General features: G+C 32.9%; 1 protein-coding gene and 1 pseudogene across 5 annotated transcripts; one reads left to right on the top strand and one right to left on the bottom strand.

Annotated features, from left to right (window-relative positions):
- Window positions 1–17686: 17686 nt before the first annotated feature.
- AGPAT5 (1-acylglycerol-3-phosphate O-acyltransferase 5) lies at window positions 17687–117276 on the bottom strand. Of its 5 annotated transcripts, XM_031951138.1 has the most exons (10): window positions 116921–117118; window positions 111133–111190; window positions 105668–105737; window positions 98491–98606; window positions 92905–92994; window positions 80254–80344; window positions 64187–64348; window positions 62949–63072; window positions 61858–62065; window positions 54224–57637 (listed from the first exon to the last, which is right to left on the bottom strand). In XM_031951138.1, the coding sequence occupies exons 1-10, from the start codon at window positions 116986–116988 to the stop codon at window positions 57497–57499; spliced, it is 1128 nt and encodes a 375-aa protein (XP_031806998.1). In that variant the 5' UTR covers window positions 116989–117118; the 3' UTR covers window positions 54224–57496. The 5 variants fall into 5 exon arrangements, 4 of the variants coding, with proteins under 4 accessions (XP_031807000.1, XP_031806998.1, XP_031806997.1 ...); XR_004231847.1 differs by lacking the exons at window positions 54224–57637; window positions 61858–62065; window positions 111133–111190 and adding exons at window positions 17687–17793; window positions 29324–29430 and having other exon boundaries at window positions 116921–117276; XM_031951140.1 differs by lacking the exons at window positions 54224–57637; window positions 111133–111190 and adding an exon at window positions 29333–29430 and having other exon boundaries at window positions 116921–117276.
- On the top strand, window positions 26345–26844 carry LOC111718914 (annotated as a pseudogene).
- Window positions 117277–118547: the final 1271 nt, after the last annotated feature.

The following is a 118547-nucleotide window of genomic DNA, read 5'->3' on the forward strand; positions in this document are numbered from 1 at the left end:
TAGATACATAATGGTTTTCTTGTTTAAGGAATATGACCATAAATGTGATATATAGTTTGAAAGGGTTATTTTTAAAAAGTTTAATTGATGTTTTTAAGAACTTTTCAGATTCTTTTATGTGAATGGTGCCAATTATTTAAAGGGACTCCAAGAATAATAGTTTTTGCCTTCATCCTTTTGAAAATGTTTTTGTTATAGACAATATGTAGTGATCTGAAAAGAAAGCATTTACTATTTCTGCTTTCTTGCATTTAATTTTGAGGTCTTTATGTCCTAATATATGGTCAATTTTTGAATAGGTTCCATGAACTGCTGAGAAGAAAGTATATTCCCTTCTATCTCCATTCAATTTTCTCCAAAGATCCAACATACCTAATTTTTCTAATATTCTATTTACTTCTTTAATTTCTTTCTTATTTGTTTTGTGGTTTGATTTGTCTAATTCTGAGAGTGCAAGGTTGAGATCTCCTACTATTACAGTTTTGTTGTCTATTTCTTCTTGCAACTCTCTTAACTTCTCCTTTAGGAAGTTGAGTGCCATACCACTTGGTGCATATATGTTTAATATTGATATTGCTTCGTTGTTTATGCTACCCTTTAGCAGGATGTAGTTTCCTTCCTTATCTCTTTTAATTAGATCAATTTTTACTTTTGCTTGATCTGAGATAAGGATGGCTACCCCTGCTTTTTTGACTTCACCTGAAGCATAATAGATTTTGCTCCAGCCTTTTACCTTTACTCTATATGTATCCCCCTGCTTTAAATGTGTTTCTTGTAAACAACATATTGTAGGGTTCTGACTTTTGATCCAGTCTGCTATCTGCCTCCTCTTTATGGGGGAGTTCATCCCATTCACATTTACGGTTAGAATTACTAAATCTGTATTTCCTGCCATCCTAATAACCCCAGATTATGCTTTACTTATTCTTGCCTCCCCCAACCCTCTTTCTCCTTTTTGAACTTATGTACTCCACTTGTATCACGATGCTTACCCTCTTTAGAATCCCCCCCCCACTTTGAATCTTTTCCCCTTCCTTCCCTTATTACTCTTTTTCTTTTCCCTTTTCCTCTCCCCCTTTTTTAATGAGGCAAGAGGGAATTTTCTCTAAAACAAATGTCAATTATTTTTTCTTTGAGCCAACTCTGATGAGAGTAAGATTCACACAATGTTCCTCCCCCTCTCTAAATTCCCTCAGATATGATAAGTTTCCTTAGCCTCTTTGTGGGATGTGGTTTCCCTCTTTTTATCCCTCCTTCCCACCTTATTCTGCCATCATCCCTTTTCCATATCTACTTCCCTTTTTTATGTTATATCAGTACAATCAAATTATACATGTATTCTTTTTGTATATCCACAACAGAAATACAATTCTCAAGAGTTATTTTTACCTTTTCTGCATCTCTTGAGTTCTACGGTTGGAGATCAAATTTTTTTAGTTCTGGTTTTTTCCTTAGAAACAAATGGAATTCATTTGTTTCATTAAATGTCCATCTTCTTCCCTGGAAGAAAATGCTCAGCTTAGCTGGGTAGTTTATTCTTGGCTGCATCCCAAGTTCTTGTGCCTTTTGGTTTTCGGAATATCAGGTTCCAGGCCCTTCGATCCTTTATTGTGGAGGCAGCCAGATGATCCTTATTGTGGCACCTCGGTATTTAAATTGTTTTGTTTTGTTTTGTTTTGTTTTGCTGCTTGTAAAATTTTTTCCTTAATCTGATAGTTCTGAAATTTGGCCACAATATTCTTTGGGTTTTTTATTTTAGGGTTTCTTTCAGAAGGTGTTCGATGAATTCTTTCAATGCCTATTTTACCTTCTGATTCTATTACATCTGGGCAGTTCTCTTTGATGATTTCTTGTAAAATAGTATCTAGGCTCTTTTTTTCATCATAGTTTTCAGAAAGTCCAATAATCCTCAGATTATCTCTCCTAGATCTATTTTCCAAGTCTGTCGTTTTTGCAAGTAGATAATTCATGGTTTTTTCCAGTTTGTCATTTTTTTGTTTTTGCTTGATTGATTCTCGTTGTCTCAATGAATCATTAGTTTCTATTTGTTCAGTTCTAATTTTTAAAGAATTGTTTTCTTCATTAGTTTTTTTTACTTCTTTCTGTATATGTCCAATTGAGTTTTTAAATGTATTGTTTTGGTCTGTGGAATTTTTTTCCATTTCACTAATTTTTTTTTTAGTGAATTATTTTCTTTTTCCAATTCACAGATCCTACTTTCTTGTGAGTTCTTTGTCTTTTCCAATTCACAATTCTTACTTTCCTGAGATTTTTTTACTTTTTCCAATTCGTATTTCAGGAAGTTATTGCTCTCTTGTAAGGCTTCCCTTTCCTTTCCCCATTTATCTTCTCTCTTTTGAGACTTTTAATGGTCTCTTCTATGAGAGCATCATGTAAAAGAGGAGAGTCTGGTGCATGTTTGCTATTTGCTGTCTCTTCAGGTTTGCTGACCTGCTCTTTTTCTGCATAGAAGCTGTCGATCATTCTTTTCATCTTTTTATTCATGTTTAAAAGCCTTTAGGGTATGCCTTCTAGGCAAGGGGGCTACCAGCTTCCTCTGCAGAACAGGAGAGATGTAAACTGGTTTCCGGCTCCAAGGTATGGGAGAGCTCTGAGTGAGAGTTTTCCCTTCCCCCAACAGGAGGTGGATTCAGCACTGGCCGAGCTATCGAACTGCCCAGTAGGGCTGTGTGGGTTAGCGACTGCCCTAGGCTAGAGACTAAGGGGTGAAAGTGTCACTGCCCCAGGCCAGAGCCTCTTGTGGGGCTGGGTATTAGAAGCTGACCGCAAACCTCAGATTCTACGGGGATTCTGCCCGGCAGTCTCTACTCCAACATCTCTGCCCCAATGTCTCTGCCCAACAAATCAGCCCTGTGCAAGCTCTATGGCCCCAAGCCGAGCCCCCCACTGCGCAGATTAGAGGCTAACCCAGGCTGTGTCCTCCTGCCGTGCAGGTTCACAACTGCCCCAAGGAAAAGCCCCGTACTGCGGGTTGGGGCTGCAAACTTGTGCTGAGATCTGTGCTTTCACTTTCGGTTTGAGGCTCTCCTCCGAACCTAATTTCTCTCCCAGTCTACACTGATCTCCCCCCTGGCCCTGGAACAAATCTTTTTTGGCGAGACTGCAGATTTTCTTCGGCTGGTGAGTTGTTATACTTCTTATCTTTACGAATTGTAGCAGTCAAGACTATTTTTGAGGCTCGATATAATATTGATAGGGTAAGAGAAGAGCTTAGAAAGTCACGTGTGCCTTCTCCGCCATCTTGGCGATCTATGTCCATCAGCATTTATTAGAGGGTAATGAGGAATGTTTGAAGGAATTTATAAAGAAGCCTACTTGTCAAACACCCTGTAATCTACTCAAACTGGTGATGCTAATGGGTGGGGAGATGCCTGGCCCCAGCAGAGATTATCAAGGAATATGGACCAGTGACATGAGCCCAAGATGGGGATATCAGACATATATATATATATATATATATATATATATATATATATATATATATAAACAGATAATTCAACTGCAGGTAGTCTTAGAAGTAACAACTAACCAAACTGCTCAGGCCCTTGATCTATTAGTCAATCAAGCTACCCAGACAAGGGAAGCTGTTTTATAACATAGATTAGTTTTGAATAATGTTAGCAGGAGGAGGAAGGGTCTGTGGGAAACAAAACCTGTCCACCTGTTGCATGCAAATGGATGACAACAGACAAGTAATAAAAGAAATTACTAAGGGCATTTGCAGGATAATTCATGTGCCTGGACAAGTTCAGAAATCTTCCTTCACAAATAGCTGGTAGTCTTGGTTTGATGGTGGCTGGTGGAAACAGCTCTTATGGTATGGACTTATTGCAATCAGTGGTATTATTCTGTTGCCACTATGTTTGCCCTGTATAATTACATTGCTAACAAGAATAGTCAAAGATCACTGTCAAGAATCTTACATATGGAAGATGCTATTAAAATAATTTTTCAGAAAGAGGGATAGGAGGCAGTAGCAGGGGATGATCCAGATGAGGAGATTAACAAGCAATGTGTAGAGATGTTAATTGAATTTAACCACGATCTTCTTCATGAGGAAATATATATATATATATATATATATATATATATATATATATATATATATATATTTGTAAATAACAGGGGGGATTGTGTGGAAAAAGTGAAGATCTTACAGCTCAAGCACATAATGATCAGTGACTTAACTAAATTAATTGAAGCCTTAAGGCCTTAGTTTCAGTTTCTCCAGAGTCACATGATTTTAGATAAATCCTGGACTACATTCCACTGTCCAAAGAAGGGATTAAAAAAGTATATGTGGCTGAAGAAGCTATAGCATCACCTTATCTACTGCATTCCACTGACCAAATGGGAGAATGGAGACTTCTGTAACCAATCACAACATATAGAGAGTGGGATTTCGGGGGGTTCTTTGTCTGAAATGTATAAAAACTGTGAACACTCTCAAGGGAGCGGACCTCCTACTGTGAGTCTCTCTCTCAGTGGGACTGCCCCCACCTATCATGAAACGCTATAAATAATGCTTTCTACTACTTTGAATGATCTCTGAGTAGTCATTTTTGGGTAGGGGTCTTTTTACATCCCACACAATGGAAGTTAAAGAGAAAAACCAATTTTGAGTCAATGTAAATTAGAATTTTCTAATTAGATGTATCTAAGAATTGAGTTAAATGCTTCTTGGGATTAACGAGTTCCTTAATACTAGATGACAGAAGCTATTTGGTGGAATAATTAGGCCTTTAGTCATGGTTAAATTTGGGTTCCAATCCCAACTCAGACTTATTAGGTATCTATTCCTAGACCAATAATTTCACATTTGAATCTCAAGAGGGATAATAAGACCTTTAGCACCTACTTAATAATGGTCTTGAGAACTAAATGAGCTTATCAAGCACTTAGCAGAGTGTATGGCACATAAAAAATGTTTAATATATATTTATTGACTAGAAAACTTAAGAGCATTGTATAAATGTTAGCAATGGTCAGGCAGCTAGGTGGTGCAATGGATAGAGTGCTGGGCCTTTCCTGAAATCAAATCTGGCATCAATAAAAAAATTGGAGCTGGAGAAGGAAATGGCAAATTCAAATGGCACTTCAGTATCTCTACCAAGAAAACCGCAAATAAGGTCAGTCAGACATGACTGAAAAATGACCTAATAATCTTTGTCATAAACAAAGGATTTGGGGAGAAGGTCATAGCTAGATTCATCACCCAGACACAAAGTTGACCTAAATAACTAGTAAATTCCTTTAGAACTCTAGTATTGTATAATCTTAATAATACTCATAGAGAAGTAGTGATAGGGAGCTAATCTATTAATAAGGAAGACCTTTGATATTTGACCAACTCTTGTGATCCTTTGTCAAGTAAACTCTCAAAATCACAGGTCCAGTTTTTTAAAATCCTTTACTCATATTTCAAGAACCATTGATTTCATTAGTAGGGGTATTCCCTCAATCATGAGGCAGTGTGATTTGTAAAATGAGAAAGATAATCCTGCCTAGTTATAAAATTTTGATTCTGAGAACCAACTTTCATTCTCTCTACATCATAGTAGATAATATCTGTAGTTAAAAAATTCATCACACTGTAGACTCTAATAACAAAAAGGCATGGAACAAATCTAATATTTAGGGGAAAAAAATTCCAGAATCTATATGGGGTTTCTCTTTGTTGATAAATTATAGACAAAAATGAATTCAACAAAAGTATTGAGATTCAAAATGTCATTCTCAGAGTTGTTGAATACATCAGGGTCCACTGATTTTTCCCCTGGCAGTTCGAATTTAGGGTGATTAAATTTAGAAATAAAGTTAATGGGGAAAAGATCCAAGATGAACTTGGTAGGCTTACAAACTTTTCTCAAGATTTGGGTAATTGGTTCAATATTTAATCTGGTTAGGTTTGAATTGGATTCAAAATAAATAGTCAGCTGTCTTTTTGTTTTACTTAAGCAAATAACCAGACAGAGAGAAATGCTATAGTTCAGGATACCGGGTGGATCTGGAGTGGGGAAACCTGGGTTCAATAGGGAAAGTCACTTAATCTCTCTAGATTCCAGGCAATTTTATAAGATTTACACATGAGTTGTTATTTATAGAGGTGGAGAATGTTCCCTATACTGATAAAATCATAGGCCTGGCCCATGCATATAGATATATTATGTAGTCATAATTGTAGATTATAAAAAGCCAATTCTTTATAAAGACCAACATTCTATTGATATTGAAATATATTTAGCAGATATTGCTCTTGTTTACTGTCATAATGAATACAATTGGCTAGTATCTATTTTAACATAAACAATTTTTTCTCAAATGTTTTAGAAATTGCTATGCTTTTCCTCTTGCAAAAAGTGTGATGGAGCAGATATTCTTAGAAAACAAAATGACTATTATTTTCAGGCTGCAAATGTCTTCTCTAAAAAACTCTGCAAAAGTTCTCAAGAACTATGGTATCACTAGGTGGCACTCTTTCCCCTTAGTCAGTCGTGCTTTTCAAGCCTGGGAGAGCCTGAAGATGGAAAGGGGAGCATTTTCTCAACCACTTTTCATTTATTTAATCTCCAAATGCTCCCCAGTTGTATTCAGCCTTGTGAATATCAATTTGCTTTGGTTAAACTTGGGCATATCTAATAGTTTTTATTGAGTAGTGGTTGTGTTAAGACATCCTGGAGTTTGCTCCAAAGCATCATCACCACAAGAGCCAAGATACTCTTGTGTAGTCTATTTTCCCAAGATTTGTTGGACCACATAGGGTACTGAAGGAGTTTAAATGCATCCATACATTGTCCCCATCTCACCCCCTCCCCAAACACATCCCCTCCTCTTTTCCCCACAAAGATCAGAGATGTGGAAAGGATCTTAAAATCCATCCAGTCTAACCTCCATTTTTTGAATAAGGAAACTGATCCACAGTTGATTGTGTTGCCTAAAGTTACACAGACATTACCAGGTCTTGTGATTCTAGAGTGTGTTCTTTCCACTGTGCCATGATATCTCCTTTGATATAGATAGATTCAATATTTTGTTTAATTTTGAAATCTAAAACAAGTAAAATAAAATTTAGGTTGTGATACTTTAACTTCTGCACGAATGGAGTAGGCATTTCCTTCCATCTAGATGTTATAGAAAGGCTCATTTTAAGAAAAATATAATAGCAGCTGTCATTTTACATAAATTGCCCAGATTTTCTAAGCCCTTTACCATAATTAGTTCCTGTGATTCTCACAAGTGGTGGTGGGTGCTATTATACCCTCATTTTATGAAGGTGAAAATCTAGGCTCAGAAAGATTAGACAAATTTCATTGGGTCACACAGCTAGAAAGCATAGGAAGTAGTATTCAATTATTCAAACCTGACTGCCCATCCAATGTTCTATGTATTGTGCCAGTCTTCTCTGAATGGATCCAAGGTACACTTTTTGTGAAGATATATACAGCAAACTCTTACTATTTATTTACACAGATCTTTTAAGTTTAAAGACCTTCAGTCTATTTAAAAACTCTACATGAAGCATAATTATTGGGGAGTTGCTTCATTTTCTCTCAGTTTAGTCCTATTCTATAAGCTGGTTTACATTTCTGAGCCATGAGTTAAATTGTGCTGAACCTCATCTTGCTATTAAGTTCTAAATATGGGTCTCAGTGATGACAAAGAGGGGGAGGATAATCCTCCATAACTTCCTGCCCAAAAATTTTGAGCACCTTAACAATGATGGAGGAATATTTCTGGATGGAAAACAACAGGACAGGCATCCCTAAGCTCAGTCCTGGGTCTCAAGGACACCAGGACACAGACTGATTAAGTGACTGACCCTACATTGTCCCACGGTTTTCATAGCAAAAGCAGAACAAAAACTAACTCTCCTCCTCTTGCCTCTCCCAGGACTGACTTCCAACTATTTTAGCCAAATAATTTATGGAGGGAAGTGAGAATTTTTCAGTTCAGAAAGAACACACTTGAAGTTCTCATAAGATTGCCTTGGATAAAAGAAAACAAAGGAACTGACCATTTGAATCTTTCTGGTGGGGAGAGATGGAAAGAAAAGGTTATTGGTTCATAAAAATCTTCATTCTTGGGGGGCCACAGCAATGAGAAGTTTCCTTACTATTCCAGGGTGCTAGCTAGGGGACTATGATATATTTACTGAGAAAATTTTAATAAATAAACCACAAACTTGAACCCAAGAGTTTTTATAAACCAGTAAATTCCCAGGGGGAGTTCAGGAGTTTTTAATGGAGAAATATTATGTTCTCATGAGAATTTTATTAGAAATCCGAGACTTGCAATACACCAGGACAGGGAATTTATGAGCCTACGTGGGAACCATCACTTCTTTCCTTCCAACACTCTTGCCTGGGAAGAAGCTGTCTCTGCATTGTGTTACTGAGTAAGACCTATACTCTGAACAACTTTAATAACAGTCCTTATCTCTGATCCCTCAACAAATTCCAGACAACTCCTCAGTTTCAGAAACTCTTCCCTTTGCATTTTACCCTTGAAAGGAGATAAATGGTATTTGATCCTTTTTTAAAAGAATCATAATCTTCCCTCCGCCTATTTTTTTTAATTATAAGGAAAACAAATGTTGCCAGTCAAAAAACATTTCATTCCAGGCCATTCCAAATGTCAAAAAATAAAGGAATATAAAATAAAGCATCAGCTGTTAAGGATGTTTGGAGTTGTTAGTATTTTTGACAATTGTATATTTGCTTTTAATCAAAATTTTAATTTTCAACATTCCTGTTTGAGATGTCTAAATGTTTTTAAAGTTATCTTATGTGATAAGTCCAGCTGAAATTTCACCCCATGAAAAACCTGTTGTTTATCATTGTGTAAGGGGATTTGGAAGAGGGCCAAAACCCCAGAATAGATGTTTGTGCCGGTGAAATGAAGAGGAAGCACTCTAAACAAGTTTCTCCTTTTGGGTAGAGGCCAACATTGCATTAAATTGTCTGGTGCTAATGGGAGGGGAAAGAAGTTTGAGCCAGGACTGGCCCAAGCTATAATCTAATGACTCACTATTTAACCTTTTACAAACCAACTGACCCTCATTCCCTGTCCCAGTCCCTTCCTTGGCGTCTAAATCCCAGGCAAAATTGAAAGGCCATTAATTCCAGGAAGATGGACAAATTCAGTCCAAGGTCATGTTTTTTTTTTTCTAAATAAATATTTTCATTAATGCTTCAAGTTTATTCAATTGCCAAGATAGCATAGTTTGCTTTGTTAATTCATTTGAGAAGGGGTAAGTTGCTGGAGTAGATTCAGGAAATTGTTGAGCAATCATACAATATATATCTCTATCTTTCATACACACACACACACACACACACACACACACACACATCGATAATCTATGATTGAAAGCTGGTCTTGAAAGGCAAGAAGATTTGGTTCAAGTCCCATTTCTAACACATGATGGTTTTGTGACTTTGAGCAAGTCACTTAATCTCTGTGTTTTAGAAACTCCATCTATGTGCTGAAGAGAAGTACTCATTTTTATAGGTAGAAAGAATTTTTTCATCTAGGCATTCTATATGTGAATAAAACCACAGATCTATTTCCTATACCTAAAAGAAAAAAACATTCCACATTTGTCACTATCATTTTTACCAGGCACTTTATGGAATCCTACTCTCTTCTTAATTCTCTACAGTCTGGTTTTTTACCTCATCTCTCAACAATTAATTACTAACAATCCTTTCCAAAGTTACTAACAATCTCTTAATTGCTGAAACCAGTGACTTTTTCTTAATCCTCATTCTTCTTGACCACTCTGCAGCCTCTGACACTGTTGATATCCTCATTTATCATGGGCGGTCCACAGGATTATCTGGGGTTTCTCTTCTCTTCTTTCCTGTTCCATTTGATAATCATATGAATTCCCATGGATTCAATCATCATATCTGTAATGATGATTCTCAGATCTACTTATTCAGTTCTATCCTCCCTGCTGACCTCTAGTTTTATAATTCTTTAATTTCCTTTGGACATCTCAAACTTAATGTCCCATAAACATCTTAAACTAACCATATCCAAAATTGAACCCATCTTTCACTTTCACTTTAATCTTCTTCCAATAGCAAGGGTACTATCATCCTTTAAATCATCCAGAAACACAATCTATGTCATTTTCAACTTCTCCCCTATTATTGTTTGGTGTTCAAAGTCCTTTAAACCTGTCTCCTTCCCTTCCTTTGTACACATTATACCCTCTAAGTACTGAAATACCAGCCTTCTTGCTAAATAAAACATTCCATCTCCTGACTCCATGCATGTTCACTGGCTGGAATGCTCTCTCTCATTTCTGACTCCTGACATTTTGGCTTCGTTCAAGTTCCAATTAAAATCTCATCTTCTATGGATTGCCTTTTCTCATCATCTCAAGGAAAGATGATGGAGTTATTATCAACTGAAGGAAATATGACATCTCTTACTAGAGCTGTGAGTACTACATGAGTGAGCAGTTACCTTGGGCCAGAAGAGAAAAAGAGGTTTTTCTCATGGTTCCTATGGAACATTGTGGATTCCCTGGAGGATTAAAAGAGAATTGAAAGCTAAGAGAAGCTATTAAAAAGTCAAGATTGCTTAGCAATTTGGCCAAATAGCTATATTGGCCATGTGCTTTTTAAAGAATTACTGCAAGTTATCATTACCCTGAAAATGTGTCTACTGAGAATCAGTTTTAAGCATTCTCAGATCTGATTATAAGCAAATTAGAAGAACATAGGATAGTTTACCTCTTAGATCTGTGGAGAAGGAATGAATCTGTGTCCGTCCAAAGAAGAACTGGAACTGATAACTGAACACTAAATAGATAATTTTGATTATAGTAAGTTAAAAAGGTTTTGTACAAACAAAATTAATGCAGACAAGATCAGAAGGGAAGCGAATTTAACCCTAACCCTAAATTGGGAAAACATTTTTATATTTAAGGTTCTGATAAAGGCACCTCATTTCTAAAATATATATAGAACTGACTCAAATTTATAAGAATTCAAGTCATTCTCCAATTGATAACCAAAGGATATGAACAGACAATTTTCAGATGAAGAAATTAAAACCATTTCTAATCATAAGAAAAGGGGCTCTAAATCACTATTGATCAGAAAAATGCAAATTAAGACAACTCTGAGATACCACTACACCTGTCAGATTGGCTAAGATGACAGGAAAAGATGACAAATGTTGGAGGGGATGTGGGAAAACTGACACACTGATACATTGTTGGTTGAACTGTGTATGTATCCAATCATTCTGGAGAGCAATTTGGAACTATGCTCAAAAAGTTATCAAACTTTTCATACCTTTTGACCCAGCAGTGTTTCTACTGGGCCTATATCCCAAAGAGATCTTAAAGGAAGAAAAGGGACCCTACTTGTGCAAAAATGTTTGTGGCAGCACTTTTTATAGTGGCAAGAAAATGGAAACTGAGTGGATACCCATCAGTTGGAGAATGGCTGAACAGGTTATGGTATATGAATGTTATGGAATATTATTGTTCTATAAGAAACAATCAGGAGAATGATTTCAATGAGCCTGGAGAGACTTACATGAATTGATGCTAAGCGAAATGAGCAGAAACAGTAACATCAATATTATAGGATTATCAATTCTGATGAACATGGCTCTTTCCAACAGGGAGATGACTGATGCCAGTTCCAATGATCTTGTCACGATGAGAACCATATACACCCAGAGAGAGGACTATAGGAACTGAATGTGGATCACAACATAACATTCTTACTCTTCTTGTTGTTCGCTTGCATTTTATTTTTTTACTCATTTACTTTCCTTTTTGATCTGATTTTTCTTGTGTGGCAAGATAACTGTATAAATATGTTTATACATATTACATTTCACATATATTTTAACATGCATAACATGTTGGATTGCTTACCATCTAGGGGAAGGGGTGGATGGAAGGAGGGGAAAATCTGAAACACAAAGCAATGCAAGGGTCAAAGTTGAAAAATTATCCATGCATATGTCTTGAAAATAAAAATAAAAAAAAAAAAGAATTCTCAGGATATAAGGGGGAAAATCATGGTTTCTATTAGTGAAAAAGATAATGTGGACTTTTCCCATAATCCTAGTTTGGCTAACAAAAGGCTGTAGGACAGTTTCAGGTCCTCCTGGAAAGAAAGATAAAAGACTTCCCACCAAGATGGCAGCCTAAAGGGAAGGTAGACTACTTAAATTCCCCATACCTATTTTGGAAAACTCCCTAATTTGCTCCAGGCCTAATAATTATCAAGTATTTTAAAGATAAACTAAAAGTAATTAATTATCTCTTTACCCCTTACAAAAGGCCAGCCAAAGACTATAGGCATAATAGGAAATTTTGCCACAAGCAAAATAGGCAAGCCAGAAATTGTATACATAAAGCCTTCAAGGTTGTGGATATGTAGGCCACAAGCACAGAGAACTACTCCTGGGAAAACCTAAAAGTGGACAAAAAGCCCCAAAATCTTGGAAGACAAAAGAACAGTGGAGGATAGCAAACAATTGGGTAAATTGGGTTACAACCACTCTTTCTCATCTCTCTAATTCATGAATTGGGGCTTTCTGCCAGCCCTAGGCTCCATCTTTGATCAAAGAAGATATTTCTAAAAAGTGCTTAGAATACTGCCTGGTATATAATAGATCCTTTATAGATGCTAATTCCATTCCTTTCCCTTTTCTTACTTTAGAGTAGGGATATTGGCCTTATTTGGTCTTATTTTGGGTCCCCTAGATCTTCTGGGATTTGAACTTTCTGCAACTTTTAGGTTCAGAGAACTGAATCTTAAGGGCTCTCTATGATGCTTTGGGACAGAATATAATAGACCTGGTGTTTGTTTTTTCAATTTCTCATGACAAATGAAGGTATTAATAGAAACAGTAATAAATAATGGAGGGAGCATTAGAAATGCCTCCCCCCCAAAAGAGGGACATTGTAGCACTTCAAAATAAAAAACCAAAAGGCTCAGAAAGATTATAAACTCAACAAGACCAAGGACTGTGTTTTGCCTCAGTTTTGTATCCTTAACACTCAAATAGTGTCTGGCACATAGTCAGTGCTTAATGTTTACTGACTGATTGATGTTCAGGAGGAAATCCGAACAAGCAGGACAATTTTAAAAGTAACAAGCAGAATCAATTACGTGCTAAAAAAAAAATAAATAAAATACAAGCTATATCAAATAGAGTTTTACAGTTCTACTGTGTACATGGAAATGCTCTTTCTCTTTTTGGTGTTTTTAAGTTCACAGTTTTAGAAAATATAATTTAAAAAGAAATCCAAGGTATGGTTACTTGACTTCACTGCAAGCACTAAGTAAAATTCAGCCACACAGAATCAGTTCATGGATTAGGGTAGATTATCAGAGCTGGAAAAGGACCTAAAGACAATCAAGTCCAACTCCTCATTTTATAGAAAAGAAAAAAAAATAAAGCTTTCTCCCAAGAGAAGTGGCAAAGGCCAAAAATATTCCAATGGACAAGAGTCTAAGTGTAGCAAGTCTTAGCCCCAGCCTTTTTCCATTAAACTACTCTGTTTCCCTGGGTTCATCAATCAGGATCATTTATTTTATGGTCATAAATGTGTAACTGGGTGAGTGACAGCTCCAGTAGATCAGAGGGCAAGTAGCAGAGGACAAGCAAGAAAAGAGAAATTTGTAACTTGTTGGAATCTTTACAAACTTTTAAGTCATTAGAGTTGATAGAGACAATAATTATCTAATTTAGCATGGCTCAGTATGATTAATCTGATCCTATGAGGAGATATTATGGGCCAGAACTTGAAACAAGGTACTAAGTACAACTGATAGACAATAATGCTTGTGTTCACACCTTTAGAGAGCTCTTATAAGCAAGAATTATTTAAGTACTCACTGGAGTTCACATGTTTGGGAAATTTCAGGGTTTAGTATGAGATATCCGATTTCTCACCTCCCTTGAAGCTCTTAGGACCAGAGAGCACGCTGGAAGATATCCCACAATCCCATTCTCTCAGAGGGAGTTAACCTTTGGGAGATCATATATATAGAGGAAGCTCTTAGAGGTTGAAGGAAGTTACTTGGGAACATTGACTGGGGTCGGAGAGGAGCACTCTGGGAAGAAACCCACAAGCCCTCTCTCCGAGGCAAGAGAGATTCATTACAACTTTCACCTTGGTGCTGGCTGGAGGCTGAAATAACAGAGACAGAAGCAAAGGACAAAGCTGCAAGAGCTCTTGGAACCAACCAGAGAGATAGGCCTCTAAGCTAACCGGGCTTTTTGAAGGACACAATAAATGATCTAAACTTTTATCAGTTGGCTGCGATTTTGGGTGATTATATACTTGTAACTGAAACTAAGGCTGCCTCCAGAAAACCTCCCTGAGAAACTTCTCCCCCAGAGAGAACTATTATTATATTTTAAAGAAAAAGAACACCACAGTAACTGTGAAATAAACTATTAAAAATAGGAATATAGGAGCATTTAACTATGAAATGATTTTGATAGTTAAAATAAGTTCCCATATAAATTTTTTTTTTATTTCTAAGTGAAATGTCAAGTATATTCAAAATATTGGTCAGACAGAGAACCTGAAGGAGACATAGCCAGCTATTTATTCAAAACCACTTAACAAATGCCTATTGTGAGCTTGATGCTGAGGGGGAGACGATCATAGATCTAGAACTGGAAAAAAACATAAGAGATCATCTAGTCTAAGCACCCTCATTTTACATGACATCCACAGAAGTTAAGTGACCTGGCCAAAATCACAAAAACAGTAATTAGAAGACCCAAGATTTAAATCGGTCTATTTTTTTTCCCTCCCTCCCTCCTCTCCCACCCTAGAAATGGCTACCATTATACATGAATTCATATATGAATATAAATATATATTTACACACACACATATATTACACACACACATATACATATTTCTAGTTCTTTGCTGCCACAAAGAGAGATACTATAAATATTTTAGACCATACAAGTTATTTTCCTTTTTTTCTTAATTATCTCTGGCAACCAGTAGTGCTACTGGAGCTAATGGTGATATTTATTGCTGGGTCAAAGGGTATAGGCAGTTTACTAACTCATTGGGCATAATTCCATATTGTGTCTCAATTTTTCCACATCCTGTCCAATATTTGTTGCTTTTCCTTTCAATCATTTTAGCCAATATGATAGGTGTAAAATATCTCAAGGTCTCCAGTTCTTGTGTCCTTAATACAACTTAGTCCCTGATGTCGAGTGATTATATATTTGTGGGAATGAAGAGTTAATGACATATAAAATAGCTATAATGTAAAACAGAGAATAATAGCATAAGGAAAATACAAAGTGCTAGAATATTGGGAGGAGGGAAGAATTGATTCCTAAGATTGATTAATAAAGACTTTATGGCAAAAATGGTATACTCAAGAGATGAGTATAATTTCCAGAGGTCAAGAAGAAGTAATAGCTGTATATGGAACAACATGAGCCAAAGTTTTCAGGCAATGTGGAATATATGAAGCAGACTAATTTTAGCTAAGGCTATAAAGGTAGGAGGCATGCCTAATTAAGAAAGATCTTGGATTTTAGACAAAAGACTTTAAAATACATTTAGTTGGTGAATTAAGGTTTTTGAGCCAGGAAATAACATGTTCATGAGTTATGCCCATGTGTTCAGGAAAAATTATTTTGGCAATTCTATAGAGAAGAGCTGGAGAAGAGAATGGATTGACTTAGGAGGTTGTGATCATAGTCCAGATGTGATGATAAAAACCTGAGATAGATGATCCCTGGCTCACTTCAGTGTGGAACTTCAAAAAAGGATCAAATAGGGGCAGCAGTAAAGTGATGGATTTGGATTGATCTATCAAGGACTTTTGGTTGATTCCTCATCTAATTGGCTAATGGCTCCCTTTCACTAATATCTGAGGTCCATGCCTAGCACACAATAGACATTTAGTAAATGTTGATTAACTGATTGGAGGTCACCCTTACTTGAGGTCTGTCATCTTCCCTTTGTGAGTTCAGTATAATATCATCCAAGGGACAGTATTGTATTATTATTAGTCACTGATATGGATATTTGACAGACACTTTTTTTATGACTCCAGATAGCTGTGTAAACTTGGGCAAATAAACTTTTCTTAGTCTCAATATCCTCATATAAAATGAGGATAATATCTTCTAGAAAATATGGATCATATTTGCCTTATGGAGTTGTGATATTCAAATGAAATAATGTATATGTTTCATAAACTTGAAAGTGCTGTACAGCTATCAATTACAATTGGCATTAGCATGTATTTACAACTGTCTCTCACAGTTTCACTTCATCCAGAAGGAAAGTTATGATCATGCTGAGTTAAAAATAAATCATTTTTTTGTTGTTGTTGATATTACCCAAGGTAAAATCAGGGAATGCTACAGATACAGTATATTTGGATTTCAGAAAAGTATATGGGAGCTTCACAATATCCTTATGAACAAAATGAAGACACATAGCAGGCAAGATGATGGATACAATTAAACAGATCTCATTGAATACCGAGTCCTAAGGAAAATTAGTTTTAATGCTATATTATTTGATTATCAATATTAAAATGTAACATTTTTCTTTTTTTTGATCCCCTACCTTTCAGTTTAGCTTTTAGAGAGCCACTCCCAAGCTAACTAAGTAATATAACCACTTTCCTATGGCCTGGTCTCTACCTCTCTCTTTACCCTATAAACAAAAGCCAACCTGAGTTCATCCATGCTATCAAGAAGTGAGCCTTGTATCCCTGTACTCTCCCCAACTGTAATCAAAATTGGAAGTGACAAGTCTATAAAGGAGAAACAAAGTCAGGGAGATACTTATTGGAGTTGTTTTCTTTGTTCAGATTGCTAGAGACAACTGAATTTTAAGACCAGGCCACTTTCCACAGGTGATGTCCCAATAACCCCATCACTAGGAAGTCATGAGGAATAGCTGAAAATATTTAGCCTACCTCCCTTATTAAATGTTTATCACTCAGAGTTACCTTTCATTTGTTAGGGGAAGTACACCTGGATTTAAGGGGTCCTCAACTGAGCTCTTTGGTCAATGAGAGAGACCACTGATATCAATTTATTGGTGATTTGCTAGCCTTACTAATAAAATGATTTATCATGCCCGGAAAGCTGTCTCTTAGAATTTCATGTATGATAGTCTGACAAAAGAGTGACAAATAAAAGTGATAAACTGGTAGCAGAATAATGAAGTGCCATTTAATCAACAAGCATTTATTAAATGCTTACAACAACATCCAAAGCACTTTTCTAAGTACTAGAAAAACAAAGAAAAAACAAAATTAGTCCTTGCCCTCAAGGATCTTAAATTCTAATTGTTTTTCTCTGTTCTTAGTCCAATTCCACTTAAGATTTTTTGTCAATGACTTTTTTGAAGGTATGTTTATCAAATTCTTAGATTGCTTAAAGCTAAAGATATAGTAGCCTTGGAATCATAAAATCAAAAACCCTAAGTCAGCTGAAATGACTAATCAAAACAGTATCCAAAAAAAAAATATATCACATGAACTAAAATAGGATTTGGAAAACATGGGGAAACAACATTTTCCCTCAAAAAAAATCTGGAGATTTTAGGACACTACAGCCAAATAAGCTAATGTACTATTTTGTGATGGTAAAAAAAAAAAAAAAAAAAAAAAAAAATACTATTTCCAAGACAATAGTGATGATAATCCTGTTATTCTGGCATGGACAGCATACATCTGAAAAATTGTGTTCAGCTCTTCATTGAAGGTGGGAATGGAGATGCTGAGGTGGAGGAGACAAAGGAGAGAAGAATGTTATAGGAAGTACATTGGTAACTTGAAATTCATCCAGAATAGGTCTACCATTTAATATAATATTCTACAATAAAAGGGAAATCTTCCTGACCACATGGACAAAGTGAAATACCATTTTTAGATCATGGGTTTCCCATCATGCTGAAGTGTTCATACTGAAAACTGCATAACCACTTGTTGGGGATATTATAAAAGGGATTCATTTAAGAACGATTGGACTAGATATCTCTTAAGATCTCTTTTAATTCTGATATTCTACATCACCATGATTTATCTCATGGGTTATTTTCCAAATGGAAAATCATAACAAATATTATTTCACTTAGCTGATAGTCAGAAAAAAATAATGTTCATGACATCACAGGAATTACAGATGGAAAATACCTTCTAGGTCAATCTATTTAATCCCTGACAGGACAGGACTTTTCCCTAATGACTTCACTGACTAGAGCAGTAGGGCTTCCTTCTATCTAGTCTCTGGAGATATTAGGTACAATGTACTTTCACAGCTGGACATTTCCTTCCTCTCATTTACTACATCACAGCGAAGTGGTATCAATTTAAAAAGTGGATTTTTATCTATTTTTTTTAAGAGTAACTACTTAACAGAGTGGGGAAAGCACTGCATTTAGAATCAAGAGAATCAAATCCTAAATTTTGGCTATGTACAGTACTAATTACATGACCATAGGCAAGTCATTTAAGGTCTGGGAGGTTCTGTTTCCACATCTATGAGACAGACAATAATACCTCTAGTATCTATATCATAGCATTACTGTGACGATAGGAAATTTCATAGTCAAATAAGTATACATCTTCTCTCTTTTGACTCCCTAACCTTATTTTTAAAGTTTAATTTAATTTTAATATTTCCTTCAGTTTATCAACATTTATCCTCTCCCTTTTGCCTTCCTGATCCAGTCCCTTATTGAAAAAGAAAAAACCATTGTTACAAATATGTATAGGCAAGCAAAACAAATTTCCACATTGGTCAAAGGTATAAGACAACAAATATTAGATTCTTATTTTGCATTAGGGATATATTAAGTACTAAGGATGAAATAAGAAAAAGACAATCCCTGCCTTCAAGAAGCTTAATATAATGGGAGAAGGCAAAAGGTGAAAGGAAGGAGGAGTGACAATAGAGGGTATCCCACAGTGTGATGATATTGGAATCAAAATTAAGTAGGGAAGCTAGCACAAATTAAGAAATGGGTAGGATTTTGAGTCTTCTATAAAGGAAGGTCACAGGAGGAGTTTTTTGCTATTTCTTCTCGTACTCCAATCAAAGAGAGGGACTAGAAGGATAGAGAGTACTAATAAGGTGTGAGTACCAAAGCTGAAGCAATCTGTATTAGGACGTTTCCTGATGAGGAGCTGACCTAAGGGGAAAGGGAGGAAGCGGTGTAATGATGACGAGGAATCAAAATCAAGCAGAGCACCTGGACATAGGACAGTGTTTTTTTTAAACCTTAAAGTATCATATAAATGGGAGCCACTTATTTAAGATGGCAGGTTCTATACTTGGTTTCCTTTGATTTCCAAGTAGTTATTATTTGAGTTTCAAAATGGCTTGGGTGAGTCTGGCAATGAAGTCAACTTTGGCCAGATCTTTTTTGGTATGAATTATGTTCAGTAGGCAAAGGAATTAAGTAAATTTCTTTTTCAACAAAATCTCATAAAGTCTCTTTTAGAAGATTCTGGGATGTGATCCTTTGCTTTAAGTGTCAGTCTTTCTCTATCCTTTCTCTGGAACCAAAGAGGGATGATTAAAAGAGGAACTGACACTTCAAATTTCCTACACATCGTGTCCAGGGCCTTCTGAAAGTCCCCTTTTCCTATTAGGACACAAAAGCATATTTTTGTGTTGTTATCCCCCTTCTCTGAGGCATGCGGAAACAGACCTTATTTTCTATTTGTTTTGGGTCAGACAGTGAATTTCTATCCTTTAGCCTCCTGAAAGGAAAACAGACATAGCTACCTTCATACTTTGTCCAGAGTGGAAACATCCTTTTTGTTATTAGTCAACTTCTGCAGAGAGAATTTTTATCATAAGTATTTAGGGATGTGGAAGCAACTAGGCATCCAAGAAAGTGTTGCATTTTTTAATTAATTTTTTTAAGTCAACAAAAATCCATCTGTCCAAACCCTAACCTGTTGCTAAAGAAAAATAAAAACCCTGTTACACACATGTATAATAAAGCAAAACAAATTCCTATTTTGGCCATGTGAAAAAAAAAAAAAAGCTCTATCTGCACTTTGAGTCCATCACCTATCAGAAAGCGGTTAGGCTGTTTTATCATGAGCCTTCTGGACTCATTTTTGATAATTGTGTTGATCATAAGTCATTCAAAATTGTGTATTACAATATTTTTATTACATAAATTATCCTAGTTCTACACACTTTATTTTATATCATACATAAGTCTTCCCAGATTTCTCTGAAATTGTTCTCTTTATCATTGCCTACAAAATAGTGGTATTCCATCACACTTATATACTAATGCTTGTTTAGCCATTTCCAATTTTTTTTATCACTAAAAAGAGCTGCTATTATTTTTATACATATAGATCCTTTCCTTTTTATGACTGCCATAACTAGGTAAAAGGATATACATTGTTTATAGCTTTGGGGGCATAGTTCCAAATTGCTTCTCAGAACGACTAGACTACTTCACTACTCAATCAATAGTGTATTAATGTATATATTTTTCCACAACATCTATAGCATATCCCTTTTCTTTTTCATCAACATTGCCAATCTGATAGATGTGAAGTAGAACATGATTTATTTTTATTTTCATTTTTCTAATTAATAGTGATTTAAGACATTTTGGGGTTAATGCTTATTGATCACTTAGATTTCTTTCTCTAAGAACTGCATATTCACAGTTTACAGTGATCATTTGTCAAGCAAACAGGGAGGGATGGGGAATGGTAGAGTTACATCTTCATTGGAAAGTATTAACCAGAAATTTTTAGCCATTAGCCCTGTGTTATTTGTTTATGGTTCTCTAGCTATGAGATCTTCAGCCATCCCTCTAGAATTCCAAGGAGTGATATGGCTCAATCCTGACCAAAATAGAAAAGTTGTCAAAACTTGCCTTCAATGGATCCAGTCTTCCCACATTCAATGTTATTCTTAATCCATTGATATTCTCCCCCCCCCCCCCACCTCATTCTTGTGTCTTCTTCCCAATTCACTTCATTGACTTAGTACCCTTCATTTGCTCTCTCCCTCCATTCTTCTTAGAGGACATAATCACTGGAATTATAGCAATTCTTTATCTTCAGTCAAAGGATTTGAATTTTACTGCCTTCAAAGCTTTAAGCTTAAAAAAAAAAAGTAACTGGAATAGTGGTGTTTTAACCACAGAAAGATTTTCCCTCAAATGATACCTTGAATATGATTGTTGTTGACTCTATGCACAAGGCTATCCCTCAAGCATAATAAGAAACCATGTCTAGCATAGTACTCTAAAGATAACTGACAAATAGCATACTTGTTCATTCATTCAGAATTCAACAAACACATATTGAGTCCCTGAGGTGGAGACTGAAGAAATTACAAGATTTAGTTAAGACTTTTTCCTTGCCCTCATGAATTAAATTTTGTGGAACAGCACAAATTAATCCCCAAAACAAACCAAATGGTACTCTCCTCCTTCCTTCTTTCCTTTGTAAAAACTAGCACTCTGAAGACCCTCAGTATACATCTTTTATAGTCAAGGTGAATCTTTTAACCCTCATGTATGGTCATGTTGATCAGTTAACACCAGGTTGAACTAAATTGATGCCAAATAAAAATATTTGAATTCTGGTCTTTTATTTAAATTAATTTTTGATTGGTTTGTATTCACTACAGCATTTTCTCTATCATATGGAATTAGTATAGAATGGTCAGAGAGATTTCATTGAGTCTATTATTTCTACTTTCCCCTCACTGGTTCTAAACTGCTGAACCAAGAACTCAAAGGAAAGTCCATTTAGATAATGAAAAATTAGGTCCCAAGTTTGACTTAATTAGAGACATTTAGTGCTAAAGTAAAAGAATCTCAAATCCAAAAGGGGTCTCAAAACTGAGGACAAGGATGGGAGTGAGAACAGGGAAATACCATAGAATACCACATTCATTGTGAGAAAATCTGATATATAACTACAGAGTCTAAACAGCTGCATATGCTGTCTGAATTCTCCTGCAGAGAAGATTAATAAGTCAACAAGTCAGCAAGCATTTATTAAGGACCTACTAAGTTCCAGACTACTATATTAAATACTAGGTATATAAGAAATGGGAAAAAACAAACTGTCCCTTTCCTCAAGGAGCTCATGTATAAGAGGAAAATAGCATATACAAACAAGCCATATACAAAATGAATTGGAGAAACCAGAAAAGGTTGCAGATCATCCAAGGAATGATATGGATCATTTTGGAATGATATGGATCATTTTTGTAGATCATCAAATTTTAGCTAAGACATAAAGTTAGGAAGTAAAGAAGAGGAAGAATGTTCTGTGTATGGGAGTTCCATTCAGTGAAAATGCAGGCAGGAGTTGAAGTGTCTTGTGCAAAGTGTAGCAAGCATTGGATTATAAGAATATAGGGCAAATCAGGTGTAAAGAGATTGGAAAGATAGGGATAATTGTAAGTGATGTTTGGGTAACTTTTTAAGGTTAGTGAAAGACTTTGTATATATGTCATCTTTTGTTTTTATAACAACCCTATGAAGTATATATGACAGTTCTAAAACTAAGACTCTGACAATTAACTTGTCCAAAATCATATAGTCATTGGAGGGACTTGAACTCAAAGTCTCTCAACTCTAAATCAGTAGTGTCCAGCACTTGCCCCAATATTGACTTATCTTTTGTGATAAGCCTCATACTACTTGGGTGGCTAATAATGCCCAGCCCCCAAGCCTGTCTACCATTCCCAACATCATCTCATCTATACAGACATTTCCCAAAGAAGGAGTCCCTTGCAATAAAACCAGAAGTAGTGTATTTGTGCACGCATTTTATTACGCGCGTGCGTGCGTGTGTGTGTGTGTGTGTGTGTGTGTGTGTGTGTGTGCATGCTATTAACAGGACTTTCAAACAGCCTCTTTCCAGGCAGGAAACGCACTGCTGTTTATTGATGCTTTGATAACATAGACACGAGGCTCTTCCCAACCAGAGATGCTACTAGTGAGCTTTCAACAGGGGCTTGCTGGCAGTGGACCTCTAAGCTGGAACATCTGGGCTTCTGGATCACCATGTTTACAAGGCAAGGCATAAATTTTTTGTACCCACAGGCCAATTTAGTAGGTAAAACAGTCGTCAACACATATGTCTAGTGGAAACTCTGCTTGCACTAACTATGACTTTTGATTAGGGACATGCCATGTGATTACAAAGCTCTGACCCAAAGCAAACTTGTGACTTGTAACATCCTCTACCGTCACTGTCAGGCAAATACCAGATCATCCCATGACAAACAGGAAAGGATGGCAGGCTCAGTGGACAACAACATTCCTAGCTTTGCTGCAGTTTATTCTTATTATACTTGTGAAAAAAAAGTTTTTTGTAGATAATCGAGGGGAAGTTTCCTTCCCCTCCCTGAAGTGGGCAGGAAGAGATTCAAATTGGAAAGAACTTGAAATATCAGCTAGACCCTATTCCCATGTTAAAGCCAAGGAAATAAAACTTAGTGTGACCATTCCAATGCATACAAATAAAAAGTAGAAGACCCAGGATTCAAATCCTCAATTTTTTACTCATCTTCTATATCATAATCTACCCTAACCTACATACCCATTCTCCTTTTGTCCTCGTTTTTCCATTTAGTTTACAAGATAAACTAAAATAATAATGCCTTGTGTTTTTAATAGCATCATTTTCTAAGATACTTATTAAGTTCAGCAGACACATTCTCATGCAGCCTTAATAAAAGATAAAAACCTTTTTCTTACATGCTCTCAGAAGCAGAAACTGGGTATTACTGGCTTGATCTGTGTCAGCGATGCTTTTAAACATCTCCAGCAATTCCGACGCATTTCTGGCCTCATAACAAATTTGCCACAGTAGACCATTTATGTGTCAACCATAACAGCTAAGTAAAGGGAGGGACAATTGATTTAGAGCTAGATAGGACCTTAGCAATTATCTAATTCAATCTTCTCATTTTATGGGGCAAAAAATAACTGAGATCCAGAATAAGGAAGTGATTTGTTCAAAATAATTTAAGTACCAAGTAGCATAGCTAAGATTTGAAGTCAGATCCTATTATTTTAATATGGAATATGGTTTTCAGTTCGATCATGTCCAACTCTCTATAACCCTATCTGGGATTTTTTTTGGCTTGAAACAGAAGGAATAGGGCAACAAAAACATTTCCACAATCACCCCACATCACACACTCTGTGTAATTAACAAATTATCCTTTCCTAAAGAAGAAGACAGGACCTAAAATTTGAATCAGAGATTATCATATTTGAAAGGAACTTCAAAGGTCCAGACTAAATATCCAAAGTTCCTTAAACTAGTCCTCATATAGCATGAACTTGGAGACCTTTACTATTATGATTGCCTTTTTCCAAATGTTCTCTAGGAAAATCAATGTAACTGCTAATATATGATATCTGGAACTGGGTATATTACTCTAGACGTGACTGACCAGAACGGAATTCAATGGGACTATAACTTCTCACATATTAAAAATTATACTTTTCAAAAGAGCACATATTTGTAAAATACTTAACACAGTTCTTAGCACATAGTAGGCACTTAATAAATGCATATTCCCTACCATTCTCTCATATATCGCCTAAGATCAAATTAGTTTTCTAGGCTTCCAAACATACTTTACACGTTGCAGTTCACTTTTAAAAAAATCATTTTTAAATGTACTATATCTATTCATAGTTCCTCTAAATAATATTTATGAAATTGATTTTTGAACCCAAATGTAAGATTTTTCATTTATTTCAATATATATGTATGTGTGTCTGTATGTGTGTATAATTTTTTGCTGAGGCAATTGGGGTTAAGTGACTTGCCCAGGGTCATACAACCAGGACATGTTAAGTGTCTGAGGCCATATTTGAACTCAAGTCCTCCAGACTTCAGGGCTGGTGTTTTATTTATTATACCAATTAGCTGCCCCTTCATTTATTTCTTTTAAATGTTGTCTTGATTTGTCTCATTGGTCTAGACTTTCAAGGCTTTTCTGAACTTTGTCTCAGTCATATGGTATATTACCTAGCCCATCTAATTCTGTGGCATCTAAAAATTTGATAGATACGTCATTGTTACATTTATCCAAACTACTGAAAATAATGTTAAATACATCAAGGCCAAGGTGAGATCCTTGGGGTGTTCCATTGGATAATTCTAAGTTGAAAGTGAACCACTGAATTCAGCCCTTCAACCAATTCCAGATACAACTAATCATACTCTCTTTTAGCTCATATTCCTCCACCAAATTAACATAATTTTGTAAAATGTTTTGATAAAACAATAATAAACTGTCACTTTTTTAAAGCACTAACTTAGTAAAAAAAAAAAGGGGGGGGGTAGGGAATAATGAAAATACTAGCAAGAAGATTACATCAATGTATCAAGAATTTTACACTACGAGCAAGTGGGAATTATAGCAGAAATTCAGGGTTGGTTTAAAATTAGGTAAACTATCATTAACTGACCCTATCAATAACAAACAAATCATATGAATATCTCTATAGATGCAGAAAAATCTTTCAATAAAATGCAACATTCATTTCCATTAGAAATACAAGAGGATCATAGGAATAAGTAGAGCTTTCTTTAAAATACAACTAATATGGGGGCAGCTAAGTGGTGCAGTGGATAGAGTATCAGTCCTGAAGTCAGGAGGACCCGAGTTCAAATCTGATTTCAGACACTTAACTCTACCTAGCTATGTGACCCTGGGCAAGTCACTTAACCCCATTTGCCTCAACAACAAAAATAAAATAACTAACATCTATCTAAAACCAGTATTATCTGTAATGAAGATAAACTGGAAGCATGCCCAATAAATTTAGGGTTAAAGCAAAGATGCCCCATTATTACCACTATTATTCAACATTGTACTAAAAATGTTCCCTACCACAATAAGACCAAAAAAAAAGAAAAAAAATTGTAATAGACAGGAAAACAAAATCATTCTTTGCAGCCAATATGATAGTATTCTTGGAAGATACTAGAGAATCGACTTAAAAACTAGCTGAAATAACATCAATAAAGATGCAGGATTTAAAATAAATCCACATAAAATAGCAACAAAGATGGAAAGAGAAATTCCATTTAAAATAATGAGGGACATATGAGATAACTGGGAGTCTACTTGCCAATACAAACTCAGTAGCTACATGAATACAATAACAACAAAACTCTTTTCACACTTTTTGCATTCAGGAAGCCTTCTTTTCTCTTATCCTTCCCCTTCTTCCCTGCATAAGGAGATCAAATAACTATCATTTCCTCTTCCAGAGAAGGCTTTCCCACATCCTTTTACAGCCATGTCTCTTTTAGTCCCCAAGGAGTTCCAGAAATCTTGAAAGTGCTTAACACCAAAACTGATGGATGGCAATAAATAACTTTTGCCATTGTAGCATTCAAAAGTATGGGGCAAAGATATGTTCATGTAGTACTGAGGAAAGTAGAAATTGACCTCATTCAAGAGGGCTGTTGAGTGCACTGAAGATGAGGTGGAGCATGTGATCACAATCATACAGAATCTTCAGCAATATAAGATCCCGGATTGATTCCTTAAAAGGCAGAAAGATGTAAAAGATGGAAAAATTTAGGTTTTGGCTAATAGCCTGGATATTAAGTTGCATGAGGATCTGGAACAACTGAAGAAGATTCTGGCACATCATGATCTTCAGAACTTCTGGGGTCTCTGACCTGAGGCCAGCACACCAAGACTACAAGCCTCAAGGGTCATAATGTGGGTGTGTACAAAAGGAAGTAAACCTCTTCATTGCCCTTGTCTATTAATTTAAAGTTTATATTTTAAAAAAGAATGCTTTTCACAGAAAATCAGAAGCAAACAATTACAAAAATATTAAATGCTTATAGTTAGGCTGAACTAATATTAGTAATAAAAATTATAATTACATCTAAATTAATTTACTTATTCAATACCATACCAATTGAATTATCAAAAGATTATTTTATACTTATATTTATTTATTAATAAATATTAACACAATTCATCTAGAAAAAGAAAATGTCAAAAATATCAAGATCATTAATTTTAAAAATGTGAAGAAAGGTGGCCTATCAGTATCTTATCTCAAACTCTATTTCAAAGTAGTAATCCATCAAAGCAATCTAGTTCTGGTTAATAAATACAATGGTGGATCAATGGAATGGATTTAGTACACAATACACAGTAGTAAGTGACCATAAAAATCTAGTCTTTGATAAAGCCAACGATTAAAGCTTTTGGGACAAGAATTCACTATTTGACAAAAACTGGAAAAACTGGAAAATAGTTTGGCAGAAACAAAGATCAACATCTCACACCAAATATACTAAGTTGAATCAAAATGGATACATAATTTAAACAAAGGATGATACCATGGGCAAATTAAGGGAACAAGAAATAGTTTGCTTGTCAGGTTTATGGGTAAGAAAAGAATTTCTGACCAAACAAGAGAGAACATTATGAGAAGTAAAATGGATAATTTTGATTTTATTAAATTTAAAAGGTTTTGCCCAAATAAAACCAATGTTGCAAAGATTAGAAGGAAAGCATAAATCTGGGGAAATTTATTACAGCAAGTATGTCTTATAAAAATATAATTTCTCCAGCCCTGAAGACAGGAGGACCTGAGTTCAAATGTGGTCTCAGACACTTCACACTTCCTAGCTGTGTGACTCTAGGCAAGTAACTTAACCCCAATTGCCTCAGCAAATATATACATTTACATATACATATATATATATATATATATATATTTCTCAAATATTTAGAGAAACTGAGTCAAATTTATAAGAATACAAGTAATTTCCCAATTGATAAGTACTCAAAAGTTATCAACAGACAGTTTTCAGACAAAGAAATTAAAGCTACCTAGAGTCATATAAAAATAATATAAAACATTATTGATTAAAGAAATGTAAATTAAAATTATTCTGAGGTACCACCTTACACCTATCAGATTGACTAATGTGACAGAAAAGGATAATGATAACCACCTTACACCTATCAGATTGACTAATGTGACAGAAAAGGATAATGATAACCACCTTACATCTATCAGATTGACTAATGTAACAGAAAAAGGATAATGATAAATGTTGGAGGGAATGGAATATTGGGATATTAATGCACTGTTGGTGAAGTTCTGAACTGATCCAACTATTCAGCAAAACAATTTGGAATTATACCCAAAGGGCTATAAAACTATGAAAATTTGTTCTATAACACAAAGAGATTTTTTTTAAGAGGGTAAGAAGAGAGTAGACCAATCTGTACAAAATATAGTAGCTCTTTTTCTGGTGGCAAAGAATTGGAAAATGAGGGAATATTTACCAATCATGGAATGGCCATATATTATATATAATTGTAATGAAATACTATTACACTATAAGAAATGTTGAATGGGATGTTTTTATAGAAACCTGAAAAAGCTTACAAGAACTGATAGAAAGTGAAGTAAACAGAATCGGAATAATGTACACAATAGTAGCAATATTGTATGATGATCAACCATGAATGAATTAGATATTCTCAGCAATGTAATGATCCAAGAGAATTCCAAAGGACTCGTGATAAAAAATTTTATCATCTCCAAAGAAAGAATTAATTGTGCGTGAATGCAGATCAAAGTATCCCATTTTTTACTTTAATTTTGTAGCATTTTTTTTGTGTTTTCTTTCACATGACTAATATGGAAATGTTTGCATGACTGCACATGCATACCCCTTATCAATATGCTTACCTTCTCAGGAAGGGAGGGAAGACAATATGGAACTCAAAAGTCTTAAAAATGAATGTTAAATGTATTAAACTACCTGCCATCTAGGGGAGAGGGTGGGGGGAAAGAGGGGAAAATTTGTGTAACAGAAGGTTTTGCAAGGATCAATGTTGAAAAATTACCCATGCATATATTTTGTAAATAAAAAGCTATAATAAAAAATGAATGTTTTTACATATGGTTAGGAAAAATATTATTTGTTTTGAAACAAATTTCAAAAAATTAAAGGACATGAGGCTATCTTGGCATAATATATTTTTACTGAAATTATGCTGCTTCTTCACAATCACTTCATTTTCTAGGTGTTTATTAACTTTCCCTTTATGTTCTAGAATCTTGCTAGGAATTAAAAAACAGTTAACAATGCTTTTTTTTTTTGCAATCTCAATTTCTTTTCTAACTTCCTAATTACTATTGAAGGAACTACTATCTTCTCAGTCACCTATAATGTTATCCTGGTTTGAAGGAAGGAAAATGAAAAATTCACCCAAACTAAAAAGAACTACAAACCTCCTTAGTGTTTCTGACTGGTTCTTCTTTTCTTGAGTATAAAACTGATTCCTTTTCCTCAGGCAATTGTCATTTGACCCAGAATGACATCTTCATCACGCTGCAATCTAAACCAGAGATCACAAAGGACATTGACAAAAGTCATTGGAACATATTTTCTAATCAAGCCTCATCTTCATTTGCCTTCATATTAAATAGAAATCTTTTTCAAATACCAAATTTCAAAATTTCATAAGTATGTCTTCCAAGGGAAATATTAGCTATAGAAGAACATTAGAGACATCTAGAAATTCATTGAAGACAAAAAAGAACCACCAACAATAATATCCATGGTCTCTGATGTCAACACACATGTTGTACCCATCCTCCCATCTTAAGTTTGGGTCCTTAGAAAACTATCCTAGATTCGAGGTACTTTGTGGATGAAAATATTCTCTAGTCCACAGTTAACAGGCTTCAGCTGATGTGTTCTCTTTTGCTAGTCATCCAGAGGACAAAGTTTTAAAAAAGCATTTAATTAAATGCATCATAGTTTATTACAAAATGCCATACCCACTATAAACCAGCTATAACTATAAACTTATTCTCTCACAAGGCAATATCCTTAGTGTAGAAAAAAACTTGAAGATCACAAGTAGGGTATAAAGCAAAAGAAACCCATGTGAACACTGTACCTACATAGAATGGTGGGCACATATTGGGGCAATTTATACATTTAATATTATAGAGTTGCTTTCCTCACCACTATCACCACACATTCTTGCTTCCTGCTCTATAATTGCTTCCTTCAATTATCCAGCTATTATAAGTGCATCTAATATCCTGCTCAGCAATGGAAGGTTTTAGCTGTGAGTCATTTCTGCTTTAGCAGAAAGTAGCAAATGTAAAGGCTAAGATCATATTTGTCCTTTAAGTTTCTAGTTGTTTTTTTTTTTTTTAATTCTTTGGCAGAAGCAATTTTCAGGGTTCTACTTTTTCAACTATAAAATTGAAATTGATCAAGAAACAGCTTTAAGTTCAACATAAACTGAGGCTAGTTAATAAAACTAAAGGTATGCTAAGGATTTTGTTTGTTTTTAAGATGTATTAGGGGAAAAGAATATTAAAGAAAGAATAGAATTGTTATTGGGAGCAAATAGCATGCTCATAGCAGATAGTAGAGGGGAAAGTTGCTTACTTCTGATTTTCATAAGATGCTTCTGCCAAGGAAAATAGTTAATTTGGACTGAAAGAGACAGGACAAAAAGGATTATTAGGAAGAGAGGGAGAAAACACCTACCTGTCTTTGTTGAATTCTATCAGGCCAGATGAATTATATTATTGTTCAGTCATTTTTGTAACTACACCTGACTATTCATGACCTCATTTGTAGTTTTCTTAGCAAAGATACTGGGAGTGACTTGTCATTTCCTTCTCCAGCTCCTTTTACAGATGAATAAACTGAGGCAACATCATTAACTGATTTGCCCAGGACCACACAATTAGTATCAGAGACAAGATTTGGACCAAGAAAGAGGAGTCTTCCTGACTCCAGAACTGGCACTAGATCTACTGTACCTCCTGTATTATCTATATACCAGGAAACTAAAAGAATTGGGAGACAACATCTTTCAAAGATTTGAAGATAGCTGGTATATTCCAGACACTGTGAAAAGCACCAAAGACACAAAAGACAATAAACAGTCCTTGAACATAAGGACATCACAGTGTAACAAGGAAAATGACACATAAACAACTATATACAAACAGAGGTATATACAAGATCAAAGAGAAAATACTAGCTTTCAGATATTAGGAAAGGTTTCTTGCAGAATGTGAGATGTTAGCTGAGACCTGAAGCAAGCTAGAAGGGAAAAGTATTCAAGGAACATTGGACAGCAAATAAAAATACCCAGAATTGGGAGATGGAGTATATACTATGTAAAAAATAGCAAGGCAGCCAATGTTAACAGATCAAAGAGTATGCAAAAGGGAGTAATATATGAGAAGACTGGACACATAGAAAAGAGTCAATATATAAAGAGCTTTAAAAGCCAAACAGAGAATTTTATATTGGTTCTGGAAGAAAGATGGAGCCAGTGAGTTTATTTAGCAAAGAGGAGATATGGCGAGACCTGCACTTAGGAAGATCACTTTGATAACTGAGGAGAGACTTGAGACTTAGCGATCAACTTATTGCAATTTATTGCAATTGTTCAGGAGTGAGGACCTGTACCAAGGTCATAACAGTGTCAAGAGAGAGAAGAAAGCATTTAAGAGATATGTACCTATTTCTGTCCTGACAGAAATGAAAATCTCAGCTTGGAGAAGAGGGAAAAAAGGTAGAGATTTCCATTCTTTCTCCTTTCAAGATATACAAGAATAGCCCTAACCACATATGATGTCCCTTTTTTCTCTACATATGTGGAGTACACTATCTCTGCTGCTACAAAGATAATTCTATAAAAAGGGGATAATAGGGAAATATGCTGGAGAAAACAGAATGGAACAGGATAAAAGATACGTCATAAATAAAAGGGCCATTCTTTCATGTGAAACAGGTCAAGGAGAGTGGAATGGAAGATATTTGAATGCTGTGAGAAGAGGAGAGGAAAAGAGGGAACTCAGTGAACGATCTTAATTTTTTTCAATCAATTTAAATCAAAATTCTAAGGTGATGAAGGGAAAGGGAGTTGGAGGATTTGAGAGTAGATGAAAGGGTTGAAAAGCTACCCTGGTGAGTGTGAGAATGAATAAATTAGGGAGATATAAAAGGTTTGCAAGTCAGTTAACATTTATTAGTGCTTTCTATAATGCCTGTTTTTATTCCCAGGGTTTAGCATAGTGCCAGATTCAAAAACATAATTCCTCCCCTCAAAGAACTTATATATTCTAATGAGAAAGAAATAAGATGTATGCAGAGTAAAAGGAAAGTATTCTATAAGAGGAGAGCATTAGCAACAGATGGGGCAGGTGGGAAACCAGGAAAGGACTTTTGCAGAAGACAGGATTTGATCTGTCTTGAAAGAAGTCTGGGAAACTCACATGAAGATGAAGAGATGGTGCCTTCTAAGCATGAAAAATAGCTGGTGAAAAAAAAAAAATCCAGGAGGTTAAGAAATATAGTATCATATCTGAGGAAATTCAAGTAACCCAGTACTTCAAGAACATAAATTTTGAGGAAGAATAAGGTACTAAGAAAACTGACATGATCTAGGATATATTGTGCCATATTTAACATGTATAGGACTGCTTGCCATCTGGGGGAGGGTGTGAAGGGAGGGAGGGGAAAAATCAGAACAGAAGTGAGTGCAAGGGATAATGTTGTAAAAAATTATCCAGGCATGGGTTATAATTATGGAAAAAAAAGAAGACTGACATGGTCAGATTAGGAAAATCACTTTGGCAGCTGAGGAGAGGATGGAATTGAAAGTCTTGCAAGAGGGAAAGAACCATAAGATTTTCAATAGTCCAATTATAAAGTGGTGAGGGGCTGAACCTGATGAGGGCAATCTCAGAGACAAAGAAATATATGAGACTTGTAACAAAGATGAAAACTACAGAATTTGGAAAGTGATTCCATATATTGATGAAAGAGGAGAAAAAGTCAGGAACTGAGTTAGAGACAAAAGTTGGAAGCCTGGGTGGCCAGGAAGATTACTTTTCCTAGTAATAGGAAAGAAAGAAGACAGATGACTTTTGGAGAAAGATAATGAGTTCAGAAAGGAACATGTATACACACATATAACTTGAACTGCAATTTAGAACTATGTCCAAAGGACTATAAAATTATCCATGCCCTTTGACCCAGTAGTGCCATTCAATATCCCAAGGAAATCTTAAAGGAGGGGAAAAAAGACTTGCATGTACAAAAATGTTTGCAGCAACTCTTTTTGTAGTAGCAAAGAATTGGAAAAGGAGTGGATGCTCATTAATTGGGGAGTGGCTGAACAAGTTGTGGTATATGAAGATAATGGAATATTATTATTCTATAAAAAATGATGAACAAGCTGATTTTAGAATGGCCTGGAAAGATTTACATGAACTGATGCTGAACGAAACAAGCTGAATCAGGAATACACTGTACAGAATAACAGAAAGAATGTGCCATGATTAACTATGAAAGACTTAGTACTTCTCAGAGGTTCAATGATTCAAAGCAATCCCAATTATTTAAAATTATTTAGACTTCAGACAGAAAATGCCATCTGCATCCAGAAAAAGAAATAAGGAGACAATGTAAATCAACACATACTATGTTCACTTTTTTTTTTCTTTCTCCCATGGTCCTTCCCCCTTTTGCTCTGATTTTTCTCTCCCAACATGATTCATAATGTGTATTAAAAATAAATTTACTAGAGGCAAAAAAGCTAATCTCAGAAATTTATTGTTTCAAGTTATATTTTAGAAGTTTATTTACTTCTCTAGCTACTGAGTTGGTCAGTATTTGAAGCAAGAGAGTGAGAAACTCTTAATGAAATAGAAATAAATGGTGTAGTATGGCATACTACATAAGATTTAAAATGAATTTTAAAAGATCACAGGGAACATCTCCAAAAAGTAGTGAAATACGCATCACCTTATCTCAGAAAAATTATTTAAAACAAATCTACATTTGAGATAATGAATGTGAAGTACTTTGAAATACAACAGAATATACCAGAAAATCTCCAAATCATCCAAAGACAAACACACCTCTTCCCATACAACTAAGTTCCTACTGTCACTACTATTAAATGGAAAATTTGCCAAGGAGAGCTGGGACTTAGACCAAGACCCAGATTCTGAGAGCTGAGCTACACCATCACTTCTCCCAATGAACCTTTCCCTGATTCCTCTAAATTAGGAATTCTTAAGATTATTTGTGTCATGGATTACTCTAAAAGCCTAATGAAGCCTATGGATCCTTCTCAGAAAAATATTTTAAAATGTAGCAAATAAAATACATAAGTTTACTAAGGAAAGCAACTATACAGAAATAAACCTATCAAAATATAAAAAAAAATTATGACATAGTAATATGTATATTTCTTTATTGATACACTAAGTAAGATGGTGTACTTAGAATAAAGGCAAGTTGAAGTTAAATATTGTTTTTTTAAAAAATATGTTGAGTATGAAAGTTTCTATTGCTTAGTTTGAATAAGAACATTAAACTATTGGATGATCTTTGACAAGGACAGCTAAGTGACATAGTGGATAGAGCAAACTAGGCCTGGAGTCAATAAGAACTGAGTTCAGATTTGATATCATACTCTTAGTAATACTAGGCAAGTCCCTTAACCCTGTTTACCTGTTTCCTCATCTGCAAAATGAGCAGGAAAAGGAAATGGTAAACCAGTCATAATTCTGCCAAGAAAACTTCAAATGGGGGTCACAAAGAAACAGATATGACTGAAACAATTCAATAGCAATAACAATCTTTTAATATAAAATATTTGGGAATCCACCTGCTAAGGCAAAGTTAGGAACTATATAAACACAATTACAAAACACTTTCCACACAAATAAAAATCAGACCTAATCAACTGAAAAAGTCTCAAGTGGTCATGGGTAGATAAGATAGTGATAAGAAGAATGACAATACTACCTCAAATTAATCTACTTATTCAGTGCCATACCAATCAAACTCCCAAGAAATTATTTTAGAGAGTTAGAAAAAATAATAACAAAGTTTATCCGGAAGAACAAAATGTCAAGAATTTCAAGGGAATTAATGAAAAAGATGCAAATGAAGGTGGCCTAGCTGAACTAGACTTACATCTATATTCTAAAGCAATAGTAATCAAAACCATTTGGTACTAAGAAAAATAGCAGTTGATCAGTGGAATGGGTTAAGTTCACAAGACACAATAGTCAATGATTATAGTAATCTAGTGTTTGATAAACCCAAAGATCTCAGCTTTTGGGATAAGATCGCACTATTTGACAAAAACTACTGGGAAAATTGGAAATTAGTATGGCAGAAACTAGGCACCCTATTCCTAGATAAGGTCAAAATGATTTAGACATAGTAATATTATAAGCAAATTGGAAGAACAAAAGATAGTTTACCTCTCAGATCTGTGAAGGAAAACCAAAGAAGAGCTGCAGTACATTAATGAATGCAAAATGAATAATTTTGATTAAGTTAAAACATTTTTGTACAAACAAAACTAATGCAAACAAGTTTAGAAGGCAAGCAATAAACTGGGGGGGGGGGGATTTTTTACATTCAACAATTCTGATAAATGTCTCATTGCTAAAATATAAAGAGAATTGACTCAAATTTGTAAGATTTCAAGCCACTCTCCAATTAATAAACAGTCAAAGCCTATAAAGACAATTTTCAGATGAAGAAATTAAAACCATTTCATATTTCATTTGAAAAGGTGCTCTAAATCACTATTGATCAGAGAAATGGAAATTAAGATAACTCTGAGGTTCCACTACACACCTCTCAGATTAGCTAAAATGACTGGAAAAGATAATGACAAATGTTTGGAAGGAACATGGAAAAACAGGGACACTAATACATTGTTGGAATTGTGAACTGATCCTGCAGAGCAATTTGGAACTATGCTGAAAGGGCTATCAAACTATGCATACTCTTTGATACAGTTGTGTTTCTACTGGGCTTGTAGCCCAAAAAAAAATCATAAAGGAGGAAAAGGGACCCACATGTGCAAAAATGTTTGTGGCAGACCTTGTTTTGTAATTGCAAGAAACTGAAAACTGAGTGGATAACCCTCAGTTGGAGAAGGGCTAAGTTATGGCAGATGAATATTATGGAATATTACTGTTCTATAAGAAACGATCAGCAGGATGATTTCAGAGAGGCCTGGAGAGACTTACATGAACTGATGCTGATGCTAAGTGAAGTGAACAGAACCAGATGACTGTACATGACAAGAGCAAGATTATACGATGATCAATTCTGATGGATGTGGCTCTTCTCAACAATGAGATATGATTCAGGCCAATTCCAATAGTCTTGTGATGAAGAGAGCCAACTGCACCCAGAGAAGGACTGTGGGAACTGAATGTGGATCACAATATAGTATTTTCACTCTTTTTGTTGTTTGCTTGCATTTTGTTTTCTCATTTTTTCCCTTGTTGATCTAATTTCTTGTGCAGCACGATAATTATGGAAATATGTATAGAAGAATTAGCATGTGTTTAACAAATAATGGATTACTTGCCATCTAAGGGAGTAGGGGGAACAGAGGGAAAAAATTTGAGAAAGAAGATTTTGCAGGGATGAATGTTGAAAATTATCTATGCATATGTTTTGAGAAAAAAAGCTATTAATAACTATAAAAATACATAAATAAATGAAAACAATAATCTTTGACAATGCAACACAAGACTAGATGTCTTAACAAGGCACACAGGAGCTCAATCTGTACAAATAGTTGGATTTGGCAAAAACAAAACAAATTAAAAACCTTTTGAATTTCTGGAATGTTGATGACCTTTTGTGATTTCTAAAAGGGCCTCACAAAATATAATTCATTTTTGATGATACCAGTATTTATATATTAAATAAAAACAAGGACGTTATTACTCAATACATCTATAGTTTTAGCTAGCCATATCATGAAAGAAAACAGTGAGGCTGCTAATCTACTGATGAGCTGCTTTACAATGTTCAAAGAAATATTAATTACTCTAGAGCATCTCACATCATTTGACAATAGAATCTTTTAGTTTGTTTCACTGGTCCAGCCGACAAACCAACCTGAACATTCCCAGTGCACATGGCTTTACCCAAAATCTCTCCACTGGTATGAAGGTTTTTTGACTTGGTATTTGTGTAAACTAGCAAATCCAAGTTTTGAAAGGATCCTTACTTTTTCAAATTGATCTTTCTTTTCACAAAAGAGAAACTATATCTTTAGATGCATTTTCAGGATGAACATTTATGACATGAACTTTCAATTTTCTGAATTCATACATCGCAAGAATTTTTATACACACACAAAAGCCCCACCACCACCACCACCATTTTTTGGCTTTTGTGTCCTATCATTTTCCTCATTGTAAAGTAACTGCAAAATTCATGTCTTTATTATACTCCATCTGCATTTCAACTTAAACTGGATCTGTAAAAATATAAATCTAAATACAGTACTTGATTGAATTAGTGGTGTATGTGTGTGTGTGTGTGTGTGTGTGTGTGTGTGTGTGTAAAGTCATTAAGAAGCTAGTAGGACAATGGATAGAATATAGGACCTGAAGTCAGGAAGACAGACCTAAGTTTAAATCCTGCTTCATACACTTTCTAACCTATATTTGTCTTAGTTCCCTCAACAGCAAAGGAGAGATAATAAGGGGTTGTGAGGATGAAATAAGTTAATATTTGTAAAGTGCTTTGTATTCTGTTTGGCAGATAAGAGACACCATATAAATTCTACTTGATAAGTCTGCAAAGAAATAATTTGTAACAAAACTATTCCTCTTTGCAGATGATATTGTGGTAATTTAAAGAATCCTAAAGAATGAACTAAAAACTATTAGAAATAATTAACAACTTTACCAAAATTTCAAGACATAAAATAAACCCACAAATGTTACCAACAAAGTCCAGAAGCAAAAGAGAAAAAGAGAAATCCCATTTAAGTTAATTAGACAGTATAAAATATTTGAGAGTCTACTTGCCAAAACAAAGTCAGGTACTATATGAACATGATTACAAAACACTTTTCACATAAATAAAATTAGATCTAAACAATTTTGGAAAAATATCAAGTGCTTATGGGTAGGCCAAGCTAATAAATTAAAAAATATATATACCAGTTCTACTTGATCTACTTATTCAGTGCCATAACAATCAAACTGCCAAAAACTAACTTTATAGAGCTAAAAAAATAACAAAATTCATCTGGAAGAACAAAAGGTCACAAATTTCAAGTGCATTAATGGGGGGAAAAAGTGCACAAGAAGATGGCCTTGCCATACCATACTTAAAAATTTATTATAAAACAGCAGTCATCAAAAACCATTTGGTACTAAGAAATAGAGTAGTAGATGAGTGGAATAGGTTAGGTTCATACATAGTAATTTAGTATTTGATAAACCCAAGTCTCTAGCTTTTTAAAAATTGTTGGAAAAATTAAAAAACAGTATGGCAAAAACCAGACATTGACCAACATCTAATATCCTATACCAAGATAAGGTAAAAAAAAAAAAATGGGTATATGATTAAGACATAAAGGATGACGTTATAAGCAAATTAAGAAAGCAAAGAATAGTTTACACGTCAGATCTGTAGAGAAAGGAGGAATTTATGACCAAAGAAAAACTATAGAGCATTATAAAAAACAAAAAGGATAATTTTGATTACATTAAATTAAAAACATCTTGCATAATTAAAACCAATGCAGCCAAGATAAGAAGGGAAGCAGAAAGCTGAGGGGAAAAGTTTTATAGCCAGTGTTTCTTACAAAGGCCTCATTTCTATATAGAGAAACTGACTCAAAATTTAGAAAAATATAAGTCATTTCTTGTGACGCAGAAAGCCATCTGCATCCAGAAAGAGGACTGTGGAGACTAACTGTGGATCACAAGATAGTATTTTCATCTTTTTTTGTTATTTCCTTGCTTTTTGTTCTCTTTTCCTTTTTGATCTGATTTTTCTTATCCATGATAATTGAAAAATTGTATAGAATTGGACATATTTAACATATGTTGGATTACTTGCTGTCTGGGAGAGGGGATGGGAAGAAAGGAAGGAGAAAAAATTTGGAATACAAGGTTTTGCAAGGGTGAATGTTGAAAACTATCTTTGCATATATTTTGAAAATAAAAAGCTATTTTTTAAAAAGAATGTAACTGGAGAAAATATTAAATAGATATTTTTTAAAAGAGTATGTCATTTGTTAATTGAAAAATGGTCAATAGATATGAACAGTTTTCAGATGAAGGAATTAAAGCCATTTCTAGTCATATGAAAACATGCCCTAAATCATTATTGATTAGACACTTGCAAATGATAATTCATACCTCTCAGATTGGTTACAATGATAGGGAAAGATAATAATGTTAAGAGGGGATGTGAGAAAACTGAGATACTAATGCATTGTTGGTAGAGTTGTGAAATGATCCAACCATTCTAGAGAGCAATTTGGAACTATGACCAAAGGGCTATAAGACTGCCTTCCTTTTGATCCTGCAATGTCACTATTGGGTCTGTATCTCTTTGAGATCACAAAAAAAGGAAAAAGGAACCATATATGCAAAAATGTCTATAGCAACTCTTTTTGAATTGGCAAGGAACTGAAAACTGAGTGGATGCCCATCAGCTAGGAATGGCCAAATAAGTTATGGTATTTGAATTTAATGGAATATTATTATTCTACAAGAAATGGCATTCAGAAAAGTCTTGAAACTAGACTTAACATGAACTGATGCTGAGTGAAGCAAGTAGAACCAAGAGAATATTGTACACAGTAACAAGATTATGTAATGATCAACTTGGCTCTTTTCAACCATGTATGAATCAAAGCAATTCCAATAGACTTGGGATGGAAAATGCCATCTACATTCAGAGAGAAAACTATGGAAACCGAATATGGATGAAAGAACAGTATTTTCACTTTTTGGGTTTTTTTCTTTATGTAAATGTTTAAAGAATTGCACATATTTAACCTAAAAAAAGTTCTAATGATGTAAAATGTAACATATTTAAAATTGAATGTAACAAAGTAGGTAAAATGTTATGATTTTTCCAAATTTTTAAGCCTTTTAGTGGTTTGTAATCCTCTGAAAGACACGTAGATATCACAGCAAGAATTCTAGAGTGATGTCTCGTTACTAGAATTTGGCTATTACTGAAAGCAAAGTCTGGTGAAATTCTGTGCCTTCCTAGAAATGATTCTCATTCCTGATATTGTTCACAGTTTTTCTCACTTACTTTGAAAATGCATGGTATTTTCACAAAATAGCATGCAGACACCACTGTATGTCTATAATATATAAAAAAGAGCATGAAAGAATCTGTCTACCCACAGAATTTACCAATGTACACAGATCCATAACATAGTTACAATAGTTATGCTTGTGATCAGACATCTTTGAATTTGGCTGGTCTACACTTTATCCATGTGTTAAATTGCCATGCTGACTTAATGTGATTTAAAATTTTTCATTTGAATTATATATTACAAAACTTTAGCAAATAATGTAAATAAGTCACCTCTTTCCACATAATAATCAACAAACAATTGTAAGTTTATATGTGTGGGTCAAGTGAAAATATATAACTTCACCGTTTGGTGATTAGATGCTACTAATTGCAGAGTTTCTCAATTATTTGCCAGCCATATTGCATTAGTATTGTAGACAAGGAGACTGAAGTCATGTGCATAGATCTAATAGTTACAGTAATTTTGAAGCAGTAAAAAATGTTTTGAGATATTTCCAATGACAGTATTTTAAGTTATCTTCAACAGTGATGTGGAAATATCACTGATTTTGTTGGTGACAGTCACTGGTATTGTTAACACTACTTATTGTTCATAATTTAAAGATGAAGTTCATAATTTAAAAAATTGTGAATATCAATTAGTGCTTAGTGAAAATAAAGATATAATTTTTTTTCCCAATATTCAAGTTCATGGACCCCTTGAAATCTATACATGAATGTAACCTCAGGTTCAAAATCCCTGCTCTAAGTAGTGACTCCTTTGAACTCCTTATTCTACTTAATTTGTAATTGTCGTATAATATTATACTTTATCTTAAATTTTCTTGCATTTGTATGTCTTTTTTCTCTTAGATAATAAGCTTCTTGGAAGTGTTATCATTTAAGTAAATAATGACAATAGCCATTATTTATATAGCATTTCAAAGTTTACAAAGAACTTTAGATATATTATCTGCGAGAGGTAGGAGGAAGAATCTCAAATAACAAGAAACAAAAGTTTAAGCTGCTGAAAATATCAATTTGTTAAGCAATACAAGTTAATAAGCAATTGTTATGCCAGTTGTATAACAAATTGGGATTAGGCCTCCCCAGCTTGGCAACTGGCCCCTAAATACAAGGGGAGATAGATTTTTATGCATTAAAAAAAAAGAAGATATATAGAAGAGGGTATAAGACTGAGTAATCTGATTTCTAATTAGAAGAAAGATTAGGGACTTTCCAAGTTGAGACAGAGAGCAAACAGATATTACATATTTCCAGCAAATGATTGGAATAAGGAAAACAGTAACTGGAGTGGATGCCCCTCAGTTGGGGAATGGCTGAATAAGATATATGAATGTAATGGAAGATTATTGTTCTATTAGAAATGATGAATAGGCTTTTTTCAGAAAAGCCTGAAAAGACTGATGCTGAGGGAAGTGAAAAAAATCAAGAAAGCATTGTACACAGTAAAAAAAAAAAAAAAAAAAAAATTGTGATTATCAACTGTGATTGACTTGGATCTTTTCAACAACGTAGTGAATCAAGGCAATTCCAAGAGACTTGGGATGCAAAATGCCATCCATATCCAGAGAAAAAACACGGGAGACTGAATATGATTAAAGCATAGTATCTTTACATTTTGTTGTTGTTTGTCTTTTTTTTCTTCTCATGATTTTCTCCCCATTAGATCTGACATTTCTTACACAGTATGACAAATATGGAAACATTTTTTAAAGAACTGCATATATGTAACCTATATCAGATTGCCTACTGTCTTGGGGATTGAGGAGATAAGGGTGGGAGAAAAATTTGGAATACAAAGTTTTACAAAAATGAATGTTAAAAACTATTCATTAAAAAAAAATTATCACGAAATTAAAAAAAAAAAAATAGTAACAATGACCAGTATGGGGCTAATTTCTTGGGAAAGAGATATGGGTTGCTTGAGATGTATAACTGTGAGAAAATTCTGCATCAATTTTCAGATTTGACTGGGTTTCTGGTCAGTATAACAAAGTCCCTAAGTTAAAAAGTTTCTAAGCCAAAAGGCAGAGTTATTTTGTAGTTTTCTCACAATTCTATAATCAAATAACGTTTTCTCACAAGACAGAAATTGGACTAGAACTATAATTGAAAAGAAAGAGAACTGAGCTAGTTCCAGAATTGAGTCACAAGACAAGAGTCAATGCGGTTCATTCAATCCCCCAATTTCCCTCCTTTTATTTTATATCCACAACAACTTTGTAAGGTAAATACTATTACCAATCCCCATTTTGTAAATTAGGAAAAGATTAATCACCTTCCCTAAGGCCATAGAGCTAGTGACTATAGAAGGATTTTAACTCAGATTCTCACCCAAGCACAGTAAACTACCTACCTGCCTAGATACCTTTTAGTACACTGTAGCAAAGAGTTAATATGTGTTTTATAAATGAATGGCTTACTTCCAGATCCAACAAATGAGATTTTTCTTAATTCCTGGATTACCCTGCTCTCCTACAAAATCCTGCCTGTATTCCCTGGGCACTTAATTCAAGTGTTTTTCCTCATTTTGTTAGTTGTCGTATGTATGTATATATACTCCAAGTTAACTATACGTCTACTATAGTAAAGATAATTTAAATATCTCTTTATGACCCTAGCATCTAACATTGTACCAAAGAAGTTTGTCTATGTATCTATCTGTATGTTCGATTAAATCCTACATTGGGTGACACTAGCAGGAAAGGGATGTAGAGAGAAGGCTCACAAGGAGTTATATTTATGTTGGGTTTTTAAAGGATGGGTAGGAATTCAGAAGATGAAGGATATGTATTTGATATTTAGGAAAGATGAAAGTTAGCCAAAGAATGGGCCACAGAATGCTCAATGTGTTGTGGGAAAGAGCTGTCATAAAAAAAGGATTGTGCTTTCATGTACTTTGAAGTAAAATAATTGGTTTCCATTAATTGTTATATTCAAACTTAGATTGGAAAATTCTAGAACGCATTATTAAAAAATATAGATAATTAATATCTACAAAAAGAAGTAATGATCAAAAAGAGCAAAGATGGCTTCATAAAGTTCATGACATATTCATTTTGTTCTCTCATATATTTTATTACCTCATTTCATCCTTACAATAACTCTGAGAGGTGTAGGTACTGCTATTATCTTCTTTTTAATACTATTATCTTCCTTTTACTTGAGGAAACTGAGGCAGAATGAGGTCAGGTAATTTGCCCAGGGTCATAGAACTAGCAAGTGCCAAAAGGCTAGTTTACATTGTTTCATTTAAATGATTTAAGAGATTTGTCTACATCATAGATCAAAAACAAAGCTTTTAGTTTGCATAGATTATCTTTAAAGTATATAACAATTTTCATCATATTCTTGTGAAAAAGACTAAAAATTTTGAGTTACACAAAGTGCTCAGTAGTATGTTCAAGCAATCTGTTTGACAGATTGATTGTATCAGTGATATGGATAAAATGTTAAAGAAAATATTTATAAATTTGGAACATGACATAACTGAGAGGAAATAGCTAACATAGTGGATAAAAGAATCAGGACTCAAAAAGGTCCTAACAGGTTATAAAACACTGACAATGAATCAAATCAATTCAGATGGTATTTAGTGACTATAAATATAGACTTTAATTTGTGTTCAAAGAACCATCTTTACAAATATAAATTGGTGTGAGTTAGATAGCAGTACATCTGAAAAAGAGCTGTGGTGTACTGCAGACATTACATCTATAGTGTGACAATCCACAATGCAATTCAGTATGTATTCAGATGTGCAAGGCATTGTAGCAGATTACGGGAATAAAAGACAAAACTGAAACAGCACTCAAGAAGCTTATGTTTTACAAGGGGATATAGACAAGTGAATACAAAATATATACAAAATAATTTCAAGATATAGTGCTAGAAGAAAACTCAAGAGACTATCTCTCTAATCCAAGACCATTTACAACAATTCACTTAACAATGAATAAAATAACCCAGAGAGGTTGGGTGACTTAGCCAATGTCATGAAGTGGGTTAAAGGTATTTAATAGACTTACTTCTAAACTGGAGAGACAGGATAATTTTGGAGGGAAGGATAAGAAAGACAAGAAGGAGGGAGGTGATAATCAGGAAAAACTTCATGTAGAAAATGAAATCTAAGATGACACCTTTGAAAAATGTTAGGAAATGTACAAGAGAAAAGGAGAAAACAGAGAAAATGTCTTACAGAAAAAAAAAAAAAGCCATCAGGACAATTTGACAGGAATAAAAAGTGCATGAACTAGATGAGTTTTAAATAATATCCCTATGATGCTTCGGGACATGGATTCTACCCTGTTCTACACCTGGGTTTTACAGCTCCACAAATAACAATGAACCTAGACATGTCACTTTCCTCTCTAGATGTGTTTTTATATTTGCAAGATGAACACATTTTTACCATATAATCAGAGGACCATTCCAAGTCACAGAATATGATTCAGCAATTCTAAATTTTTTCTCAAAACAGCAAAATATGTACTTGTATAAATAAGAAAAATAATCTAACTGAAGCTTTTTTGAGTTTTTCATACTCTTGTACTTTATTTTTTTTTTTTTGACAATTATGAATGAAGAAATGAAAAAGCATTTTTAAGTACTATGTGTAAAGTAATGGGCTAAGCACTGAAGCTATACATTGAAAAGCAGTCATGGTCCATGACTTCAAGGAGCTCATTTTTTTTTTTTTTAAACATCAGATTTTTTTAAAATAACTTTTTATTGACAGAACCCATGCCAGGGTAATTTTTTACACATTATTCACACACATACAAAAAAGGCAAAAAAAAAAAATAGTTCTTGTTCTCAAGGAAATGAAAATAAGAAGTAGTTGCACATCCTGGACTATGTTCTAAGAGAGACAAACAGTAGAAAGGTGGCTAAGATCCCAAGAGTCGAGTGGTCATCAGTTTCCCTTTCTATCCCAATCTGAAGCCTTCAGAGAAATAATCAGGACAAGAATACCAGAACAAAGAGCTTGCAATTCTGTTCACTCTGAAGTGAACCTTTTCAGGTTCTGAAACCTTTTCAGATGTCTGAAAATTAGTGAGTCCATATACAATTTAATGTTTCTGTGACCCCAATTTAGAACAAGAACTTGCAATACACCATGAAAGTAGAAACAGAACCAGTCTAGAACTAGCTTTCAGTACACAGAGCCTAGCCCTAACAAACTTGCTCTCCTAAAGTAAAGGGTGGAATAGAAACTGAAAAAAATTCACCAATCACCTCCTTAAAAAGATCTCAAAATGACAACCCTCAGAAATGTTATAGCCAGATTTCGTAGCTGCCAGGTCAAGGAGAACATATTGCAAGCATAAAGAAAATAACAAATTGAATATCATGGAGTCACAGGATAATGTAAGATTTAGTAAGCTTCTGAATTAAAAGATTAGAGGGCTTGGAATAACATTTCTGAGGGCAAATAAGTAGGAGTACAACCAATATTCACTTATCAGCAAAACTGAATATACTCTTTCAAGGGAAAAAATGATATTTAATGAAATAAGAGGATGACTTCCAAGCATTCCTAATAAAAAGACCAGAACTGAGTTAAAAATTTGACTTTCAGGTACAAGACTTAAGAGAAACATAAAAAAAAAAAAAAAAAAAAAAAAAAGCAGAAATGAAAAATCATAAGGGATTCAATAAGGTTAATAATTATTTTAGCCCTACATGGGAAGATGATACTTGTAACTCCTAAGAACTTTATCACTAGGTAAAGCAATTAGAAAGACTATACATAGCAGAGGATACAAATATAAGCTAATATTGATGCGGTTTGAATGTACTCACTTCCTGGTGGTCAAGAGATCAGTGGCAATTAAATATCCCCTTTAAATCCACCACAAATTTAGAGTGAACTGATTCACTCATTCCCAAATTATTAGTTGCAAAATGAAAGTTTATTGTTGGATAGAAACCAGTTTACTAAGGCACTGACTTCTATAGTGGTAGAGTTCTTTTTGGAAATGGAGTTTTGGTGCTGAGAATGTTCAGCGAGTAGGGTGCTAGCAAAGTGCATGGGCCACGTACAAAGAATGAGTCCAGAAACCCACCCTTTTTAAGGAGTCTTGGGGCTTCAGGAGCCGAGGTTACCATGCTTAGGTTCTTATCTCTTTTTAGCCCAGATTTCTTATTGGAATTAACAACAATTCAAAGGAGTGCTTTTTGACCAGGATTTGTAATTGAATCAAAGACACTGGCATCCTGGAAAGATAACTTATGGGGGGAGGAGGGGAACATGCCTTCCCCAGGGGGGGCTGAGTCTCTGAAAGAGATCACAGATCAAAAGGAAATACAGTTTCTTAAAGGGAACACAACATTTGTAAAGCAAACAGTTTCCTCCTGCTTCAATATGATGGGTTGATATTTAAAAAAAAAAAAAAAAAAAAAAAAAAAAAAAAAAAAAAAAAAAAGGGATACCCAGGAATAAAGAGTATGCACTAGGAAAGAGGGAAATGGAGGTAAATCATCTCACATGAAAAATATGCAAAAGAGTTTTTATAGTAAAGAGGAGATGGTGGGCAATGTTTTCATCTTACTTTTATCAGAATTGGCTCAAAAAGGAAGTAACATACACACTCAATTAGATATAGAAATCTATTTTGCCCTACAGTAAAACAGAAAGGAAAGGAGATTAGAAAAGGGGGAGGGGCAGTGGTCAGAAGCAATAGAGACTTTTGAGAAAGGGGCAGGGTCAAAGGAGAGAGCTTAACAAGGGGGAAATAGGATGGAGGAAAATACCAGTTAGTTGTGAATGTGAATAGGATGAGATTACCAATAAAACAGAAATAGATAGTAGAATGGATTGAAAACTACAAGAAAAATACTTGGATAAAGGTAAAGGGCTACACCAGAATGCTTCAACTGAAGTAATAATAATTAAAAAATAATTTTAAAAAAAAGCAGGAGTAGCAATCATATTCTCAAAGCAAAAGCAAAAATTAATTTAATTAAAATAAGCAGAGAAATTACATTTTGTGAAAAGATACCATAAACAATACCAATACTAAATATAGATTTGCCAAATGGCATAGTATTGAAATTCTCAAAGAAAAAATTAAATGAGTTACAGGAGGAAACAGAGAGCAAAAATATATACAAAAATATATAAAGGACAACCTCAACTTTTGATTCTCAGAACTAGATAAATCTAACCAAAAATAAACAACAAAGTTAAGGAAATGAATAGAATTTCTGAAAAGTTAACTAATTTAAATTAAATACTGTTGGTGTTTTTTCTTCTTTAAATAATAATAAGAGTTCTCTCTGAGAGAAAGCAGGTTTCTCAGGGAGGTTTTCTGGAGGCAGCCTTGGTTTCAGTTACAAGTAAAAAATTACTCCAAAATCACAGCCAGCTGATAAAAGTTCAGATTTTTTATTGTGTCCTTCAATATAGCCCGGTTAGCTCAGGTCCATATCTCTGCTTGGTTCCAAGAGCTCTTGCAGCTTTGTCCTTGGCTTCTGCTTCTGCTTTTTTCAGCCTCCAGCCAACACCAAGGTGGAAGATGCAATGAATGTCTCTTGCCTCGAAGATAGGGCTTGTGGGCTTCCTCCCAGACTGGGAATGTTCCCAAGTAATTCTCCCCAAGCTCTAAGAGCTTCCTCTATATATATGATCTCCCAAAAGTTAACTCCTCCTTCCGGAGAGAATGGGATTCTGGGTTATCTCCCAGAGTGCTCTCTGGCACTAAGAACTTCAAGGGAGGTGTGAACACAAGCATTATTGTCTATCAGTTGTACTTAGTACCTTGTTTCAAGTTCTGGCCCAAAACATCTCCTTCCAAGATCAAATCAATCATTAAACCATGCCAAATTAGATAATTATTGTCTCTATCAACTCTAATGGCTTAACACTTTGTAAAGATTTCAACAAAATACCAAATTGGTAAACCTTAAAATCAGAGAGGAGATTAATCAAATAAAAATGAAGAAAACCATTGCACTGTGAAATAAACTTAGGAGTTGGTTTTATGAAAAAAAGTTAATAAAATAAACCAATGGCTAATTTGATTTTTAAAAAAAGAAACCCAAATTCCAGGTTCAAAAATGAAAGAGTAAATTCACCACAAATGAAAAAGAAATTGAAGCAATTATTAGGAGCTATTTTGTCCAATTATATGCCAATAAATCTAACAATCTAACTGAAATAGATGAATATTTACAAAAACAAACTGTTCAAGTTAACAAAAGAGAAAATGGAATACTTAAATAACTCTACTGATGAGCTCCCTAAGAAAAAATCCCTGGACCAGATGGATTCATAATTCTACCAAACATTTAAAGAATAATTGATTTCCATAATGAAGAGAGAACCCCAAAACTCTGAAAAATCCTTAAAGGACAAAACCTTCTTTAAACTCTTCCTCAGTGAGGGGATTCCACCCCAAGCACAGTTTCATCTTTGTTATCTGGGTGGGGTCAGTTCACTCTCAAACCCAATGAATTCAATTCAAATTCTAACCCTAGCTGAAACCCAGCAAGGAGCCAATCTGAGACTCCACCCACATGCCCCCTTCAGCTTGTAGCCAAAACCTCCTATTATAAAAGAACCAAACTAAAACCCTCTCTTTGCAGAGGTTCCAACAATGCTAGCTACCATGCTTGGCACCCCAAGGGCCTCTGCCCACTGGAATACTGTTTCAGGTGCCCTCCTCCCTTTATCCTCACCTATTGCCTTAACTAGACTTTAACCAGACTTTAATCTTACTTCCAATCCCCATAATAAACCTCTTTCATCAATCTAGGTTTTCAGGTCTGTAAATTTCCTTTACAGGGGACTCTTGCAACGCCAGAAGGGAATCCCAGAACTCCCTACCCTTGCAGCACCACTAGACCTCATTTAGACCTTATTTAATTAACTCCCTGACCACCAGAAACCCTAATTTCATTTGGTTACCCCAAATCTAAACCTCATCAATACTATATAAATTATTTGGAAAAAATAGGCAAAAAAAAGAGATTTTAACAAATTCTTTTTATTACATAAATATAGTGTTGATACCTCAACTAGGAAAAGTAAAAACAGAGAAATAAAACAATATATAAATTCCCCAATGGATACAAATGCAGAATTTTTAAATAAAATACTACAAAGAGGTTCTGTAATATATCACAAAAATGATACACCATGACCTGGTTGGATTTATACCAGGAATGCAGGATTGGTTCAATATTGGAAAAACTATCACCATAATTAATCATATCAGTAACAAACCCAACAAAACATGGTAATCTCATAGATGAAGACTTGAAAAAATTCAGTACTATTAAAAAAAAAAACACACCTAGAAAACATAAGAATGGAGTTTTCTTTAAAGCGATAAGTAGTATCTAGCTAAAATCTCAGCAAACATCTGTAACGGAGATAAGCTAGAAGCTTTCCCAATAAAATTGAGGGAAAAGCAAGCATGACCATTATCACCACTATTATTTAAAATTGTGTTAGAAAAGCTAGATATTGCAATAAGATAAGAAAAAGAAATTGAGTAAATTAGAATAGACTATGATAAAAACAAAATGATATCTCTTTGTAAATGACATGTTACAGAATCCAAGAAAATCAACTAAAAAGCTAGTCAAAATAATTAACAATCTCAACAAGTTTGTAGAATATTTTTTAAAACTACATAAATTTACAGCATTTCTATATATTACCCACAAAGACTAGCAACAAGAGAAAAATTCCATTTAAAATAGTGATAAATAATATAAAATAATTGCAAGCCTACCTGCCAAGACAAGCCCAGAACTCTATGAACATAATTACAAAACACTCTTCACATAAATAAATATCTAAATAATTGGAGAAATATTCATGGCTCAGGGACATGAACCAATATAATAAAAATGACAATTCTAGCTAAATAAATTTACTTATTTCAGTACCATGTCAAATTACAAAAAAAAAAAAAAATTATTTTGTAGAGCTAGAAAAAATTATAAAATTTATCTGAAATGAGAAAAAAAGGTCAAGAATATCAAGGAATTAATTAATGAAAAAAAGTGAATAAAGGTAGCTTCACAGTACTAGATTTTAAACATATTAAGAAGCAGTAATGATGCTGTTTGAGTGGTCTAAATTCCTGGTGATCTACAGGTTAGTGCCTATAAAAGAGTTATTAAGAATCCCTTTTTAAATTGGCCGCAGGTTTTAGGAGTGAAAGAATTCACTCATTTCCGAAATATTAGTTGCAAAATGAAAGTTTATTGTTAGATAGAAATCAGTTTACCAAGAGACTGACTTCTATAGTGGCAGATCTATGGAAAATGGAGTTTTGCACTGAGAACAGAAGGTCCTGGCAGCAAAGGGATCTGCCAAAGTCCATCTGCAAAGACTTTAGTTGATAGAAGTTATTATATTGGGTGTCTTGGTGGGGGTTGGTTGCTCCAGCAGATCAGAACCAGTTGGGGCTGGGCAGCCCAAGAAAGTCAGAATAGGGGCTGGGACAAGCCTGGATCTCCTATTGGAATCCAAAGGGATGCTTTTTGACCAGGATTTGTAATTGAATCAAAGGCTGTGGCATCTTGGACTAGGGAGGATATGCTTCAGCCAGGAGGGACTGAGAATCTGAAAGGGATCACACAGATCAATAGGAAATAAAGTTTCTTAAAGGGACCACAACCCGCTTCAGTAATGCATCAAAACAATCTGGAACTGTCTAAGAAATAGAATGGTAAATCAATAGAATAGATTAGTACAGGATACATTATATATGTAATTATAGCAAACCTACTATTTGATGAATACAAAGATCCAAGCTTTGGGGACAAGAAATGACTATGACAAAAACTGCTAGAGAATTAAGAGTTTGGCAGAAACAAGGAATAGATCAACATTCACACCATGTACAACAATATAAGATCAAAATGGGTACATGATTTAAACATAAAGAATGATATCATAAGCAATTTAGGTGAACATGGAATATTTTACATCTGAGAAAAAGGAAGAATTTCTGACCAAAAATAGAAATCATTGATATATAAAATGGATAGCTTTATTATGTTGCATTATTTTGCACAAACAAAACCAAAGCAGTCAAGATTAAAAAAGCAGAAAATTGGGAGAAAAATTTTATGACAAGTTTTTGTAATAAAGACCCCATTTATCAAGTTTTTAGAGAACTGAATCAAATTTATAAGAATATGAGTCATTTCCCATTGATAAATGGATGAAAGAAAAAAGTTTTTAGAAAAAGAAATCAAAGCAGTACCAATGATATGAAAATGTTTGGTTTGAGAAATAAAAATTAAAACAATTCTGAGATACCACCTCACACCTATGAGACTGGCTAATATGACCAAAAAATGACAAATATTGAAATATTGTAGGGATATGGAAAAATTGGGACATTAATGCACCCTTGGTATATTTGTTACACATTCTTCCTAGTGCTGAAATATCAAACATTTAAAATCTACTGCAGTGTGTGCAGCTCTGATGGGGTAGTTATGTTGTTTAAATGTCAAATGTAGGTTTGTTTTTTAAGACTTTTAAGGAGTACTCACACAAGGCAAACACATCCGTAGATGTCAGAAGCAATACAATGATACTCTGTTTCTCTGAAGAACTTTGGAATTGTGAGACACTGGCACAAAACTGCCCAGCATGGTGTGCTGGTAAAGAAGGCACTGTCTTTGAGCAAAGCATAATTGCAGTAGCTCAAAGATGTTCTCAAATGCACAAATTCAGAGACATCTACACTCCAAATACTCATTGGACTATTTGTACCTGATTTCTGGCAGAACTTTCCAAGGCATATTGTTCTGATCAGGTACAATTGGACTCACTGTACCTTTACCTCAACATAATGAGTGATATCATTTTAGTCCTCTTAAAGATCAACCAATTACTTAGGCACTTCAAGCACTAGTCATTAGGTACTTAGATAAACGTGCAATTAGATAATTAAATACTTTAGTATTTAGGCTCTGCGGTCCTTTATTACTTAGTAATTAGGTACATTAAATTCTAAGGAACTCCAAGATCACTTGTATTGCGTATTGTATTTAGCATTTTTTTCAGGGATGAATTGAAAGAGATGGCCTTAAGATCTTTTGCAACATTGAAAATCCTATGGTTCTTTCAAAAGTTAGTAATTTTTTTTTTACTTGCCTCAATCATAAGCTCACCTTTCTGAGGGTTTAATTAAAAGCTCAAGCCCAGTTCCCATACTTTTCTCTATATTTTCATTTGATAACTTCATCGGTTTCCATGGGTTCAATAATTATCTCTATGCAGATAACTTTCCCCCCTAAATATCTCTCCTGAGCTTCCAGGTACATATTATCAACTATCTACTGAATACTTCCAACTCAAGGTCCTAAGGGGATTTCTTATCTAAAACAAAACCTTTCCTTTCAAATCCACTGTCTTCCAAACTTGTATTTTCCTGTCAATGTCACTAAATGTTCCCCAGGTTTACAGCTATTTATATAGCACTTACTATATATACTATATACCTAAGCAGTTTACAATGATTTCATTTGAGCTTCAAAACTACTCTAGGAAGTAGGTGCTATTATTCCCAATTTATAATTTAGTCATTTATAAATGACTTGACCAGAGTCACACAGCAGTGAATTCAGGTTTTGAAAACTCCTGATCCAGCGCTGTACCATTTAACTGCCATTGTTGACTCATTCTCACCTCACATAATACTTTTGTGTCATTTCTGTCCCCTTTTCATTAATAGTACCATTAAAATGAGACAAAAGTCTCCTAAAGTGTACTCCATGCTTCATATCTCTTCCCCACTCAATTACATTCTCTGAGAGAGGCATCAAAGTGTTTAACAAGTATATACTTATCACTATCCAGAGTTTATTAACTTCAGCAGTTTGCTATAACTATAATCCAGTTTGTCAAAACAAAACAAAACAAAACAAAACTCAAGTATTAATGATTTGTTATTGTCTGATGTCAGGCCAAGAAAACATGACTAAAAAAGGGAAGAAAATCTATTTCAGAAAAAAAAAAAAAAAAAAACTTCTTTATGATTACAATGGTTCAAAGAAGGAATGAGGCAGCTCTCCTGTAGCTAAATACACTTCTCCCCAATACTAACCCTATTAGAAATCTTCAAAGCAAACTACATTAGAAATATCGTGGAGAAGGAATCTTTTTATAGCCAATGAACTGAGATCCCTTCAATTTCTAAGATTCTGTGATCCAATTAAACTTTACTTAGCAATTCTTTGATACATCAATGGAAACAAGATCATATTCATATAGGTACACATGATGCTGATACATTGTGATTATTCCTCATACCTTCATACAAATTCTATTTAAGAGGACTGATCCAATGAGCAGTCCTTTTAGCTCCTTTGATAATATACAATATCGAGATTATCCATAGCCTTTCATTTTTATTACATGACTGGTCTATCTCCTTAGTCAATTATCTATGCTATTGATGTTATCTATTCTTCTGACCCCATTTGGAGTATTCTTGGCAAAGATACTGGCTTTACCATTTCCTTCTCCAGCTCATTTTGTAGATGAGGAACTGGGGCAAATGAGGTTAAGTTACTTACTCAGGATTAAAGAGCTAGTAAGTAACTGAAAACTAATTTGAACTCCGGAAGAGAAGTCTTCCTGACTTCTGGTCTGGTACTTTATCAACTATGCCATGGAGCTGCCCTCCACTACCCCCTTAGGTCACCTACAATATTTTTTATGAGAATCAAGTGATGGCTTGATAATCTCTTGTTGGCTTTGTTATATAGATGGATTAGAGACTTCCCAACTTTATCAATCTGTGAGATCATGGAAGTTGCGACTTTTTGCCTTATTATAACATTCACAAGATTTTATTTCTTTTTTCTTCCCAATGAGCAACAATTCTTATCTCTTTTTAGCCTAGATCTCTTATTGGAATTAACAACACTTCAAAGTGCTTTTTGACCAGGATTTCTAACTGAATCAAAGGCACTGGCATCCTGGAAAGATAACTAGTCTGGCGGGGATATGCCTTCCCCAGGAGAGGCTGAGTCTCTGAAAGAGATCTCAGATCAAAAGGAAATACAATTTCTTAAAGGGAACACAACTTTAGTAAAGCAAACCGTTTACTCCCGCTTCAATATGATGGGAGGGTGGGGAAAAGGGGATACCCAGGAATAAAGAGTATGCACTAGGAAAGGGAGAAATGGAGGTAAATTACCTCACATGAAAAATATGCAAAAGAGCTTTTATAGTAAAGAGGAGATGGAGAGCAATGTTTTCATCTTACTTTCATCACCAAAGATATGCAATTATCTGAAATTCATCACACTTAAGAGATTTCTCTGACACTTTTATCCAAATCACAGAACCACAGAGTTTCAGCCAAAAGAGATGCTGATAATAGAGCATTTTAGTCAGCCCAAACCAAAATAAATTTACAATCCAATGGATAAATGGTCAATCATCTAGCCTTTGAAGATCTTCAATAAAGGGAAGCTCCTTATCATCCTGTTGCAGCTCATTCAATTTCTACAGAGCTTGATTGTTGGGGAAGTCTTCTTTACTTAGTTCTAAACTTGAGTCTTTGCAACTTCTACCCACTATTTTTAGTCCTGTCCTTTGGGACTAAAAAAGAGCAAATACTATACTACTTTACAATTCTTCACATACTTGGGGATGATTAGCATCTAATTCTTAAAAAAATTCTTCAGATTAAATATCTCCATTCCACCTATTGATTCTCTTGGCATAAATTCAAGACATTTCACAATTCTGGTTTCCCTCCTCTGGGAATCTGAATAATATCTGAAGATACCAGTACTACAGATGTAGAATGAGTAAGAGAAAAATTTAAAAACACTGAAGTGCTTATTAATGTGAAAGGAAACAAAGTAGGTGGGATACAAAGAATAGGATATGGACATCACTGTCTTCAGAGACCCTATGTCACACAAGATCAAATCAATTATGAAATTTATACTTCCTCAGTACCACCTGTTCCTTATATCCCATACCCATTGAATAGGATGGAGGGTGGACATCAGAAGAGTTTTTATAAGATACTTCATTTAAGGAGAAGGCCTAAAAAAGACAATTATTTTCCATCTTCAGGTCTTCATCATGCCCACAGGCCAAGTCTCCTACTCCTCCCCCAACTTTTTCAATTTGTTGTCTTCCATTAGATTATGGACTCTCCAAGGGCTACAGAGCTTACTTAGCACATATTTAATATTTGACTGACATGGTCTATTACCTTGAACATACATGCACACACACATATGCGTGCGCACACACACATACACACATATAAATTGTGATAATGAACAGGATAAGAATGGTCTCAGAAGGAAGAAATCTCTTCTGATTGGAAAAGAAAATCTATTGGGCCCCGAGGAGTGGGTAGGATTTCATTTGGTATAAATTGGAACCAGTTATCCTAGGCACAGGCAATAGTATGGGCATAGTATTTGTTTTTCTGTAAGAATTATCATCCCCACCACTATAATACTATATATTTTTTTGTGAAATACTTCAGCACAAACCACCACCACTACCACACCACCACCCCTTTTTTTTTTAACTCCTAAAGAGCTCTTTTGTGAAATATCCTACTTGATAGAGGACTGGGATAATAAATATTCTATCACCTTCCTTCAACACCCTTAACATCTACAATTCTTAAAATTTTATTTATTTACTTATTTTTGCTGGGAATTAAAGATCTAGAGAGAATTACTCTGATCTCCCTTTCCATCAAGTAGATATTTAAATCAATTTTTTAGGACTTTTGAGAATTCTAATAGATCAGTTTCAATTACTTTTAACACTTAGGAGGAAAGTACCCATTAAGAGTACTATTTCCTTTCCAACCAACTGTAGTATATTACTTAAGATAAGTTAACCATTTCCCAACATGCAGCAATTTCTCTCCCTTTTTTATTTTTCCCAATGCCCAAGTGATCTAAATAAAATCTAATTTCCCAAATAAATATAAAAATTCAAAATAGGATTTCTTTTAGCTCCTACCTTCAAGATGCTTACAATCTTAGTTGAATAGGGGCATTACATGTTAAGACTAATAGCAAGTAAGATTGAATGAAACTGTTTTAGATGATCAGAATTACTAGAAAAGGCAGGATTCTTGTGTAGGGTAATAAGGGGGACAGAAGAACAACATTAAGTAATTTCCACAAGCAAAGATATTAAATGTACACATTGATACTTTATTCTTGGTAACAAGAATTCTTAGAAAACCTAGATTACCTAGAGAAAAGGATGATTGTTGGATCAAAATGTTGTTAATGCCTCTGCAACAAAGAACATTAAGAACAATTCATTATTTTCCCTTTTGAGACTTATCCACTATATTATCATAATTTAGTTAATTTGCTTTTTTCTCTTCTTTTTTCCTTCATAAATTTCTTAATTAAAATTTATTTTTCTGAAAATCTCGGATTTTTAATAACCCATCCCCCCCAACATTTCCATAAGATAGCAACAAGTGAAAATTTCAAAATGAGGAATTCTTCTAATTGTGAATGATAATTCGTTATGATTTAATCCAGGTTTAAATTTAATCTTTTGTTCTTTTAGTTAACCATTCACTTCTAAATGAAGGCCACGGTAATTGTTTAAAATATACTGTATTTATGATAGAAAAAAAACACTGAAGAAGCATTTCATTTCCATAAATATTACAAAAAGCAAATTTAATTTTATAAAATGTTACAGTTCTATTAAATGATAAGGGAAAATATTATAAAATGGAATAATTTTAAAACTTGTCATTATACCCACACATCACTGAATGACTAAAAGAACACACACAATTATTTTTAAACAATGAAATTTTGTTCAAAAATTGTGGTAAACATGCTAAATTATCAAGTCATACCAATTTAAGCTTTATAGATCATAGTTTCATAAAGCTTAGAATAAAATAATTCATCTAGTATAATTCCCTCATTTTACAAATGAGGAAAGTGAGGCCGAGAGGGGAGAGGGGAGGGAGAAGGGTGATGTAGCTTGGATCACACATAGGTAGTATTAAGAGTTAGCATTTACACTGAACTCTTCTGATCCCAAAGGGCTCTTTCTACCACACCACTATTTGAAAATTACTTGCACATTATGAATTCCATCTTAGTAAGCAAAAAATTACTTAGGTTCAGTCTATGCATTTTGCAAAAGATTTAAAAACCGGCTATAAGGTACAATTTAAAAACTGATTTTCTTACCTTTATTAAGATATAGAGGTAGTAGTAAATCTACATTCAAAATTCTGACAACAGAATAGAAGTAAGAACTTTAAGCATGAGCACTTTCATCCTGAATGGGAAGGGGCTAGCCAAGGTGGCCTGAAAACTTCCAGGATCACCAAATACTGCATTACACAGTGTTCTGTGACTTCTTCATGTATGAACAATGTGGGCATGACTATCAGGCAAATCTTTCCAGCTGGGGCCTGAACACAAATAACAATCATATCAGGATGTTGCATTATCTTCAAATATGAAAGCCTAAATAAACATAATGATACATCTACACACACACACACACACACACACACACACACGAACATGCAGATGACACTATTAAAGACACTATTAAAAAGAGTAATGAAATGATAATAATTAATAAATTCTTACAAAGGCCCACTGTATCACATTAATTACCAATAAAAAAATAACAAATTTCTAAAGCACTCTAACTTTTACAACACAACAACCTTTCCTCACAACAACCCTGTGAGGTAGGCAATATACACTTTATTCAGATATGGAAACTTGTCCATTGTCATATTGCTAATAAAGGCTGGAGCCAGAATTTCATTCCAGGTCCCCTCCCTCCAAACCATACTCATTTTTAAAAAATGGAATAGGGGATTATGACAAAATCATTTGACTTAATATTCAAGCACTTTAGGAATTATGTACTTATTGCAAAAATGTAAAATGTTTCATTCATTTACACTAAAGTTACTTGAAAAACATGGCATTTCATGGTGACAAATATGAAAAAAAAAACCTAAATGATATGGTCACAGTATTCCAAATTATGCAGCTGAAAAGTGAAAAGTTCACTTACTAATTCAGATCTTCTGCTTATGTACTATCATATATTTGGAAACTTCCTCAATCAAGATGATCAAATTACAAGTTTTTCATTCGCATTTTTTCTATCATACGTTGGTATGTGATTTAAATTGCCTCAAATGGCCCGTTATATCATTGATTAGTTTAATTCTTATCTGAAAATATATTTTACTTAACAGAAGTAAACTGGCTCAACTAACTACATCTTAAAACATAACTTATAATGAGACAAATTTCTATGCAATAGAAAGAAGTGCTTGAAAAACATTTTGCATCCCTAGGAAAAAATGTCAAAAATATCTTTTTCCAATACTGTATTTAATCACAGACAGAATTTGTATGAGTTTAAATAACTGCCTTGAAATTATATATGAAATATTATCTAAACCTAAGTTTTCAATGAAATACACATTTGACACCTATCAAGAAGTTTCTAAGTGTCTGCAATGAAATTGTTAATTTGGTTATTGTAGCCATCTTAATTAAATAATTAGCAAAAGGGAAATTACATAGAATTATGCCTTGCTATCTGTCTTTAGAGCAGCAAAATCATTCATTAGGTAAAATTAAAGAAACTATAAAAGAATAAAAGATGGCTAATAAAATTACTTGGCATACTGATTTAAGAAAACATGGATAAAAAAATGTGAAAATATTTGGAACTGGCAATCTTACTCATTGGACTTTTAAAATCACCAAGTGGTTAAGTTTACTATTGCATTAATAACTATCCATAAAGTTGCCAGCAAGTTTGTTCCAAAATTTCTTGACCTAGATGTGCAGGGGAAAAAAATGCATTTGGGTATGATCATCTTAGAAAAAATAGCTCTCTCCTAATTTAGAAAAGAAAGGCTTACCATTTGTAAAATTCTCAAAGCATAACTAGTCACATCTATTCTTCGCACATAACTGCTCATGAACTATTTCAGGCTCACAAAATTTTAAGTAGCACAGACATAAGAGACAAGGAAAGTTTTTATTTTGCCGACTTTCACACAAACCCTTTTGCTGAAAAGCATAAAATGCATGCACAGTGATTGTATTTTGTAAAGAATAACTAAGCAATAATTCAGCTGCAAACAATAATGATACAAACAAAAGCTTAAAGAGATTTCATGAGAACATTTTACTAAAAGTAAAAACAAAATATATGAGCATGGGGGGTCCTTGACTTTTATAAGGAGAAATTCAAGTTATTACCAGTGCATGTTAGGAGTAACTAATTTTCCAAACATTTTGATACATAAGCAAATGAACTTAATAAAACAACAATTATTTTATTATGCTTTTCCAATGTATGAGAAAAAAAATTATCAGTGTAGTCAGAAGTAGGATGTTCAAGATGATTTTCATTCTAGTCACACTGTTAACTTTGTATAACTGGAGATGTACATAATTTAAACAGTAATGAACTTTAAAATTTTACCTATGGTACATCAATTGGATACCCAGTTATTAGGTGAAAAATAAGTATCACAATTATTTTTATGGAGCTTGACATTATTCTAAGTTTAACCATTTGTGGAGGGGAGGGAAAGTGTATGTGTGTGGTGTGGTAGGGTGTGTTTGTGTGTCAGTTTTGTCTGTATCTGCACCTGTATTTTAAAAGCATGTCTCTGTCTGCATCTGTCTTAAAAGCATTTCCAAAGACATTTAAAAATTTGTTTTAAATTTCACATGAAAGAAAGTTTCATATAAGTTTGGCATCAAAAGACTGCACACAGGTCTTCCTGTGTCAGAGTTAAACCAATTCTATGCTGCTTAAATATGCCACACTTGAGTCTACAAAGTTGCTATTTAAAATAGTTTACTCACTCCTGGTTCATAGAAGCAGACTGTATTATATTAAAACATTATCCACTGTAATTGTTTTCATGATTCACCATGATTTAATTAGTGTCTCTTGCCTTAGTTACTGACACTGTAAATTCAGTAACAAAAACCCAGGGTCAACAAATCTAAACCTAAAATTGTGAACCTTTAAAGAAGTTCTATAAATGAATGGAAATAAAACAAAAGCAAAACATTTATTTAAAACTACATCTTGTTCTATGGATGATGAGCTTAATGACTCAGTTGCCAAAATGTAATTTCTTAATAAGATTCCATAAGCCACAAAGATCCCATTAAAGAGAAAAGGAACTATAAAAGCTCAGAGAATCAAGAAGGAAAATGTTAATCATGTACTTTGTGGCCAGGTCAAGATTTTCAACAGAATTGGGGGAAAACGCAATACTTTTTTTTTTAAAGGAAGATCATTCCCTTAGTCCTGCTTGATGGAATAAATGTCCCTTTGCCTCTAGGAACAAAAATTTCTTGACGTGAGGCAACTGCAAAGAGCATTGGCAGTAGCAGTTAGAACTTCCATACAAAAAGTTCAATTTTAAGCAGGACAAATACTGGCTGACTATGGATTTTTTTTTTTAACTAATAATGTACTGTGTAAACCATACTTATCAACACTACAATCTCAAGTGAAAATTACTGAAAATACAATAGAATTATACTACAGTAAAATAAAAATCTTTTTTTTTTTTTTTTTTTTTTTTTACTAAAGTTAAAAATCAGTCTAGGAGACAAAAGGCACATGCTTAAAAGTTTAGTAGAAACATTTGAGTGTTTTATGTTACCTCAAATATACTCTTGACCCATTCAAGAGTAAGAGAATGTACAATTCAAATTGATTACTCAGATAATTATGAAGTAACAGAAAACTTAAATGACCTACTATTTATGGCACGTATGTTCTACTTAGCTTAACTGAAATCTTTATTAAACTGAACAATTTTTTTTTAAATGCTTTCCTACAATTTGATTAGGTCACAATTTTAGCTTAGACTTAATTTTCATTATACTTTATTACTTTCTTTTAAGCACAATACAGGGTGTGCAAATTAGGCTGCTTTGATTAAAAGAGATTGTTAAAAATGTTTTGTATATGTAAATAATTAAACCAATTAATAATGCAATAATGAAAAGACTAGATAAACAGAGCTTCTTCCCCATAAACATTTTTTTGTTTCTTTATACATTTCATTATCTAAGTACTAATCTCTTAGACTGCTGTGAAAAAACACACTGAAAAAAAAAAAAAAGTCACATAACTGAAAAACACTACCTTTGTTAGCTGTAATTAGTATGCAGTCACAAGTTGTGTGGAAAAAACGTGAAATAACAACAACAAAAAAAAAAAGATGAAGAATATATACTGCAAATTATTATCAGGAATATTTTCTACTTGAATTACATAAAAAATAACAAGCTGTACACTTCCATTAATCTTCTGTAATTCATCCAATACAGACATTAAGTTCATGGGGAAAGCAAAGTATAACATAACAGCGTATCTGTTCATTTTACAGCAAATTCAAGAGTAAACTTGTAAAATTACGTATGCTTATCCAAGACCAACCACAAATAGGCTGAAGTCACAAATTGTAACTTATCCAATGTTCAATCAATAAGGCTTTATTTACACTTCTTTATAAATTCAGGAAACAGTTTGGTGAAATGTGCAGCTGCCTCTCAAGAGGCAGAATAGCACATTCCACTGATAGGAGACAGCATTTGCTTACACTTTAATACTAACCAACAGGCAGCCAATTACGGTTCCATATATCCAAGTTTTCACATACAATTTCCTTCCAGATTCTGTCATGAGCATACTAGCAGTCAGACCACCTAAGAATAGTAAAGATGGCAAAGTTTTCTTGAGGCTTAGTTTGGAATTAATACATTTCCCTGGAAACTTGTTTCTTCTTTGGGAATCCGGTGAATCATAAAATTCTATCAGCAACCTATAGATACATAAAATAGAAGCAGAAAGTTGTTTGGTTTTTTTTCCCTGGGTAACTTCTTTCTCAATTTCATTGTGGGTTGGAACCTGTGAATCCAACCAACCTCCTCCAAGGTCTGCCTAGGCACAACAGTTAAGAAAGAGAAGTATAAAATAATGGAGTTGGCGAAATGGGCTTAGCTACAGTAACCATGCAGTCTCCCTACAGTGAAGACACTCACCCTTTGAGATCTTCAAATCTCATCCTATCCTAATGGTTTAAGAGAAGAAAGCAGGCAGCAGAGTCAAAGTAACACTAGGCACAGACAGAGGAAGGATAATGACTATAAGGGTAATATACAAGGGGAAAAACAGAATAATTGAATAAAGACTTCATTTAAATGAGAATATTAAGACTAAAATTCCATAATATACAAGGAATAAATAATACCCATGGAATTAAATATATAGAATAAAATTCTATAATATACAATTGTTGGAACTGAACAAGAAATCTCATGAATATTAATATTTACCAATGGTATAAAAGTTATCCAATTCATGATCTACTCTCTCCTTTTCCAACCCCATAACCATCAATGCAGAAGCAGAAAGGGATCACATAAGACTAAAGGCATTTTTGTATTTTTTCTGTTTCATCTATTAATCATGATATAATTCTTTTTTTTTCTTTTAAAAATTTGTATCTATGTGTGGAAAATAACTCAAAATGAAAAAAAAAAAAACCCATCAATTCAATTTTTAAATTCTTTTAGGGACATAAAAATGAAGACATCTAATTTACTCATAAATCTAATAGACATTTACATTAAAATTTTCTTGAGAAGGTTGAAGATGTTCAATCACATGCAGAATGGTTTTAAGTATGTATACATGTCACTTACTTATCTTTTATTTCAAAGCGGTCATGAAGCCATCTTCTCATAGACAACTGTTCTTCTGGGACATCTTTTTTGTCTATGCGATCAATATGAATGTGAACTTTTGGACATTCTTTGCAGAGAAATTCTGAAGGAAAGAAAGACATGAAACTCATTTCTGTTTTAATAAAACAAATAGAAAACTAATGCTTTTTGTTTTTCATACTGATACAGAATAGTAGAAATCTGATTATTCTACTTCTGCCATAACTTTGGGAAGCATTATAATTAAATTGATGATGAATTATGTTTTTCACATAATAATAAAGAAAATTATAAAATTCCGATAATAACAGGAAGATATTAAAATATTGAATCTGTTTTCACAATGATGCAGCAAGAAAAGATCCTGTGAAAGTCAAGACAGTTGAAAAAACTAGGGATTCTAGGCCATAAAGGAAAAGGAAGTTAGAATGCAGCAAGACCAATTCTTCTCTTCAGATGTAATCTTCTCTACCTGTTATAATAAAACCTAAACAAAAGCAGGATACTCTTTGAAATCTTGATGATTCAGCCAATTTTGTTTTCCCACTCATTGGAATTAGTTAACTGTTTAGTCTATTGCTCTAAAATTTCCAAGAAATATTTAGCTGCATAATATAATTGACCAAGAATTATTTAATTACTACAATTCCTAGCCAAACACTTTAGAACAGTCTTTTAACTAGATAGGCATATGTCCTCGAATAGGAAAGAAAATTGGGGTTATAATACAAGCATTATTTGATTATGGTGTTAGAGAAAAAAAAAAAAAGTTGCATATACGAATATAAAAGTAGAAGGGTAAATAGAAATGGGAAAATTCCAATGGGAAGAAATATGATTTCTGAGCTTTTTAAAAATTATTATTGTAATTTGTGGAGGATGATTGCCTCAAAAAAAAAAAAAAAAAAGATTATGGAATCCCTGTATTTGAAAAGAAGGTACATCCTAGGGATTATAAATCAGTCAGTCAACAAGTGTTTATATTAAACATGTCCAAAGTATTAAGTACTACACTATTTCTACAAAGAGAAAGAAAGGCAAAAGTACAGTATATACCATCAAGAAGCTTACAGTTTAAATGGGAAATAAACTCGGGTTATAAAATTTCAGTTTAATTTAAAAATTTTATTTTTTAATGCATCTGATAAAACTTATACATCTATGTAAAATTCCATTAAAAAATAAAATAAAATTAGTAAAGTGAAAATATCACTCACCAGCCATAGAAGGTGCTTCTTTTCTCTTTCCCGTTTGATCCACAGTACCTTCATAAGCTACTGTAACATCATAAATTGCATCCAAGTAATTTTTCATACAGTCAAAGGCAACATATGTTGCCTTTATTCTTGGTGTCAAGACATGTTTTAACACTGCAAGGCCTAAGGAAGGAAAAACAAAATTCCACAAAAGTGAAAGAATAAAGAATTAACAAAACTTTCTGTGTGAATAGATTTGTATCTATTTTAACTTTAAAATTAAACTTATGTAGAGGGTTCATTTTAATTGCCAGGAATAGCCCAAATATGCACAATCTTAAATTTTTACCTATTTCGGATCAATTTCCTCTCTAATACTTACCCTCACAATACCTCAGGTTATTGAGAAAATCTCTAACCAGACTTATTTTCTTCTTAAAATTCCTACCTTCATCTTAAAAGCTTTCTTGCCAGGATTTTGTCCACAGACAGAAAAGTTTAGACTTGGGATGGGAGGTGGAGAACTGTAGTGTAATTTTATATTTCAAGTATAATTTTTTGGGAGTAAATTGTTAAGAGTCAACAAAAAGTGCTTAACTTGAAGTCTCCAAAAAGTGATGAGCTTTAAGGGGTGAATATAAGAGATAGAGGAAATAGATAGGAAAAGGAGAATTGGAAGTATCAATATTTGTGAGAGTATTTGGAAATAATATTGGTTTCTAATACTGATTTTATTACTTATTACCTATGTAACACTTTCAGTTCCATAAATAAGGGGATTGGACTAGTTTATCACTAAGATTTCATTTATAAATAATACCTTCCTTAGGAAGGTTCTATAACATGAGTGAAAAAGACTTAACAAAATTCTTTTGCACTCTCAATTCCTAATGCTTGGAGCCATTAATTTTTGTTTGTTTGTTTGTTTTGGTTTGGTTTGCTGAGGCAATTGGGATTAAGTGACTTGCCCAGGGTAATACAGCTAGGAAGTGTTAAATGAGGCCAAATTTGAATTCATGTCCTCCTGTTTTCAGGGGTTGGTGCTCTAATCCACTGCTCCATCTAGCTGCCCCCACTAACTTTTTAATGGATTTTCAGTGCCTTTCTGGGTCTAACAATGTGTTATGACTCTTTCAAATGGTTCCTCTAGTAATTTTATATTTAAGTGGTATAAGAAACTTGATTACATCTATAAATTTATATCTATTAATCAGAATAGACCATGTTTTTCATTCCAACTCTTCTTACCATCTATCCTACAGTCTGAAGCTGAGGGATTTAACATACTAAGCTCTGGAACTACTGGCTCAATGAGCTATCCTCATTGATGAGTGAGGCTATAACTCACATGATTCACTATATATCTAAACCACCACAGGCCATGTTTCACAAGGGATATAACAAACAACAAACTAAAAAATACATACATTAGTATATATACATAATAAGTATGTGTGTGTATACTCACAATTTAAAACTAACCTTAAATGTGGGAGAAAATGTTTGAAAACCCAATTCTTTGTAAATGAACTTTACAAATTCCTTTGTATTATAAATACGGCTAGATCTCTTACTTACTCCCTCCCCAACTCTACAAGCATACTAAGATAGAATGTATTTTAAGTCAATTTACATAGAAATTTGCCTTAATATAAAATTAAAATGGAATGATTTTCCTTGATAAGCCAAGAATTTTTTCCCTGTGCCAGGCACAATGAAGAAAGGCAGAGTCCTTGGCACATTTTAATGCAGAAAAAAACATATAGACAATTGTGTGTGTGTGTGTGTGTGTGTGTGTGTGTACATGTATAGACACACCCATCACACAAACTGGAATAATCTCAGAGTGAAGGCACTAATATTAAGGGGGACTGGAAAGAGCTTCTTGAAGGTAAGATTTTAACTGAAGAAAACCAGAAGGTGAAGATAAGGAGAGGACTCTAGGCATGGGAGGCATTCAGAGAAAATGCAGTCTTGGAGTGTTATATTACAGGGCCTGTGTCACCGGTCTACAAAATACACAGAAAAAAATAAAAAGTTAAGAAGACTGGAGACTGTGAAGAATTTTACAATCCCAAAGGAGTATTTTATATTTAATCCTGGAGGTATCAAAGGGCCACTGGTGGGATAAAAGGGGAGTATTAACTAGTAGTAGTAGTAGTAGTAGTAGTAGTAGTAGTAGTAGTAGTAGTAGTCGTCGTCGTCGTCATCTCTAACCTACTCAAAGTAGAAAGACCAGCTAGTCTAGGAGATCAAGATCTACAACAGAGTAAAAGCAGGATCAGAAAATGCGTATAAGAGAGATGTTGCGAAAAGTGGAGCTTCACAATACATTAGACATAAAAAATGAGAGCGGATCAAAGATTAACAATATGAACCTAGGTGACTGGATAGTGGATAGTGGAAGTTTCAATAGTAATCAGTTAGGAAGAGGGAAATTTAGTGAATTCAGTTTTGAACATATTGGAAGTTTTAAATTTGAAATGTCAGATAGGTATAGCTGGAGTCAGCAGCAAGAGTAAGACTGGACAAGTAGTTCTGAAAATTGTTTGCATAGAGATGAAAACACTACATAAAATAATATAGATGATAGAGCCTTGGGAAACATCCCATGGTTAAAAGTCATGATGGAGATATGGAGATCCAACAAAGAAGACTGAGAAGGAACAGTCAAATAAATTAGCAAAAGGAAAAATAAAACAGGAGTACCAGAAAACCTAAAAAAGGGCATATATCAAGGAAAAGTAGGTAACCAATGCTATGGAAAGGTCAAAAAGGAGAACTGAATCAAGTACTGTCAGATCTGGCATGGAAGAGATCAGTGGTAACCTGGGAGAACAGTTTCAGTTAAATGATTAAATAGGTATATTTACAGAAAGCAGGGAAGCACATAGACAGAGTCAAAAAATAAATGAGTGTAGGGAAAGTAGCAAACACATTTTACTAGAAATGAAATGGAATGGGATGTGTATATATATCCATGTATAAAGGTTTGCCTTGAAAAGAGACATGCTTCACCTGAAACAGGGTGAAGGAAGAGTCAGTGGGAAAAGATATTTGAGTAAAGTGAAATGAAGAAAGAGGAAAGAAGTCATTTTTTTTCAAGTGCAATATGAAGAAACATTCTCAGCTGAGAGGGTGAAAGAAGGAAGACCATGAGAAGTTTGGAGAGGCATAAAAAAATGCTACACAGGGAGCCTAGATAGATAATTTATAAGGGAAGTGTAAACACAACCTTGATACAGTGAGGGCACAGTTGAGATTATACAGCAAAATTTTAGTGGACCTAGTGAGCAAAAGTTTGTGATTTTCTTTAGCACTCAATGTCAATAGGATTAAAGATAGAGAATGAGAAGAGTACAAGTGGTGTAATCCACAAATGCAGTTTGGCAAGATATGATTAATGATAACACAGTAAAAGAGTAGGGATTTGGGATGAAGTCAATATAAGAAAGGGTGGAGGCTATATCCAGTGCAGATAGTATGACCTGGAAGAAAACTGGGGCAAGGGAAATTGAAGGTCACAGTTAGGATGAAGAATAGTAGTATAGCACAGGAAAAGCTGAAACAATATCAAATGATTAAATAAATAATAAAAGAATTTTCTTGTGAGTTTCCATTACTGAAGTTGCTTAACCAGAAGTATAGATACCATTTTTGGGGAGATGTTTTAGAAAAGATTCCTGCATTGTAAAAGAAGTTGGGCTAGATGACTCCTAGGGACTCTGACAAAGTTGAGGTCTGGTGAATCCAGATCATTAAGCAATGAAGCAGGAAGGAATTTAAGAGATTCTTTAATCCAATTCACCCATTTCACAGGTAAGAAAAATGAAGCTATTCAGAGGAATTATCTAAGGTCTTTCAGGTACTGAAAATCTGCGCTAGAATCAACGATGTGATTCCACTGTTGATTCTATACTATGCATGTCTTCTGATGGAAGACAACAGAAGATAATATAATTGTTAAAATGTGTTACACATGTATTGCATTACTTACTCTCTAGAGGGTGGGAAGAGAGGGAGAAAAATATGGAATACAAGGGTTTTGCCAGGGTGAATGTTGAAATTCAAAGCCATCTTTGCATGTGTTTTGAAAATAAAAAGCTATTAAAAATAAAATGTACTACAATAATAGTTACTTAGTTTACACAAACTATGTTCAAAGCACCAGGAATAAAAAGACAAATAAAAAACAGACCTATTCTTGAATAGCTTATATTCTTCTTTACCACACTTACACATATTCTATAATCAAAGAAAAATCACTAAATTAGAGGCAATCAAGAAAGGATTTCGATGTGGTGACAAGTAGTTTTTCTCAGCATGCAAAACATGCAAAAGCACTGAGGTAGGAGAGAGGAGGGAGAAGCAAATAGTAGAGTTTGATTGAAATATAATGTGTGCCAAGACATGCAACATGAAGTAAGTCTGGAAATAGGACAGAACCAAAATGTGATGAGCTCTAAAGAGCAAACTGAGGACTTTGAAAATCCTTCAAAAGGGGTAATATGCTTAGAGATACACTTTGATTATTTTGATAGCTATATAAAATGGGTTGGAAAAAGAAGAGAAACTACTGTCAAAAATTAATCCTTAATTTATCTTATTAAAAAAAGAAGGAAGAAAAATCAGATTACTATATAAAATGAACAAGATAAAATCACATCAGAAAATAAAAAGAATTAGCATAATCTATTACAGATAATCATGGCAGTAAAACTGAAATTTAAAGGAAGTGAAGGTTTATGTGAACACAGAATTGATAAATGATTTTTTTCATTCATTTCCTTCTTTAGAAAAATTAAATTAACAAATAAATTCACTTTCAGAAAGAACTTAAAATTAGCTATAAAGAAATTAAATATAAAGGAACTACCAATGAAATAACTGGTACAAATGAAGTTAAAGATGAACTTTACCATAAACTTCTAAACAAAAAGATAGCTATACTACACAAATTGTTCTAAAAACTGATACATAAAAATTTTTTTAATGTTTTTCTCTTTCCCAGTTACATGTAAAACAATTTTTTTACATTTGTTTTTAAAACTTTTTGAGTTCCAGATTCTCTCCCTTCCTCCCTACCCTAAGCCCCATTAAAAAGGCATGTCAAGTTATGCAAAACATTTCATTAAAAGTCATGTTGCGAAAGAAAACAGACTCTCCCACCCCCAAAGCCTTCAAGAACAATAGTTAAAAAAAAAAAAAAAAAGAGTATGCTTCAATCTGTATTCAGACACAATTCATCAAAAGTCTTTCAGATTAATCACAGATCATTATATTGCTGAGAAGAGCAGTCTTCACAGCTGATATTTCCACAAATATTGCTATTACTTTGTTCTCAGTACATTTCACTTTGTTTGCTGAGGTTCATAGAGTACTTTCCAGTTTTTTCTGAGAACATCTTGTTCATCATTTCCCACAGAACTATAATATGCCAGCATAATTACATACCATAATTTATTCAGCCATTCCCCATTTGATGAGAATCCCCTTCATTTTCTAATCCTCTGCCCTAAAAAGAGGGCCGCTATAAATGTTTTTTTGTACCATTCAGGTCCTTTTTCTTTTAAAAAAAAAAAAAAAAAAATTTCCTTTTGGGATTCGGGTACAGAAAAATTTATGACTAATTACTTTCATGAGACAACCATATTACTAATAATATGTAAACTAGGGAAAAGTAACACAAAGAAAGAAAACCATAAGCCAATGATAATACATAACGATTCAAAAAATATTAGAGTAAAAATCAGCAACATTTTAAAAATTCATCACAATCAAATTGAATTTATGTCAGAAATTTAAGTATGGTTCACCATGAGAAAAAGAATTAATATAGTCATAGGGTATAGGGAAAGAAACAGGATCTGTGATTTCATTAGTATAGGGAACTTTCTGGGTTAAAAAAAAATCTGTACCAATCAAGTCAGTATCTTTTTCTACAATTTATATAGCCATACAGAGGGCTAAAATCATGTGACTTTTCTAACTGGGTTCATGAAGAGAAAGGATTTTAAACCCAAGTCTTCCTAACTTTGAGGCCAGATTTCTATCCATTATGCTTTGTTGCATCTCAACATGATCATTAAAATTAAATTAAATCATTAAATCATTAAAAATAAAACAAAAACTCCAGATCACATAGCTACCAAATGACACAAGAGCTATTAGAATACTCGAGATGAACTGAGAAGACTTGTATAGGTACTTATCATCTAAGAACAATACATTATACACACTGTTCTGTGTTCCTCATACTTTTGTGACTAAATCTTTTTGAACTGAAATTCTTCCAAAGCTTATATAAGGGGAGTTTTTAACTAATGAGACAACAATCACATCTTAAGGCTCAAAGGATGATAAATTTAGAGCTGAAGGAACCTTATATCTATCTACTAGTCCAAACTCCTCATTTTACAAACCAAGGTCCCAAGAATATTGACATAATTCTCCAACAAAATATCTATGTATATAAAGAAGTATGCGTACTACTCTTAATATCTCATGATCTTACTGTTAACAAAAGCTATTAAAACTTTGAGGTTTACTAAGCACATTATCCCATTTGAACTTCTTAGCAATATTTTAAAATAAGTATCATACAAATATTTTTCCTATTCAACAAATGAAGCAACTGAGTGTCCAAAGGAGAGACAGACAGACAGACCAGTGCTTGCAAAGCTAAAAATTACCTGAAGGAATTCAAGTACAAATCTTTTCTGACTCATAATTCAATATTCTATCCATCATATTTTATTCCTCACTTGGAAAAAAGCATACTTAGAAAGTGTTAACTTTTTTCCTTTGGCTACTATCTACTTCTAAAGGAATTAGTTGCACAGAGACCATAAATAGTGCAATTTCACTGCAAAAGCATTTTAACAATGGAGAAGGACTGATATGAAAAAAAGGAAAAAGAAAAACCAGCATATTTAATTTAAATCCTGGAAAGGAAGTGGCTTAATTTATTTTCAGTCAAACCTAAAAAAATAATTAAGAACTTAATCAGAAAAAATTTTCCTTCTCAGGCTACTAAATCTTATCCAATTTGGAAGTCCAGATGAAAGCAATATTCATCTATAAAGCTGGAAAAAAGAGACTTCTTGCTGAGATCCATAAAAGCAGGCATTTTTTAAAATCCTGTAATAAAGTTTTGCTAATGAAATTCATAGCTGAAAATTTTGCAAAGAGGCTAGAACAAAATTGGGGGGATGGCATGCTATTGATGTAAAGGACTCAACTGAAAAACAACATACTAAAACAGTATTTTACTTCATTGGAGTACATACCTTTAAATTCCTAGGGATACCTTTTATTACTCTCAATATAGTAATATTTTCAAACTAGTATTTGTCACTTATGAGGTAATCCTAGACACTAGCGACACATAAAAAAATCAGTCCGTGTCTTCATGAACCTTACATTCTATTCATCTTCCTATTTCTATAAATTAAATTTCCTATGCTGCCTCATTAGGCACTTTACATTTTAGCAGTTATAATCTGTTGTTTATAGTCTCTTTATAACCCCCATTTTGGGTTTTCTTGGCAGAGATACTAGAATGGTTTGCTATTTCCCTTTCTAGCTCATTTTACAGATGAGGAAACTAAGGCAAACATGGAAATCATTTCCCTAGGGTCACATAGCAAGTGTCTGAGGCTGGATTTGAACCCAACTCTTCCTGACTCCAGAATTGGCACTCTTATCTATTATATTGCCTTTAATCTAACTTATGTGTATTCTTTATTCATTTGTTAAGTCCTTCTACAATGAAGGATTGTTATTTTTATATTACTAGCAAGTTTTTTAAACCATAGAAGAGGCTTAGTAAACATTTGCTAATTTTAAATTCATTTTCAAATAATACAGTTTTGAAGACCAGAAAAACACAACCAGGACAGATTTGAAAGCTACAGATTGAATTATATACTTTTTAAAAAAGGCAAATCTACAATTTTGCTTCTAATTTTCTTTTTCTATCTTACCATATAAATGAAAATGTTCACATCATTGGATATGCTCAGACTAAAAAATAAATTTGGAAAAAAAAGATACAAGACAGAAAAATAAGTAATTTCCTTTTACTACTTAAAATAATTCCCCTGCTTCTTTTGACTGAGTAGTATGATAAAAAGCATAGTATATTAGTTAGCCCAAAAAGTATTTCTCATTAACAAGTTAAATATGTTATTTCAATTTCAATAGTTAAAAATAATAAGACCCTAATGGGGAGAAGCATTTTCTGCCATCTGTTATATGTAATTCTGTTTAGTGGAACATGACTTTAAAGAAGTTTATAAATTCTACTGAGTTTTTATTCCTATTTTAGACACAGTTATAGCAATCTCCCACCCTTTCCTCATATACAAAATGAACATAATAATAGCACCTCCCTCACAAGGTGGTTGTATCAACTAAAATAATATATTTAAAGCACAGTGCAAATTTTAAAGTACTATATTTTAGTACTTAAAATCCTAATTTTAGCTGTTGTTATAGTTTCATAACATTAACTCCAGCTCTGCAACAGAATATTCACACATAATAATTTAAGAACTTGAAATTTTAAAACAATGGAATATCCTTAATATCTTTAACATAAAAATAAAATCAATTTCTTTAGTTTTTCTAGGTAATATTTTAGTGACTTTTAAGCGATTCAGGGAAATGATTTAAAAAAAATTTTTTCTACAAATAAATAACATTTCTTTATGCCATCCAGCTGAAAGCGTTCCCCCTTCCTCCAATTTTATTATGAATAAATAAAAAAGCTCTTTTCACCTATAATGATAGAACCTATCAGAGTCAAACCTCTCCATATCTGCTTAGACTGGATCTCAGAGAGAAGATAAGAGTTTGTCAATGAAACCATATTTTAAAACTTTTCAGCTTGATAGAAGCTGCCAAAGCTTGTATTTCACTGGCAAAGCTTTTGAGAAATCAGAGTCATCTCCATGCCACAAGGGGGCATTCAAAGTAGAACTTCTATGGAAGCAAAAAATCCCACATCACACTAGAAGCAAGCCAAAGATTTGAAAACATATAGTCTCCTTTACAATGGAATACCTTCTTTAAAAAACAAACAACTTACTATTTGATGAACAATCTGAAGAGCTTCTCTGTGAATGTATGCATATATATATAAAAAATGTGTGTGTCTGTCCATCTGTCTGTCTTATATATATTTTCAATATATGTCTAAAAAACAAACAACTTATTATTTGATAAACAATCTAAAGAGCTTCTCTGTGAATGTATGCATATATATAATGTGTGTGTCTGTACATCTGTCTTATAGTCTTATATAGACATTTTCAATATATGAGTTGGTAGCAAAATCGAAAAGGTGGGAGAGCTGGTCCCAGACTACCGCAGTTTTCCAAAGATGATAATATGTGACTGCCTAGTTGTGGAATTGTATAGTGTCCAAAAAGTTAGAGTTGACTGCCACCCAGAGGCCAAGGGAGTGGTGCCTGGTAGCCAGGAGTTGGCTAAAACATACTACAAACAATAAATTATAAAGAAGCAAAATAATGGACTCTTATCAAATAATTGTATAAGCATAAAAGAAGATGCACTATCATGTAATAAAATGTGATGGATAAAAGTTTGTACTACTGGCATCTTTTCAATATCAAGAGAAAAGTAAGAAGAGTTTTTCAATGTACTTATATCTTAAGATTACATTGTCCAGAAAGCTTAACTTCCCTTGTGCACAGTGGAGGAAAAATAATGAACTTCATTCACCAATAAATAAGAAAAGGTGAGAATTTCAACAAATTAGTATTTAAAAGTTTTAACTTGATAAGGCAAATTGTTTATGTAATTTTTTAAAAGACTTCTTATAGAACCCTACTTTTCACAGAAAAAAAAAAGTAGATGATCAAATAATAACCAGGAACCACAGAATGTAGAAATAAAATTGTACACTCTGGACAATAATTTGCTTTGTTTAATAATTTACTTGACAAACAATAATTTGTTTAGCAAGTTCCAACCTACCTGATTCCTTGTCTCTTAAAAGAAGACATAATTCCCAAACATTTCACATGGATATTATGAAAATCAGATTTCAGATTGGTTTTTTAAAAAATGAGCATTATTATGGGCTACATTAGTTAATTTTAAAACTTATTAAGAAAAATAAATTGGCTCCATCCAACCTTTTTTTTTTTTTTAAAAAAGTAACAAAAAACCATTTCTCCTCCAAACATCCATGTCTGCGAAGGACATCATCATTTTTCTGGTCACCCTCACTTGCCTCTCAATGACTCCACTCCCTCCCAAACCCCCATACCTAATCAGCCAGCCAAATTTCATCAGTTCTCCCTCCACTTCATTTCTTACATCTGTCCAATCACAGACTCTACCATCCTAGAATTTGGGCAAGGGCCTAATTAGAATAGAGGCTATGTGAGTTAAAGGGAACAGAGGAGAAATGATATGGAAATGGAGTATCTTCCTGATTGAACTCTGCTTCTTCACCTTCTCTAATCTATTCTCCATACAGGTATAAAATCAATGTTTTTATAAAACAAAGCTTCTTAAACCTACATGAAGATCACAAAATTATGATTTTTTGACAGTAAATGTTTAATTTACATACTTTTCATTCATTCACTCTCCAGTCTAGTCAAAGAGGTCAAAAAGGCCTATAAACTTTTCCTAATATTGACATTTCATTTGCTTTAATTATACCTTGGCACAGCTGTCTAGAATATACTCCTCACTGTTTCTACCTTCAAAACTCAGTTCAAGTATCTTTTCTGATTCTACTTCCTGTCTAGTCCCATTCTTGATTATTAGTGTCCTCTCTCCCACTTCAAAAAACTTGTATATGCTTTTATAATGTACTCTGTTAACTAGTTTTATTCCCTGTAAATGTAGTTTTCTTGAGGATACATATAGATGGTTTCTTTTGGAAAATTTTTTTTCTCTTTTTTTTAATCTTTTTCATTCTTTTTTTATATGTACAGGTTTACCAAGTGTATATACTTAAGAAGTGCTTATCTTGAACTAAACGATTTTTTGACACTTAGTTTAATTGCGCTACTGCTGGGTTGTTTTGTTTTTTTTTTTTGCCAATTTTTAATTGTATAAACCAAGGAGAAAAATAATCCTTACATTACATTACACTGATTTTTTTGTGTCAATAATACTAGGGTTGGAAGAGTAAGTTGGAATGTGAAAAACTCAAATATTTTGTGACATTTATTTTTTTAATGATTAAGATTTAATTTTCGTTATTATTATTTAATTTTTAAAGCTTATTTTGATTTCAAGTCTGAATAGTATTTTAGAGTTAAAAACATTTTGCAGAAGAATATGTTTAAATTTTATAGAAAATGATTTGGAAAAATCAATAAGTATATAAAAATTATCCTTTTTACCTAACTCTTCTCTTGGCCCTCAGTGAGTTATATGCTTTTAGACATCTCAGAAATCATTCTCAGTGTGAGAATCATAAAATATCAAAATTATCAATAATTCAAATGAATATATTTTATGAAAGCATAAGTATGGGAAAATATCTAAAATCGACTTTGGAATAAAATGATCTGAGATAATAAATTTTAAAAGCTTTAAAGTCAGCATTAATTTTTTCCCCTAAAGCATGAAGCCTAAATATTCTTATGCATATTTTCTGACTGAAAATGAATGGCTGGACAGTCTAATATAAGCAAAAGTTGTTAAAAAAAAAAAAAACTCATCACCATAAATCAGGAGAATAACACAACTGGGTACATGAAAAGTTCATACCAAAAGAGTTGGATAACCAGGAACTATAGAATTTAGAAATAAAATTGTACACCCTGGACTCTAACAATAATTTGCTTTGCTTAATAATTTACTTGACAAAAAATAATTTGTTTAGCAAGTTCCAACCTTGCTAAAAGGATCACAAAAGCTTAAGCAAGTAGAAAATTTAAGTTACCTAAAATTAAAATTTTCTGCACAAACAAATAGGTAAAATTATAAGGACAACATTTACCAAATATATCAGTTCTTTCTGGAGGAAAAGAACTGAAAACTAAGGGGAAGCTCATCAAAAATTGAGGAATTGGGTGAACAAATTATGGTATATATATAAAGAAATATTATTGTGTCATAAGTAATGATGAAAAGGATGGTTTCAGAGAAATCTGAGAAGACTTGTATGAAATGGAGTAATTTAAGCAATCCCAGAATAATTTTACAATGACAATACTACAACAAAGGCAAACAACTTTTGAAAAGACTAAATTCTGATCAATGCAATGATCAATAATCATGATTCTAGAAGACCAATTCCCTTCTCACCTGCTACAAGAGAAGTGTTATGGACAAGTTACAGAATAAGACCTGTATTTTTAGACATGGGAATTTGTTTTGTCTGACCAGGCATGTGTTTTTCCTTTTCTTTTTCTAATAAGCCAAATAAGGGACAGAGGGTCATATAGAAATAGGGGCACATTCCCCCCCCCAAAAAATGGGTCAAAAACCCATTTTTAATTATACATAGAAGTGATCAAAAACAGCTTTTAAAATTACATGTTTAATTATATATAGATTCATTTTTTTCTTGTAAAAAAACTAATAAAATTATTAGGAAATTTGAAGAAATTAAATGTAGGTGTAAACTGACTACTGGGAAATAATATGTAAAATCCTTTTTGCAGAGTGAACAATAATCTATTGACTAATTTGACTAAATTCTGATTGTCACATGCAGCATATGCTTAAAATGAGAGGGGAAATTGAGAAGAAAATCATATATCAATGCTGTGCTATAATATTATCATTTGATTTATTGTGTGGAAACACATTATAGATAAAAGTAGTAGAACAGTGCCTCCTTTCCAGAAACGCTGGTAACCAAACACTTGTAATATGCCCCTTATTTTAAATTTCCCAATCCCCTGAGAAGCTGAGGAATGCAAAATGAAGTGTTCTCTTGTGTTTCCAGGCATTGTCTAATATCTTTCCCCAAAATATTTATTTTCATATCAAATTTTTAAAATTTAAGGAAAATGTGTTCATTTTTAAAATGAATGTTTAGGGGGCAAGCTAGATGGCACAATAGATACAACACTAGCCCTAAAGCCAGGAGAATCTCAGTTCAAATCTGGTCTCAGACATTTAATACTTCCTAGCTGTGTGACCCTGGGAAAGTCACTTAACACCAATTACCTTATCCAAAAAAAAAAAAAAAAAAAAAAAAAAAAAACCAATGTTTAGTTTATTTAGCCATAATAAAAATGTTCTTTATGATTATTTAATAAATTAGTTGCCTTAAAAATAAATTAAATTCTATAAATGAACTTCCTAATGAAATGTACTGCATAAAATTACACAAATTATATACTAAATAAATAAAAGTTAATTTTAAGAGGGAAGCACTAAAGAAGTGGGAAATATTAGGAAAGGAGTCATGTAATGAATGAGGTGGTATTAGAAATAAGCGTTGGTCCAAAATTTGCCCTTACCAACTTACGTTTCCCATTTATCATCAATAAATGATATACAGAATTTACTGTTTTCAAGGTATTCCTGATTCTTTTTTTATCAGTGATAGGATGAATTATAAGTTTTTGATCAAGGCTTTAGCTTAACAAGCTATGCAAAAAATGTTACAAGTACAAATAAATATGTACAAATAAAATTTTACTTTATATTATACCTTGAGATGGGGGCAGGGAGAAAGCACAGAGGGAACAATTCTTTAAAAATATGTAAAACCATACAAAATTTCTGCACATCAATGATATGCTTCATTATTAAAACAAACCTACTTGTCCATGTTCTATCACTAGCTCCGCTGATCTCTCTGTTCTTTCCTTTTTCAGGTATTTTACACAATACATTACATTTAAATGAGATGTTCTATTTTTCACCAAATACATACACTTTATTTCCCGTCTAGAATTTAATTTACATGAAGAAAAGAATCCTTAAAATAAGAACATTAATGTTGTTTGTCCTTTGTTCTAGAAGCGGACCAATGACAGACATCAGGAAGGTGATGTCTTAAACTGCAAGTGAATTCAATTTATGTGAGGCAGGTTGTGCAGTCACCAGTCTCACGTTCTCCAAAAGCCATGTGAGTTCAGTGTCAAGATATAGATCAGAAAAACTGGAAATGGCCCAAGGACATTAATACTCTATTTCCAACTGTTACTACCTAGCACACAGAGTTCTAGAAATATATACTAAATATTCAAATAATAATAACAAGACATCTATTTAGAACATAATGTAGCCTATATTCTGATACTTCACAACTATATGAATCTGGAAAAGTTGCATTCTTACTGTTTAATGTTCTAATCCACAAAACTGAAATGACTCTTAAAATCCAATTATAACTTATAGTGATGGAAATAAAAGAACTTTGCTAAAGTCAAAAATTCCACTGACATACAACAATATTATTTTCTTGTGAATTTCAGTCTCAAATTCCAAACTGCTCACCAGACTTCTTTACTTGGCAGCCTCAAAGACAACAATACATTAAAGAGTGAAATCATAAAAATTAACTGAATCAGATCTCAGACACTTCCTAGTTATGTGACCCTGGGTTAGTCACTTACTCATTTTCTTCTTCAGTTTGCTCATCTGCGAAATAAGGATAACCTAATTAAGAGGTATGCTACGAGGATAAAATATTGTAAAGTGCTTTGCAAACCTTAAAATATTATATAAATGCTACATATTACTTTTATTCTTTTTATAATTATTAGAAACTCAGAATTGTCCTAAACAAAATTCATTAACTTTATCCCTAAATCCACCTGTTCTCCTACTTCTTTATGTCTGTCAAAGTCACTCTTATTTTTCTAATCATCCAGTTTAATGACCAGTCATCCTTACCTTTTTATACTATCACACCATCAAAGTCAAATGATCTGCCTCGTCTTATGTATTTTATTCCCTTAATATCTTTTTCATCCATTTCTTTCCCTCCTTATACTACTACAACCACCCTATTTCATGTTCTCATTACATTTCACATGGACAACTACCATAAGTTCTTAATTCCTTTCTTCTTCTAGTTATTTCCTTTTCATTGTCCTTTTATCTCATATTTCCTCCTTCATTATCCAAACCACCGTCATATTGATATTTTTTTTAACACAGGTTAATCTAGGATTAACATTTCTAGAATAAAATACAAAAGCACTTTTTTGGTACATAAAAGCCTATCGTAACTAGATTAATATCCTTCTAGTCAAATTTTATACATCTCAACATACCATTCTAGTCACATTTGTCTATTTTCCCTATTTGCAATTTTTCTTCTTCATGATATTTCATTTTCATCTTCTATGTGCATCTACTTGAGGCAATAGAAAGAGCACTGGACCTGGATTCAAGAAGTCCTAAGTTGAGATCCATCCTCAGATAGTTTTTAGGTGTTTGAATGTGGGCAACTCATTTGATCTCTGCCTCAGGTTCTTCATCTGTAAAATGTGCACAATAAAAGTACCTAATTTCAAGGGATGTTGTGAAGATAAAATGAGATAGACGTAAAGCACTTGGCAAACTTTAAAAGCATTATATAAATGCTAACAAATGATCATCATCAACATAATGATGTCATCTTTACAAAAGTTTTCTCCCATGTCTGGAATGCTTTCCCTTCCTCATAACTACTACTGCTAATCTCTAGCATCTCTTAGGGCAAAAATCAAGTGATATTTCTATTCTACCAGATGATAAGTACTTTTTACACCTGAAATTATTTTTATACATTTTGTTTTCCATTTCAGAATATATCAGTTCATTTATTTAGCTCAGTTGCTGTTTCCTTTTTTCCCCCCTCGTGATGTCTGCTATACATTTGATGAACTGAACATGTAAATAAGAGCCAGTATAAGCAAAACCTTGGTATCAAGAGTTTGTAATATGATCATCTTATTCCATTATATAACAGAAAACGCATATAAAAAATGTAGTTTGTAGTACAAGGATATGTGTATGCATGCACATGCATGACCTTAATGGTCAAGAATATTACTTCAAGAACGAATATAATTTATGAACTATGAGAACAACTTGTTAAAAATCAACTTTGAAATTAAAGACTGAAATTTTAAATTTCAACTTACCTTGTTCAGCAGCATAAATTTGACTAGCTGAAATAACTTTTGTTAGCTCTGGATTGTACCTTGTTCCCTCTGGAAAAATCACAAGATACATCTGTGAAAGAAATATATATGTGTGTGTGTGTCTGTGTAAATATATATATATATATATATATATATATATATATATATATATATAAATATATATATAATATATATAAATATACATGTTATTTTAAACAAAGAAAATATATCAATCCATTCAGACCCTAAAAGAACTTTTTTAATTAAAAAAACTCTTTCCTTCTACATATGATCTATATTTCAAATATAGTAATAAACATGCACAAATAAACCCAACAAAGACATATATATATATACACACATACATACATATTACATATCATGAATTCTTTGGCAGGATAGTCAAAGGCTTAATAATATTTCCATATTTTATATTCCAATAATATTTCCAATATTTGTTAGCCATTTTCATGGCTAACAAAATTTATCTATTAAATACTGGCCCACATTACAATTATCACTTTTAGATTGAATTTTTTAAATGATTAACATTTTCTTATGTCAGTACCAATACTCATCATCACATATACACACAATTTGTATAAAATCTTTATTTGAATATAATATAAATTAGAGTGAGTATTCATTTTACAAAGAGGGTCAATATAGACCTCCACTAAATAAAAAGCTCTCTCAGAACACTTACAATGATTCAATTTACACACAAGTTTTCAGGAACAAATCTAGTAGATAGAAGTAGGTATAATTTTAAGTGAAGAAAGTAGACTTGAGAAATCATAAGTGAATGTTAACGGAGTAGTCAATTTTCCCAATCTTCATCCTTTTACTTTTAAACAGAGAACAAGAAACAAAGGGTAGAAAGGGGAAGCTTAGATTTCTTTTAAGCCCTAATCTAATTTGAGACTTGGAAAAGCTGTAAAAGCTACACTGGCTTACAGACATGGTTTACAGACTCAAAATGGGTCAAAAACAGAGAATCCATGCCAGTTCTTTTCAATTTACCAGCATTCAGAGCACACATCAATCATAGGAGAAAAAATGGAAGAGATCATATGATAAACACATTTTGTTCTTTTCATCTGGAATATCTGAAAAAGGATATTAGATAATTTCTCATCTGCCAAAGAAACATTTTTCCTTATTGTATTCTCTTTAAAATAAAAATTTATGCTTTATTAAAGGCATAGGATGATGTGAGAAATTTAAATTTTGAAATTTATTAGCATTTGGTTAGAATATCTAGTCAAACAATTGGACTATACGATTATACTATGTATTATCAAGAAGAAGTAAAGATGAAAAGAAATTGAAATATGGCAAAGGCCCAGGAAATACTATGGGAATTCTGTTTAAAGGAGATAGGATGAATTTAAGAGGACATGAACTCCTAGTTAAATGGGGATATCACATTATTTTTGACTTCCACAAAGCCAAATTTCTATTTTTTATACTCTATATAACTAATTTTTCCATCTAAAAGACTTCAACCCCAATTCAATTGGATGAATTAAATTACAACCCATATAATACATCCAGATACTACACAAAGAACCAAACTACTCAATCTGGGTGTAATACTCTAACACATTTAAATATCACCAAACAGAGAACTAGAAGGCAAGATCTCTTATTTGTGAGATGGATATAATGCATTTTCCAGATACTACAAAGAACCAAACTACACAATCTGGATGTAGTAGTCTAACACATTTAAATATCACCAAATAGAGAAGTAGAAGGCAAGATCTCTTATTTGGGAGATGGATGCATAGAAAGGCAACCAATCAAATGCTTACTTGAAAGGAAACAGGGCCACTGCTGGTTGTATTTCCTCCCTTCTCTACTATTGTTAAAACATGTAAGAGATAAGGCAGAAAAGGATGAATGCATGGTCATGTCCACTGCCCTTTCAAATACTTAAAAATCATTGTGTACAGTAATATACTAATGTATCATGATCTATTATTAACATCATAAAAATCACAAAATATGATAGCACCTAATCAAGCCTATCCAAACAAAAATCCTTTAAACTTTGATGGATAATTGATAACAACTGAGGAAACATTATCTGAGACATGATCTGAGAAAAGTCCAAAGACTCTGAATACAGAACTGAAGATAGATTTTTTATACACTAAAAAGGAAGCCAATTAATTGAAAGAAAACAATCAAGCAGTAAATAAAATTAAGCAATCATTTCTGACTAGAGAAAAAATTAGGAATTTTCCAAGTTGGGAGTGAATAGCTGCAATTCTTTGAAATCAGAAAAATACATGTAAGCACTCTCCCCAAGTATCTATACTCAATCAAAAGAACATGGAAACAATAATTGGTGATCAGTACAAGACCAATTTTAAGATACATGGGTTGCTTGAGATTATGTAATTTTGAAAAAAACTCTACAAATCTTTATATCTGACTGCATTTCTGGTGAGCATAACCTAGATGCTTCATTAAGGCTCGAAATTTCAGTGGCAATCTCCAAGTTAAGGTGGTCCAGTTTCCCAACTATGGGTTAATTTCAAACAAAATAACAAAGTATTAAATAACAAAATTGAATAGTTTTCTCATAAGGCAAAAATTAGACTAGATTCATAATTTTAAATAGACAAGGAACTGAAATAATTGTACAGATGAATCCCAAAATGGAGTCACTATGGTTAACTCAATTCCCATATTATCACATTAATGGTTATCTAACGTGCTTAAAAGTAACTCATAACCTCAAAAAGTACATTTCTTTTTGGAATATTCTACTTTTTAAAAAGTTTTACTATTTTTTAAAACTTTTAACCTATATCAAAGTGCTTGATATATCCTGGGGAGGGGGAAGGAAAGGAGAAAAATTTAGAATACAAAGTTTTACAAAAATGAATGTTGAAAAATATCTTTACATGTATTTAGAAAAAATAAAATACTACTGGGGAAAAAAAAGAAACTTTTAAATTTAATATCAAGCCTAAATTTGCCTCTTTGTAACTTCCACATACAGAATCAATAGTCTTTCAAAAGTCTTATCAGACTTACAGATACTTTAGAAGATTATCGTGTACACACTTCCTCTTCCTAAGTCTTCTCTTTTCTAGATTAAACATACTGAACTCTTTAAATTGATCATCATATGGTGTGGATTTAAAGGCTTTTACAATATCGTAGAATTCTCCTTTAGATACTCACTAATTTAACAATATCTTGCCTAAAATATCTTTCCAGGTGAACGTGTTAGAACACACATAATCAATCTGAGCAAGACTGAATATATCATCACCTGTTCAGTCCTATATATTATGTTTCTCTTAATATAGCCTATGATTATGCTAGCTTTCTTAAATTGCCATAACTTATACATGATTCTTAATGAATCTGCAGTTCACTAAGATCCCAAGATCTTAAAAAGTTTATCTAGTCAACTCGCATGATTTCATATTTGAGGTGATTTTTTTAAAAAGCAAAGTTTTAAAATTTTGCATAGCCACATTGGGGACAGTATAGGGGCAGCTAAGTGGTGCAGTATATAAAGCACCAGCCCTGAAGTTGGGAGGATCCAAGTTCAAATCTGGCCTCAGAAACTTAATTCCTAGCTGTGTAACCCTGGGCAAGTCACTTAACCCCAACTGCCTCAGCAAAATAATAATAATAACAATAATGATAATAACAGCACAGCATCCAGTTCCAGCGGGGCACTCTACTAGTAACTTCCTTTTCAAACTGAACTTGGAACTGATAATTATTCATTCTTTAGATATGCCCCCCTTCTAGCAGTTTACAAAGCCAGGGGTGTTTAGGCTTAAATCTGTGAACTTTTATTTTTATATATATTCTGCTATTTCAAAATAACTGTTCTCCTTTGTATTTCTATGTATTTTATTTTATGAATTTTAAGCATTATTCTAAGAAATGGTTCACAGATTTTACCAGACTGATAAAGGAATTCGTATACTTATATCACACTTATCCCACTCTACATTTTCTATAAAAATGTGAAAAACATTTTATGACCTGAGCAGAAAGACAACTAAAAGTTGCCTTTGTAAATTTTTGAACTTTGATCAAAGCAATGACCAACTGCTTTCACAGTATCCATGATAAAAAAAAAAATCCCGATAGAGAGGTATTATATAGAGAGACATATATTTTTGGAAATGGCCATCGAAGCAAATAGTTTGATTGACTATACATATTCGTCATCAGGATCTGATTTGATTTTTTCCCAGTATGAAAGAGAGGTAGAGAGCAAATATTTTTGTTTAAAGAATTAATGTTTTGTTAAAATGCAGTCTAACTATATGCCATTTCCTGATCTAGTCTAATAAAGTTATGCTATTTCACTGTGATTATTACTTTCTTTTCTAGATGTTTATCAAACTTCTCTTTTAAGAGTATGTATAAAGGGACAGCTAAGTAATATAGTGGATAGAGCATCAGCTCTCAAGTCAGGAGGACCCGAGTTCAAATTTGGCCTCTGACACTTAACAGTTCCTAATTGTGTGACCCTGGGCAAGTGGGCAAGTCACTTAACCCAAATGCCTCAGCAAAAAAAAAAAAAAAAAAATTTTTTTAGAAAATTTCAAGGATTCATTTCTATGATCTCCAAAGAAGTAAAAATGAGGATCAAATGGTAATGAAGATTCAAATGGTAGGTACCCAATAAATTACACAGAATTGTTGCAAAGGACCACATTTTAAAAATTCACTACTAAAACAATTTGTTACAAAACAAGAAGTGGGATAGAGAAATGGGAATGGATAGTCTACTTTCTCCTCTGGAATGTTTACAAAGTATATGAGAAAGACATCTAACAATTTGCAAGACCACTGGGAGATAGTAGGAGCTTCTGGGAAGATACAGAGGCTCTGTGAGTCACGTAGGCATGGATGCATTATAATCTTCATCATGGGTAGGGAAGTGGTACAGTGGAATAGGATGTTGGACCTGAAATCGGAAAGACCTCAAGACCTCAATTCAAATCCATCTTCAAATACTTACTACTTCCTCTGTGACTCTAGGCAAATCACTGAGGCTGTTTGTTTGCCTTGGTCTCCTCATCTGCAAAATGGGGATAATAATAGTATCTATCTCTTAGAATTGTTATGAGAATCAAATGAGATAGTAGTTATAAAGCACTGTGCACAGTACTTGGCATATAGTAAGTAAGCACTATGATAGCTAAAATTTTTGAGAAAATAGCAGGGATAAAGATAAATCTGCCTTTCATATTTAAAACACTAGTAAGATTATACATATTTCTCAAGTTCACTTAAGATTCCTCTTCTTAGGGAATGGATTTCTAATTTGAAAAATGTTAAATGAATTTCTTATAGCCAATCATTTAAAAATTGTCACTTTTTTTTGAGTATTTATTAGGTTTTATCTTATAGTACAGATTTATCTTTTATTTTAATTGCCTTTATTTTATAATATCTCTCGCTTCCTAAGTAAGCATCCCTTATAAGAGGGGAAAAAAAAAATCAGCAAAACTAACCAACATCCACCTAGGTTAATAACATGTGATATCTGACATAGCATTCAGTTTCAATGATTTAGAGGGAAGGGAGGAGGGTTGCTAGAGTTATTTTACATATTGTTTTGTTTTGCTCTGGTTACTTAATGGTTACTTGTGACAGAAAACATGAGAAACAATCTTGTGCCATGATTTGCTGCGTCATGAAACAAATTCATAAACATCTACTTTGTTTCTAGGTCTTTGCTGTCATAAAAAATTATGCTGTAAATATAAAATAAATTATAATTTATTATATTATATTATATATAATAAATAATAAAAAAATTCCTTAGGAGATATGTCTAGCAAGATACAATAGACATCTCTGGGTCTATGGATAATTTCATCACCTCTTTAGCATCCCAAATTGCTTCAAAGAATAGTTGAGAAAATTCATGGAATACACACTGGAAATATACGCTCAAATGCTGCAGACTATCTGAATAAATTGCACTTTATGAACATAGCAAGCCCTAAGAAATGGCAAATATCAAGGATTTAGAGAAACAAGGGAAGATGCAAAATAAAACAGAATGAAAGCAGAAAAAAAAGATTTTTTAAAATGACTAACAGGATGAATAAAGTCTACATAAAAATACTGCAAAACTATAATGTTAAAACTCCTTATTATCAAGGTGCATGGGTAATGACAAGTTATTTGAACACTCTCTAGCCATCAACTTAGTGTGTCTAAAGAAGTAACTAAAGATAATTCATAGATATACTTTAACATGCTGTAGTTCACTTTTAAAAACAAATTTTCACTAGAAAAGCTGGTAAATGCTTCAAACTATTTCTTATGTATGGGTCTATCTCAATAGTTGAAATATATTTTGCATTCGAACATTTTTTTTTTTTTTTTGGCAAGGCAATTGGGGTTAAGTGATTTGAGCAGGGTCATACAGCTAGTAAGTGTCAAGCTTCTAAGGCCAAATTTGAACTCAGGTGCTCCTGACTACAGAATGCAGTAGTCCACTGCATCACCTAGCTCTCTCCCCATCCCAATCTTCTTAAAAAGAAAAAGTTTGATTTTAAATATGTAATTTGTTCTGATTCATTTGCATGTCGAATCACTATTAGGTTGCTATCTAGAATATTTATAGACCTACCCAAGCTGTTACCTTTCTCACTGTGCCCTGGTAGCTTTCCTGTTTTCTGACCCCATACTGCTCTTCAGTCATATATAGTATAATGTTTTCCCCCCACAGGGCCAGGAAATTCACCCTTCAAATACTCTTCCGCACCTATATGACTAATAATAACAGCAATAATTAACACCCATGTTAAACTTTGACGTTGCTCTTGATGTTGTTCCCAAATTACTAACATTATCAGATAAATCAGCAAATTCACAGATGTCCTATTTAAAGAGTTTGCATTCATTATATATAATACAAACACACATATGTATATTACATTATAAAAAACCCTATCTCAGAAACAGAGAGAGACATATTTGTACAAAAATATTTATAGCAGCTCTTTTTGTGACAGTCAAAAATTGGAAATTGAGGGGAAGCACATCAACTGAGATTTGTCTGAACAATCCATAATATGAATTGTTGTAGAGTATATATTGTACTATAAGAAATGACAAGCACAGTGATTTCAGAAAAACCTGGACTTATATGAACTGATATAAAGTGAAGTGACCAGAATCAAGAAAGCACTGTACATAATACAGCAATATTATATACAATGTAGAATATTATATAAGAATCACTTAGCTATTCTTAGCAATATAATGATTCAAGACAATCCCAAAAGATTCAAGATGAAGCATGCTATCTGCCCAAGAGAAGGAATTGATATTGTCTGAATAAAGAAACATTATTTTTTCACTTTCTTTCTTTCATTCTTTTGTTGCTACTGTTGTTTTCATTGCTGGAGACTTCTTGTACAAAATGATTAATATGTAAATGTTTTACATGTTTGCAAACATATAAATTATATTGGATTGCTTACTATTTTCAGTGAGAGGGGAGAAGAGGAGAAAATGAATTTGGAGCTCAAAACTTTAAAAAAACGTTTTGAAATTATTTTAGCATGTAATTAGGAGACATGAGATATTTAAAAAAAAAAACTTTCTTTTTCATAAAACTGAAATTATTAAGGTATATATTCCTCTAACCTAAAAGGGGGGAGGGGGAAGAAGTCCACACTTTAAGATGGAATTAATCGGGGACAAAAGGCCTTTCCAGGGGAAATGAATTAAGGATGATACCAAAACTTAACTCTAGATGTTATTAGCATCACCTAACCACCTAAGGAACTGTTGCAAAGATCAACCTAAAAGCAGGGTTTTCTTTGGCATTCAAGATGAAGAAAAATTTTTTCAAACGCAGAAGCAATAATCTAGAAGGAGGAATTGGTTTTGCTAGAGTGTTAACATCAAATTGTAATTTTAACATATTATCCTTTCCTTGTTGAATAGTCTTAAAAATTTTACTTCAAAGTATCTTGGGGCATGAGAGACACAAGGGAATTATACCAATTTTTACATTTTACCCAAGGATTTGGACATAAAATGACAAGAAATTAAATGTTTTGTTTTTTTTTTCTGGCAGACTTGTGTCTAAGCACAAGATACAATATTCTTTTTTTGACACAATTATCATATATAGAAAAGTATATGTATATATATATAGGTAATAATATTATAATTGTCAAAGAAATAGATATCTATATACACATATATGTATATACCATGTATACACTTATTTTAAACAGTTTATTTTCACTATTATTTAGAAATTTCAAGAAATCTACAATAAATATTATAGAATTATCATTATTTATAGCAATCAAAACCAAATCATTTCCCTATTTCTACTAGATGATATCAATCATCCAATCCTTAGGCCAACTACAAAAATAAAAATGGCTGGTACTTTAAAAATCTAATCTGGGTTTGGGTTCAATGACCAACAAATCATATTTCTATAGTGAAGTCCTGTATTTAGAATAAAAATTTTTTTTAATTTAATTAAAAAATGCTTTTCTAACTTTCTAAACTGTGTAATGATGAATTCACTGAAACCTCTCAACCTCACTTTTCTCCTCTTTAATGTGACAGGGATTGAACTTAAATTAAATTATTTCAGAAATATTGTAGAGGAAAACAAATTAGCATTTATTACAAATTTATTCAGTGCTAAGCATTTTACAAATATTATTTCATTGATCTTCAAAATATGTTCAGGTAGGTAGGTGCTATTATTATCTCTATTTTACAGTTGAGGAAACTAAAACAGACAGAAATTAAATGACCAGTCTAGGATTACACAGTTCTTCCATATCAGAAGCTGGATCTGAATTTTGGTGTTCCTGACTTCTGGGCCTAGTTCTCTATCCACTGCACCAGCTAGCTTCATTTTTAGCTTCAGACCATGGTTCTATGAGTTAGAGAAACTGAATCAAGTTATATTAACACTCAACATAAGTCAAAACTGAAAGATATATTATGGCCAAATTGAAGCACAGTTCACAGGCCTTCTAGGAAAAGGACATCTGATAGAATAGGTTTAATAAAGTACTGAAAACAATTAGCATTTATTAAATACCTACTATTGTCAAGTACTGTGCTACAATGCTAAAAATACACAAACAAAAGAAACCAATAATAATTCAACAAGCATTTTTAACAAACCTAATTTGTATACTGGAGTGTACTAGAAAGGGAAGCGGATAAACATTATATGCCTTCCATGCCCTATTATCTCTTCTGATCCTTACAACAACCCTGAAAGATAGGTACTGTTACTATCCCCATTTTACAGTTAAGAAACTGAGGCAAACAGCATTTAAGTGCCCAGAATCACACAGCCTTTATGTATCTGAGGCCAGATTTGAACTCGGGTTTTCCTGAACCTATGCAGTGTTTTATCCCCTACCACTTCACTGTCTCTACGAAGACAGCCAAAATAAATATAACACAGACCTGGCCTTTAAGGGAGTTAATCAAAGAAAGGAAATAAATATACAGAAATAACTATGATAAAAGTAAGCCAGATAAATACAAATGAGAAAGTTCTGTGGAAAATGAGTCATAAGAATTGAAGATAAATGAGCAAGGAGAGGAAATCAAGAATTTCCATCTATTAACCCCTCTTATTTTTCTAAGGTTCCTGATCCATTTCACAAAACAATCATGGAAATGGGAATAGCTTCAATATTCAATAGGAAAAAAATTATACATATACATTGAGAACCATACTGTCCTTCAAGTCCATATCTAGTCAATGGCCAAGGGTATCTATTCTACCTCCATAAGGATGCTCACAGGCACCAACACTCCACCACAACTACCAAAATCTAGATGCGCCTATTAGTACTTGCCACAATTAGCCTTCTAATTGGTCTCCTTATGTTTCTCCTTCATTAATCCATTCATTTTCCATATTCCCAAAATAATATTTGTAAGGCACAGATTTGAGCACATTACTACTCTAATCATAACACCTTCATGTGTTCCTTCTGGCTTTGAGGATAAAATAAAAACTTTTGAGTGGAACACTTATGGCTTCAACCTAACTTTCCAGCCTAATTTTAGGTCATTTTCTTTTTAAATTTTTCCATATTAGATATTAGTCCATGTCAAACCATTCTCTGCTGAGGCATTTGTATAAATCGTACCCCAAATCCTGAAATTCACTTCTCCTTCATCTTAGTCATTTAAGTTCCTTCTCTTTCTATCTCTCAGGAAATACCTTTTCCATAAAGCCTCCCCAAATTCCTCTAACCCCTACCCACAGTAGCTCAAGCTCCTTTCCTCCTCAAATACTCTTTTAATGCTTTATCTGGCATTCGCTCTATCTTATATTTTATTTACCTGTCTATATATCAAATCTACTCCATTTCCCTAGTAAATTCAGGTTTCTTTTAAGGAAGCAGACTTTCAATTTTGCCCTTGCATCTCTAGCACTCAGCAGAGTTTCTTACACATAGATGCCTAGTCAAAAATGAAGCTTTACTGGTGAATCAATAAAGAAAGACTTAAGAGATCTCTAACTAAAATAACTACATTATTTATAAAAGAAGCAAAGCAAACTAAAGTGATTAATTCTATTAAAGCAATATGAACATTATTAATATTTCTCTTTTCTGTTTGAAAAGTATCTATTTGCAGTAAACTGCTAAGAATATACAAAAGAACAGAATCAGCACCTGGATAAGGAATACAAGTTGTTGAAGATCATTCCATCTAGACATAAAAGAGATGGAATGCTATCTAATTCAAGGAGGAAAAGCAAAGTCTTGATAATGCCTAATAGTATTTATTTTTTAAATAAAAGACTCAGTGAGAATTGATTTTTTTTGGGGGAAACAATCACATATACCATGCTGTCTCTCTCTCTCCATATACACAAACAAAATCCTACTTTCTGTGTATTAGCAGTATCTGTTTACTTCCTACATATTTGATAACAATATAGACTATTATAATGAATATATGTAAATACATCTACACATGCTAGTACAAAAATCAGCCTTTAAAGGGTAAATAAAGAAAAAGAACACTTATTAAATATGTACTATGTATCAGGCAGTATAGTAAGAGCTTTACAAATATCTCATTTGATCCTTACAACTCTTGAGAGGTAGGTGCTACAATTATCCCTACTTTAAAGTTAAGGAAACTGAGGCAACAAGAAGTTAAGTGATTTGCCTAGGGTTGAACAGCTAATTAATGTCTGAACTCTGGTATTCCTGACTTCAGACTCAGAACTCCATCCACTGTGCTACGCAACAGCCTACAAAGTATTATTTATAATGTTTATTTAAGGTATTAGAATCTTGCCTTAAAATAAATCTTTTTTTATTTTACTTCTTGATAGCTTTTGATTTTCAAAATACATGCAAAGATAGTTTTCAACATTCACCTTTGTAAAACATTTGTGTTTCAAATTTTTCTCCTTCCCCTTCCCTTCATTCCCTCCCTAGATAGCAATTAATCCAATGTTAAACATGTACAGTTCTCCTATACATATTTTAAAAATATCTTTTTTTTAAATCAGAATTATTTTCTAATTGCAACCTTATTAATTCTTGATGGCATAATTTGAGTTATGACTAATCTGGCACCTAGCACTGTCAATGCCTTACTAAACATATAACTTCACTGTGACATAAGCAAAATAGTGCTTTAAAAAAATTAACCATATTATGTGACACCTCTAAACAAAAATTTTTAAAGTTCATACTTGAGGAATAACTTAAATATACAAATATTTTAAACATATTAAATACATACATATAATATGTAAACAAAATAATAACAGGGTTTTATGGTAGAGAATAAACTCCTATTAATATTATAATATGCTTCTAATTCACGAGACCACATTAAAATTATGTTCTTTAAAATGAACTTCAATCTCTCACTTGAATTAGAGACAATTGGACAAAAAGTTTTACTACATAACAATCGAGAACAAATCAAGATATAACAATTCCAATCACTGAACTTTTTTCCAAAAAGAAGTCATGGGAAAAAAAAATTTTAGTAATAAACATTATTTTTTTTAATAGAAAATTATGGAAATTTTTTTTGGTAGCAAAGTCATGCCATTACAAAATACCACTAAAAATGACTATTATAATTTTTTGTTTATAAAGTTATGAATATTGAAGCAACTTTCAGATAATTCAATGAAAGCAATTTAAAAAAAAACTATCCTCCACACAAAGATTTATTGGTGAAAGGCAGAGTCATTTAGTTTTTGCTAATTCTATATATTTGTACATTGAATAAAAGAGAGAAATTTAAAATGTTAATTTTAGCCATATTATATTATAGTTTATACTAATCACTGAATTGACCAATTGACATTAATATTCATAATAAGTAAAACCTTTGTCTATCCATTTTGTGTTTATTACTTTATTTACACATAGCCCCAACAAAAATGCACTGAATATATCATAGAATTTGTAGCTAAAAAGGATTTTGAGAGGTTACCTAATGAATAAACATCACCAAAAGTGAAACCTCCCTGATTAAAATCAATGTGATATTTCTAATAATGTAAGGGGGGAAAAAAGGTTTCTTTTAGATAAAATATAGTGGATGATAGGCAAATAACAATTACATTAACAAAGGAAAAACATAGCATAATCTTACTGGAGTGCCTGTGTCCATCTGGCTCTGTAGCTTGTTTCTCATTTCCGTTTCGTTAAATTTGGCACTTCGTTTTACATAGATTCCTCCATGCTTAGACAAAGAAAATTAAAAAAGAAATCATTTCATCTTAAAATTCAGATGACCAGTACTCAAAAGATAGAATGTTGGAAAAAAAAAAAAAAAACAAGTATATACACAAAACAATAAAACAATTTTCTAAATATATTAGGACTATGAAATTCTTAGCTATCCTATACAACATTATTCTTAAATGAACAATTCTGGAGGTAGTGCTAAAACATTATGTTTCTATAGCACTATACTAAGTAATGGGTATTAAACAGGATATGGGCTGATACAAAGAATAATGTTCAAATAAGAAAAATCTTTCAGTTCTAGTCAAGAGCAGTATTTATTTTTCTATTATATTTAGGAACACATTATTTTTTATATTAAGCTCCCTTTAAAATAAACAGCATTTTCAGTCAACATTGTTCTTTTCAAAATATTAGAATTCTCATTCACATTTATATAATGGGTCAAGATTTACAAAATGCTTTACACAAATTATTTCATCTCCTTACAACAATCCTATGAGATAGGCAGTAGGCAGTATTTTACAAATAAGAACACAACAGAGAGATTAACTATCACACACAGTTGGTGTCAGAGGTTAAGATTTGAAACCAAAACAGACTGAAAATTCTAATATAATTCTAAGAAATATATATATATATATACATACATGTTTATTTATGTCAACAGTCCAGATAATAAGCCTGAACTAGAGTTGTGGCTCTACGAGTAGAGAATATGGCAACTGATCAGATATGTGGAATGAAGGAAAATGAGAAGTTAAAAATAAGAGTAAGGTTATAAATGTAGAGTTGTGACTCTACGAGTAAAGGACATAGCAACTGATCAGATATGTGGAATAAAGGAAAAGGAAGGGTTAAAGGTAAGAGTAAGGTTATAAATGTAGATGACTAGAAAGGGAGGGTAGTCTTTATTTGAAACATAAATTTGGAAAAAGAATCGATTTGTGGAAAAAAGATGTAATAAGATCTATAATGGTCATATCCCATCCATGTCCACTTATTCTATAAAAATCTATTCCATCCAAAAACAAAAAAAAAACAAAAATAAAAAAAAAAAGAGGCAAGGAGTAGGGATGGGGATTAGGAACAAGCCAGGATTCTTCCTTAAAAATCATTAACTAGAATAAAGTCTGGCCTTGGAAGGCAAGAAATGCCTCTTGTGCTCAATTTATGGGGTGGTAGCAATTTCCCCAAAATCACTAGTCCTCTGGTGTTCTGATTATCATATAGGACCTTTTATCTGTTTCAAAAACCATGACACCCAGCTGGAAGTAGATGGGCAATGAAAAGGTTAGTAACTTGAAGAAGGATTCAGAGTTGGGTGGAATTTAAGATATGAATAGTGACTATCATGTTGGAGACAAGTCCTAAGATTGTCTATTAAATGATTTTTTAAAAATATAAAATAGCAAAACTTAATGAATAATATTAAAGATAATAATAATATAAATCCTAATAATTTTTCAAAAGACAACTCTCCCACATACGTAAACCTTAAATAACATATAATGCTTAATCTTTGTAGAATTTTTTGGCAATATAGTAATATTGCTATTTAAATGAACCAACAAGGTATAAACACTAAAAAGCTACTTTAGGCATCTCTCTAGGGCATTTCATGGTACAAAAAGTATTTGCCTATATTACTTGACAGAGGAGTAAGATAAGTGAAATAAAAAAAAAAAAAAAAACTAACCAGGAAAACAGAACAAGAGATCATTAAGAATCACTGGACTCCCTGAAAACAATGTTTAAAAAAAAAAAAAAAACACTACATTCCAAAAAGCATCACTAAGATTTCACAGCTAATATTATAAATAAGAAGAGATCTTAGAATATTCCAAAAGACAAAAGTAGAAAAACTTGCCTTGTAAAGGTGAATACAACCTACATGGACCTTTAAAAAGGAGGGGACTTTCAAGCATTTCTGGGGAGGGGAAAAAAAAAAAGCTGAACAGGAAATTTGAACATACAAAAGTCTAGAGAGACTTACAAATGTAAATTTAGATAAGAAACTGGAAGGAACTGTAGAATGACGGAGTTCCAATATTTTAATAGGGATTCAATAGAGGAAGTATAATTTCAGGATAGCAATGCCTTCAAAGGTCATTCAAGGAATTTTTATTAAAAAAAAAAAAAAAAAAAAAAAGATCCTGGGAGATAAGACTGTTTCTATTCTGAGGAATTCAAGGGAAAAATAAGAAGGCAGAATAAAAGGGGTAAAACAATACAGAGAGAATGAAAAAAAAAGTGGTATAACTTGCTATTTGTCACAAATAAGAATGTATGAGAATATAGAAACATGGAGGAAGGAGTAAGAAAGTGGGCAGTTGACAAACCTCATTCTTATCTACAATCAGCAAAAGGATATTGAATACATGTGTAGTACAATATAAAGTTTGGCGTAGAAGTACAACAAACTCAACAAAGAAACAAGGGGGAAATGGAGGGGGCAAATGGGTTTAGAAGGAGGAGAATATTGAAAAGTTAAGTAAAACAAAGTCCATCTTGAAGTGTCATTAAAATAAGGGAGAGGAAGAAAAAATGTGTTCTATGAATGTGATGGAATATTATTTAAGAAGCAATCAAATAAATAATTTCATAGTCTAGGTAGTATGAAGTAATCTAGAATTAGCAATATCTAAATAACAATTTATAAATGAAAGCAAAATTAAAAAAGAAAAAAGACTTAAGAACTCCATTCAGTGCAAAGAATAACTATGTACATCCAAGGATCTATAATGAAACATGTTACCCACCCTCTTGGCAGAGAGGTAACAGACACAAAATAAAAAAGCACATAATTTTGGATATGGCTACTATCTGGATTTACTTTGCTTGATTTTATAAAAGTTTACTTGTTATAAGGATTTACCCCTCCTGGTTTTTAATGAGGTCAGCAATAGTTATCTTTTCCCTCAAACCATCCCCTTTTCCTAACTTCCCTATTTCTTTCTTGGGTACCACCCATCTCCCAATCACACAAATTCAAAATCTAGGTACTAACTTCAATTCTCTACTCTCACCTTCCCATAATTCAATTCAACTATCAAATCTGGGTCATTTCTACCTTTATTATAATGTATCTTGTGTCCCATTTTCTACTTTGATACTGCCACCACCTTACGTAATAAGTCCTTATCCCCTCATAGCTGGATTATTGCAATAGTTTATTGGTTGTTCTCTGGCTCAAATCTCTCACCTATTCCAATTCATCCTGCAGTCAACTGCCAAACTGAACTATCTAAAGTACAGTTCTGACCATGTTGTTGACATTCATTCATTTTTCAGCTGTTTTCAACTCTTTGTGACCTCACATGGAGATTCCTTTATAAAGATATTGGAGTAATTTGTCATTTCCTTGTCCAGCTCACTTTACAGATGAGGAAAATTGTGACTTGCCCAGGGTCACACAACTATCAACTCTAGGTAATCCCTATCTTTGGATTCTAGAGTCCCCCATAACTTGGTCCGCTTCTACCTCTCCAGTCTTCATATACCTTGTTCCTTAGCACACACATTGATGCTGGCCTTTCTGCTGTTCTTCAAACAAGACACTCCAATTCCAGACATAGAATTGTTGTCCCCCATACCCAGAATGCTCTTCTTCCTCATCCCCACCTTTAGTTGCCCTGGATTCCTGTAAGTCTCAACTAATGTCTTAACTAAGAAGCTTTTCCCAGTCCCTCCTTCCCTCTAAGACTATTCACTAATTTATCATGTATATATGTGTGCATAATTAAATAACTATATATCTTATTTGTACAGTTTTTGCATGTTGTCTTTCCCCTTTCTTGCCTTTCTCTATAACCTCACTACTTAGCACAATGCCTAGCACTTAGTGCTGAATAAATGTTAGTTGACTGATAAATAAATACTCATACTATACTTACTTCACAGATTTGTTATGAGGATTAAATGAGATTCCTAAAAAAAGTCTGTAGAACACCAGCTAGATAAGTAATTATTGTTATATCATTGCTACCTATTATGCTATCTACATCATAGTTTTAAATATGTCTATAAATGTATATATGTGTATGCATACACACACACAGCATATATACATGCCCATACATTCTTTTAAACCATAAAGCACTATATAAATAATATAAGACATTATCATTAATAAGTATAAGGAAAAGAATTACATAGGACAAGAAGAAAATCCCATAGTGATAAAAATTTAGATCAAAAAATAACATAGAATTTACAAATATACCAGCGTCTATTAATTAACCCTGGGCATCTTTTTATGAGTTAATCTACCTATAAGCAATAGACTATCAAAAATTCCATTAAAAATCTATGCTGGTTTAACTGCATCATTTGAAAATTCAATTTACATAAGTGAAATGAGGGCAAAGAGCTGGGTGACCATTAATGTCCCTTTAATTTTTACATTCTTTAATTCCACATCATAATATTTGTACTCAATGGTGATATAATATGTAAAAATAAACAGAAAGAATGGAAGTTTTATACTTGAAGCTAAAAAATACTAAGGAGATAAAGATATGAAATAAATTTAGTGAATCATTATTGAGGTATTTTTTAGGCCTTTTTTTTTTTATTCAAAATTTTAAATCTTTACATAAAGCTGACCAAACCAATTTATTATGCCTTACAAGACCTCATTACCAATCTGTTATTTCCCTTATTTGATTCCTGCTTCTGACCAAAAGAAAAACAAAATTATTTTAGGCAAAATCTATAAAGTACAAAATTTAGTAATTATAAACTTCAAAGCAAAATTCTGTTTACAAATCCATTATATAAGAAACTTTTTTTTAAAAAAATGAGTTTAGCTTTATCAATAAATGTGAATGACAATAATAGGTTTTTTTTTATGAAAGAATAATATCTGTTGTTAGATAAGATGTAACAATATGAACCTATTATAAAGTCCTAAAGTCATAATTTTTCTCAATATATACACTGATAGTATGTGTGTGTATGTGTGTGTATGTATGTACACATACATATACACATTTTGTTGTTGTAGATATTTTTATTTGCTATCTATATCCTTCAACTACTGAAAAATATTCCTATATTACAAATATACCTTATGATTATTTCCATACATATAATCACTTTCATACTCGAGAAAATTTTAAATGTCAAATAATTTTAGCAAGAAAAATAAAAATTAGGACACCTTTATTTATTACCCTTTATAAAACAAGGAAAAAATTATATGGAATTTAGTAAATAATTACTAAGGAACATATAATCCCAGAGAGCATTACTTTCCTTTACCATTTTATTCCCTAAGATAATATTTCATGAAATATTATACCTTCACAATTATTTTTTACCTTTTATACACTTTGAAGTTTTAAACTTACTACATTTTAAAATTCTTTCAAATCATCTACATAAATCACTAGAAAGAAGCTTATCATAAAAATATTTCAGTTTATAATAAGATGCTGGCATCTACAATAATATCACAAAACTAAGAAAATAAATGAAAACAAATTACCTGAGAAAAATACCACCCATACAACGGAAGCCACTTTAAGCCATTTTTCAGAACATAGCGTACATGTCCAAGAGCATTCTGCCTGATTGCCAAAATGTCAGCAATAATCCAGTCAACTGCCAAAACAAACCCAAACTTATTAGCATAAAACTGCTTCAAAAGTTGCCAGAAAGTTCTATCTACTCCATAAAACAAAATGATAATATTCATAATCAAATAACAATTTTAGATGTAACAAATTTATAAAATTAGACCCTAAAAAAAGCAAATTCTATTATATTTTTAAAATATCATAGGAATTCAATGATCACAAAAAAATAACCACCATCATAAATACAACTTATATAAGAGGCAAAAAAAAATTTTTAAATGGCAAATAATTTTTCTTTCTCTTCTAAGATGGAAATGGGGGATGACACAAAAAGGTAAAACTTTATAGTTTGTTTTTTTTTAAACTAATATCTGTAGATTGAAAAATTCAAATGGGATCCATAATAGAAAAGCCAGTGTAGATTTACTAAGGATTTATTGTGCACAAATACATATATGGTAGGTGATATGGAAGGACACAGGAAAGACATGCTCACCACCCCCCCCACAAGAAACTTATACTCAGGTGTGGGTGTGAGTGTGGGTGGGGATGTGGGTGTGTATACTAATTGAAAATAAATTTACAGAGCAAAACTTAAGTCAAGCACAACACAATTTATAGTACAAAAAGAAATAACTGATTTTTGAAGTGTCAAATGGAGGAATAGGTTCTGGTGAAATCCATAACCGAAAACTTTTTAGGAAGAGAAAAAGAGAAAAAGGAAAGGATAGTATTCTCAACAAAGAGAATGTCAAATATGTAAGTACAGAAATGGAAATATGCAAGCTGCATAATACAAATAATGGCAAGCAAATTATCTTCATTTTAAAAAGAAGGCCTGGGAAATGTACTAACAGGAAATAATAAAAGGAAAAGAAAGGTGCAAAAATAGGGACAAAAATCTGGATTTGTTAAAACAAGCAACAGATTTTTTAAACAGGAGAGAAAAACATGGTTTGTGTTTGAAAAGCATACTTCTATTAGCTGGGCATACACAACTGAATTAAAAAGTATACCGAGAAAAGACTAAGAAGTTGTTGCAACTATCTTGGCACAAGATCACAAGGTCCTAGGTCCTAGACTATGGAAACCCAAAAACTGTTGCATAAAAAAGTATGTCCTAGTAACAAAAAAGATGCAAGAGATAAAAGAGAGGAAGGAATCAAAATTATTCTGAGGCTGTGGTCTTTGATCAGAATACTAATACTGAGCACAATCTAGAATTTATAAAAGGGCAAAATATATTTTGAATAGAGAAGTTGGCAATGTTAAAATTAATGTGTGAATAGGACATTTATGTGCAAATTTCCTGTTATAAATTTTAAAAAGGGGATTCCAGGGAGAACTTAAGATGTCAATTAAAAATTTAGTGTCTTAAGAATGAAAGTTTGAGGGTGCTAGGCATATTTAGCTTAAAGAAAAGAAGACTCAAGGGGATATGAAACCTTTCTTCATGCATTTGAAGATCTGTCATGAGGGAAAAGAACCAGACTTTTTCCATATGGACTGTAAAATGGAAGAACCAAGAGCATATGATAAATGGTGAAAAGAGGGCAAATTGAAGTTTGCTGTCAAGAAAAAAATTTAACTGTTCAAAAATTCTACAAGTAAAGGCTATATTAACCACTTTTATTGGGTATATTTTAGTAGTGATTTCTTTCCCATGAGTTGGACCAAGTAGTCATTGAGGTACCTTCTAACTCTCAGATTTTGTAATGCTCTGGGAGAATCCACATGCTGTTTGTCTTCTCTGTCACTCTCTCCTCAACAATCCTGAGAAAAAACAGGTGTTCCTAGAACCCAGTTAGAACGTCTTTATATCCCATCTATATAATGGAAGAAATTTTGTTTTGGGGTGATTGGTGGTGGTTGGTGTAATCCCAGATCCATCAGAGAACAGAAAACATGATATAGTAGAAAAAACACTGAAGTCAGTCAAAAATTTGGATTCTAGTTCAAACTCTGCTATGAAGTTAAATAATTTTTTAAATTCTATCGGCTCTAAAGATACTACTTGTTTAAGTTTTCTTGATAGGTAAGTTATTTCTCTACAAGATGTTGCTATTTCCCACCCTGATACACCAAAAAATTATCCAGAATCAACGAAGAGCTAAATACTTCCCTGCCTATATAAAGTAAACATAATTTAACCTTTTCTTGATGACTTAGGGTCACAATTCTAAATAAAACAACTTGATAAAGTAAAAAGAACACTGGATTAGGAGTTAAAACACCTGCAATCTTTCATCTGACTGACACTGACTGGTTGTGATCTTGGACAAGTTAGTACTTCACTTCTCTCAGTCTTTTTTCCCCCTCTAATATGAAAAAGTTAAAGTTAAAACAATCACAATGTAATTATTTAATTTACTTAATAAATCCATTATTTCTTAGGTATTTTACAGACCTAAGACCTGTTATTTTTACTGTGGCTGACAAAATGATGCCCTCAGCAAGTACAGAAATATATAGAAATAAATGTGAGTGCCTTTAGATTACTCTAGACTACAGGATTCATTTTATATCTGCTATTTACACATTTTCTCTTTCTTTTCATGATGTCAGGAAAAACAGCATGACACATTATGCTTGCCTATAAGTGGTTGCTCCCCAAGCCACTGCAAGCTATGAAACCAGGTAACAAAACTTTCACCAAATACAAGTTCTAATGAGCAAATAGGTTTTGAATGGGGATGGGTGTTAGTGGTGGTAGTGTAAAATTTCTACTATATGAAGTGCAGAGTTTGTGACTTTACTTTTGCTATTTACAGATTGCCTTTTTACTTCCTTTTTGAATTCTTGGCTTATGTTTTAGATAAAATCCCCAAATGGCTAAGTACCAATAAAGAAATTCTTTCTGTATTAATATTAATTACAAGTATAGAATATACTTAAGGCATCAATGTTTTGAATAATAATTCCCAACACTGACTCAAAAAATATACTTCCCTTCTGAATAATTTTGGCACTTTTTTTTTACATTGGCAGTATGAGAATGATAATATAATAATACCTATTTGTATTTATATAGTTCTTTACCATATAGAAAATGTTTCTCCCAAAGCAATCCTAAGTAGTATAATAATTATCATCCCCATTTTGCAAATGAGAAAACAAAGATTCAAGAGTGAAAGTTAAAGGATTTCCCAAAGATAACACACCTGGGTTTAGTATTTAGAGATCCTATTACAATTTGGCACCAACTTGCCGAGATTTAATTCACTTTAACCCTATTTCACATGTCCTATATTCCAGCCACAGTGGCATAGTTACTTTACACTACACTATATTTTCCTAGTTCTGCACCTTTTCAGACTGTCTTCCATTATCAGAAAATTATCAGAAAATCATCCTTTTAAGATTCTAGTCAAGTAGCATTTTCCCAAGTTTTATCTGATTCTCCCAGTCATTAATGTTCTCCACGTCCCCAAATTATAGTGGATATACTCATTTTTGGACTGCTTTCTCCAAAAGAACCTAAGCTCCTTGAGGAAGTAATTGTTTTGTTTTTGTCTTTAAAGTAACTGTTTTGTTTTTGTCTTGAAATTACCAGCATCTGGCATTGTGCCTGGAAATTCTAGGTATTTAATAAACTGAATTACATTGAACAAAATGAACAGCTGTCATTAGATTTAAATCCAGATCTCCTGGATCCAAACCCAGGGTCTAACATTTAATAGGTAAGGATTTTGCTTTACAAAAAGACAAATTAAATAATCTGCCTATATATATTCACAAATTTTAAAATTAAAAAGTAGTGGCATAAAGAAAGAATAGAGAATTAAGGACTGACTGAATAGGGAAAAGAAAGTATAAATAATCAAAGACAATAAGAAGCAAAGAGCAATTGAGAAATAGGAAAATTTCCCAGAAAACAAGGGTGGTGGAGAACCCATTAGAAGTTAAATAATGATTCAAAGTAATAAATGGGCAAGAGACCTAAAAAGTAATCTAGTTAGAAAGGGGAATACACATACATACAAACATATGCACACATGGTAAATAAAAACTGGTTTTTTTTATGTCAAAATCCAGAATTAACATGTATGCCATTAAAATTAGAACTTACAAAACATTAAGCTGTAATTTTTGAAGTAAAGAGAGTAATGTGTCCAGGATGACCAAAGAAATATATGTAAGTTAAATGGCTCACTGAATTATGTTATGGGTACCACATTATTAAGTAACTAGAAAATTCTAATGCTCTTTGGAGTTAGAAATTGGGACTAGTTCAAAATTGGGAATACTATAAGCACCTGAAGATTCTTCTCCAGAAATGAAAAGGCAGATGCCATATAGCACCCCTAACCTCCACTGAGAATTTCTCCAGTGAGACTTTTTAACCACCTTCAGGAATCTCTGTTCACTTATATTCCAAAGAACATCACCTCTCTAGGGTCTGTCAGCATGCAAGTAGAAGAGACAATGCAATTTAACTAACATTTTATTCAAGCAATCAACTATGTACCATCATTTATATCAGTCAAGCACAACGATAAGCAGTGAAGACACAAAGAAAGACAAACAATCCTAGAATTCAGTGAGTTCACATTCTACCAGCAGGGATAAGATAACAGGTACAATATAAAGCAAGATTATTAAGACCACAAAGGACAAATCAGATGAAGTGCACCAAGAAAATTCAAGGAAGAGTAAACTTAAAGCTAGGTAACCAAGAATGGTTCCATAAGACAATGGTAGCAATGAGGAAGAAGGAAATTATAGGAACAAATGTAATATGGAAATAACCAGTAGTCCTGTAGTTAATAATTTGGCTGGAATACTGACTTCATGAAGATTCAAATTAGACTGTAGAGATTATTAATTTGCCTAAGGAATTCATATTTGATCTCAATGTTAATAGGGAGTCAGTAAAGGTTTTTGAATTGGGGAATGATTTTAGGAAAATGATTTTAGAAGTTTTAGGAAGGATGAATGTTTTAGGAAGGATGAAAAAAAGATTGGAGGTAGGAGGAGACATTAGAATATTATTATAATGTGATAAATGTCCCAAGTAGGATAGAGAAAGAGGCTGAGGTCTGAAATGAGAACCATGGTAGAGTTGAAAATGGACAGAATTTGATAACTGACTGGATATGGTATAGGGTAATTACAAAGATGATGGTATCAAGATAGTAGTTAACTACAATCACTAAGATAATAGTGTTCACTAATAATGTGTTCACTATAATAGTGTTCACTAGTAATCACTAATCTACTTAATCACTACAAATAGTGATGGTATCCTAAAGTATATTAAGTTATAATATCAAAGACAAAGTACATAAACAAAATGACATTAGGCTGTACCCAAAATAAAGCAGATTTTAAATTCTGTATCAGGAGACATTAAAAACTCTCACATTTCTTAATAATAAAAGAACTTCCATGGCAACATGGCCTTTCTTTTTCCTCATGGTCTTAGAAAAGCATTTGGGACAGATAAGAGGCACAGTGGAGAGAGCACTGGCTCTAGAGTCAGAAGGTCCTGAATTCAGATCTGACCTCAGATGCTTGCTAGCTGTGTGACCCTTGAGTAAGTCACTTAACCTTGACTGCCTCAAAAAAAAAAAAAAAAAAAAAAAAAACCTGTTAATATTTAAACTTAAAGCTTAGTGAAGCAAGAAAGAGGACCAGGAAAACATTGAACACAGCAACACTGTGCAACAATCAACTATGACAGACTTAGCAATTCTCAGCAATACAATGACCCAAGACAATTCCAAAAGATTCATGATGGAAAATGCTATCCACATCCAAAGAAAAAACTATGGAGTCTAAATGCAGAATGAAGCATACACAATTCTGTTTTTTTTCTTTCTCGTGGGTTTTTCCTTTTTGCTTTGATTCTTCTTTCATAATGCAACTAATGTGGAAATAGAATTACTATGATTGTACATGTATAACAACCTGCATCTCTTGGGGAAGGGGGGAAAGGGCAGAACAAAATATTATAAAAGTGAATCTTAAAAATTACTTTTACATATAATTGGGAAAAATGCTATTAAGTCGGGGGAAGAGGGAAAAAAAAAAGAGAGAAGCATTTATCTGGAATGTTTAGACTATTACTATTCCTGAAAGATAACAAATGGATTAAGATTCAAAGGACTTTCAATTTCTATTCAAAAATATTTCATATGCATTTAGATTGGCCTAAAAATATCCTATTTCTTCAAAGATTACACACTCTCTTAAAACAAATATTTTGGTAAGACACAAAACCAACAGTTATTAGGGAAAAAAATTAAATACAACAACAAAAAAAACCTGAATACTGCATAATTACAATAATCAAAGTTGTCCCTGATAAGAAAATACATCTCCCTCTCTCTTCATTAAAGATGTGTGGGGACTCAATCTGGAACAATACATATTCTATTTCATAAAACTCAAATGATGTATTGATGACTTGCTACACTGATTTTTTTTTAACTTTTCTTTATTTAAATTTTGTTGTTAGTGGTTTACTCATCAAGGGACAGTAAAAAGATATAGTCTGAGTTGAAGATAATCACAGGCAAGACTTAAAACCCAGACCTTGCTGGCTCTCTATCTGCTTCTCCTTATGTAATACAATGTACCTATAAATCACATCAATATAAAAATGTAAGATTATTTTTATACATGAAAATATACATTCACATTTTTCCCTAAAAGTGAACATGGCATTGTTCCCGAATCATTAAGAGGGGGGAAATAGTATGCAAACATAATATAGTGAAAAGTGTTCATCCAACTCCACCATGAAAGTTATCAATTACCACACTGTTTCCAAGACAGGCTTCATCACACAAGTTTTTACAGCTTCCTAAAACAGCCTTTTGGATAACTCATGTTAACTGGTAGTGATTTAATATATCATAAATATCTTTAACAAGATGGGGGAAGAGGTTTAAAAAAAAAATTAACATCTACTTCTCAAAAGCATGTCCAATTAAGAAAAAAAAAGCTCAGGTACATTCACACTCCAACGTATATATTTTATATAGTTCACTTAAAAAATTAAGGATGATAAACCTATTTTTACTATTTATGTACCTCTAAAAAAAAAAAAAAACCTATGTTGCAGACAAACAAAATACAAACCTGTGCACTGATGATTTGATAAATATATTATATTTTCTTTATGTTTTGGCAAATCCCCATATAGTATTATCTAAAAGATAAAACAACAACAAAAAAGAAAATATTATTTTCTGGTGTTGTAGTTTTTAAAATTAACATTCAACATTTTAACCTACCAAATAAAATATAACAAAAAAAATGGAGTATTAACAAAGGCAAATGTATGTACAAGACACATCATGAATAGAAATGTATACAACCAACAACAATCACTGATTTAAACTCAGGGGTCCCTCAGAGCCCACAAGGCCAAGTGGCAATAAGAAAGGGACACAGATCACAAGTGTAAAAGTGAAATAATGATCAAAACAATCATTTCTACAGTCCTCTCTTGATACAAATGTTATTAAGAATAAGTTAATTTAGAGTTCCAGACTTGGGAATCAAAAGTAATCAGGGCTTAACTTTTATATCTGACATGTAGTACTTATGGGTCAATGGGCCCAGCCATTTAACCTCTTATGAGGTTTCCTCATCAATAAAATCAAAATGATACCATCAGTACCTACCTGACAGGATTATTTTGAGGATCAAATGAGAATGCATAGCATTTTACAAATCTTTTAATTATTATTTAAAAGCTAGCTATTATTATTCCTATTATACTACTCATGGGGAAAGAAAAAGAACTAAAGAATGATTTATTAAAAAACTCCAATGTAAATTTTTTAAACATTAAACAAAGGTGATATATTAATATAAATGAAGTCATTAATGGGACTAGATAGTTTAGGTCCTTTTTAAATGTCTTAACTTTTTTTTGTCCAATTTAAGAACTGTTACTCTGAAATTTGAGATACTTTTTTAAATAAAATGTAATATGAGATACTTTTTAAATAAAATGTAATATTATTTTGTCCTTTAACCTTTCAAACCTAATATTGCATTTACATCAAATTACTAATTTCAGCTCCATTTGGGATCAAGTATATTTTCATTATAAAACTATAAGTATACGTGTATATATATATATATATATATATATATATATATATACACACACACACACACACACACATACATTTGTATATATACATACACAAACACATACATATGTATATATAATGTGTATATATACATTTCTGCTATCAGTAATTCAACATAAAGCATACATTTAAAAAAACTTTTCTTATATATTGTTATATGAAAAATCTTTGTTTATTAAACATACTTATGATCTATAGCCAGGTAGCCATTACTCTATCACAATTTATAAAAATTATAGATTATCCAAAACTATGGTTCTCTTTTACATTTGGTTCGTTTATTGTGGTCATTTTATATGCCACTCCACCAAAGAAAGGAGTCAAAAGAAGTCTAATCTGCTAACATTAACTATTTTAATTTTTATAAGCATTTTTTTTCCTTTAAGTTACAAGCAAGCAAGAAGTAAAAAAGTCTTAAGATTTTGAATGTTCCAGTGCCTAATTCTAAAGTTAAAGCAAGAATAAAATAAAAAATTATTCCAATTATTCTTAGTTTTAATTATAAAAAATATATAAATGTAGGTTTTTTAATCTACAAAATGAAGCACTGATTAAAAAATAAAAGCCAAATAGAATTTTCTCTATCTTTAGAGACAGAAAACTCAAAACTCAATTTCCTGTACTTAGTGCATAACATTTTTAAAATTAAATGTTATTTCGAGAAAAAGTGTGGGGTGTGGGTGTGGGGGTGTGTGTGTGTGTAACAAGGTACAAACCAGCAAACGAAGACATAATTAATAGAATTTATGACAATTTTCTGGATATTCACATTTAAACCTTTGGGGCTAATTAATTCAATACAAATTCCTCCCTTTAGAGATATGCCTAAACGTCATAGAATATTTTGCCACAGGCTAAAAGCAACACTTGAACCATTTAAAAGACTTTCACCTCCTTTTCTTACTTAGTGATTAGAGGAAGAAGCCAAAGCCTTTGGGAGACTCAATAAGCTTAAGAAATTCTACATAAACTATACTACATCACCTAAACAGAAGCAATATCATTCTAATTACTGCTTTTAAAATTATATGTGTGTGTGTGTGTGTGTGTGTGTGTGTGTGTATATATATATATATAAATCATCCTTTCAAAAAGACCAAGTAAGCAAACACAAAGTTTCACTTGAGCATCACCAGGGAAGAATAAATTGAACTGGATATTAAAATTACATAAAGATATAAGATCTACCCACTCTTCAATCTAAAAAAAAAAAAAAAATGGGATTTTGGAGGGCAGAGCTATTCAGTTGTGTCCAATTCTTTATAATCTCATTTGGGATTGTCTTGGCAAAGATAATAAAGTAGTTTGCCATTTCCTTCTCCAGTTCATTTGACAGATGAAGAAACTAAGGTAAACAGGGTTAAGTGGTTTGCCCAGGATCATATAGCTAGGAAGAATTTCTAGTCTTTTAGGTTTCCAGGGCCCAGTACTTTATCCACTGCACCACCAAATTGCCCTGAATGGAAACCAGTGGAAAAGTTATTATCTCCCCAAGATTTCTAATTTTAAAATTAAAAAAAAAAAAATCTTACAAGAAAAAAAATTGGATCATAAAATTAGAGCTGACAGTTAAATCATCTAGTCTCACCCACCTCTCCTCATTTTACAAAAGAAGAAACTGAAGGACAAAAGGATTAAGTGACTTGATCAAAATTGTGCAAGTAATGATAAATTATGAGCTTTGATTTAAACTCTGGTCCTTGATCCAGAATCTACTGTTTGCTAGTGTGAATTCAACAATACTTATTAGACATATTTTTCCTACAAATTAAATCTCTTCCCTCATATGAACACAACTCAAAACTGTCCAACAAAATTTTTTGATCCGATCAAGTTGTAAAATTCAACACACAAAATATTGCCAAACAAGTGTATGGACATCTTGAGAAAATCTTGCATTTCATGGGAGTAAAAAAAAATTTAGTGAATGGATTTGTTAGTTAAGAAAGGTTCGTAAATGTTATTCAGTCAGTTGCTGCTCTTAATAAAACCCCCTTAATAAAGACTGCTCTTTCTCAAGACTCCTCAACATGCAAATATGTCTATTTTCTAAAAGTGCCTTGCAGCCACTATACAATAGAATATGATAATCAAATCCAATTTTTGCACATGATTGAAAATACTCTTTAATAATAACCATCAGGGAAAGATTTTCCCATAAGATATGTGACTCGATTACACTTTTTCTTCCTTGAAATAACTGACAATAATTTTAAAAATAATTCTTAACAAAAATCAGGCATGGGGAAAATTGTTTTCTATTACGATGTAAAAGGTAGAAATATCTGAAAAAACCCAATTAGAGATTACAAACTGCAAAATGTCCTAACTCCTGAAAATAATATTCCCAATTAAGTGCAATTATTAAATCTATCACATGGTAAATGTGATCATTACAAGAAATCAAATACATATATTAAGTGGATAGAAATCAAAGAAATATACAATGTAAGAGTCTTAACATTTGGTTAGTGTTTCAAAGACCATAAAAAAATTCTATAGACAAAAAAAAAAAAATTCACATGGCTATGCATAAATATTAACAGACTAAAACATTACATTAAAATTTCCCCCATGTTTAAAATTTCTAATATTCATATTTTACATTACATATAGTAATTAAAAGAATCACTAAAGTTTTCCAATGTTGATGGCCATTTTAAGTCATCTCATGAGGGAAGCTACTTGGACATTTTCATATTCAATGAACAACTCTACCTCTTAGAAGTATTGGTGAATCACTGTGATTGCAAATTGTGGTTGCAACCTTTTGTGATTGTTTTTCATAGCCCAATAAACACTGCAGTCACATCTATATAAATTAAACATGTATATCATAACTAAATTTTATTTCAGAAACCTATGAGATACTCTGTAACTCTCTGGGGTTCTAAGAAGTCATATAAGAACCATCATTCTTTTGAGTTGCTTTCATGCTTTTAATAAAAGCCTTTTAAAAATGTTACTATTCATTTAATAGAGTTTTCACCTAATTTACATAAAATAAGGTCCCTTTAAAAAATCAAGAATATTTAATAATTCTATTAAGTACTATAAAGAAAAACTGTCAATATTCTACATTTCCTATTTAGTATAAAAGTTTAATTCTTTATCACTTCTCTTAAAAGACCAGTGAGTTTGCTAGTTCATATATAGTGACTATGTTTTATTGGCTTTGCTATGTCCTTCCTATTTAAGAAATAATCATTTTGCTAAGTAAGATGTAAGTAAAAGCTTATAATTTGCTGATAGCAAATTTTATTACTCTTTCAAATTAAATAATTCCACCATCTTTTAAGACCTTTATAGTAGAGCAAAGAATAAAATTCATTGTTTTCCAGTAATAGTGTAATAAGAAAAAAAGGAACAAAATTATCAGTTTCTCTACATATAGGATACTATATGCAAATAATGACCTTTTTTTTTTTATCAATTTGATCAAATATAATCATAAATATAATTCATAAAGTGTATGGCATTTATGAAATGTTTGGGTATATACAAAGAAGGGGTTATAAATATATTCTAGATCTGAAAGTCTGGCTACGTTTGCCTTAAAAATCTGAAACTGTTTCAGCTTAAATTACTGTGTCAACTTGCCCAAAATTCATAGAAACAGTATACATATTAGACTTTTCTTTTCTGCCTTGTTACAGGCCAGTTTTCAAAGACTATTTTGTATTTAAGGCATAACATTAAAGTAATTCAATTTGTTTTTATATGAATTTTAGGTTTTTTTAAAGTAATTTGGGGTTTTAAAGTAAAATACAATATGAATTGTCATACATTAAAGGAAGATAGAGAAAATGTAAAAGAAAATTACCAGAAAACCACTGATTCACTCATGTTCAAAACCACATCATAGAAAAATCACATTAAACATTTCCTGTACTTAGGTAACAATAACGAAATGAGCATTAAAAAAGCTGTATATAATAGAAAAGGCATTGGTTTGGAGTAAGAGTACCTGGGCTTAAATCTTCTGTTATTTACTACCTGGTGCCCTTGGCCAAGTTATTTAAACTTTCTAAGCTACAATTTCTTTATCTGTAAAATTTTAAAATCTTATCTGTATAACTGTATAATTTATAAAGATTCTTTTTGCCTCTAGAGATTTTAAAATCTGAAGGAAACCTTAACAATAGTTTTTGAAACTTTTTTTACGTTAAGCAATAATTTTTATTATTTGTATTAAATTTGAAAAAAATGGTGAAAAATGTGGTCTATGTTCCCTTTTTATGTTCCCTTTTTAAATTGCTGATGTTAAAATAACTTAGATGTGAAACTGTAGTGTAACAAGCTGTGACTGAAAATTAAACGAAAAACTAAAATTATAAATGTGATTTTTTTTTCCTGTAGATTATGAATATAAACTAGTTGAACTGGAAAAAAATAGAATCCAATGAAATAATCAAGAATATTTGTTAAAAGCAGGTTTACCTGCCAAGCACAGAAGATCATGAACTTCATGGACCTACTTCTCTTCATCTTAAATATTCTATGTAAAGGGAAAAAAATTCAGTCACTACATAATAAACCATTTTGTTTATTTGAAAACTAAGAGAAATATGCCACTTCAAAAAAGAAATTAACTCATTCCTTCAATGGCTTAAATTTTTTGGTAAAAATATTTTGGGAGTCTTTTCAATTTAATTAACTTTTATTAGGTATATGAGAAGAGGGAACATGGCATAGCGAATACAGAATCTAACTTCCAATCAAGAATACTAAGTCCTGCTTCTGATAACTTATTAGTTGTGTGACTCTGGGGCAAATCACTAAACCTCTCAGTGTGGAAGATGCAAGTATTAAACTCCTACTTTATATATTCCAGGCACTGTGCTAAGTAATCTACACATCCTTTCATCTGATACAACAACTCTGTAAAATATGCTATTCATAATGCAATTGAGGTAACTGAGGCAGTCAGATATTAAGTGACTTGCCCAGAGTTAGGACAAATTTGAACTTAGGACTTGAATACTAGTTTGCTCATATATATATATATATATATATATATATATATATATAGTGGAAGAAGAATCTAGTCAAGAGTTCTTCACACCTATGAAACTTACAAAATGATGCATTAAATAAAGGGATACAAAAACAAAATGAAAATAGAATCTTGCCTTCAAAGGCATTTAATGCCTTTCTTTTTTTTCCCTTTCTGTTTTTATTTCCTATTTCATTTCTAGAGAAAGTATACAATATGTACAAAGATAAATCAAAAAATATAAAAAGTAATTTTTCTTAGGGAAAGATCAGGAAAGATCTCAGGAAATGGCATCCAAGTGGAGCCCTGGAGTTAATTTAAAAATAGGTCAAGAATATTTTATTTGGTGAAAAAGAGAAGAATCCCTATTGCTCTAAAAATGAATAAAATAATTTTTAAAAAAATAGCTGAGATTTTTTTTTTAAGTTTCATAACAGGATCACTTAAGTGCCCATGGAGAAGAAAAATAAGTTATTTAATAATACATTTTCCCCCTCCCTTTAAGACAGGTGAAGGAAAAAGTTTCATTCAAGATTTAAACCAAGAATCAAGGACAGTAATGAGTGATGAGAGAGGCACACCTCTTTCATGAAGATCAGATTTTTAAAAAGTGCCCCCCCCCCCCTGGTTACTAAAAATTTTCTTTCCATACCTCCTTCATTTCACAAAGTACAATTAGGAAATGGCTTTTCACCAAAATAATTAAGATATATTTGAATCAAATTTTTGCCAGTTTTTAAAAATGTACAGTAGTTGTAGCTATCATTTCTATATATGTAAACTAAAACTATCTGCATCCAGAGAAAGAACTGTAAAAAAACTGTGAAAGAAGTAGAAGTATGCATAGAATGAGTTTACATATCTATAAATATTTGTCTAATGGTAGCTTCCTCGAGAGGAAAAATAAAGAAATAACAAAAAAAAAAAAAAAAAAAAAAAAAAAAAAAAAAAAAAAAAAAAAAAAAAGCTTCAAGATGTCAAATTTAAAAATGGCAAGTTGTACATAATAGATTTGCAATTCTGTGTGCAATCAACTCTCCCCACCCCCATTTCATTGTGTTTTGGAAACACATTTCTTAAACTCAGAATAAAATACAATGTATAAAAAAAGATTTAAAATTTAAAAAAACAATAAGAAAATATAATGACTAAAATTCACTATTTTTGTATGCGGAATTAGGTGCCAACAGATATTCTTTATATTTCTAAATAAGGATTATCACTTTTTTTCCCCAACTATGACATAAGAGTCACTTGTTTCTTAACTCATCATATTCAAGAAATATTTTTTCTAATTCTTACTAGATGATCCTTTATTAACTCCCTCCAAGAACCATGAGATGCAGCAAGGTGGCACAACAATGTTTATTTAGAACACTATAAATGGAATCAAAGACTTTGAATCCAGCATCAACCGAGTTAGCTATGTGACCCTGGGGCAAGTCATTAACCTTTCTGCTTCAGTTTCCTCATTTGTAAAATAGGATTAACAACAGTACCTACTTTGACAGATTGTTTTGAGAATCAAAGGAGATTGTGTGCAAATTGATTAGCCAAGTGTCTGATCTATAGCAGGTTCTATATAAATGCATCATCATCATTTTCTTTATTAATCTAGTTCAAGGCTCTTCCATTCACCATTTTAAATTAAAAATACTTTAAAGCCATCATTCCCCTAATACACAGTAAATTCCCCCACTATAAAAACAAAAGCTCCTAGAAAAAAAGGACTGTCTGCTTTTATAATCTTAGCACTGTTCATGACACATTGTAAGGAGTTAATCTAGTGCTTTTCCATTCATTTATTCACCAACATATTAGCTATGAGACTGGGGAAAAGTCACTTAGCATATCTCTACAATAAAATGAGGCATTAAATATTCTTTAAGTACTTAAATTCAAAAGGCTTAAGTGAAAACATTGTGTATCAATTTATGTTTACAAAATATATATCCATAAATTAAAATATGTATTATAAATTATAATTTATACATAAATTATATATTATGTATAAATTATAAGCAGTGCAAAACAGTCTATAAAATAAAATAGGCAATTTCATTAATTATTCTTTTAGAATGATGGAAACTGCATAATGTTAGATTTCAGTATTTTACTGTTTTGCATAAAGTAAATTGTATCTTTATATAGAAACTATGAAATACTATACAAATATAAGGTATGATAATTGTGATTTTTTTTGTTGTCTTATTCTTCATAATTCCATTTGGGGTTTTCTTGGCAGAGTTAATGTGTGTCTGAGGTCACATTTGAACTCAGATCTTCCCGACTTAAGTCCCAGAAATATATCCACTATGCCACCTAGCTGCCTGCAATTGATACCTATCTACAAACACTAAAACTTATTCTTTATAAATTATTTTTCCAAAGAGAGAGCAAGTTTTGTATGCAACAAAATTGCATATACAACCCTATTCAGCAATATGGACATCAAGTCCAAATACTAATCTATACATCAAGTATCAACATTTCAAATTAATGATAGTAAGGGAAACTGAAAAGATGAAAGCAAGCTTAAAGTGTGTGTGTGTGTGTGTGTGTGTGTGTGTGAAACTAAATCACAAGTTTTTAATGCAATTATGACTTGCAATTATCCATTCAATCTGGAAGGGAGTTAAAAGTACTTGTCTTGTAGAGGTTCAGAAGCTAAATGTCTTTCACATTTTTCATATGAATCTGTGATTTTGCCAGTGTAACAGCTCCTCATGAAGAAACTCTCTTTAGCAGAACAGATTGGAAACAGTTCTAGAATTTATTAAAATAAATGACTTTACCCAGCATCAAAAAACCACTTTGGCTCAGTCAGAACTTGAATTCAGGTCTCCCAGAACCCTCTTTCATAAAATAAGTACTTTGTTGAATCCAGTAATGTAACCTTTTACAATACAGATTGTAAATTAACTCTCACCTAAACTTTTAAATAACGCTAATTACTATTTGAAATCATTGTTTCAGTTGGTATTTTAAAATGTTTATTTTTAAAACATCAACCTATTTCCCTCATGAATACAGAACATTATGTGGAAAGGATTTACTATGCAAATTAAATACCCTAGCAAACTATATCTCAACTCAACCCCGACCTAAAATGATCACAAAATCTGAATTAGTTGGAAGCAAATAGATGAAGTTTTACTCTACTATATTTCTGGGGATGCTATCAATACAGCTATTTAATAGTTAAATATGCCAAAGAAATTCCAAAATGGAACTCCTCAAAATAATGAATATAAAGGTAAATAAAATTTTGTTATTTTAAAAAAACTCTCTCAAGTAGAAATATTTAAGAAACAGAATAAGACCGCAAGGGATACTACTCATATTTTAATTTCTTTTTATCGAACAACAAAACTGATTACTGTGCAGTAATTAGTCTTTTTATCTAAAATAATCACAAAACCATATTTTAGTCTAGAAAATCTTAAACTTAATATAAGTGGTGGATAGGGAAAATGATACTTTAATAAGGGCATGCCAAAGAGCCATCTAACCACAATATCCAATAAGACCTATTTTTAAAATAATTTAACAGAAGAGCCTGACACAGTGCATCTCCCTTCTTGAACTATGAACCATTTAAATTAGTTAGATGAGGTTAGCTTCCATTTAGATTTTATTTCTTTCTTCCTAACCCTCTTTGAATGCTTCAATTCCTCCTTAACCCAGCTTTAGCAAAATTTAAAGAAAATTAGCAATTTCCTTGCAGAGTTATATCAGTAACTGAATATCAAGTGTAGAAATAGCTATTTTCAAAAGTAAAAACAAAAAACCACTATCAAAAAAAAAGGAAAACAAAACTAGGCCTAGAGTCAGAAAGTGAAAATTCCAATCCACATTTCACCACTTCTTAGGTATAAACTAAGGCAGTAGTAAAATAAGTCTTTCCATTACATGTTCAAGGCTTATGTATACAGTATCTAAAAATCTAAATCTAAATTATACACACTATAAATCTTAAAAACCTACTATTAAATAAAGACTATCTCTGCTGACTATCTCTATTTTTCAAATTATAAAAATCAGAATACTTTTTAAAAAAATAAAAACATTGCAACTGAACTTGAAGCTAGGGTTAGAGTTCCTACTACATCTCATTGACTCATACTGGCATATTCGGTGTATACATTTGCAGTGAAACTATAATATAAAGGAGTAAGGATAAGTATTCTACCATTAGTAAATTTCTATTTTTATTTGAATGCAGGATTTATTTTACATTCTTGCAAGAATGGGTATCTAAGATTAATAGGCATTGTGTATCAGTTTACGTTTACAAAGTATTATATATATACATATATAAATAAAAATAATTTGTATTATAAGTAAAACATCAGTGCAAATTTTGAAATGCCAAAAGCACTATTTTCTATCCTGAAAGCCTGATTCCCATTAATTAATTAGTAAATTTTTAAAAATCACAAAAGCCATCAAAAAAGACTGGCCAAATGAGAGACAACTTCCTTCACCTACAAATTACTAAGAATATAGGAGAAGAATCTAAGTCTTTGGTTATAAAAGTTGTGCTCATTTTACAAACTTTTTAGGAAGAAACAATTAGACTCAACATTAGTAATTTTCAGCTAATTCTATGGCTAAAAAGCCAGAAATCAATTTACATACCCCATTTCTATTTAGACTTAGATACTAAAGCTGTATTCAAAATTTTATGGGAGAGGGAAAATACTTTTTACTTTTCCCATCGTTTATATTTAAGGAAACCACAAAAGCACATGCTTCTCTTTCCCCTAACCAGTGACGGGCACTTTCATCTAGGTAGCAAGTAGGGAGGACTACCTCATCGTAGCCCAAGAGTCTCTGGACAGGCTATCGATGAGAATCTTTTCCAACCTTAAAGCACAACTTATGCCTGCTAAACTTTTGGTTCCAGAACTGGAGGCACGTACCCTGGACCAGCCGTGGCAAAAGCATTAAAGAGTTTCTACGAGTGGGATTAGAAAGAAACTTTTTAAACGTCTTTCCGTAGAGACTGAGGTCTAGAAATTACAACCGACCCCTTGGTCCCACGCTACAAGTCCAGCCTCTCTCCCGACCACGTGTACGGGCGGTAGAGATGTCAACCCTTTGCTCCTTTCAGTTCTGGGGCAGCCGGAGGCCCCGAGAGGCGAGGCGCTGAGGTCACTACGAAAGAAATGGGGTTCTCCGGAACAGGGAGAAGGAAGCCGGAAGGACGAGGAGAGGCTGGTGGCTCACCTGGACGCCAGTGTAGTTTTCAAAGAAGAAAAGCACCATACTCTGGTAGATGGTGTAGAAGCGATCATCCACCTCCTGATAGATGCGTGCTCCCGGCACGAAGAAGGAGAAGAGGCGCCAGCCCAGCCAGGCCAGGATGTAGGTGGGGGCCGTGCCCAACATCACGGCGGCCGGGAGGACATAGCGCATGGAGTACGTGTGGAGCACCAGGGACAGCAGCATTTTCCTGCTTCAGCGCTCGCTCGTGACGCTGCGGCCCGGCCTCCTTTTGCAGCTGCTGCGGCTTCTTGCTTTCCTCCGAGAAACCGAGGTTTCCCCGAGCCCAAAGGAGAGCCCCTAGCCACACCTGCCCGACCCTCTCCCCCTACCCGCTCCGGAACCGCGGAGCCCGCCGCCGGCGCCGCAGCCCCTCAGCCGCATGGGCTGCCCGGCTGGCCGGAGGGCAGACTGCTCCCTGACCAGAGGAGCCCGGCTCCTCCGGTTCCCCGCTTCCCACTGGACAGGAACACAGAAGCTAGGCCAGGGAGGGCACCAGGACCTGGCCCCGGCTGCAATGGACCCGGGCTCCAGTTACCTCAGAAGGAGTTATGGTTCATGACCCTCCTCTGACACCATATTGCCAAACCCTGGTTGGGGGAGGGGCCGGCCGGGCAACAAAGTGGCCTCTGATTGGAGGAGACTGGGCCGCCGGTTGGAGGGCAACCGACTGTGCACTGTGCCGCTCGTGGCTGCAAATTGCGCATGCGTGGGGCTGGCCAGCGAGTCCAACTGCTTAACCTGGGGGAGTTTTTTGCTTTGGGACGTAGAGGTGAAAATGGAGAAACCTTAAATGGGTCTGGGTGTGTACCCGGATTAAACTGGAGAAAAAAATCGAGGGGACTAGGAAAAAAAAAAAAATGAAAAGACTTTAGGGAAAAGAGGAGTATCAGAGAGATAATTTCTTGTGGGTTACGAGCTTTTCTGTCACTTTCGATGTTTCCAGGTTGAATCGGGGGACTGAAGAATTCTTGGCTGATGGGAATTCATTGGGGCTTCAATGTGTGCAGAGGTTTGAACTGAGTGCTGGGGATAGTACGAAATTTAGATAGGCTTGTAACAACAGCCTTTAAATTGAGTAGAAGTTGATACATCTACCTAGGCTGAGCCAGTATTACGTAAGTCCATTTAGAAAAGTGCAAAAATGAGCATTGTGAGGTCTTAAAGAGAAAGGTGGCTACAGAAGGAGGGGGGAGGGTCAGTGAAAGCGTCCTGAAATGATGGTTGGCATTTAGGACCTGTGCAAGCAATTTGAGATTAAAAGCACAGAGATAAAGTGAAGTGTATTTAAGTAACTTTGACAGAGACTTGTATTCTTATTAGTGTGTGGATGAAAGATAGTGTATTTTTGCAATATGATTGTTTATAAACTTTACAATGTTGCTGGAGTGCAGATTACAGAGGAGAAGAATACGAGAAAATGCTTAGAAAGATAGGCTAGCAGTAGGCAAAATCTGATGTTTAGTCAGGGGATTGTGGAAGCTGCTGAACAATATTGAAGTTGACTAATGGGACCATCAGAGATTATTCTGGAAGTTATATGAAGAGTGGATTGAAGAGGAGAGTGGAAGAAGGAGAAATATCTGTAATT

This window comes from Sarcophilus harrisii, chromosome 2 (assembly GCF_902635505.1).
Source record: "Sarcophilus harrisii chromosome 2, mSarHar1.11, whole genome shotgun sequence".
Taxonomy (NCBI): domain Eukaryota; kingdom Metazoa; phylum Chordata; class Mammalia; order Dasyuromorphia; family Dasyuridae; genus Sarcophilus; species Sarcophilus harrisii.

What these genes read in the sequence shown, in the direction of transcription:
- AGPAT5 (XM_031951137.1), bottom strand. Translation starts at nt 117,142, where the DNA reads ATGCTGCTGTCCCTGGTGCTCCACACGTACTCCATGCGCTATGTCCTC. An exon ending in AAAACTACACTGGCGTCCAG is followed by an intron (nt 105,738 to 116,920) that starts GTGAGCCACCAG and finishes TTTATCTTTTAG; the next exon opens with ATAATACTATATGGGGATTT. An exon ending in CGCTTTGAAATAAAAGATAA is followed by an intron (nt 62,066 to 62,948) that starts GTAAGTGACATG and finishes ATGTATCTATAG; the next exon opens with GTTGCTGATAGAATTTTATG.